Below are 144,179 nucleotides of genomic sequence, written 5' to 3' on the forward strand. Positions count from 1 at the left end.
TGGGCAGACACCACTAGTGGGCGGCATGAGATGGTACCCCGGACGCGGGAGGCCTGGACGCAGGCTAATGCTAATGTTATTGATTATCACACCGTACCTATATGGTCGGGCAGCTTATACATTTATGCATATATGATATGATGATGAGTATGAAAGTAAGCCAGCTTGTATTATTTCTTTTATGATACAGTCAGTTACAAATCGCTCCTCATTTGATACTCCCCTATTTCATTGATGTTTCATTATTGTTTATGCCTTACATACTCAGTACAACATTCGTACTGACGTCCGTTTTCTTTGGACGCTGTGTTCGTGCCCCACAGTAGACAGGAGACTGCGGATCCATAGGAGCTATCGAGCAGATTTACGGAGCCCTCCTTTATTCCGGAGGTGCTATTTTGAGGCGTATTTTGTGTATATATATATTTCGGGCACGACGGGGTCTGTCCGTCCATATGTCTAGTACTCTAGTAGAGGCTCGTAGATACGCAGTGTGGGTAGTATGGTCTCACAGTCTTCATGTATATATATATATATATATATATATATATATATAGCCTAAGGGCTTATGTTTATAAAAGTAAATATGTTCCAATGGTGATAGTTCCTATAATTATGAGCATAAGATATGAATGAGAGCAGATGAGTAGCAGAATGTGTGGTGTTTGGTGGTTAGCCCCGGATACCCGTCATGGCCCGTAGCCGGGTCGAGACAACGCCTCTCCGTATAAAATTTCATAGGGGGTTTTCCCATTCAAAATCGAAGATGATGCTTTATTGATCAAGTACCCCGCAGTCAAAACGCATTCTCTGCAGAATTAGATCGAAGATGACCTTGAAATCTCAATGCTTGGGGCACATTAAGAATGTGATGGTGTTTTCTTTGGACTCATCCATTATGAGGTGGTGTCCTTGTACAAGATGTTTGAAAAAGAATTCTATGTTCAAAGAAGTAAGTCTTCATACATGTGAACTCAGTTCCGTTATTACTTCTAACAATCTTCACCCTCTTACCAAACTGCCTATCCACCAAGGCGAAAAAATTCTTTAGGGTTTAAGACACTTCTTTCTTGTCGATTAACAGAAAAATCCATACGGCTTGCGAGTGATCATCCACAACACTAAAAAAATATGAAGCACCACATGAAAACGGGGTTCTATACGGTCCCCATAAACCACAATAAATCCTTTCAAAGATATCCGAAGCTATATTTTCACTTAAGGAAAAACACTTCTTGTTTGCTTTGTCCTTTGGCATATATCACATTATTTATATGATCAACACTACTCTCGTTTAGGCCCAATGCCATAATTGACTTCTTTACTTATGCTGAAGGATGACCTAACCGTTTGTGCCAAAGATCGAACTAATCAACTGCCTCCGCCTTCATAGCTCGTACTCGCGACACATTCTGAATATAGTAAAGTCCACCTCAATGCTCACCCATTCCAAGCAGCTTCCTCGTGGTGGGGTCCTGTATAGCATACATAATTTTGTTAAATTTTACATTACAATCTAAATGATCAACAAGTTGTGACACAGAAATTAAATTGCATGTTAAGTCTGGAATGTAAAGGACATCCTTCAACCATTTCCTATTATTTAGGCTAGTTGTTCCTTCTCTCGTGGCCACCGAGCTACTTCCATCCGGAAGCCTAGCTGGACACTTAGGAATGTCCCGTTGATCGCTCAGTTCCTCTGGATTACTTGTCACATAATTGATAGCTCCAGAGTTAATAATCCATGATGAGTTTTAGGTCTTACTATCAATCTTGCCATTCGAGTTTATTCCTTGGGAATTCAACACGTGAATCACAGTCTTCTGGATCTTATCGCTCAAATTGTGAGGTCTTGTCCCGCTTGTGTTCACCGATCCTGTCTCCGCCTGAGTTCCTTCTTTGACAACCACGGTGGTAGTTGCCTCTTCCACGGACGGATCCCGATCCACCCCTTTGTTGTTGTTGCTGTCCTCGTCTTCTTCCTTTGGTTTTCTCGTCTCCTTTTTGATTTCCTGGCCACCAATCCGGATACCCAATGAGTCAAAAACATCCGTCCAATACGTGTCTGGATCTCTTATAATGTGTGCAGAATGCACTATCATTTTTCCCTTTGCCTTGGTCATGGTAAGGGTTTCTTCCTTGTACGGCAAAAGCCATGGTTTCACTTCGATCTTTCATTTTTCGTGCGATTCCTCTCACGTGTTCTTCTTGCACCAGCTTCGAATATACCTTGTTCAATGATGGCAACAGTTCCCGGGCTAGTATATTCGACCTCACCGTAGCATATGTTGTCTCATCCAATCCCACGAGGAGAAGATGCACTTTTTTTTTTGCGCTTATAGGAGCGTTCCTAGATTGCACGTGCACTTTCAGCACGTACAAGTTGGAATCTGTTCGTAATTCACCAATTCCTCCCATAGCTTAGTGAGTTTTCCATAGTAATCCACTATTGTCCTTCCCTTCTGCTTGCACTACGCAAGTTCCGCCTTTAGTTGTTGCATCCGAGGGCCGTTAATAACTGCGAATCACTCTCGAATGCTCGTCCATAATTCTTTTGCTTCCTCTTTTTGTGAAATCGTTGAGCGAAATGTTGGTTCTATGGTGTCGCGAATCCACGACACCAATAGTGAGTTTATAGTCCACAATCTTCCAAGTCTGTCGACTCTTCATCCAGTTTCTTGATTGTACCGTCGATGAAGCCGAACTTCTTTCTTGCTCTTATGGCTCTCCTCATGGATCTAGCCCATTCTTCATAATTCTCACCCTTCAATTGGACTTGTGTCTCCACAATTCCAGGGTTATCATTCGATGTAATGTCGTAGGGAGAGATTGTTTTTCTTTGGGTTTTGTTTTCTTTACTGGCGATTCTTTTGCCGTCATCGCCGGTTTCTTTACCGTCACTTGCCATTGTTTTAGGGTTTTTGTGTTCTTTCCAATGTGGCTCTGATACCATGTTAAAATTGATACAGAGACAAGAATAATGGGAGAATTTCTTCTGCTTTGTATTCATCATAATGACCTCCTTATATAGAAGTAAAGTCTTCCTCTCTCCTAGTCTAATATGGTAACCCTATTCTAATAGGACTACGCATCCCATATTTATCAATACCACAATTCCACCATAAACAAAACTATTACAATTAGTGTAGACTAGTGTTCCATATAGTGTCTTGAACTTTTAAAACGACAAATAATTTGAGACAACTATTTAATTAATCATGACAAATAATTTGAGACGGAGGGAGGGGGTACTATGAAATATTTTGTCCTTCCAATTATAACTGACATGAAAGAAATGTTACAAAAATTGAGTATAGCAATATCTCAGAAGAAAGTCCGTAACACCATGAATGATAACCATCATAAAAACAGAAAGCTAAGCGCAGTAATTAATGTTCTGAATTGAAGTTATACTAAGTGGAAAGAAAATGGAAGCAATCTACATATCCTGTGGTTTCTAAACAGGAGGAATGGCAAGTATCACTTTCAGATCTCTCGAGAGTACACTGTGCAACAATGGGAAATAAAAGTGTCGCGATACCTGCCTAATATATACATTTTATTGACTATGACTATTATCCTGTACAATGTATTGGTAATTAAAACCATTGTCGGCAAAATTTTAATGAGCTTTTTGTTTCTTTCTTTCGTAACTTTCTCTTCTCTTACTATAATTAAATGGTAAAACTTACCCGTACTCGGTGTTTACACCAAATCAATAGAGGCATGACATGTGTTTGAATATATACAACTATCGCTTAATCATGATTAATTAATATATGTATTCAATTCATTAAATTACTTAACTACTGTAAGTTACATTGATTTAGTGTAAACACCCGGTGGGGTAAGTATTTACCGAAATTATACAACTAGTTTCGTATATGATGTTCTGCCTGTGCGAGGCTGAAGTTAATTGAACAATACTATAGCTTAATTTCTTTTATTTTATTGTGAGTTAAAAAGGAGGACTCTCATATTACTTGTCCACTTTCTTTTTTACACGCACTTAATTAAGAAATCATAAATAAAAATGTATTTTAATATATTACTTCTATCTCTCTCCAATAAATTGCACTCTAATCAATATTGGTTACTTTTAAAAAAAAATGTTATGGACAAAATAGGAAAAAATTAATTAATTCTATCTTGATTTTATAAATTAACAAGTATGTCGGGACGGATTTTTTTAGTAATATGGATAACTAATATGGGACTGAGAGAGTAGAATAATAGAAAGTAAAAAGCAAAATATTGAGGCGTGAAAATCACTATTCTTCAAAAATATTGATGTATACTACTTGAGAATATACAACAAAAGCCTATTTATACACTGCAAGACTTTTTAGCCACTTGTGGGGAAAGATCGGCATTCATATAGTAGCTGAACCAGATGTACTTTGAATACACATATTACTTAATGGACATACATATTCCTTTAGTTAAAATTTAGATGAAAATTAGATATTCTGTAACAGAACGGAGTCCAGAAATCAGAAATTAATACCATTACTTGCTGAAGAACTTCTACATATAATTAATTATTCAAATGGCTTTTGGGCTATACCGACGTGTAGTGGTACTTACTACTTACCCACCAACATTTGTACATTACAAACTACTCAACAATTGCACGTTGGAGTCAGAGGCGGGCGGCTGGAGCTCAAAAAGTCATAGGTTCGAGCTCAACTGAATTTAATATTCTCGTCGTCCCAATTTATGTGACATCAATTGACTAGACACGAAATTTAAGAAAGAAAATAAGATTTGAAATTTGTGGTCTAAAACATGCCTTAGATAGTTGTGTGGCTGTAAATTATCTCAATAAAGGTAGTAAAAGGGAATTTTAAAGTTAATTTGTTTCTGAATATAGAAAGATAATATTCATTTTTTGGACAAACTAAAAAGGAAAGTGTGCCACATAAATTGGAGCATAGGAAGTATTTCCGATGTGTCAAAGCTTACTAAAATTTCAAATGATTAATATATTTTGAAGTCATAATTTTTAAAATACAATAAATTCACCACAATAACTTTACAAAGAATTCATCAAATTTAAAATCTTAATATCGATTCAGAGGCTTAATACGCGCGTAGATGCATTCCCACCTCCACATGAGGCGATGAGGGTGGGCTGAGGCGGCATGAGGGTAGAAATAAGGCTCATTGATCACTTTTAGATCATATCTTCGAAAAATAGTCACTGTCATAAAATTTCGTGAAAATATCCTAAAATTCCATGACAACTGTTTTTAGAAACGTGAATATTTATGAGTTTTAACCAGCATGAGGTTGCGTGAAATTTTAGGTGAAATGTAGGGTGTAAAAAGAACTGATAAGTTACCTAAAAGTTAAAATCCAAATGAATAGCTATTGGGGTGGGGGGCGGCAAGCAAAAGAATAGTGCAACACTGCAACTACTATTGTACTTGACAAAATTTCTTATGGCATTGCATGCATGATCTTGAGGTTTTCACGGTATGAACCTTGAGTGCCAAAAAAAGATGTCCCAAAAAGGCCAAAACTATTAACGTGTCAAAAGAGTTGGTTTTCCATTTAAAATAGGAATTAAATGCAAGAACCATGCATTTAATACACTCTGAATAATTAGGCACCAAATTAGTTGGACCTTTCACCTATACATATGTCCCTTACTGCACCTTTCCAAATCAAAAAAGAGATAAAAAGAAAATAAGAGTTGATATAAAAGTGGCAATGGAGAAAATTAGAATTTTTGTTACTCTTTTGATAGTGTTGATTGTAGTAGAAAAACAAATGCAAATTGTTGATGCAGATAACCCTTATGCTTGTTGGGGTGGGTGTTACAATCAGTGTATACTATTGAATGTGCAAGGAAGTGTACCAGGGAGGAATCCTTGTTATTTGCAGTGCTTAAGCAAGTGCATTCCTCGTACTGCTTCTGACTACCAAAATTACTGCAAGATTGGCTGTTCCATGGAGATCTGTATTCCTACTCGCTCTGGTATACTTCATTTTCCTTTTTTATTTTCGTCTTGTGTGTTCTGCTACTCGTTTTAGGGCCCGACTAATTCTGATTTGCACCAAATTCTACTTTGGGGGTAAAGCGGTCCTTATCACGATTCCATTCCCACAGTTCCATTCCCAGGGCTCGAACCTAAGAGCTTTGTCTAAAGATGAAAGATTACTTACCGTACCATCGCCCACGACCTTTGGTGGTGCTCTAGTATAATTTACCTTTGCAAATATTTGGTCATGTTACAGTCTCACATTGGTTAGGGAGTACGAATTATGGCATCATTATATGATCTTGGAGTCTCACCTTATGATTCAACTTTTTTCGAGGTTGAATTAAGTCTAATTTCATTTACGGCCCCTGTCCTTGTTCGTTTTTTATCCAATGTTGAACCACTTGTTTAATGTCCACACCGGAACATGCGGGGTGTGTTAAGAGTCCCACATTGGTTTAAGATCAGATGAATTTTTTATTAAACGAAAGTTTTAAGCCGTTTCCAGTAAGGTTGATTCGAGTATAGTCTAAATGGAGTAACCGAAAAGGTACTAATGAATGTGAAGAATAATGTTTAATTAGTGAAAAGGAAATGAAACATGTGGGAAGTAACTTTGTTCGGGATCTGCAGAATTAATTGGTAATGATCCCAGGTGATCATTGTCTCTAAATCCATGCAATAAGGGTTGACTACTTTAATTTAACAATTCGATTGTGACAAATTTGATGGCAACATAATTTGAAATTAAATGAGGGCGAAGGAAACTCCCTCTTTTTCTTTTTCTTTTTTAATTTTATTTTATGAAAACGCTCTTTTAATTTCCCTGTCTTATTTTTTAGTACATTTTCTGTTCAAAAATCAAATATACAGTACTTTATTTTTCTTTAGTTTAATTTCCTTTTTGGTTTGTCAGGTAATGGTGCAGATCTGGATGCATGCTTTGGCAATTGCGGAAATGTTTGTGGGGCATAAAAATATTTATTACCACTATGTGTTATGTCATTAGAAAGAATTTCTTGTCTCACTTTTTTTCATTTAATCTTTTAATTATTAGAGCTTAATAAATAAATGGTTCTTTGTGATTTGCCGTTCGGTCTGAACTTGATAGCTGTATTTTGTTTTCTTCCCTCATGTCCTTTTCCTCTTTTTCAATGTTTCAATTCCCACATCAGTTACTAAATGGAAAAGAGTGTGAGGATTTTTGTTGGAAAAAAGAATAGTGTACTGATTTTTATATTAACATTGCGGTTTAATATGTGATGGCAGGATATTTATTATTTTTATCAAATTTATCAACTACAGTATTTGTAATAAAAATTTACTGAATATTTAATTACCACGATTGTGTAAACATTTTACACCCTTGATATGACTTAAATTATGGAACAGCTTATAATTAGGTCGCCGCCTGAGTGCTTACAAATGTTTCAGCTGTCTAGCTATAATAAAAAGCTTACTAAAAACAAACTTGGTTGATCCAATGGCATTTATGTTCATCTAATCCTCCTTGACTTGGAACCAAATGACAAATTTAAGATTTAATATGCGGTAGGTTTGATGTTGAGAGTTGTCTCTAAAATGTGTATCTAATTTTATGTAGGGTTAACTACGCTAAACGCCCTTATATTATGGCTCAATCACGGATAGATCCCTTGTCTTTCAAAATTAGACACGTACAATGTTTATATTGTAAAAATTCCTACACTTACACCCCTTATGATGTATATCCGTGACTAAATATATTAAAATATTATTATTAAAAGACAAACTAAAACAACAAATAAGACATTTTTTCAGAGTTATTTATATGAAATTTTAGAACCAAGATAAAAAATTACCAAAACAATGTATTCATGCCGTTGATTAACAAAATAATATAGTAATATTTTTTTGAAGCATTTATCATTCGAAACTCATAAATAGAAAAATGAACACAAATTATTTAATAAGATATAAAAACTATTAGTACTCCCTGTGTTTTAATTTGTTTGTTTTACTATCCTTTTTAGTCTATTTTAAAAAGAATGCCTCTTTCCTTTTTTACGTTTAAGACCACAAGATTAAAGGACATACATTTTACATATCTTTAATTTATGATCAAGATTCAATAAGGAATAATACTTATTTTCCTCATTCACGGTAACATTTGATCTTACGAATCTGCGAATCCGTGATTGGATCGGCTATAGTTTAAAACAACCTCTTATGATTGAAAACCAACTTTTACACATTGGAATGAATACGCGCAAAGATGCAAAAATTATGATAGAAATAAAGCTTAGAAATGGATGATGTGCTTACGGAAACAATGAGATTATTAATATAAATTATAGGATAGACTTGAATGCTTGCCTATCCATATTCTGTATTATGTATTTTCTTTTAGGTGTCATCGGCTAGTTAGAGAATTTGCAATGAATGGATCCTTCTTATGCCCTAACTACAAATCTTATTTGGTCAAATATCTAGTGACAAACTCCTATATTCCTTTCATTATGGTATTTATTTGAATAAATATCTCAATTAATTTGAAACAATACATTTGACTCGAGTTTTTTTTAGAATGAATGTGAATTCACAAGTTTCATTTCATTTAGTTTTTTACGTTTTTTCTTCTCAAAATTCTTAAACCTATTATAAATATTATTTAATGAAAAGTCTTAACTACAAGATTTTTTTAATCTTACAAGAATTTTTATTCTATAAATAGTGTTCTCTTTCTTTGAAAAGGCAAGCATTTCAAAAACACTTTCCCTTGACTTTCTTTATTATTATTGTTTTGATGTTTTTTATTTCAATTAATTTCTTACTACTTATTTCTTTCCTTTCAAACAATTTATCTTAATTTTCAAGTTTGTAGTAGTAGAACTTTGCCTGATATTTGAAAATTTGAACTAAACTACTCAAATATTTATATTTGTCAATAAAATTTGCGACAACAAGAACTAAGGTAGTCTGTTGAAATATATGACCACCATTTTGTTAACTTGAAACCATATAAATAAATGTTACTAATATGTGTGCGTTGCAAAGCAAATGCGTTATCACAAGTAAAAATACCATATCTATAAACTACCAAGTACAAAAAATAACAGTGGCAAACTTACCCGTTATGGTAAAACTGAAAAGAAAAATGATTATTGACAATGCATAAGTAAGGTTATCTTTCTTTAGGGAGAATAAAAATTCAAAATTTAGAGAAGTTTGTCACTTCAATCTTAGTATTTCCCCAACACATATGTAGAACTGAACTTCCCAAAAATTTCACCTTTTTATCCCTAACTCTAATTTACCACCTATAAGAGAAGCCCTTAACAAAAATGCCTAGACACCAAAACCCCAACCAACACACACCAGCCAAGCATATTGTCAGTCTGCCAACATATATAGCCGACACCCAAAATACTCCATTTAAATGCCAGTCCAAGCTAGACCATTACAAAGAGATGGAGAGGGAATGAAGAGCCAAGGAGGATAAACACGACCAAGAGATGAGCGTAATGAAGGACGCCTTAAGCTATGTTGTGAAAAATATTCAGTTTGTACTAGGTATTAGAATTGGAAATCCTCCCCAAGATCTTATCAAGGATATGCTTTTAGCTGCCCGTCGTTGGATGATATATAATTTTAAGATCACCCGTTGTCTAACGTACGCGTGCTTTAGCCGCTTATCATGTCCCTATTTGCACACCAACCATTTAACAAAGAGGAGGCATCCTGACGCATACCATTATTCTCCGGCTGCCTTATGTAAGTGCTTCACATGGGACTATTGTAGAGAAGGATTGAATTGCACGAGAGCGCACGAAAAGGATAGATCGATTAATAACCTGACGTTTTCAGAAAATCGTTTGGTGCGCTCAACCTAGGTATCACCAAAGTGGCAGTTCAAAGCTGGTCATGGCTATTGTCAAAGGCGAAGTCGACTTTTGCAATATTATGTCATAGAGGAAGGTATTACATATTGGGAATAATTGATGTAGTGCTGGTATGAAGTTTGAGGACTCTCTAAAATGGCTTGAAGTGAGTGTGATAGAGTGTTCGACCCTTAGAGAGGCTTAAGAACAAAAAGCCCGGTCACTTGCTATTGGCTAGATTATGGTGAGCCCAATTGCTATTGCTAATGACCATAATTATAATGGCCACAGTTTCTTACCGTTCATTGAGAGGTTGTCAAAACGTTCCATAAGAACCATATTTTGGCCATAAATTATCAAGTAGAAATACCTCTTTCAGAATCTTTCACAGAATGACCCAAAACACTTTGAAGCTTTACATCAATATAAGAGAGCGCTACGTTGGGATCATAACATATTTCCCCGTCTTCACGCTCATGTTCTTCCATCATCCGAGTCAGATTATTTTCCCAACTCGTTTTTGTTTCAAGAAAATTTGAAATGTATGTTTGTTGTTGGTTTTGTTTTGATCAAATATAATATATAGTTTCTTAAGAGAGCAATAATTGACTATTAGTTCGAAAAAATAATTTCACTCATGTGGTGATTAAAGACTGATTATGACAAAGATTTTTTTTTTTTTTTAGCTGAAAGTTCTATTTAAATTATTCAAACCCTATGTCTAAAAATCTGATACACGTAATGATTTTGGTAACTGAACGTAAACATTCGTCAAATTAAGAATATTTCTTCTTTTTATCTCTCTTTATCAATTTGTGCTTACACGATTATATGTATTATCTCTTTAGCTCTGAGTAATTTAACATGATACTGAATATAACATGAATTCTTATGAGTTTGTCATATTTTGCATGTTATTATTTTGAAATGGATTCTTTTTTCCTTTTATAGCTTTGATCATAAAAAGAGAGATATCACGAGCGAAATTGAATAGATAGAGAGGTATCGTGAGTAAAATGGAATAAATAAAGGGGATGCACATAAAATAGAATGAAACAAGTTTCAATGAGAGAAAACTTGAACTCAAATCAATTCAGTGTACGTACGTATTCAATGAGTTATTTATGATAGCTAGGTTGAATATAGCATGAAGTCCTACAGATTTGTCATGACTAGCTCCGGTCACCGTTCTAAAATGTATTCTTTTCCTTTTGTATATTTGAAATCATATAAGAGAGGCACCATGCGTGAAATTACTACTATATATAAAGGAGAATACCAATGTTTTGTAGTCCTCACATGAATTTTTTGTCTCTTTTTACCCCTAATTAAAGTTTTTACTACTTTGTGATGTGAATTCTTACACATTTTGATAAATTTTAAGAACCTTAAGGACATTTTTTTATGCCACAAAATATGATCATGTCATGGAAAAGATTAGTGGTCCCCACAAAGCATGCTTATACATATTTGAGTGTGTTATGAGAAAATATATTAAATTTGTTTAAAATTATATTTTTCCTCAAGAATTTATTGTAGACACTTAAAAAATATAATTATCATGCCATTCAAATTCTATCTTAATATAGGCTTAATTATTGAATTAAAATATTATTCTTATAATACTATTTATTATTTGTTGATGTTAATTACCAATTATCATTTGCTATTAATTACCAATTATCATTTTCTATTTTAATTTTTTATTTGTTCGATACATATAGTTTTTTATTTTCTCTTGTAATGTAATTTTGTGTCGTACATACCGGCAAAAATAAGTAATTAACGAAGATTTCACTTAAGGTAGGATTAAGCTTTAAGTTAAAAGAATAAATACAAATAGACTATCATTGTTAAATATACTTAAAAATGAATCAAAATTATAAATTATAGTCCGAAGTACGTTAGTTGATTAATCAAATTTTACGTGCGCACACTTTCAACATAAAAATTATCTAATAAATTACTATATTAAAAGAGGAACTATAAAATAATATATATATATATATATATATATATATATATATAGTTTGAAAACAAAACTGTAGTTAAAGAAACCAAACAATAATAATACCAAACAATTGCAAAAAGTGGAGTATATTTTTTACCTTTTTAATAGTAAAATATATTGTAAAATACCGTATAATCAAAGACAAAATAGTTAAATTCAACACGAAAAGGTTATCACAATGTAGATTTCATAAAATAGTTTATTAAATTAAGAACAAGAAAAAAATGTTATTTTTTAACATGCATCTTTTGGAAGTAAAATGAAAGCTTAAAGTAAGAAAGATTTAATTTTATTGATTTTTCAATTTTTTTCGTGCGTTTAATTTGAGAAGACATCTACAAAATATCTTGTAATATCAAGGTTTTTAATTATTTATATTTATTTATAAGTAACTTTATTGATTTCATCATACAACAATATTTTCATAGTATACATTTTTGACGTTAATTGAATAGTGTAATATTTTTTGGGAAAAAAATAAGTAAGTCCAATTCAGAAAAACAAATGAAATTAATTTAACATATGAAAATTTGGATCATCGGAGATTTTAATCTAAAAAATTTAAGTAAAATAGTAATTACAAAGCCAATATTTGATTTTTATTTTTAAATCTAATATATAAACTAAAAAAATATTTTCCCTTAACTTTCAGATACAATTTTATACTTTAATGTTTTAGAAGTCTTTTGAAAGTGTCAAATTGATGTTAGAAAAACAAAGAAGCAATAGGAGAGAAAATTTACAAAGTATCTACAAATTGAATTCTGTAAGATCGGTTTGGGCCCGGGCAAAATGACACTAGTAGAATAAATAAAGAAGAAGAGTATCATGAGTGAAATAGAAAATAAAAAAATGAAATAAGTTAAACGAGATGAGTGAAAACTTGAAAATATGACTATCCGGTATATAGTTTGTGACTTATCCAGCAAGGCAGCTAGGTTGAATATATCATGAAGTCTTACCGACTTGTCATAACTTGCATACCACCATTCAAAAATATATTTTTTCTTCTTTGTTTGCAGATTTAAAATCATTACGATATGTGTTATGGTTGATGAGTAATCCAACAGAACATTTACGTTGAATATAAGATTGAAGTTATATTAGTTATCATGACTTGCATGTCACGATCTTGAAATGTATTTTCTCCTTTTCTTTGTTTGTAGATTTAAAACCATTCCAGTCAGATATGGTTTGTGAGTAATTCAACAAAACAGTTAGATTGAAAACAACAAGTCATACTTGTTTATCATGACTTGCATGCATACTTTATTTGATTCCTCTTGCCTCCATCCCGGCTCAACCCAAGGGTATTTTAGTTGAACTTTTTTATTAAAATTTAAAAGGTTAGTTTTCACATAAATATCAAGACTGAGGATAATATTTCAATAACAGCATAAAAAAATATTCTTTTTGTGCAAATCACTCAATGTAAAGTTGTAAGGGTTATTCTATCAAATGCCCCTATTTCGGGTTTGTCTTTGATTTTTGTCCCTCAAATTAGTGGTCTTTAATTTTGTCCTTCAACACTTTTGGTGCGGCATAAACTAAATTTCGGCTGGGATAGTTAGTGTTTAGATTTGGCATATATAACATCCCACAAATTATGCCAGATAAGGCAAAACTTTCAACATCCAACATAATATGAAAAAAGGAATAAATTTAGATTTCGCTCGGCATAGTTAGCGTTTAGCTTCAGCATATGTATCATCACATCCACAAGTTCTGCCGGAAAAGGCAAAACTTTCAACATAATCTGAAAAATACTACACAACTTATGCCGTATAACTTAATTTCTGCCCAACTTGTACCGGGCGAGGCAAAAGTTCTCTGAAGATAAATATGTTATAGAACTTATGTCAAGCGAAACATATCTGGATAAAAATGTTTGTAGGGGTAGAAATGTTTATTACCACTATGTGTTTCTTGTCGTACTTTTTTTTATTATTAATCTTTTAATTAGTGCTTAATAAATAAACGGTTCTTTGTGGTTTGCCGTTCGGTGAGAAACTGATAGCTGTATTTTGTTTTCCACCCTCACGTCCTTTTCCTCTTTTTCAATGTTTCTTTCTAGTTAACAAAGATATAAAGTAATTGGCCGAAATTAAAATTAGTAATCTTGCATGAGTGCTGTATTTAAAGGAATCCCAAATTGTTTCAAATCTAGGACATATCAACCCAAAACCTACTTGATTATTATGGATTGGATGCCTATACTTGTGAAGATTTACATGAAAGACAAAACCCAAAACCTACTATGTCATTAATCATTATTGTAGATTGAATATGCCTATACTAGTAAAGATTTACATGAAAGACAAAGTACCTTATAGTATCATAATCGCGGATTCAAATACTTTTATGAGAATTAAGTTAAGTGATGTCTTCCTATTTTATGACCAACACTCTGGAAAATTACTTTCAAGTAAGTTTTTCCGTCCTCTAGATATATTGTTGTCGGTAGATAGCCTTAAAAAGGTCCACACAATATTTCGTGAATTGGCCGGATCATCTGATTCAGTAAGTAATTTTTATGTATGTTACGACCAAAGGAACAAAACTTAATATATGGCCAAACAAGCAAGTCTACGATACCTTAGAATTGATGTCATGACTTTGTTTCCTTCATTCAACACTGAAATTTCATGTACTGAATTTTTCTCAAGTTAAACTATATACTTTCAACACTTCTAATTTGATTCATTGGAAGAGAATTCTACCTTGATTATATTACCATATTAGCATGCGATTTTGGGACCTTTGACCGACCCGAGTTTATGTTCACTTTAGCGCATACTGATAAGAGAATTAATTTTTGAACAAGTTACTAATCGTATATTTGAATATTATTAAATATGATAGTGAATGTCTATAGGGTACAAATGTGCTTCAAATGTAGAATAATACTCATTGTTCCACACTTCCACTTGATGTTTCAACTTGGCCTTAGTAGCAGTCCAATTTGTTTGACTTCAATAGTTTTTAAATTAATTCTTCAAAATTTAAGTGATAAAAATACCGTTAAATTATTGAATTCTAGTCTGAAAAGAGTAATTTGACTGCGAATTTTCAAACAGTCAATTTGTTCTTTGGACCGATAGAGCTAGGAAGTACAAATTAAACTTGCGCTGTTATATGTTATATTTTGTTGCTTAAAAGGTGACAATCAATTATTTTGGCCCTCAAAGTTCAGTTTTGTTAGATTTTGTTGCCTAAAAGGTGAAGTTGATTATTTTGTCCCTCAAAGTTCAGTTTTGTTAGATTTTGTTGCTTAAAAGGTGAAATTAATTATTTTGTCCCTCAAAGTTTAGTTTTGTTAGATTTTGTTGCTTAAAGTGAAACTTTATTATTTTGTCCCTCAAAGTTCAATTTAGATGTCAAACTTCTTCCATAAAAATCGACAAAATAGACACATCCTACAGGCTATGAAAAAAACTACTACTCGTACTACAATAGATATTCCACCTGCCCTTTTCTGATACTACTATTAAATAGGTGACAATCTTATGAAGTCTATGTAGTTTCTACGAAAATAAAATAAAATAGCTAATAAAGTCATAAAAAGAATATGACTTCACGTTTTGGTGTATACAATAATTTAGCTTAATGTATGAACTAATTAAGATTACCATCAACTATTTCAACATTATCACTTCCTCTTTTCGATTGACGAACAAAGATCAAAATTACCCAAATACAATTTGCTCATAAGTTCTAACCGGGATGGGTTCAAGGTCTAGAATCACTAGTGTCTGTAGCCTGGCGTAATGGCAGACCACAAGAATGTAAAATATTGGCCTTACCAGTAAATTTATCAAAATTGTATGACATTACGATGAGACGACCATGATCAGTGTATGGATGACCAATATAAATCACTTCCTTATTTGAATTGTTAATCAAATTCTCACTTAATTGAAAATTGAAATGACAAAAAAGAGCATGAAAAAAAGGGAGATCAAAAAGTTAATATAATACTAGTAGCAGATTCACCTGAATTTGAATTTAATATCAATGTGACATATATTGACAAAGCTTCCCCACGAAAAGAAAAAAAATATAATGTTTTTTTTTTTTTTTTTTTTTTGTATAAAGGAGATAAGGAACAATCACTGAAGTAATTTAATGGACACGTTGATGTGCTTAGTATTCTTGGTCATATTTCAAGGTGAGTTAGAAATATAGTTGTTGCTAACTGGATGTGTAATATGTCTACAATTGTGTAATATGTCTACAGTTGGAATGATGATTTTGTCATTCGTTATTTGAATAAACATTACATACCATTGAAGAGCCAACAAGAGGCCTATCATTTCTCGGGCACCATTTTTTGTTGTTTACAGGAGATGAGAATAAGTCTTCATGGTATAATAACAATCAACCCAGTCAATTGGTCCATATTAATTCCTACGATGCACGGCAACTGTGGTATGTGCACAAGAAATTTCCTTGAGTGTCACAGCCCCGCAGCTACAATTCTGATTATTCAGATTCACGGTGTCTCTATATTTATCATCCCTGATTTTAGACCCAACATCTCTGTTTCAATCTATTTCATTGATCTCTCTATGTTACTATCCAATAGCTTCAATGCCCCTGGAGATATGTTTATTATCAAGGCATTTGTAAAATCTCTTAGTTGAAATATTGTAAGAGGTTTTTTTCCTACATTACTTCCAACTCTTCAAACTTGAATATCTTAATATATGGCTGTTCCGTGATTTTATCCTTAGAGTGCTTAATTGGCCAAGAAATTAGAATTGCATAGGTAGTTTCTGGTGAAATTAGAATTGTATAGGTAGTTTTTGGTGGTCTTGATACACTTGTGTCTTGGATTATATGTTCTTATAATAAAATCATTATTTGTGGGGTCTGAATTTTTACACTTATATAGATATTAGAAGTCATCAATGAATAGGTTCAAAAGTTAATCGACGGCTTAACTAGCTCTATATATGAATATATAGGTAGGAAGACGAACATACACTTAGTGGCAAAAGCCAAAAGACCTATAGTAGCAAAATTGTCGCCGTACGAGGTAGGATTTCATGGACGTTATGACAAACACTGCAAGTTGCACCACCATTGGGGATTTTTGTGAGATACACAATATTCTTTCTGAAGAGAATTATAAGGTATGGACCCACTTTTATTTTCACTTTCCATCAAAAAATCGTACTGCTATTGATAGGTCGTTATCTTCAATCACAATGAATGGATGAAGTCAAGTCGTCGACAAAGAAATGAGTTGATTTGTCATATGGTCACTCAACAACACAGAAAATTGGAATAAAGAAGAGAGATGATCATTAGTTGAATGACCATCTGAGAAATCTAACTCTAAAGAAATTGCTAGGATATTACCCTTATTTTTATTTGCATCTTCATCGGCTTGTACTTTTAGTTGTCCATTGTGTCCATATAACAGTGGAGCTTTGGTGCAAGGAGGGTTGGGTCTTTGAAGGAACTTTCATACTTGCTATATTACGGATCAAGAATCCCCAGTAATAATTCTGATCAGAATTAGAGTATAGCATTAACAATTTTGCTCATTATTATGTTCTTCACATTTAGTTGGTAAATCGTATTTCATTTAGAATGGCCTTATACTATGTTTTTTTAGCTTTTGGTCCGTCACTAGAACAGGTCCCTCCATGAAAAGGTGAGAAAAATAATTTTCATTGCCTTGACACCATAAGTTTTCGCTTGCACTACCTAGCTTCAAAAACTTTACAGGGGAATTGACGAAAGGTGACAATCAATGTTTTTTTTTTCTATGACAGTGGTGTACAAACTGGCTTGTGCACACAATGTGATGTTCCAACATGGACATTCACATTAGGACTAGAGGGAATAAAGCAACTTCTTAAAGGATACACAAGAGTAGCTGGAAAGAAAAACATGAAATATGTGTTCATTTCACTCCATATAGATTCTGAAAATTGCTTATTAAACTAACAAATATGCTTTGGAAAAGTAACATTCTTTTGTTTCCACTTTTCCATTTGCACAAAGAAAATAGGACAATGGTGCTTTTAGTTGGTTGTTATCTTCAATTACGATGAAGTCAAGTCGTCTTGCAGTTGTTGTCGGTGACAAAGAAATTGTATTACCTTACTTTTACCCATTAATATAGTATTTTAAAATATCAAATACAAGCTCACAAATTGTTGAGTAAAGTTTCATCTTTATCCGTTTTGTTTAGATTATTTTTATTAGAGAAATATTTTACTGGACGAAGACTTTTCAACTTTCTGGGAAAATTAAAAACAATTCAATCAATTGGTTAGTATGACAACAATTTTTGGCAGAGAAGAGGAAGGGGCTGCGCATTTGGACTTCTGGAGCAATAATTCTATCCAACTGGTGAAACTTCTCACAAATTTTCGTTTCTTCACATTTGGGATGTTCTTCCAAGTATATTCTTTTATTTGTAGCTTTATCGACTTGTACTTTGAGCTGTCCATTGTGTACATATAACAGTGAAGCTTTAGTGCAAGGAGGGTTGGGTCTTTGAAGGGACTTTCTTACTAGCTTATATTACGGATCAAAGAATACTCAATAATAATTCTGATCAGAAGTAGAGTAGAGCCTTAACAACTTTGTTCATTAGTATGTTCTTCACATTTAGTTGGTAAATCGTATTTCTCATTTAAAATAGTCTTATACTATGTTTTTTTAGCTTTTGGTCCTTCACTAGAACAGGTCCATCCATGAAAAAGTGAGCAAAATGATTTTCATTGTCTTGACACCATAGGTTTTCCCTCGCACTACCTAGCTTCAAAAACTTTACAGGGGAATTGACGAAAGGTGACAATCAATGTTTTTTTTTTCTACGATAGTGGTGTATAAACTGGCTTGCGCACACAATGTCATGTTCCAACATGGGCCTTCAATTTAGCACTAGAGGGAATGAAGCAACTTCTTATAGGATACACAACAGTAGCTGGAAAGAAAAAACATGAAATATGTGTTCATTTCACTCTATATAGATTCTGGAAATTGCTTATTAAACTAACAAATATGCTTTTGGAAAAGTAACATTCTTTTGTTTCCACTTTTCCATCTTCACAAAGAAAATAGGACCATCGTGCTTTTAATTGGTTGTTATCTTCAATCACAATGAAGTCCTACGTCTTGCAGCTCTTGTGGGTGACAAAGAAATTGCATTACCTTACTTTTACCCATTAATATAGTATTTTACAATTTCAAATACACGCTCACAAATTGTTGAGTAAAGTTTCATTTTTATCCGTTTGGTTTAGATTATTTTTATTAGAGAAATATTTTGTTGGACGAAGACTTTTCAACTTTCATGGAAAATTAAAAACAATTCAATCTATTGGTTAGTATGACAACAATTTTTGGCAGAGAAGAGAAAGGGGCGTTGGTGTTTGGACTTCTGGAGCAATAATTCTATCCAACTGGTGAAATTTCTCACAAATTTTCGTTTCTTCACATTTGGGATGTTCTTCCAAGTATATTCTTTTATTTGTAGCTTTATCGGCTTGTACATTGAGCTGTCCATTGTGTACTTATTACTGTGGAGTCTTACTGCAGGAGCCACAAGGGGTGGAGAGGTGGGTCTTTGAAAGGAAGTTCCCACTTCCTTCTATTACAGTTCAAAGAGTATTAAGAAGCTTCACAGAAATTTCCTACTTCTTACTATTGCTATAAATAATATTCAATGAAAATGTATCACATCTAATGCTACAGTATATACCAGTTGACTAGTTCAATAGCAATAATTCTGTGGAGTAGATTTGAAGTCCTATATATAACATTGTCCAAAATATCATCATCTAATCTCCTATCACAACCACAAATCTATCCACACAGTTTTTTTTTTCTTCTCAAATTTCAAAAAATTAACTAAATCAATGGCATCATCTTCTTCTGTGGGTAATTCACAAGGTCCTCGATGGAAGTACGATGTCTTTCTAAGTTTTAGAGGCAAAGATACTCGCAGAAATTTTACAAGTCACTTGTACGAAGGTTTGAGAAATAGAGGAATATTCACCTTTGAAGATGATAAAAGACTAAAGCATGGCACATCCATCACAGAAGAACTCTTGAAAGCTATCAAAGAGTCTCAAGTTGCCGTTATCATTTTCTCAAAGAATTATGCTACATCGAGGTGGTGCTTAGATGAACTAGTGAAGATCATCAAATGCAAGGACGATAATGGACAAATCGTCATACTGTTTTCTATGATGTGGATCCATCGAAGTTCGAAACCAGAGGGAGAGCTTTGCTGAAGCCTTTGTCAAACATGAATCAATGTGTAAGGATGATGTTGAAGGAATGCAGAAGGTGCAAGGATGGAGGACTGCCCTAACTGTTGCCGTAAATCTAAAAGGATATGACATCCGCCAAGGGTGAGTAAAAAAATATATGCAATTATTTAATTTTATGTGTACCTTAGACATTAGAAATATTTTATTTTATGATTTCTGGTAAAAAGCATTCACAGATGATTTATATGTTCTTATCTGCTAGAAGACATTATAGTTCCTATCACTTGAATTCCTCAATAACATTCTTACATATATAATATTCAGAATAGTTCTTCAAGAGTTTGATTTATGTGCAGTCTTTTTATTATATTTATGCACATCAACTATATGAAATACTTACTAATTCTTGACTTTCTTACATCCACAATTAATCTTCTTATTTATGTAGGATTGAGTCAAAGAATATTCAGCAGATTGTCGACCAAATTTCTTCCAAATCATGCAGGAGTGCTTCTTTATCTTCTTTGCGAGATGTTGTGGGAATGAATGCTCATTTAGAGAAATTAAAGTTCCTACTTGATATGGAAATCGATGATGTTCGGATTGTGGGGATATGGGGCATGGGAGGTGTTGGTAAGACACTAGAGTTATTTTTGATACTCTATATTATCAATTTGAAGCTACTTATTTTCTTGCGGATATTAAAGAAAATGAAAAAAAGAATCAACTACATTCTTTACAAAATACCCTCCTCTCTGAACTGTTAAGAAGAAAAGATGATTACGTCAATAATAAGTTTTAACAGGAAAGACATGATTCAGAGCAGACTTTGTTCTAAAAAGGTGCCAGTTGTGCTTGACGACATGGATCATACTGATCATTTGGAGTATTTAGCAGGTGATCTTTGTTGGTTTGGTAGTGGCAGTAGAGTTGTTGTAACAACTAGAAACAGACATCACATAGAGAAGGATGATGCAATATATGAAGTGACTACACTACCTGATCATGAAGCTATTCAATTGTTCAATCAGCATGCTTTCAAAAAAGAAGTTCCAAGTGATATTTGGCACAAATATCATGTTTTGTGTCATTTTACATTCTATTCTTATGACTTTTATCGCTTAATTCATGATGTAATCGTCGTATTTGAACTTATGTCGTTATATTTCATGTGTATAGGTACGATGATGACAAACAATGGAAAACTGTGTTTAAGTGATTGATTTTGGAGCATATGACGATTAGACGAGGTGACGAGTCGAAGACCACAAAGGACGAACTAAAAGGAAAATAATTCGACTGAAGGGTCCGCTTTTCATCCGCATCGCGTGAAGAAAGCGGACAAGACCAGCACCGGGCATTACCATCAGGCTTTCCTTCCGCATAATTAACCCGTCAACTAGTAACCCAGGAAATAAAATAGGTGGAATTGTCCGAAGATCAACTGAATTGTCGAAAGCCATGACCCTAGATCTTTCTCTCATCTGATAATTCTTACAATCTTTGTCAAGATATTCCTAGTCACAAAAACAACCATCACAAATTGTTTACTTTTCAGTTTTAGTTTAGTACAATAAACATCTTGATTTTCACTTTCTTGAATAGTTTCATCCGAATTTGAATTAGCTTAACGGAGAATCTAAGTCTCTCATGAGATCGATATCCGGACTTAACAGTCTATATTACTTGTACGACCACGTATACTTGCGTGTGTGTTTGGGAGCAACAAGTTTTTGGCGCCGTTGCCGGGGACTTAGCAATATTACTGTTTTTCTAATTTGGATTTTTGAATTTCTATTCAAGTTTTTATTTATTTATTATTATTTTATTTTATTTTTAATTTAATATTTTGGTTAGTTTACTTGACATGGCAGCTTGGAGTAAAAATTGGTCGAATATTGGTTGTTCCTATTTTGGTGATCCTTGTTTGGTTTGCGGAGGACCCCACTTGTGGCAACACTGTCAAAATATTTCCGGAAATGGGTTGTGTGCACCTTCCCAATCTTTTGAGTGGAATATTTGTAATATATGTGGTGGTCAAGACGGTCATTGGAATGGTTGTCCTAACTCTCACTCCCCATCCTCGAGCCCATATTATGATCCTCCTGTTATTTGTGATGTTTACAGTAGTAACGAAGTGGAGGATGCGGAAAGTCTTGCTCGGGTTAGCGATATGATGAAGCAAATAGGGGAGCAAATAATGGAGCATGATGCATTAATGAGAGAGCAAAACGCAGAAATGTGGAAAGCCATAGAGAGGATTCGTGCCAAACTCATAGAGATGCAGGCCGAGGCCGAAACTTGTAATGATCTACAAGTTACAGGCTTAGCCAATACTCAAGACGAACCTCAAACAAAAGAGAGAGCGACTTCCACAAGTAGATAGCTTTGAAGAAGCGAGAGATAGTGAGCCAATCTTGGCTAACGAACAAGCTCAACTAATGAAATTTCATGGGTTTCTCTGTGATAGTCTTTCAAACATGGCTACATAAGCTCGATAGAAGGTAGAACGAGCTCGGACAAGAGATAGACCAATTTGGCTCAGATATCCATGGCTTGCAGGCACAAATGAATAAAAATGTTGAGGCATCTGATGCCCAACTACATATTACCTTGGGTAGTGGCCCGCATGTGGAGCAGATAGAGGAATTTCAACCATTCGATCAGATCTTTGTTGATGATGTCATTGTTGAGGAGGTATACAAAAGTGAGGATATCAGAAATAATGTTGTTTTAGAGTTAGGGCATGTTGGGCCTCGTTCTAAACATTTTTCTACATTATGCGTGGTTGGAGACATGGAAATCGAGCCTTCCACGCTGATGAATAAGTGTATAGATGAGGAACAAGAGCCTTATATCCTGAAATTTGCCACACCGAAAAGACAAAGCGACATTCCTCACTTAAGGGCCAAGATGTTCAAGAAACGATATCTATTGCTTGGTTCCTTTATTTTTACACTACCGCCCCAAAAGCGTGACAGAAAATTGGATGCATAGTTAGGGGTGAAATTCATAAGTTCAAGGTGGAGGAAAAAGTTGATTCATGTTGTGCCACGAGGATTAGGGGAAGTCTGAGTACCCAAAGTTGAAAGCTGAGGAGCATGCCAGAGTTTTAAGTGTGGGGTCATTCGCCCCTTGATGATGAGAGCATGTTGCTAGCTAGGCCCTAGTGGGCCCCAGGGAGTATTTCTTACCTTGCTTGCGCTTTATTTTTTTTTCAAATATATATGCATTGAGGGCATTGCATAATTTTAAGTGTGGGGTGGAAAATAGGTCCCTGGTTTGTAACAACATGTTTTGAGGTTGCGGATGATGATTAGTATGCCTTAGGATTATTTTTTTAGTAGTTTTGCATCTTAGTGTCGAAAAAAAAAATAGAAAAAGTTGAAAAAAAAATTCAAAAAGATTTTATTTTCCTTATTTTTCTTTGATAACTTCTTAAGTCCCTCATTAGTAGGCATTCATCATCCACCCCTTTTGGTTTTCTTATGGCCTCGGTTCTTTCCCGAGGGGGGGCCTTTGACCCGGGCGTAGGTAGATTTTTTTTTCTTTAGTCATAGAAAGGGCTTTTCCTGATGACGGATGGATGACAACCTGCTTGAGGGAAAATTAGTCCTTAGGATAGGTGTATTCAAATGCTAGGTGCACGGGTTATGTGAAGTATTGACATATGAGTGATCTTGAAATTTTTTGCGAAAACATGCCTTGAAATTGTATCACTTTTCTTGAAAGCACTTGAAAATGGTTTTTGTTTGACTCGTATGACCCACTTGGCATTGTTGATTTTCATTGTTGTTTGATTCGAGGGACAACCGGATCCTCTTGCGTTGATTGTGTGCCATGTGTGAGTAAGGTTTTGCATTTGAATCCATGTTTAGTATTGACGTCTAGAACTTGCCCTGTGTGTTCACAAAGCGAAATGAAGTTCGGTTGAGCCTAGAAAATGATAGAGGCGTTTCTTTGATTAGTCACTAAAAAGCCTAAAAAGTTATCCCACCAACTTGCAAATAGCACCCTAGTTAACCCTTTTGAGCTTTTAGCCTTTTCTTTTATAGCAACTAATTAGCCTTTACCCCTTCGTTCTATAAAACTTGATTTTTGATCCAAATACTCTATGAGCACTTTAATCATTTACATGTATAATGGGAGTTGGGATGTGAAATAAAGAGGGGAAATGGTTGTTAATTGTAATCTAGGAAGACAATGGGAGCACCGAATGAAAAGAACTAATTCACTTGTTAGTTGGGAATTGAAAAAAAAAAAGAAAGAAATCTGAAAAAGACAGAAAAAATGTAGCGAAAAATTTTCCCGTCTAACTTGTGTGACTTTTAAAAAGAGTGGTGCTTAAACAAAGAAAATGGGTGACTTGGGAGAAATTTAAAGGTTGGTCGGTGTTGAATGAGGGCTAATGAAGAAATTGTGCAAGAATGATAGAAGTATATGTATTAAAGTGCTTAGGGAGGTTAGTCACTATTATCCAAATAATTCCTACTCGTCCCTTAGCCTACATTACAACCCTCGAAGTCCTACTTGATTCTAGGTTCGTCTTACTTGTATTAGTAGAGTGGTTACACTATGGGCAAGCCGATGGTATGTCGTATTTTACATGTGATATTCTTTGTGAGAGTGAGCGTACTTATTGATTTTAGGTCCATTGATTTAAACATGTGTGATTCTTGAGAGATATGGACTACTTTATTTTGGTGAGGGCACATAATTAGCAATAGAGTGGTGAAGTGTTGATTTCTTGATCATAAGGTTGCTTACATGCTGTAAAGTGGTGTCGTTGGGTCAATTGGTTTTAAAATTGAAGTGTTTTTTTTGGAAGGTGGTCCTTGGTGCTGAAAATGAGGTTTTAAATCTTTGGCATGGCATTCGCAACTTGGCTTATTGTTTTGGTTTTGAAAATTTTCTTTTGAGATAGTCATACTAGCTGAATCCCGTTGCAGACCTGTTTGAATGAGTTGAACTAGAAGTGTAGTTTGGTGTTGGTTTGTGTTTGCTCGAAGGCGAGCAAAGTCTAAGTGGGGGGTGGTGATATTTGACACAAATATCATGTTTTGTGTCATTTTACATCCTATTCTTATGACTTTTATCGCTTAATTCATGATGTAATCGTCGTATTTGAACTTATGTCATTATATTTCATGTTTATAGGTACGATGATGACAAACGATGGAAAACTGTGCTTAAAGTGATTGATTTTGGAGCATATGACGATTAGACGAGGTGACGAGACGAAGACCACAAAGGACGAACTAAAAGGAAAATAATTCGACTGAAGGGTCCGCTTTTCATCCGCATCGCGTGAAGAAAGCGGACAAGACCAGCACCGGGCATTACCATCAGGCTTTCCTTCCGCATAAGTGATGGTCAACAATACGGTTAGTAGGCTAAACAAAGCAATACTATTCAATTTCTATTCTTCATGTTCCAAAGACATATAGGGTCAATACCAAATGTTTGTTTCTGTGGCTTCACATTCTCGCACGTAAGTCATTTTACTTGTTTACTTTAGTAGGAGAAGCAAATGTAAAATTAATTGCCAAAGATTTTTCTGTCTTTTGTTATTAAGCCATGAATCAGACTTGTAGCCTTTTTAATTGTTCAATCAAACTTCATTCTTTGGATTAATTTGAAATTTGTATGATTTTTTATGCATAATAGCTCAATCATGAATTCTTTTTGCCGTGGCTATTTTTTTATTTTCGAAAATGACAATTTATTGGTACTATTTCATTTACATCTTTGTTTTATCACAACATTAAAAGCTTTTAGACTTGACTCTAAAGAACATCTCGGAAAATGTATTATTAGAAAAAATAATTGTAGAATTACTTGCACAAAGTATTTCCCTTAAGCAACACATTCTCAAAAGAGGCCAAAATAATGTTGTACATTAAAAGTTTTTAACAGTGCTGCTCTTCTAGAGCTTTAAGTGCAACAATAAATAGTACAAAACATGACGAGATTTGGCATCGCAAGGAGTGAGTAAGTAGTTATATTGACAAGCAGATTTTATACAACATTTAAAGTTATACTAATGATCTTTTTACCAGGGGACCAAAACAATTGAAGCAATCTGGTATCCTTATTTTAATAATATCTCTTTTAGCAAAGAGGCCATGAAAAATATGAAAAGGCTTAGGATATTATACATACGTGGGAACTTGAATCCACAGATCCATGATGGCTCCAATTTCCATGATGGTTCCATTGGGTACTTGCCCAACAACTTGCGTTGGTTTGTCTGGAATCACTATCCTTGGGTGTCATTGCCAGCCAGTTTTGAACCCAAAAGGCTTGTTCATCTTCAACTCGTGTCCAGTTCACTGCATTATTTATGGAAGGGAAGAAAGGTACATTAGCTGAATTGTGTTTTATTTTTATTTTTCTCCGTGACTATCGTTGTCCTGATATTGGCAAATATTATTGCTTTTGTCCTGTTGTATTTGAGATACTTTCTATGTTGGCTTGTCCTAGGATTGTGATGCATGTCCTTTCATTAATTCCAAAAACTAAAATATATGCATTATATATTATCTTGGTTTGTTCTCAGATTGAAGTAAAATCTTTATGTCTTTTTCCAAATTGTCCCATTATCATTTTAACTAAGAAGCTCAATTTTAAAACTCACTCAAACATTTTCCTAATAAGATGGTAACTCTTTTACCTTGCTGTTCATGTTTTTCTACCTCATTCCTTTTTTTATCTGAACAGCGTTTTCCCTCTCTACGGATGCTAAATCTTAGCTGCTCTAAGAGCCTGATGCGAACTCCGGATTCCTCGGGGATGCCAAATTTGGAGTATCTGAGTCTGTCATATTGTAGCAATCTTGAAGAGGTTCACCATTCCCTGGGATGCTCTAGAAAACTCGTTGAGTTAAATTTGCGTGATTGTAAAAGCCTTAAGAGGTTTCCATGTGTTAATGTGGATCTCTTGAATATCTGTATCTACAAGATTGCTCTAGTTTAGAGAAATTTCCGGAAATCCTAGGAAGAATGAAGCTAGAGTTAAAGATTCACATGGGAGGCTCTGGGATTAGGGAACTACCATCATCTATTCAGTACCAAACTCATATTGCCAAGCTAGATCTGAGCTGTTTAAAGGACCTTGTAGCTCTTCCAAGCAGCATCTGCCGGATGAAAAGTTTGGTTAGTCTAAATGTGTCGTATTGCTCAAAACTTGAAAGCTTGCCTGAAGAGATAGGGGATTTAGAAAACTTGGAGCAGCTTGATGCTAGAGATAATCTAATCTCACAACCTCCGCCTTCTGTTGTCCGGTTGAACAAGCTTAAATTCTTGAGTTTTGCGAAACAAATATCAGAAATAGGCCTCGAAGATGGAGTGTGCTTTGTGTTCCCCCCGGTGGCTAAAGGATTACGCTCATTGGAAATCTTGAATCTCAGTAGCTGCAATATAATAGACGGAGGGCTTCCGGAAGACATTGAATGTTTATCCTCTTTGAAAGAGTTGTATCTCACGGAAATAACTTTGATCATTTGCCTCGAAGCATAGTGCAGTTTGGTGGTCTTCGGTTATTAGACTTTTCAGATGGGAAGAGGCTTAAAGAGTTGCCAGACTTAATGGGGATGCCAAATTTGGAGACTTTATATCTGTCAAATTGCATGAATCTTGAAGAGGTTCATCAGTCCTTGGGGTTTTTAAAAAAGCTATGTACATTAGAATTGGCTAACTGTAAACGCCTTAAGAGGTTTCCAGCTTTGTGCATTGATTCCCTTGAATATCTGTGGCTACAGGGGTGTTCTAGTTTACAAGATTTTCCAGAAATCCTAGGAAGCATGAAACTGGAGTTAGAGAATCACATGCTATACAGTGTGATAAAGGATTTGGATTTGAGGGGTTTAGAAGTTGTAGCACTTCCGAGCAGCATTTGTAAGCTAAAAAGCTTAGTCAGTCTAAATGTATCGAATTGTTCAAAACTTGAAAGTTTTCCAGAAACTATAGGAGATTTGGAAAACTTGGAGTGGATTGATGCCAAAAATACTCTAATCTCACAACCTCCGCCTTCCATTGTCCGATTGAACAAGCTTAAATTCTTGAGTTTTGCAAAACAAAAATCAAAAGTAGGCCTCAAAGATGAAGTGTGTTATGTGTTCCCTCAGGTGAATGAAGGGTTACGCTCATTAGAAGTTCTGAATCTTAGTTACTGCAATCTACTAGATGGAGGACTTCCGGAAGACATAGGATCCTTATCCTCATTGAAAGAGTTGTATCTCACTGGAAATAATTTTGTGTATTTGCGTCGAAGCATAGCCCAACTTGGTGGTCTTCAATTCTTGAACTTATCAGATTGTAAGAGGCTTAAAGAGTTTCCAGGTTTCATGGGGATGCCAAATTTGGAGACTTTGGATCTGTCAAATTGTTTGAATCTTGAAGAGGTTCATCATTCCCTAGGATTTCTCAAGAAGCTCTTTAGATTAGAATTGACTAATTGTAAACGGCTTAAGAGGTTTCCATCTTTGTGTACCAATTCCCTGAAATATCTGTATCTACAGGGATGCTCTAGTTTAGAAAATTTTCCAGAAATCCTCGGAAGCATAAATTTGGAGTTAAAGAGTGAGATAAGGTACCTAGATTTGAGAGGTTCAGAAAACCCTGTAAATCTTTGGGAGCAACATTTGTCGGTTGAAAATTTTGGTTAGTCTAAATGTACCGGTTTGCTCTAAGCTTGAAAGCCTTCCAGAAGAGATAGCGGATTTGGAAACACTTGATGTCACACGCACTCTAATGTCACGACCTCCGTCTTCCATCGTCCGCTTGAACAAAGCTTAAGTTCTTGAGTTTTGCAAAACAAAAATCAGAAGTAAGCCTTGGAGATGAAGTGTACTTTGTGTTCCCTCCAGTGGCTGAAGGATTACGCTCATTGGAAACTTTGAATCCTAATAACTACAAACTTCTGGAAGACAATGGATCCTTATCCTCTTAAAAAGAGTTGTATCTTAGGGGAAATGATTTTTGAGCATTTTCTTCAAAGCATAGCCAACTTGGACTTAACAGAGTGCAAGAGTCTTGCACAGCTGCCAGGACTTCCACCAAAATTAGATGCATCGCATGCAGATTATCATATGGCTCTGAAAAGTATTCATAGTTTATCGACCAAGAAGAACTTACAGCTGGTGATCCTCACACCACAGTCAATTTGCCTGAGAATCGGTATGTATCTGATAACTTCTTGGTACTTGTTCTATGTTATTCTGGCAGCTTAATTGAAACCACAGCTCATTTGATTCCCTTATATGATGACAGGATGTCGTGGATATGTCCCAGATACTTGCCTTGTGCAACCATTCAAAATATTTTCGAGAATTTAATTTTCATTTTTTCTTGGTACCTCTTGCTGGCTTATGAGATACATCTAAAGCAAATGGAAAGCACCAATTGACTATGGGCTTGTTGAGTTACCTTTCTCTGGAGAAATGGAGGAGTTCAGATTTCATTTGTTGTATAAAAATGAACCTGAGCTTGAGGCCGTGCAAGAGATGCCGAAAAATAATGGTGGTTCGTTTTACTTAATTGGCTCTAAAATGGCTCTCTGAAATAAAATATTTGTTTCTTTGTTTAGTTTACTTACCCTTTGCAGCTTCTTTTTTTTTTTTTTTTTTTTTTTTTTTTTTTTTTATAAATACATCATGTTTTTTCAAAAGATGAATGTTTTCGCTGTTAATCCTTTGTTTAAATTGGTTAATTGGATTCTTCCATAAGGACATGTTTCTAAAGTTCTTTGGATTGTTGTGTGATATTTAAGCACTGATCCCCATATAGTTGGCAAAAAAATGGCATAGTATCAACTTATGCATTCCTTTATATCAAGATTCCTCAAGTAAGGGAAACATTCTCCTTTATCTGGTAATCTCCGTTGCCCCAAGTAGGGCTTCAATCCAAGACTGAGTTTTAGGGGTTTTTTTTTTTTTTGGTTGAGGGGAGGTGGGGGGGGGGGGGGGGGGGGTGAAGGGAAGGAGCTTTCTACATTTCCGTATCATCATTCCTTCAAATACTTGGCATTCTGCATGTTAAATATTACTATATGATAAATAAATAAGAGATCTAATTGTATGATTGTATCTTCAATAGATCCTCAAGTAAAGGAACTCTCCGGAAATGTATATTACTGTCTTACATCTCGAGTTAGAATTCTCTTACCTGATAGATATCTTGTTCAAGGTGATAATGCTCGATTGAGAAAGCAAAGGCAAATTTACTATATGTTGCATTAGTTACAGAACTAGTTTTCCCTTCATGAAGTAATATTTTGGTGGGGTTTTCAGGCCACTGCCAGTGCATCTGTTGAGGAGTTTATGGGCAGTTGCCACAGTTTGATCAACAATTGGTTAAGCAAAGGCAAGAGGCTAAAGTAGTTGAGGAATTGAGTCCTCCGAATTTAATTTATAGAACCAAACTTGAATGTCACATATATTTACTATTGCGATTGCCATCATATCCAAAAATAAACTACTCTCTTATACTCCGCATCTAAATATTTTCTTGTAGAAAGGTAATGATCGTGCTCTAAGTTTAGCATTACACTTTTGTCGGGGCAATTTCATATCTGCACCAAGTTAAATGTGGAGGTTCAATTTAGATTGGAGTAAACAGATTTTTTTTTTCTCCATAAAATAAACAACAGTAGGAAAGAGAAGCATTAAATATGTGCATTTGTTTCATTAAAAGTACCTGCTGATAGAAATTGTTGTTTCATTTGGAATTTTAATCATAAAAGTACCATATTAGTCACAGTATGGAGAGGTGCTCCTCATTATTGCCTACTGATTTGATTCAATCTTTGAGGCATAAAGTGAGGGTGAGAGAGGGAAAGAAGTCCGTCTGGAATAAGTGCAGATTTTTAACTTACTAATAGTTCATTTTTTATGCTCTCTGATTGTTACAGTTGGGCAAATCTCTGTTTTTAACTCTGAATGTCTTATTAGGATAATCTCCGGATTTAACTTTTGAATGCAAATATCTTTCTTGTTATGGTAGGTAGTTGGGTAAAAGATGAAACAATTGAAGACGCAGCTCAGTGTGAGAGTACGAGGTGAAGTTGATGTTCGCTCTCTCCTCGGAAGGTGACAGTGGAGGACGGAGGTGAAGTTGAAGTTCGTTCTCCCTCGTGTTGATAAGCAACAAAGTCTTTGTGTTAACTTGCCTATTCAATCAGATAATATAACAGAAAGCTAATTGTGGTAGAATTAAAGGCTCATGATCTTTCAAATGTCTTGCAAAATAGATACCAAATGTTACGTAGAAGCCCTTCCCTGCTTCTACCTTTTCAAGACTGTTTGCACTAATTCATGGTTAGAACTTAGACGTGATGTGATCATTTTAAATTAGGAATATGGAATCTTTTTTATCTTACCGTCTGCTGGTTCGTGTTGACGTTGATCTTGATAAAGTAATAACATCATTGAAAAACATTCAGCAAAAGAGAATTTGAAGCACGAATATGAATTATCTTCCTCTGTTGTATGGTTAAAATAGAGGTCTGATGTTCTCTTTTAGGATAAGAATTTGAAAGAAAACAACTACTATAATGGTAGAGAAAGGTACATATGTCAAAAAGCACCTTAACACATTACTAAGCACATATATTGCTTTCACAAAAGCAAAATTGCAGTGCCAACATCATAATGCTAAAAGCAAAATAGCTTTCTCACGCAACCATCAAAAGATTAAATATGTTAACAACAACCCACTGATATTAATTCATTTGCCTTGTCTGTTTTGCATGATAATGGAATCATATACATTAAGTAGGTAAAACAAATAAATTTAAATATTGGAAGTTACCAGCGAATTCCATTGGCCAATAATATACAAGCTGCAGAATTGGTTGCAGACTCCATCAATCATCAGGTGCCATTTTGAACCTTCCAAAGGCATCATTGTTGTCATTTTTATCCGAGATAAAGTGCCTTTCAATCTCCATATTCTTCATACACTGGCTATCAGCTGACTCCTCCGTCTTCCTCACTTAATTTTAGGATCATTTAAGTGTTCCATCGCAGAAGAAGCCTCCAGCTTGCATCCACATTTATCAGTTTCTGGGATTTCATTGACTGATGATTTTGCAACTTCTATTGAATCATCCACAAAATCAGAATCGGAAGACGGACAGTGGAACCAAATGTATGGGGCATGGTTTCCATGCTTCTTCAACTACCCATCTGCTCCCAGCATCTGTAGGCTGCCTTTTACAACTCGAAGCTTTAATAGTTCAAACTTTGAGCAGCTTGGCAAAGAGAATAGTTTTTCCAGGAAAGTAGGAAGCTTTCTGAACTATTGGTGGAAGGATCCGAGTGGCTAATCTCTGAATCAAATACGCTCAATGAACAAAGCATACTTAACTTAAGGATTAAAGAGCTATTTCCCATTATCTGAGCAATGACAAGAGCAGAATTCATCAGCTGATTATTGGTGTAAGGAACAACAATCAAAATTTACATAAGAGTTCTTGTAGCGCTGCCTCTGGCTCTGGAAGACTAAGTTTTCTAGAAGGATCTTCCCTTTCACCAGCAAAATCATCACGGGTTTGAGCCATGAAGCAGCCACTAATGCTTGCATTAGGGTAGGCTATCTACATCACACCCCTTGCGGCGCCGCCCTTCCCCAGACCCTGCTAATACGTGACGCTTTGTGCACCGGGCTGCCCTTTTTTAGGCTTTAATGTCTTCTGATTTGCAAACTATCTGTTCACGCATGTAAGATAACAATCCAGTCAGAAGAGATTCAGCCTGAGAATGATCCATAAAAGAAATGAGTCAAGGATGGGCAGCAAATTAAGCTAAAATCCATTCCACTAAATGAAGCAAACGAAAATCATAAAAATGAGAGAAACATCATAACGAATTGCACAGATGCACAGATGTCAATTGAAAACAATAAGATCAAAGACAAGTAGAAGAAAAATAGCAGATTTGAAAGAACAGTTTACACTGATGTAGACTGAGCAAGTCCTCTCAGAAAGTTAAAGCTGAAGAAAAAAATTCATGTTTTTGTGTCTTCCCTTGTTAGATGGACTCGACATACAAATACGGTATGATGACAATAATATTACTATTAGTCTAGTATACACAACTAATAACTTGCAAGGTGATTTTACATATGTTCCAAATTCGCTATTTGCCTATAATAACAAGAATAATCGTTATCTGCATGTTTCTAGCCTCGTATATTAATTAGTGAATCTTACAACAGAGGCATTCATGATACTCCAACAACACCAAGCACAAGAACTAAAGGAAGTGAAGGAAAGCTGTTGTTCATGTTGCAATCTTTTGCCAGGAGACATCACTTACCAAGTTAATGCTTTGTGGCTTTCATAGTCTCAATCTTGTCTAGAGCTGCCCTGAGAAGAATCAGAAGCAAATTCTGTTCTCTATATCACAATTTCTTCAGAAATTGTTTCGAGTAATCATATGCAGTACGCATGTCGATGATTTCATGGATTCTTAGAGCATTCTCCTAGTCCCTTCGCAAATTTGAGGAATCTATCATCTGAAGCATAAGTTTTAAACGATGAGGAACTAGCATGCTATGCTCTCAGTGCATAAATCTGACATTGTAATGATGCTTTAATAGTTGCAATGTTTTAACACTCAGTTTCCAGTAACACTCAGTTCCAGTAAATTGTTACAGGTTATAAAAGTACAATGAATCAACATATCAACCAACTCTTAGGGACAACGGTTAACAACCTATTGGAAGTAACCCTGGAAAACATCATATGCATAAAATCACAAAAGACTCACTCAACATTGTAACTGTTCTCCACACAACCACAAGATTTCTTTGAGAAAATGATCATAAAACAGACATAAGAAAAATCGTTTGCAAACAAATCAAAATAAGAAAGAACATGAATCAGCAACCTAATGGCTGAAAATCGAGGGTCACAATGTCATGTGTAGAAGCAGGTGCGAACCTTCAGGTCATCAAACGTTCCTGAGGCAGTAAAACGGACACAAACTGGGAAGAAGACATCATGATCTGCTGCCGGAACAACGAATTCCAGTTATCCTCTGCAAATTTTTCAGTTCCACGTTAGAATGACAAACAAGTACTTGAGATCGTGTGCTTCAAGACAAAACAAGTTTTGACTTAAGCTAACATGTTATTATAATTGTCAATGAGAACTATAACCAATCCAGATCAGAATTTCTCAAATCATACCTGCAAAATCAATGGGTGAAAATATTGAATCCTAATGGAACATCTGATAATAGGAACAAAACTTCCCATTCCCAATCACATTGCAATACTTGGAAACAGTTTTGGTCATATTCAACGGACTTGGTTTCGCCGCTACTAGGTACAAATCATGGATAGCAGTTACAGAGTCTGATTGCCAATGTTGACTATAAGTGTTTATACTGCACGTCTCACTCACATTTTTTTCTAAAAATAATCATGCTTCTCCAGTACAACTCAAGCTGCCTAACTTCATTAAAGGAAAAATACATCTACAACAGGTGCCCCAGTGACAACTACATCCATTGTTTCAGTTCTCTTTACATTTATGATATTCCTCATGATCTATTTTTAATGAAGTTTCGAAATTGTTTGTTAGATAATTATAACGGACCTTGTGGCTTGAGATCCAACCCTTATCACCTGAAATATATTTAGATAAATAGCATTGCAAGACTTGGAAGTTAGATGTTCAATTAATATAGTAGCTAAGAGTATGATGGTTCTTCAATTGGGATTAGAGGACTTATCATTACGCTTGAGCTTAGGTTCTTTTTTTTTCCTTAACTAATCTGCTAAGTACATAAATAAACTTGTGAATCAGATTCAGTCACTAATTTTCATATATTTTCACCAGATAAACAAATTTAAAAAGGAGAAACAAAAATTTGAAACTGGTAAAGTTAAGGAGGAGAAAAAAATAATGATAGATAATATAGTAATTTCATTAAATTCCTCCACCAAAATTGTACCTGATGTATCCAAACTCCAATATTTCACTATTCTCAACAAAAAGAACCTAACACTCAAAATTGGATCTTAAGAAAACTCTGCTTCTTATCCTTGAAAGATTGAAACTTTATACACCTCTTGTCCCAAACCGGTAAATCTTAAAGGTTGAGCATCATAATATATAAAAAAGTTGAATTCTCAAAATTTCAGGAAATAGCAATCGATCCTACTTTGTACACGTGTATACGAGGAATATAACACACTTACAGCATGCCTCTTCACCAAATTGCAATGCAGGTCCTCACTTCCTTCCCACATCCGAGGGCCTGGTTGAGCGGGAACTTGCAAACTTGCTTGCGGATAATGCCAGATTCTGCTTGAGACTGAAGCTTTACTTTGTACTTCTTTTTCTGGTGTTCTCTCTCTACGCTTCTATCTATACGAGGAGAATCCCTGATTCCTGGTACAATTCTAGTAACTGAACCTCTCGTTCTTGATTTCTCAACACCCTTGTATTGCACTCCTTTTTTTCAGTCTGATACACCTTCGATTTCTTCTGCTTTCTGAATCCACTCTCACTACTAACCTCCCTCTCAAAAGCATTACCATCATTGTCATCCAAGTGATCCCTCAATTTTCTTTTCTTTGTGTGGAGCATCCTTGTTTGGTCAGGTTTATGACTTGCAACTTTTGTAACATCTTTCTTTCTTAGAGAGACAGCCCCACCAAATTCCACTGAACTACTTCTTACTTCCTGGTGATCATATTTGTCAATCTTCGCGAAAACTTTCCTATTTCTTAACAAAGTTAACAACTTCTCATGGAGAGGTGAAAGCAGTATGTCTCCAACAACTGGGAAAGATGTCATAGTATGAAGGATACTTGTTGGAGATAAATCACCCGAAACTTCTCTAAATTTGGACGACACTTCACCTAAATCAGTAAGTGTTCTCTGATTAAGCGACCTAATCATAGAAACTTCATGTTTTACAATGAACTTACTTGATTCTTGAGCAGAAAAGCATGAATCTTGTGTGGGGCGCTTATAAGTTGGCAAAAACGAACCATAAACCCCAAATCTTGGACCCAAATTACCAGAAGAAATAACTCCATCAAAATCTTTACGAAGATGACCCAAAACAGTATCAAGCTTTTCATCAATGTAAACCTCGTACTCTTCCATAATGTGTTTCTTACTGTAATTAATCCTTAAACCCTAGTCCTAATTTAGAATCACAGAGTTGTTTTATCAAAATTTCCTTAAGGCCTCCTAATATACTACCGTAAACGACCGCATTTAGGAAACTGGAGAAATTTTGGGTGACACGCAAGTAAATAATGGGATTTTATCAAAAATATACACGTAGTATTTTAGTTTTCTTTAATTCTATTTTTCATATTTCTTTCATTTTATTTGAATTTATTGACTACGTTATTTTTCCTTTTTTTATCCTTATTAATTCAACGTATGCGCTTTGCGCGTGACCAAAGCGCGTACCTCATTTAACAACAAATATTATAGGAAAAAAAAGTTGGAGTTAGATATGAATTTCATCGCTAATCCGTCACTAAATTGCTTTCGAAAGGCTTAAATATTATTTTGATAATCCATCGCTTAATAGAATTTGCAACAAATTTTACTGTTTAATTTTTTGTGGATAATTCATGTTTATTTAGCAGTGAAATAACTTAATGTATAAGAATATTGATAATTTTCATTTGTTGAAATAAGTGTAACAAAAAAAAATGACACTTAATTGAGAATATATTTTTCTACTATCTCATACTTGTTATTTTGCATTTGCATTTTACCAATTTGACATTTAACATTATACTATAATTGATTTTGCTTTATTTCTAATTTCTTTCACCACAGATATTTTTCTTATTTAACAAATTTATATACTTAAATTTTTTGTCAATTTGAAAATAAATTTACTTAAGTGAGGAATTTGAAAAAGTATAAAATTAGATTCTTTTGCTAATTAGTTGACTCAATATTTTAAGTATTTGTTCGTAATACCAAAGGAAATAATTTATATTTATTAATTCAAACTCTTGGTATTAGTTCATTACAAATTTTAAATATTTAATTTTATTCTTTTTAAATTCGATTTACTCTTTTTTCCCTCATGCAAATGTGTTACTCTTTCTATAAGGAAGTTCTGTGTGTGAGGAACTTGTCATTGTGATATACCCGATGTTATCGTCAAAGTTAAATCCTTATTCAAGTACTGTTAAAAGGTGTATATGTGATAGACATCTTTCTTGAAATCCAACCAGAAATACATGTGCGATAACAAGACCAAATATCATTTTCTTTGAGATCTAATCATTTAAAATCCTGCAATTTTCCTAAAAACTCTAGGGCAATAAATATTGGAGTTTCATGTTGAAACCTTATATGGTGACAATAAATACATTAAAAAAAACATCAAATTCTGAACACATGATGTAGATGGTTTGTAGGTAATGATCCAAAAAACTTGTACAATATTTAAAAATACATCAATTTTAAAATCAATAATCGTATATGAGATATTGTAAACAAAAATAACGATGGACAACCTTTCGCCTGCAATTGTTTATCAAAAATGCACAAACATCTACTATTACATAATTTTACCTCGTATGTTACATCCCACATTTTCATACGTCAAGTACGTCGTAAGTCAATTAACATAAACGTAAGTTTGGAAATGAGATCATCCTTGAAATTATATAAAGCAAGTTAATCATGATACCTTGGAGGTTACAAGATTTAATATCACGATCAGCAAGTACCAAGAGGGTTGGAAGGTTTAGAAGTTAAACGAATCAAAGAAAATAAGTTTCGTCGAAAGTCAGCAAGATTGGGAATGTTATAACCCGTACTTTTGGGTAAGACTATGAGTTATTAACATTCTAAGAAGGTCATGTTATGAGCTATTTGAATCCTATAATAGTCGTATGTTAAATTTTGAAGTCAAGCGAGTTGTAAAACGGAAGTCGACAAAAGTAGTCACAAGTTACGTTCATAAGTTTGCTGAAATTTGGGTCAGATGTCACTGAGCTTTTCTCCAAATCTACTTGGAGTTATGGGGTGATCCACCGACCAAATTGAAGGTCTACGAGTGTAGTTTCCAACACATTAAATCGTTCGTCGATACTATCCTAGGGTTCAATCAAAATCCTATTATAATCCAGTCATGTTCTTATATTGCTAGGTATTTAGGTTTACTGTTCATCTTCCTTAGAGCTTAGTAACTTTATTCTCTAGTCTAGTAGCATCGTTAAACTCTCTCGAGTCTTAGTGTGAGGTCGCCGATTAATTTCCGGCTAAGACGTTGGCAAGCTTGTATAAACCGTTGTCGCTCAAGTGCCAGGAGTGTCGTTAGGAGCCAAGGTTGGGTGTTCCCGTCCCCAAGACCACATAGAAAGAAAGGGTAGACACATTAAGACACTAGAGAAACAAGTTAATAAGAACTAAGAAGGATAAACTGTAAGCTCTAACTAATTACAGTAGAAGAACAAGTAAGGATAAACGTAACAGAGATAGTAGATGTACCCACATAGGATAGTATCCCCAAACTACAACTCTTTTCTGAAAAAGAAAATCTTTTATGAAAACCCATCCTGCTTTTAAAAGAATAAGGTTTTATAATGAAAGTAAATGGGCATTCTACTTTGACAAAGAAGAGTTACTAGGACACCTAGAAGCTCTAGAATTCGAATTAAATTTTTGATACTCTTTGAAGAATCCTAGAGTTCTTCGTAATTATAATTTAGGAGAAGATAGAAATATTACTTTAGAAGAAGTATTAATTTCTATTGAAAGAATTAAGTGGTTATTAGAATACAACAGAAAACATCTGTCTGTTGTTGAACATAGTATTAAGTGGTGTCAAAACCAACTTGATAAAATATCTCCTCAGTATTAATCATGAGTCTTGATAATCAGAATATTTTAAACAGTGTTAACATGTCAACAGAAGCTACAAAGATAGCTAAAGTTGAAAATGATTTACAAAATTGGAATATTCCAAAAGAATCATTCCGACAAATCTGTAACACAGGAAAGTTTGATTTTGTAAAAAATTACAATATTAAAACTTGTGAATCCACAGTTGCTATCAATAGTTCAGCAGAAACTATTAAGTTATTGTCTATTCAAGATATAAATAGGTATAAGAAAAATTATAATTTTCTTCACATAGGACTCGTCCAAGTTGCGGTCAAACCTCTTTACAGATTAGGTTTAGACACACCTTTATGTCTCTTATTAAAAGATGATAGGTTATTAAACTTTGATGATTCTTTATTAGGAGTTTTACAAAGTAACCTAGCCCATGGCCCGGTTTACTTTAACTGTTATCCAAATTATTCGGTTGACATCAATGACCAGAATATATTGGATACGTTAACTCTTAATATTAAAACAAGAAACATGAATAGCAAAGTTAATACAAAAGAAATAGCTGTGATATATAGAGTATATTACAGACTAATGAAAACAACTTTAGCTCCAAAAGCTAAAATAATGAGTCCAAAAGGAGTCACTATGCTCATGGAATCAAACCAAGAACATAGTAGTACTTTTGTACCCAGAATGATAAAATGGAATGAAATTTTATCCAAAGATGAATGGCACTTTGATGCCATAACTCAACCAGAAGCTGAACCTGAAAGTTCTGCTATCGAACAGGTTATCCAATATCCAGATGGATCTATTGACTTAAAATTCCTTAGATCTACATCGGTTAATGAATCATCTTCTGGCAGTCGAATGTCGTATTCACGCCCTTCGTCGAGTCAAAGAAAGTCTTTTTGAAGACCTTCTTCTTTTAAACCCCAGAGGAAGTAGGTGAAAGCCATGATAATTTTGTGGATGAAATTAATAGAAAATTTAAGGAGTAGATTTTACAAAAACTATCCCTAAAGTTTATTATCATTCACAACAATCTGAAGTAAATTCAGGAAGTCCAACTGCTAGTGATATGAACCTAGAAAAAGAATGAGATTCACTAGGAATGCTTAGGACAAATGACTTTAAACCAGATTATTTAGCCTTAGAAAAAGAGCTAAAAAGTTCGAAAAATAAAAAGAAGTTAAATTGGTACACGGATACCTATAGCTTCGAAAAGAGAATAGATTTTAAAGCTAAATGGTTTAGCGATTTAAAAAGATTTAAAAGCAATATAATATTCTTCAGATGGTTTGAATTAACAGGACAAATTCCAAATCAAAAGGAGTCTTTGTCCATGTTAGTTAACAAATGGTACACCAAAACCAAGGGAATAGTAGAAACTACTACTCCTCCATTAGAAGAAATCCTAATTCCTGTAAACAAGGAAGTTATTACTGCTTGTCCTTTCAAAAGAGAAGGAACCAATCTTGATAGTGATCCTAAAACAAAGGACATTAACAAGATAATCCAACAAAATAATTATACTAATCAATTGTTGCATGTAGTATCAAACTAGCTATCAAAAGATACTGGCAAGCAAACAGTTTCTTCAAAAACCATAACAAGCTCTAAAATGGAGAAGCATCCAATATTTAAATTACCAGAATTTTCAAAAGAAAAGTTCCCAGAATTATCAGAGAAATTCAATCTCAAAGAAAGATTTAAAATTTAAAAATAGCTTAACCAAAACCTTCAAACAAAGCAACAACTAGTGTTATTAAGACATTAAGTTTTGAAGAAAGGATTGAATTAGAATTAGCTAAATTAAATAGCTTGAAAAAACTAAACAAGAAATCGTCTGGAGCGGTTAAAACTATATCAAAAGATTCCGAAAAGGAAATTCAGAAATTAACCATTAACCCAAGATATTCTACGAAAAAGAATTATTATAAAAGGCCTTCCTTCCCAGATGTCCAATTTGAGGAAGACCAATTTCGCACTAGCACATCACATAGTGGAAGAGATATAGCTGAATGGAATATAGATGGGTTAGCAGAAAGCCAAATCAATAAAATACTACATGAAATGGGTATTGCCATCACAGCGTACAAAATTAATGGTACTGGAGATAGATACGCAGCGACATTAATTATTTCTGGATTCATAGGAATGTTAAAAAATTGGTGGGACAATTATCTCTCTGAAGATAATAGAATCCAACTTTTAGGTGCCATATCAATAAATACTGCAGTAAGAATGGAAGGAAATAATCAGGTTGCAGAAGATCAAGCAGTAGAAGATGCTTCAGCAACATTAATATATAGTATTGCTAAACACTTCATTGGAGAACCAAAACTTTTCCAAGATAGAAGCTTAGAATTACTAAATAATCTTAGCTGCCCAAAATTAGATGATTTTAGGTGGTATAAAGATATGTTTTTAGAAAAAGTCATGATAAGAGAAGACTGTGGTAATGATTTTTGGAAAGAAAGATTTATTAGCGGTCTACCTTCATTATTTGCCGAAAAGGTTAGAACTAAAATCAAAGATAGGTACAATGGAAGAATTCCATATGAAAACTTTACCTATGGAGATTTGATTAGTTTTATTAATGTGACAGGACTAGATCTATGCACAGATTTAAAACTAAAACATTTCTTGAAAAAAGATCAAAATCAATCTCGAAAGAATTTGGAAAGTTTTTGTCAAGACTTTGGTTTTGAAAAAATATCTGCCCCATCCAAAAAATCGAGTAAAATGGCCAAAAAGGCCACCACATCAAAATCTCATTATAGGAAAAAGAAAAATCCAAATAAATCTTATAAAAAAAAAAGATTTAAAAGATCACCAAAAAAGAATTTTGGAGATACCTGCTGGACTTGTGACAAATCAGGCCACAGATCAAGTGAATGTAAAGTCACTAATAAAAAGAAAAAGAAGGTCAATCTTCTTGAAGTTGATGATAAGATAAAAAGTGAGCTTTACACAATCCTTGAAGAAAATGATAACACCTCATCCTCTTCTGGTGAAATTAGTGATATTGAAATTGACACAGATATAGTTCTAATAACAATTCTTCTGAATCTAAAGATTGTAATTGCACAGGAACTATATGTACTTGTGATCAAAATTCAATAAGAGTTATTACTACAAAATCAAAAAAAATTTCTTCTTGACTTAGTTGGTCATATTAATGATGAAGAAGTTAAGAAAAAATGCCTAGAGGAATTAAAAATTATCGTTATAAATCAATCCAAGGATAAACCACAGATTGAACCCTTTAACATGAAAAATGTTTATGAGTAGATTCTCTTCTAAAGAAAAGAAACCTACAATACAAGATTTACAATATGAATTAATCTCTGTCAAGAACGAGATAAAAGAAGTCAAAACACGGCTTAATAAGGTTGAAATGGATTATATCACAGACAAAATATTATCTCAAACAAGAAATGAAATTCTTGCAGAAGATAAAAATGAAGAAGATAATCATTCCAATAATGACGAATCATTACAAGATCCAGACAATGAAGAAGTCATTGAAACATCTACTAATAATAATAATGCAGCTGGAATAGTAGGACTTATTGAAGTCCAAAGTTGGCACGTTCCTATCACTTTGAGAGTAGGAAACGTTGTACTTAATAGGTTAGCCTTAATTGATTCAGGAGCAGATATAAACTGCTTAATGGAAGGATTAATACCTACTAAGTATTTTGAAAAAAAGTACTACTAAATTGTACTCCGCCACAGGATAAAAATTAAAAATAAACTATAAATTATCCGAAGCCCACATTTGCGATGATGGAGTTTGCTTTATAAATGATTTTGTAATAGCAAGAGATATAAATGAAGATATCATTCTAGGAACACCATTTATAACTCAGATAAAACCCCATTATGCTGGATTAGATGCAATCTATACCACCGTATTAGGAAAGGAAATAAAATTTCCTTATTTATCACCCATTTCCCAAGATACAAGTGATTTTGTTAAATCAAAAACCATTTTTCGTATAAATTTATTATCAAAAGTATTTCATACTTAAAAGATGAAATTAAAGTTAAAAAAATTGAACAAACTTTAAAAACCCTGGTGATAGAAGGGAAAATAGCAAGTTTTCAAGAAAAACTTGAACATGAAGTTTGTTCGGAATTACCAAATGCTTTTTGGGAAAGAAAGCGACACATTGTTGAGTTACCATATATTGATCGTTTTAATGAACATGCAATACCTACAAAGGCAAGACCTATTCAAATGAACCATGAATTAATGGAAACTTGTAAAAATGAAATCAATGATCTTTTACAAAAAAAAAAAAAAAAAAAGATAATCAGGCCATCTAGATTCCTTTGGAGTTGTTCGGCATTTTATGTAAATAAAAATGCAGAAAAAGAAAGAGGATCTCCTAGGTTAGTCATAAATTATAAACCTTTAAATAAAGTATTACAATGGATTAGGTATCCGATACCTAATAAAAGAGACTTAATAAAAAGAACCTACAAAGCAAATGTCTATAGCAAGTTTGATATGAAATCATGATTTTGGCAAATACAAGTTGCTGAAAAAGATAAGTATAAGACTGCATTCAATGTCCCTTTTGGGCAATATGAATGGAATGTTATGCCTTTCGGGTTAAAAAATGCCCCGTCTGAATTTCAGAATATTATGAATAATATTTTTAATCCTTATAGCAGTATGTCTATTGTCTTTATAGATGATGTATTAATATTTTCTGAAGACATAGATTCTCATTTTAAACATCTAAACACTTTCTTCAAGATTGTTAAACATAATGGTTTAGTCGTAAGTGCTAAAAAGATTAAATTGTTTCAAACAACAATTAGATTTTTAGGACATGACCTATACCAAGGTACTTATAAAGAATTATAGTACTGTTAAAAAAGAATTATCGATAGTACTATGTATTACAAAGTTACAAGATGATTTAATTAATAAGAATTTTTTCCTAAGAGTTGATTGCAAATCAGCTAAAGAGATTTTACAAAAGGATGTTAAGTATCTTGTTTCTAAACAAATTTTTGCCAAATGGCAAGCTTTACTATCAAGTTTTGATTTTGAAATTGAATTTATAAAAGGAGATTTAAACTCTTTACCAGATTTTCTTAAAAGGGAATTTTTACAAGGTAACTATGAGGCCAGGAGCCCCAACATCCCCTTTCCAGAAAAAACCCGACAAAAAACCCAATGATAACAGATATTTAGCCCTAGCTGAATTCCCAAAGTTAACCAGCCCCATGAGGCCTACATTCCCAGTTACAAATAAAAAATTAACCATTCTCGGTTCTATTCCACAAGCAGAGCCATCGTCACTATTTCAGAGGATGCATGGACCCCCTGCCAGCTCAGCAATAGGTAAGGGAAAAATCCAAACCAGTGTTTGTTATGAAATGAAGACCCCAGAGTCTTTTGCACAAGCAGTTAATCCCAGCACTCCCTCAAAGAAGGAAGATAAACAGTAGGCAACTCCTGAAGAATTCAAAGTTGTTAATAAGGCAATGCTTCCTGTTATGGCATTAGATAAACATTATTCAGACTGGAAGGTTGACGATCTACTCAAACCTTGCTACACTAATTTTGACTATATTGAAACCAACGACCCTATCAAAACTAGGAGATATTGTGAATTCATCCTGACAGATGCAGGATCAATAACAACTGAACACACTTTGAGTAATAAATATGGCCAAGACGGTATTTCATACTCAAAGTTCACCATAAATAAAATTATTAGCCCTTTTGATTGGAAAGTTGATCATCTACATACTCCAATCGTATTATCAAAGCAACATAGGCCCCAGACCTATAACTACTATGATTATGAATGGGCATGGTACAACTTTTTGTATGTACGACCCATCTCCCATACATGGTTCGTAAAGTATAGCGAACAGATGTCCAAGTCAGTAATCCCTAGATGGTTCTACAACTGGTGGGTAAGGTTTGGAGGCAATGAGCTGACAATGCCTAAAAGTTTCCAGATTCATTACGAGAAATTCCAGAAGGAACAGGAAGTTTTCACCTTACCAGGTCATATTAAATTATGTCAATATTACCTAAGAAAAAGAATTTCTTATATCATCAGCTGGTCTTTTGACATAGCAGAAATAACAAGGATTAAATATTTAGTCAAAACCATTAAAATCAAAGGATGGACACCGGAATCTAAGAATTTGAAAATTAAGAATCCAAAGCCATCCAGCAGCAGAACAGGATCAATAGGATCCAAGGCGGAATTTAAAAAAAAAAAAAAAGCTCCTAGAAGCTTTAAGCAACATTGATGATACCGACCCAGCAGACGTCCAAGAACTACTGGATACAGCATCTTCATCAGCAGATGATAATGGCAACATGGTGGACCCACAAGGAATGACCCAAGCATATCTCCATTATCAAGAAGATTAAAAGTTATTTTACCTCTTCGGAAAAGAAAGAGGTAAAAAGCAAATGGCCGACAGCTTTTCAAAAGCAGTCGTCCAACTTTACAAAAAGAGAAGTGGTCGATAACTTTTACAAAAAGCAGCCGTCCAACTTTTCAAAAAGCAAAAGCAAAAGGTATCTTTAAAGATAACCGTCCACTTGTAATCATCCTAGAGATGTTAATTATTTCCGAGGTCTCTAAAAGACTCTCAAGGTGTAACTAATAGGGGATTCGAAATTCAACCCCCACTTCAAAATAGCCTTCTCCCTTCCCTCTCTCTGTAAATTTTCCATGTATGCTTTCAATGTTTGAATAAAAAGTCTTCAAGTTTTGTAAATACTTTCCTTTAAATTTCGCAATTATTTTACTTACTATTTTAGCCGTTGATGTGCTTAGTATTCTTGGTCATATTTCAAGGTGAGTTAGAAATATTGTTGTTGCTAACTGGATGTGTAACATGTCTATAGTTGGAATGATGATTTTGTCATTCGTTATTTGACACGAATTATGTTCAGGTATTTTATTTTCATATTCTATGCAGCCCAAGTAAACGGTAACATTTAATTATTTTCATCTAATCGCCCTTTAGTTACCCCCTTCAAGAAACAATGATCTAATTTTCTTCACCATCTAAGAATGCCTCTTTCAAGGCATCAAAACATGTATATAAACTTTGAAACACATATCTAGGTATTCATCAGGGTCATCAACTTTCACCATACAAGTACTATCAGGTTAGATTTCAACAGTTTATTCCTATAATCAAGATCTTTCAAGGCATCAAAACATGTATATAAACTTTGAAACACATATCTAGGTATTCATCAGGGTCATCAACTTTCACCATACAAGTACTATCAGGTTAGATTTCAACAGTTTATTCCTATAATCAAGAATTCTTCCAAACTCCAAAACCTGATCATCCATGATTCATTTTAGTACATTACCCTTTGCTCTCCTAGCGGTTGTTTTCCCTACATTTACTTCCAACTCTTTTTTAATTAACTCTCCAAACTTGAATATCTTAATATTTGGCTGTTCAGTGATTTTATCTTTATAGTGCTTAATTGGCCAAGAAATTAGAATTGCATAGGCAGAATTTTTACACTTACACGGATATTAGAAGTCATCAATGAATAGGTTCAAGAGTTAATCTGACTGTTTAACCAGCTCTATATACAGTATGTAAGTTTATATAACGAAACAGGATTTCATAGAGACGTTATGACAAACACCGCAAGTTGCACCACCATTGGCTATTTTCGTACGTAGAAGATACACAATATATTCTTTCTGAAGAGAATTACAAGGTATGGACCCACTTTTGTTTTCACTTTCCATCAAAAAATAGTACTACTACTGATAGGTCGTGAAAGAAGTTATTTCCTTGCCCTTCACCACCAATTTCCCCAATGATATATACAAGCTAAGCTACATAAGGTAAGGCTCTAAACTAGGACCTACTTACTTGCCATTCAGGAGCTAAACAGAAGATATTGACATATATTCTAACACTCCCCCGCAGTCGAAGCGGGAGGTCGTCGAACGCTTAGACTGTCCCGAAAATCCTCAAATAATACCAAAGGGAGACCCTTGGTAAATATATCTGCAATCTGATAACGGGATGGGACATGGAGCACTCGAACCTGTCCACGAGCAACCTTTTCGCGAACAAAATGAATATCCATCTCAATGTGTTTAGTGCGTTGATGCTGAACAGGATTCCCGGCAAGATATATTGCACTAACATTATCACAATAAACCAAGGTAGCCGTTTGGATAGGACAGTGAAGTTCCAAAAGTAGATTCCGCAACCAACAAGATTCGGAAACCACATTGGCTACCCTCGGTACTCGGCTTCACGCTCGAACGGGATATGGTTGCTTTGTCGTTTAGGCGACCAAGAGATCAAGTTATCCCAAGAAAAACACAATAACCGAAGTAGACCGCACTTTGGTATCCGGACATCCACCCCAATCCGCATACGCAGATAAAAAACAAGAGTCGATGTAGAAGAAGGATAAAGATGGAGTCCATGGTCAAGAGTACCCTGAATATAGCGCAAAATGCGCTTGAGAGCGTGCATGTGTTCATCCTTCGGGTCGTGCATGAACAAGCACACACATTGCACAGCATATGTAATGTCAGGTCGCGTGAAAGTGAGATGCGAAGTGCCCGACAAGGCTCCTATAGAGGGATGGATCCTCGAACGGTGTGCTAGAAGTAGCACTGAGCTTCGGTTTAGTATCAACCGGAGTAGGTGAGGACTTACATGAAGACATGCCGGCACGATCAATAATTGCTATGGCATATTTCTTTTGTGACAAAAATAAACCACCTGCATGACGGGTCACAGCTATGCCCAAAAAATAGCTAAGCTCACCCAAGTCCTTCATAGCGAATTCGGAGCTAAGAAGAGTAATGATAGACTGACAAAGCTCATCAGATGAAGCGGTCAAGATAATGTCGTCACATATAACGAAGATAAGCCATAGATGTACCCTTCCGATAGACAAACGAGAGAATGATCGGATGTCTTTGTGAGAAAACCCCAAGTATGAACATAATCGGCAAATTTCTTGTACCAAGCCCGTGGAGCCTGTTTAAGCCCATAAAGAGACTTCTTCAATAAACACACATGATTGGGTTTTTCAGGATCCCGAAACCCCATAGGCTGATGCATGTAGACAGTCTCCTTAAGGTCACCATGTAAGAAAGCATTCTTGACATCAAGTTGATGAATTGGCCAAGCTTTAGATAAAGCCAGGCTGAGAACTGTGCAAATAGTAGCCGGTTTGACCACCGGCTAAAAGTGTCACCACAATCCACTCCAACTTTGTTGAGTTTTGCCATCACCTACAAGACGGGCTTTATGCCTCTCAAAAGAACCATCAGATTTTTCTTTATGAGCAAAAATCCACATAGACCGAATTACATTAACATCAGATGGACGGGGCACCAACTCCCACGTCTTGTTTTTAATAAGAGCATCATATTCGGCATCCATAGCTTTCCCAATTCGGGTCACGAAGGGACGACAACGGGTTACGGGGCAGTGGAGATTTAGAGACCGTGGAAAGAAGATTGAAGTTCTTTTTGGGCTTAAAGATCCCATTTTGGCTGCGGGTAATAGCAGGCCGAGGAGGTGAGGGAATTTGCGGAGTTGGTATGGGAAGAGTGGGAGGAGATGGGCTGCTAGGGAAATGGGTAGAGGCCTGGAACGGGGTTGGGGCAGACGGCCCAGCAGGTGAAACGGGAGGGGTGGAGGCTGGCAGCCCAGCTGGAGGAATATGGACGCTAGTAGAGGGTGGCGACACTTGGCTTGTCTTGACGGTGGGGAAGTGGGCTCAATGTGTGATTTGTGAGCGGTAGAAAGATAATGGATGACCGAGGGGGTAGTTCATCATCGAAGAAACTATATGTGTTATTTTGGGAGTATGCAACTTTGCAAACGGGAATTGTGTTTCATCAAAAATCACATGACGGCTTATGATGATTTTCCGAGAAGACAAGTCATAGCATTTATATCCCCGGTGATTAGACGGGTATCCCAAAAAAACACAAGGAGTTGAGCGGGCTTGGAGTTTGTTTATGGTAGTTGAAGGAAATAGAGGATAACATAAACACCCAAAAACCCGAAGATGTAAATAGGTCGGGTCCTTTTGATAAAGAATCCGAAGAGGGGATTGATAGTTCAACAGCTTATGAGGAAGAATATTGAGAAGGTAAGTTGCCATTTGCAAAGCATGATGCCAAAATGAGGGAGGTAACGAAGCATGTGCAAGTAAAGTGCGAACGACATTGTTAATCGTACGAATTTTTCTTTCGGCTTTTCCATTTTGAGGAGAAGTATGAGGGCAAGACAAACGGAAAGAAAGCCCATGCTTTTTACAAAAATCCCAGAAAGGCCTATTATCAAATTCCCTACCATTATCACATTGTATGTTCTTTATTTCCCGTTCAAATTGAGTTCGGATGAAAGTTCTAAAATTTAAGATGGTGGAATAAGCATCGGATTTATTAGATAACGGAAAAGTCCATAAAAAATTAGAAAAATCATCCAACAACAAGATATAATATCTATGACCAGAAGAACTCAAAACAGGCGATGTCCAAAGATAAGCATGAACGATATCAAATGGCATAAAAGTAGTAGAATTTGAAGATCGAAAAGGCAATTTAATATGTTTCCCAAGGGGACATGAATGACACATACTAGAATCTCCAGATTTATGACAGTCAATAATTTTATTCTTCCTAAGAAAACTCAAAATATTAGCGCCCGGGTGACCCAACCGTTCATGCCATAAGGAAGGAGCTAAAGCAGCAAAAGTAGAATGAGACAAGACATTCGGCGTGGTGATGGGATAGAGCGCGCCCCGACTGTCACATCTCATTAGACGCATTCCCGTCTGAAAATCCTTCACAGAAAACCCAAACGGATCAAATTCAATGGAAACATAGTTATCAGTTGTAAACTTTCTAACTGACACTAAATTTTTGATAAGGTGAGGGGCATGGAGAACATTTTTAAGGGCTAAGGGAGGATGCAGAGACTTTAATTGTGTATGACCATAACTACGAATTGGAATAGACTGACCATTACCAACAGTTATACCACGGTTATTGCTCAAATTAAAATAAGACGTGAGATTACCTTGCCCGGATGTCATATGAGAAGTGGCACCGGTGTCCATGTACCGGTTGGATCCCGGAGGAGTAATGCGAGAGTGTGCATCGCCGCCTCTATATCGGTTGGGGTGGGACCGATAGCCGAGTAGGCTTCTTGCGGTCGAGGTCCAAGAATCCCCGGAGTTCTTTGGTGTTGGCCTTGTCGGAAATGAGGCACCGGCCCATGGACCGGCGGGAAATGGGCACGGTGGGCTTGCCCAGCGCATCCATGGCCAAGGCCGGCTTTGCGAACGACCAGCGATTACAGGGCTTGCTGCCGGCCACCGTACCTGTTGGTGCCGCCGCCTTTGCCCCCACCACTGGAGCTACTACCAGAACTGCCTTTGCCGCCGCCACGACCACCGGACGAAGAACGCTGCTTCCCAGAATTGTTTCGGTGTTGGTGCCGTTTCCCACCATAATTATTACGGTGGTTAGAATGTTGATCAACATTCTCGTGGGAATCATCCAAGTCACGGGCCACCATGGCAGAATCGGTGGTCTGAGTCGCCTTCTTCAGTCCCGCTTCTTCAAGAACGAGCATTGAGCGGGCTTGATAAAATTGAGCGCAGGGTCACTTTGACGGGTAGTGTGGCCACCCCTTTGTATGACTCGGTAAGGCCCGAAACCGGTTGGAGAACCAACTTGTATTGTCCAACGGAGAGCCGACGCTCTTAAGTTGATCCGACAACGACTTGAGATGTTGACAGTAAGCAGAGACATTTGGGAAATTCTCCATTTGTGTGTGAGTGAAATCATACTCAAGTGTAACGGCACGGGAGTGTTTGTTATCTTGGAAGATATCACGCAACCTATTCCAAGCCTCCATTGCCGTGGTGTCGAGTTCAAGAATGGTGTGTAACAGATCATGTGAGATAGTGGCGTAGATCCACTGAAGAACTGTTGCATCGAGAGTGGACCACAGTTCCTTCTCCTCGTCGGTCTTAGGCATCTTCTCCTTGCCCGAAGCCGGAGGAATAATATGATCAAGGACCTTATGGGATCTTGCGTGAATTTTGAAGAGCTCCGCCCATGTCGCATATTGAACGTTCTCCATCTCAAGAGTGATAGGAACAAGATTCTTGATGTTTGAAACAGCAAGAGCAGGGTGGAAAGATGACTTTGAGTCACCCATGGAGGTGGAGAATGTGGAGAAGAAGTTGAAAGAATGGAGCAAGAAGATGGGCGGCTAGGGTGTGGAAGAGGTAGGATCTTTTGCTAGAAATCTGATACCATGAAAGAAGTTATTTCCTTGCCCTTCACCACCAATTTCCCCAATGATATATACAAGCTAAGCTACATAAGGTAAGGCTCTAAACTAGGACCTACTTACTTGCCATTCAGGAGCTAAATATACAATGTCCATAAATAGAAGATCTACACTAATCAGAAGATATTGACATATATTCTAACAGGTCGTTATCTTTAATCACAATAAATGGATGAAGTCAAATCGTCGACAAAGAAATGAGTTGATTTCTCATATGCTTACTCAACAACAGGAAATTGGAATAAAGAAGAGAGATAATCATTTATTGAATGACCATTTGAGAAATCAACTCTAAAGAAATTGCTAGGATATAACCCTTCTTTTTATTTGTGGATGCTAGGATATATAACAGTGGGGCTTTGGTGCAAGGAGGGTTGGGTCCTCGAAGGAACTTTATACTTGCTATATTACGGATCAAGAATCCCCAATAATAATTCTGATCAAAATTAGAGTAGAGCATTAACAATTCTGCTCATTATTATGTTCTTCACATTAGTTGGTAAATCGTATTTCATTTAAAATGGCCTTATACTATGTTTTTTCAGCTTTTGGTCCTTCACTAGAACAGGTCCCTCGATGAAAAAGTGAGCAAAATAATTTCCATTGTCTTGACACCATAAGTTTTCGCTTGCACTACCTAGCTTCAAAAACTTTACAAGGGAATTAACGAAAGGTGACGATCAATGTTTTTTTTTTTCTATGACAAAGGGTGTACAAACTGGCTTGTGCACACAATGTCATGTTCCAACATGGTCATTCAATTTAGGACTAGAGGGAATAAAGCAACTTCTTAAAGGATACACAAGAGTAGCTGGAAAGAAAAACATGAAATATGTGTTCATTTCACTCTATATAGATTCTGAAAATTGCTTATTAAACTAACAAATATGCTTTGGAAAAGTAACATTCTTTTGTTTCTACTTTTCCATTTGCACAAAGAAAATAGGACCATGGTGCTTTTAATTGGTTGTTATCTTCAATCACAATGAAGTCTAGTCGTCTTGCAGTTGCTGTCGATGACAAAGAAATTGTATTACCTTACTTTTACCCATTAATATAGTATTTTAAAATATCAAATGCAAGATCACAAATTGTTGAGTAAAGGTGTTCTTTGGACCGATAGAGCTAGGAAGTACAAATTAAACTTGTGCTTTTATATGTTATACTTTGTTGCTTAAAAGGTGACAATCAATTATTTTGACCCTCAAAGTTCAGTTTTGTTAGATTTTGTTGCCTAAAAGGTGAAGTTGATTATTTTGTCCCTCAAAGTTCAGTTTTGTTAGATTTTGCTGTTTAAAAGGTGAAATTAATTATTTTGTCCCTCAAAGTTTAGTTTTGTTAGATTTTGTTGCTTAAAGTGAAACTTAATTATTTTGTCCCTCAAAGTTCAATTTAGATGTCAAACTTCTTCCATAAAAATCGACAAAATAGACACATCCTACAGGCTATGAAAAAAACTACTACTCGTACTACAATAGATATTCCACCTGCCCTTTTCTGAATACTACTATTAAATAGGTGACAATCTTATGAAGTCTATGTAGTTTCTAGGAAAATAAAATAAAATAAAATAGCTAATAAAGTCATAAAAAGAATATGACTTCACGTTTTAGTGTATACAATAATTTAGCTTAATGTATGAACTAATTAAGATTACCATCAACTATTTCAACATTATCACTTCCTCTTTTCGATTGACGAACAAAGATCAAAATTACCCAAATACAATTTGCTCATAAGTTCTAACCGGGATGGGTTCAAGGTCTAGAATCACAAGTGTCTGTGTAGCCTGGCCTAATGGCAGACCACAACAACAAAAAATATTGGCCATACCAGTAAATTTATCAAAATTGTATGACATTACGATGAGACGACCATGATCAGTGTATGGATGACCAATATAAATCACTTCCTTATTTGAATTGTTAATCAAATTCTCACTTAATTGAAAATTGAAATGACAAAAAAGAGCATGAAAAAAAAGGGAGATAAAAAAGTTAATGTAGTACTAGTAGCAGATTCACCTGAATTTGAATTTAATATCAATGTGACATAGCTTGCCCACGAAAAGAAAAAAATATAACGGGTTTTTTTTTTTTTTTTTGTATAAAGGAGATAAGGAACAATCACTGAAGTAATTTGTTAAGAATTCATCACCAACTTAATTAATATCTAAGATATTTCATGAAGAATCTAGAATAATTAAGGAGTTGTAGAGTATAGGGAGGAGCACTCTAGAATGAGAATTCTAGAGTGATTCTAGAAAAAGATATTTAGGAATATTCTAGAGAAAGTTATAAATATCTCTCTCACTAGATCATTCTATCTCCATCTATAAATAGAGGTGGTCATTTGAGTTGTAAGAAAGCAAGAGAGTTAGAGGAGCTCAAGAAGTGAGGGCAAGTAAGGAGTGTGTGCTCAAGTAAGGAGTGTGTGCTCAAGATAAGAGTGTTGCTGAAGCAAGCAACAAGTGAGTGATCAAGTGACCAATAGTAAAGAGCAACAAAGAGAGTTGCTAAAGTGTGAGTGCAAAAGAAAAAAAATTAGTGTAAGACCGAAGTTGGTCTTTACTTTGCAATGATAAAATTCAAGTTGTGCCCGACGATTCTCAACATAATTTAATGGACACGTTGATGTGCTAAGTATTCTTGGTCATATTTCAAGGTGAGTTAGAAATATAGTTGGCTAACTGGATGTGTAATATGTCTACAGTTGGAATGATGATTTTGTCATTCGTTATTTGAATGAACATTACATACCATTGAAGAGCCAACAAGAGGCCTATCATTTCTTGGGCACCATCTTTTGTTGTTTACAGGAGATGAGAATAAGTCTCCAAGTTACATAAGTCTTCATGGTATAATAACAATCAACCCAGTCAATTGGTTCATATTAATTCCTACGATGCACGGCAACTGTGGCATGTGCACAAGAAATTTCCTTGAGTATCACAGCCCTGGAGCTACAATTCTGATTATTCAGATTCACGGTGTGTCTATATCTATCATCCTTGATTTTAAACCAAACATCTCTGTTTCAATCTATTTCATTGATCTCTCCATGTTACTATCCAATAGCTTCAATGCCATTGGAGATATGTTTATTATCAAGGTATTTGTAAAATCTCTTAGTTGAAATATTCTAAGCAGTTGTTTTCCTACATTACTTCCAACTCCTTGTTAATTAACTCTTCAAACTTGAATATCTTAATATTTGGCTGTTCCGTGATTTTATCCTTATAGTGCTTAATTGGCCAAGAAACTAGAATTGCATAGGTAGTTTCTGGTGAAATTACAATTGCATAGGTAGTTTTTCGTGGTCTTGATACACTTGTGTCTTGGATTATGTGTTCTTATAATAAAATCATTATTTGTGGGGTCTGAATTTTTACACTTATATGGATATTAGAAGTCATCAATGAATAGGTTCAAAAGTTAATTGACGGCTTAACTAGCTCTATATATGTATATATAGGTAGGAAGACGAACAGACACTTAGTGGCAAAGGCCAAAAGACCTATAGTAGCAAAATTGTCGCCGTGCGAGGTAGGATTTCATGGACATTATGACAAACATTGCAAGTTGCACCACCATTGGGGATTTTCGTGAGATACACAATATTCTTTTTGAAGAGAATTATAAGGTATGGACCCACTTTTGTTTTCACTTTCCATTAAAAAATAGTACGCTATTGATAGGTCGTTATCTTCAATCACAATGAATGGATGAAGTCAAGTCATCGACAAAGAAATGAGTTGATTTCTCATATGGTCACTCAACAACAGAGAAAATTGGAATAAAGAAGAGAGATGATCATTAGTTGAATGACCATGTGAGAAATCTAACTCTAAAGAAATTGCTAGGATATTACCCTTCTTTTTATTTGCAGCTTCATCGGCTAGTACTTTTAGTTGCCCATTGTGTACATATAACAGTGGAGCTTTGGTGCAAGGAGGGTTGGGTCTTTGAAGGAACTTTCATACTTGCTATATTACGGATCAAGGAATCCCCAATAATAATTCTGATCAGAATTAGAGTAGAGCATTAACAATTCTGCTCATTATTATGTTCTTCACATTTAGTTGGTAAATCGTATTTCTCATTTAAAATGGCCTTATACTACGTTTTTTTAAAGCTTTTGGTCCTTCACTAGAACAGGTCCCTCCATGAAAAAGTGAGCAAAATAATTTCCATTGTCTTGACACCATAAGTTTTCGCTTGCACTACCTAGCTTCAAAAACTTTACAGGGGAATTGACGAAAGGTGACAATCAATGTATTTTTTCTATGACAATAGTGTACAAACTGGCTTGTGCACACAATGTGATGTTCCAACATGGACATTCAATTTAGGAATAGAGGGAATAAAGCAACTTCTTAAAGGATACACAAGAGTAGCCGGAAAGAAAAACATGAAATATGTGTTCATTTCACTCTATATAGATTCTGAAAATTGCTTATTAAACTAACAAATATGCTTTGGAAAAGTAACATTCTTTTGTTTCCACTTTTCCATTTGCACAAAGAAAATAGGACCATGGTGCTTTTAATTGGTTGTTATCTTCAATCACAATGAAGTCTAGTCGTCTTGCAGTTGCTGTCGGTGACAAAGAAATTGTATTACCTTACTTTTACCCATTAATATAGTATTTTAAAATATCAAATACAAGCTCACAAATTGTTGAGTAAAGTTTCATCTTTATCCATTTTGTTTAGATTATTTTTATTAGAGAAATATTTTGCTGGACGAAGACTTTTCGACTTTCTTGGAAAATTAAAAACAATTCAATCAATTGGTTAGTATGACAACAATTTTTGGCAAAAAGAGAGAGGGGCTCTGGCGTTTGGACTTCTAGAGCAATAATTCTATCCAACTGGTGAAACTTCTCACAAATTTTCGTTTCTTCACATTTGGGATGTTCTTCCACGTATAGTCTTTTATTTGTAGCTTTATCGGCTTGTACTTTGAGCTGTCCATTGTGTACATATAACAGTGGAGCTTTAGTGCAAGGAGGGTTGGGTCTTTGAAGGAACTTTCATACTAGCTTATATTGCAGATCAAAGAATACTCAATAATAATTCTGATCAGAAGTAGAGTAGAGCATTAACAACTCTGTTCATTATTATGTTCTTGACATTTAGTTGGTAAATCGTATTTCTCATTTAAAATAGCCTTATACTATGTTTTTTTAGCTTTTGGTCCTTCACTAGAACAGGTCCCTCCATGAAAAAATGAGCAAAATAATTTCCATTGTCTTGACATCATAAGTTTTCGCTTGCAATACCTAGCTTCAAAAACTTTACAAGGGAATCGACGAAAGGTGACAATCAATGTTTTTTTTTTACGACAATGGTGTACAAATTAAATGGCTTGCGCACACAATGTCGTTTTCCAACATGGACATTCAATTTGACTAGAGGGAATAAAGCAACTTCTTATAGGATACACAACAGTAGCTGGAAAGTAAAACATGAAATATGTGTTCATTTCACTCTATATAGATTCTGGAAATTGCTTATTAAACTAACAAATATGCTTTTGGAAAAAGTAACATTCTTTTGTTTCTACTTTTCCATCTGCACAAAGAAAATAGGACCATGGTGCTTTTAATTGGTTGTTATCTTCAATCACAATGAAGTCAAGTCGTCTTACAGCTGTTGTTCTTTGTGAATTGTATTACCTTACTTTTACCCATTAATATAGTATTTTACAATTTCAAATACAAGCTCATAAATTGTTGAGTAAAGTTTCATTTTTCTCCGTTTTTGTTTAGATTATTTTTATTAGAGAAATATTTTGCTGGACAAAGACTTTTTCAACTTCGTGAAAAATTAAAAACAATTCAATCAATTGATTAATATGACAACAATTTTCGGCAGAGAAGAGAAAGGGACGTTGGTGTTTGGACTTCTGGAGCAATAATTCTATCCAACTGGTGAAACTTCACACAAATTTTCGTTTCTTCACATTTGGGATGTTCTTCCAAGTATATTCTTTTAATTGTAGCTTTATCGGCTTGTACTTTGAGCTGTCCATTGTATACATATTATTGTGGAGTCTTAGTGCAGGAGCCACAAAGGGTGGAGAGGTGGGTCTTTGAAAGGAAGTTCCCACTTCCTTTAGTTACAGTTCAAAGAGTATTAAGAAGCTTCACAGAAATTTCCTACTTCTTACTATTGTTATAAATAATATTCAATGATAATGTATCACATCTAATGCTACAGTATATACCAGTTGACTAGACCAATAGCAATAATTCTGTGGAGTAGATTTGAAGTCCTATATATAACTTCGTCCAAAATATCATCAATTTATCTCCTATCACAACCACAAATCTATCCACACAGTTTATTTTTCTTCTCAATTTTCAACAAATTAACTAAATCAATGGCATCATGTTCTTCTGCGGGTAATTCACAGTGTCCTCGATGGAAGTATGATGTCTTTCTAAGTTTTAGAGGCAAAGATACTAGCAGAAATTTTACAAGTCACTTGTATGAAGGTTTGAGAAATAGAGGAATATTCAGCTTTGAAGATGATGAAAGGCTAAAGCATGGCACATCCATCACAGAAGAACTCTTGAAAGCTATCCAAGAGTCTCAAGTTGCCGTTATCATTTTCTCAAAGAATTATGCTACATCGAGGTGGTGCTTAGATGAACTAGTGAAGATCATGAAATGCAAGGACGATAATGGACAAACTGTCATACCTGTCTTCTATGATGTGGATCCATCAGAAGTTCGAAACCAGAGGGAGAGCTTTGCTGAAGCCTTTGTCAAACATGAATCAATGTGTAAGGATGATGTTGAAGGAATGCAGAAGGTGCAAGGATGGAGGACTGCCCTAACTGCTGCCGCAAATCTAAAAGGATATGACATCCGCCAAGGGTGAGTAAAAAAATATATGCAATTATTTAATTTTATATGTACATTAGACATTAGAAATATTTTATTTCATGATTTCTGGTAACAAGGATTGACAGATGATTTATATGTTTTTATCTGCTAGAAGACATTATAGTTCCTATCACTTGAATTTCTCATTAACATTCTTACATGTATAATATTCGGATTAGTTCTTCAAGAGTTTGATTTATGTGCAGTCTTTTTATATATTTATGCATCAACAGTATGAAATACTTACTAATTCTTGACTTTCTTACATCCACAATTAATCTTCTTATTTATGTAGGGTTGAGTCAAAGAATATTCAGCAGATTGTCGAGCAAATTTCTTCCAAATTATGCAAGAGTGCTTCTTTATCTTCTTTGCGAGATGTTGTGGGAATGAATGTTCATTTAGAGAAATTAAAGTCCCTATTTGATATGGAAACTGATGATGTTCGGATTGTGGGGATATGGGGCATGGGAGGTGTTGGTAAGACGACAATAGCAAGAGTTATTTTTGATACTCTATATTATCAATTTGAAGCTGCTTGTTTTCTTGCGGATGTAAAAGAAAATGAAAAAAAGAATCAATTGCATTCTTTACAAAATACCCTCCTCTCTGAACTGTTAAGAAGAAAAGATGATTATGTCAATAATAAGTTTAACGGTAAAGACATGATTCGGAGCAGACTTTGTTCTAAAAAGGTGCTAGTTGTGCTTGACGACATAGATCATACTGATCATTTGGAGTATTTAGCAGGTGATCTTGATTGGTTTGGTAATGGCAGTAGAGTTGTTGTAACAACTAGAAACAGACATCTCATAGAGAAGGATGATGCAATCTATGAAGTGACTACACTACCTGATCATGAAGCTACTCAATTGTTCAATCAACATGCTTTCAAAAAAGAAGTTCCAAGTAAGTGTTTTATGAAGCTTTCCTTCGAGGTAGTAAATCATGCTAAAGGCCTTCCTTTAGCCCTCAAAGTGTGGGGTTCTTTCTTACATAAAAGGAATATAAATGTGTGGAGAAGTGCTATAGAGCAGATGAAAAATAACTCTAGTTTAGAAATTATTGACAAGCTCAAAATTAGTTATGATGGACTGGAGCCCATACAACAAGACATATTTCTAGACATAGCATGCTTCTTACGAGGGAGGAAAAAAGATGAGATCATGCAAATTCTTGAGAGCTGTCATATTGGAGCTGAATATGGATTGGATAGCCTAATTGAAAAATCCCTTGTGTTTCTATCTGAAAAAGATACAATTGAAATGCATGATTTAATACAAGATATGGGTAAATATGTGGTGAACATGCAAAAGGAACCGGGAGAACGTAGTAGACTGTGGCTCGCAGAAGATTTCGAAGAAGTGGTGGTCAACAATATGGTTAGTAGGCTAAACAATGCAATATTTTTCAATTTCTATTCTTCATGTTCCAAAGACATATAGGGTCAATTCCAAATGTTTGTTTCTCTTGCTTCAAATTCTCGCACGTAAGTCATTTTACTTGTTTACTTTAGTAGGAGAAGCAAATGAAAAATTAATTGCCTAAGGCGGCCTAATTTTTCTGTCTTATGTTATTAAGCCATGAATTAGACTTGTAGCTTCTTAAGTTTTCAATCCAACTTCATTCTTTGGATTAATTTGAAATTTGCATGATATTTTATACATAACAACTCAATCATGAATTCTTTTTGCCGTGGTTATTTTTTATTTTCGAAAATGACAATTTGTTGGTACTATTTCAATTACATCTTTGTTTTATCACAACATAAAAAGCTTTTAGACTTGACTCTAAAGAACATCTCGGAAAATGTATTATTAGAAAAAATAATTATAGAATTAATTGCACAAAGTATTTCCCTTAAGCAACATATTCTGAAAAGAGACCTAAATAATATAATACCTTAAAAGTTTTTAACAGTGCTCTTCTAGAACTTCAAGTGCAACAATAAATAGTACAAAACATGACGAGATTTGTCATCGCAAGGAGTGAGTAAGTAGTTATATTGACAAGCAGATTTATACAACATTTAAAGTTTTAGACTAATGATCTTTTTACCAGAGGACCAAAATAATTGAAGCAATCTGGTATCCTTATTTTAATAATACTAGTATACGTACCCGCGCGATGCGCAGATCATTTCAAAGAAAAAGAAAAAAAGGGGGAAGAGACATGATAGAAACAGATGTATATTGCAGATTTTATATTCTCATTTTTCTTGGATCAATCTTGTTACAGATAACATTTTCCTTTGGTATATGTAACAACTACTATTTCATTACTGACCATTTCTTCCAACAATATACAGTCTTTTGCACTCTAGAGCCAACATTACATTTACAACAAAATCATTTTCTTTTCGTGGCTTTGCTTTGTTATTTTCCTTTCTTAAACTACTCTTGAGGATCTTTTAAAATACCGGAAGGAAACATAAGGAAAGAACAATTAAAAACAACAAATAATGAAGTTCTAGAAAGAAAATGTGCTATGTGAAGCGAAAAGATTGGTCAAAACCCAAAGAGATCATTTGTTTTAAGTAGGCTATTTTGCAGCAAAGCATTTGTGAAGTGTTTCATCAGCAGAAATAAGCAAGCTGCAACTTTGCACCTAAATTTTGAAAGTCAAGAAGAACAGTGCAAAGTTATAGCATCAGACAAAAGTACCTAAAAAAGGAAAATAACCTCCGAAAAGCAGTAGTGTAATCAAAAGAACTTATAGTAAAAGTGCGCAAAAACTGAGGTGTTCCACTCTGTGTATGTTTCCTACTATTTAGATAGGTGGCTAGGGTGATATAAATTAGGTTGTAAAAGAGAATGAGGAGCAAGATACCGGAGTTGTGATACATAATGAGGAGCAAGATATCGAGTTGTGATACATACTTCTGCAACTTGTATACAAACATAGAGAAGATATTTTCATTTAAGGAATATAAATGTATCAATGCCCCTTATTACCTCAAGTCTACATATTTGTAGAACCGAAAATATAGGAACAATCTCAGTAGAAAATCCAACACTCGTAACCATCAACTTTCATTTATTTTTTTTGAAATGGAAATTGTCTTATAAACGAAATAAACGAGAAAGATTATGCATCCAAATTATCTCCCAAAAAAAAAAAGAAACCAAAATAAGGGATCCGTATCTACCTACCTAGTGGTTCTATAACCCGCAATAGGAATTTCTCTTCATTTACAAAATCTAATTCAATTTGCACCAAAGGTAAGTGAATAGTTGCTATCGATTAAATCTTCGGTGTTCTTTGGGTTTTCCTTCAAAAACTCTTTTTTACCTTTATCTCTCATAGACACCATCATAGATGAGATAAAATTCGTAGCTTTACGTGAGTAGACATATGTTTTAGTTGCATATGTTTGAGCAAGTACTTTCAGTAATGGTGCATTTATTGGAGCAACAACTTCACATAGCAAATGCTTGCACGTGTTCCTTGTTGAGGTTTTAGAGTAAGCATTTAATTGTCCTCAGACTTTGTAATTGTTGCGTAATTTAGATATTTTGTTCCAAGGAGCTTACATTGCAAGGTTTCGCTTGCGAATTTGATTTCTTATTTGATTTCTTCTTTATGGAAAGAGGAGATACATAAGTTGTTAGAATGACACAACGTTTCTTTGAACGACATCCTTTCTTAAAACATATGTAGTTGAAATTAACAAACACTCAGTACAAAGCAATTAATGACCTTGCAAATTTTTTGTCCTGCCATCTGTTATGTAAAAAGAACAGATCACAACTTAGACACAGAAAAAGTAGCAGAGTGCACCAACTAAGAGAAATAAAATAAAAAAGACATGTAGCATTCAAAATTTTCCCATGTATGAGTGTTAAAACCAAACTTTTGACCAAGAACCTGAAGTAGAATTAAGCAAACCTTAGTTGTTGACAATCCGAACCTATCATCTTCATTAATATTGTGGTCACATTACACAAATCAAATACTACTATGAAGAAAACTCAGGAAAATGTCTCATTAAAATATATAGTACTTCAAATGCATTCACATAATCACAAAAGTTGATCTATGTTTCGGGAATACACTATTTACAATGAATTTCACTGTCGATTCTTTTCATTTATCATAAGACCAAATATATTCACTTGTCTTACCTTGTTCTCTCTTTTAATAGTAAGACTTGAAATGTCAGAATTGAAAAAAGAAACCCTTTTGATGAATAAAATGCATTAAAATCTCTATTCTCCTCTTCTAAATTATTAGATCAAATATTTACTGCTATTTGAACTTAGAAAACATTATAAAGACAAATGAAATAGTAAAAGTAAAAATAAGAAGTAGAACAACATATTTGCAGTCCATATAAGTGTCGCAACCCAGGCATGAAGAATGATAGTGCTGCAATATTTGGCAACAAATGACAACAACTCACTCAATTCCTGCTTGCCGGAGATATATTAATTTGTTTCATATCTGTTCTCTACCTAGAAGACATGAACATGACACCATTTTAGGAGTTATTATTCACACATTCTAATAGATACTGCTACATCTGATGACTTTTTATTATAATAAAGGTGGTGTTTTGATTGAGACTGATTATCTCCAAATGATAAATAAATATAGAGGCAACTGATATAAAGAGATGTGGCAGAAAATTAAAACTAAATCATTCTTTATCAGTCTACAGAGCATTGCAAAGACAAATCAACAGTACCAGACTTCATTCAATTCTTTTTAAGACTTAAAAATAAGAATCTAGCAATATGCACTTCTTTCTGTGAGAGCTTACCTCCTTTGTAAGCTAGGTGATCTAGCCCCAAATCTTAAGATTAAGAAAATCAAAAAGCTCAGGGGCCAATGGGAAAATATAAAATCAAAATTCCCCATGGTTCTAAACTAACCACGACACATGACCAACATAACATAATAGTAAAAAAAAATACTTTATCCCCAAGAAAGATATACATCCCAAACTAACTCAAGCTGCCAGCTTAAAAGTAACAATGATTCTTTTATCCAGTATGTTTTATTTTCAAAATTTTCTTATTTTCACGACCCTTTTCGGTGTTTACTTCATGCTTTGTCCATCAGAGTCGGTAACGACCAAACTTGTGATTTCCATAATAAAGCACAATAAGAGCAGAAGTCTGTTAAAACCATCTGACTATAAAAAAAATCATCATTTACCACAGAAGAAGGGAGGGCAAAGACTGCGTTAGTTCATCTGTAAAGCAATCATAGCACTGATAAATGCAGACGTTGGGAAACCGAATCTTCTAAATACATAAACAAAGAGCACAGTTTGATCTCTAACCACAGAAGAAAGGAGATTTTCAAGATTAGTAAGGAAAAGAGAAATTTAAAAAAAAAAAAAAAAAAAAAACTTACGGGAAAATAAATAAATCTTCAGGGCATAAATAAAAATGGTGTTGAATTTAAAAAATACCTCCGTATAGCTTAGTGCAGTGTAAAGAGGGATAAAGAGAAACATTAGCACATCGAGTCAGCAAGTAGAGAATCTATATTGTAGAGCAACTGTCAGAAGAGAAGAGTAAAAACACATTATCCAAATCTTCTAGGCATATAATCAAATATCTTGTGTACATCAGAGGAATATATTTGGTTACCCAATTCACCTAATACCAAAATGATATACCCATGAATGTAGAAAAAACAGTAAACTATGAAAAGAAAATTGTACAGATGCCATAATTTACTTGCTATCTTCTTTGCAAAGGCTTCAAAATCAATAACATTAGCTAGAAAACAATAATCAATTGCAGATCCTTTCATGTACGAACCACTACACCAACTTGTCAAGCCACATAAAAAAAGATAGCAAGAAAGAATTAAAAACCGACAATGAGAAGAAAATGAAACGTGAGAGAAGAGAAAGAGAAAAGGAATTAATACATACAAAGTAGGCCAAAGATTTGTTTCCGCTAATGAAAATAAAATGAACGGAGGGAATAACTTCTACTTGGTACATATTTGCTTCCACTACTTTGTGTTGCGCTTTAAACTGGCACTCACCTTTTGGTGGAGAATGTGAAAAGTGGGAAGTAACTTCCCAATTTAAATTTAAAATAAGTTTAAAATAAAATAGGTTTCAGAATAAGTAATTTCCATTATACACTTCCAATATACAAATGCACTGTATTTGCTCTTTGTCCAAAAATCTGATAACCTTAAAAAAGGTAAAGAGTCCTAACCGTTTGGAAGTTCCGGACCGTTATACTGATTTGGTGGAACCAAATTGTACCTGCTTTTGTTATTTTTTTATTTTAGATATTAACTTTATCACTTGATAACTTCCCAATTATTTTTAATTCAAATTCAAAACAGTAACTAAAATAACTAATTAACTAACTTTTGTCCTAAAACTATCCTCTTTTTAATAATATATAGATTTCTTTTAGCAAAGAGGCCATGAAAAATATGAAAAGGCTTAGGATATTATACATACGTGGGAACGTGAATCCACATATCGATGATGGCTCCAATTGCCATGATGGTTCCATTGAGTACCTCCCCAACGTTGGTTTGTCTGGAATCACTATCCTTGGGAATCACTGCTAGCTAGTTTTGAACCCAAAAGGCTTGTTCATCTTCAACCCGTGTCCAGTTCACTGCATTATTTATGGACGGGAAGAAAGGTACAGTAGCTGAATTATGTTTATTTTTATTTTTAGTTTTCTCTGCGACCATCGTCGTCCTGATATTGGCAAATATTATTATTGCTTTTGTCCTGTTGTATTCGAGATACTTCCTATGTTGGCTTTTCCTAGGATTGTGATGCATGTCCTTAGATGAAAAATGTTACATTAATTCCTAAACTAAAATATATGCATTATGCATTATTTTGGTCTGTTCTCAGATTTGATGACCATATCAGACATGGTTTTATTGTCAAATATGATTTTATATATTCTTTAAATATGCAGAATCACACCCTTAATACTGTGGAAGATATGGCTTGATATTGTGCAAGATATACGCCTAGAATCATGCTTGTAATTATGTAGGTATTTGTGTATAAATAGTCTCTAGTTCATGAATTGTAAATCACAAAATATATAGAACCCTTTCAATCTCATATGATTCTTGATTTATCAGTAGTTTTCAAGATTGATATAAGATCTTTATGTCTTTTTCCAAATCGTCCCATCATCATTTTAAGTAAGAAGCTCAATTTTAAAACTCACTCAAGTATTTTCCATTTTACCTTGTTGTTCATTTTTTTCTATCTCATTCCTTTTTTTATTTGAACAACATTTTCCATATATACGGACGCTAAATCTCAGTGGCTCTAAGCACCTGATGCAAATACCGGATTGCTCGGGGATGCCAAATTTGGAGTATTTGAGTCTGTCAGATTGTAGTAATCTCGAAGAGGTTCACCATTCCCTGGGATGTTCCAAAAAACTCGTTGAGTTAAATTTGCGTGATTGTAAAAGCCTTAAGAGGTTTCCATGTGTTAACATGGAATCTCTTGAATATATGTATCTACAAGATTGCTCTGGTTTAGAGAAATTTCCAGAAATCCTAGGAAGAATGAAGCTAGAGTTAAAGATTCACATGGGAGGCTCTGGGATAAGGGAACTACCATCATCTATCCAGTACCAAACTCATATTGCCAAGCTAGATTTGAGCTGTTTAAAGGACCTTGTAGCTCTTCCAAGCAGCATCTGTCGGTTGAAAAGTTTGGTTAGTCTAAATGTGTCGTATTGCTCAAAACTTGAAAGCTTGCCAGAAGAGATAGGGGACTTAGAAAACTTGGAGCAGCTTGATGCTAGAGATACTCTAATCTCACAACCTCCGCCTTCTGTTGTCCGGTTGAACAAGCTTAAATTCTTGAGTTTTGCGAAACAAATATCAGAAGTTGGCCTCGAAGATGGAGTGCGCTTTGTGTTCCCCCCAGTGGCTAAAGGACTACGCTCATTGGAAATCTTGAATCTCAGTAACTGCAATCTAATAGACGGAGGGCTTCCGGAAGACATTGAATGTTTATCCTCTTTGAAAGAGTTGTATCACGCTGGAAATAACTTTGATCATTTGCCTCGAAGCATAGTGCAGTTTGGTGGTCTTCGATTATTAGACTTTTCAGATGGGAAGAGGCTTAAAGAGTTGCCAGACATAATGGGGATGCCAAATTTGGAGACTTTATATCTGTCAAATTGCATGAATCTTGAAGAGGTTCATCATTCCCTGGGATTTTTAAAAAAGCTCTGTACATTAGAATTGACTAACTGTAAACGCCTTAAGTGGTTTCCAGCTTTGTGCATTGATTCCCTTGAATATCTGTGGCTACAGGGGTGTTCTAGTTTACAAAATTTTCCAGAAATCCTTGGAAGCATGAAACTGGAGTTAGAGAATCACATGCTAGACAGTGTGATAAAGGATTTAGATTTGAGGGGTTTAGAAATTCTAGCACTCCCGATCAGCATTTGTAAGTTGAAAAGTTTGGTCAGTCTAAATGTATCGAGTTGCTCAAAACTTGGAAGTTTTCCAGAAACAATAGGGGATTTAGAAAACTTGGAGTGGATTGATGCCAAAAATACTCGAATCTCACAGCCTCCGCCCTCCATTGTCCGGTTAAACAAGCTTAAATTCTTGAGTTTTGCAAAACAAAAACCAGAAGTAGGCCTCAAATATGAAGTGTATTTTGTGTTCCCTCAGGTGAATGAAGGGTTACGCTCATTGGAAATTCTGAATCTTAGTTACTGCAATCTAATATATGGAGGACTTCCAAAAGACATAGGATCTGTATCCTCATTAAAAGAGTTGTATCTCACCGGAAACAATTTTGAGTATTTGCCTCGAAGCATAAACCAACTTGGTGTTCTTCAATTCTTGAACTTATCAGATTGTAGGAGGCTTAAAGAGTTGCCAGGTTTCATGGGGATGCCAAATTTGGAGACTTTGGATCTGTCAAATTGTATGAATCTTGAAGAGGTTCATCATTCCCTGGGATTTCTCAAAAAGCTCTTTAGATTAGAATTGACTAATTGTAAACGGCTTAAGAGGTTTCCAGCTTTGTGCATCAATTCCCTTGAATATCTGTATCTACAGGGATGCTCTAATTTAGAAAATTTTCCAGAACCTCGGAAGCATAAATTTGGAGTTGAAGAGTGAGATAAGGTACCTAGATTTGAGAGATTCAGAAAATCTTGTAACTCTTCGGAGCAGCATTTGTAGGTTGAAAAGTTTGGTTAGTCTAAATGTACCGGTTTGCTCTAAGCTTGAAAGTTTTCCAGCAGAGATAGGGGATCTGGAAACGCTTAATGGCACATGCACTATAATGTCACGACCTCCGTCTTCCATTGCCCGCTTGAACAAAGCTTAAATTCTTGAGTTTTGCAAAACAAAAATCAGAAGTAAGCCTTGGCTGAAGGATTATGCTCATTGGAAACTTTGAATCTTAATAACTACAAACTTCCGGAAGGCATTGGATCCTTATCCTCTTTGAAAGAGTTTATCGTAGGGGAAATGATTTTGAGCATTTGCTTCAAAGCATAGCCAACTTAGTGCTCTTCGATCCTTTGACTTAACAGAGTGCAAGAGTCTTGCACAGCTGCCAGGACTTCCACCAAAATTAGATGCATCGCATGCAGATTATCATCTAGCTCTGAAAAGTTTTCATAGTTTAGCGACCAACAAGAACTTACAGCTGGTGATCCTCACACCACAGTCAATTTGCCTGAGAATCGGTATGTATCTGATAACTTCTTGGTACTTGTTCTATGTCACTCTGGCAGCTTAATTGAAACCACAGCTCATTTGATTCCCTTATATGATGACAGGATGTCATGGATATGTCCCAGATTCTTGCCTTGTGCAACTATTCAAAATATTTTCCAGAATTTAATTTTCATTTTTTCTTGGTACCTCTTGCTGGCTGATGAGTAACGAGATACATCTAAAGCAAATGGAAAGCACCGAATGACTGTGGGCTTATTAGGTTACCTTTTTCTGGAGAAATGGAGTTGGGATTTCGTTTGTTGTATAAAAATGAACCTGAGCTTGAGGCCATGCTAAAAATGAGGAAAAATAATGGCGGTTCTTTTTGCTTAATTGGCTCTAAAACGGTTCTCTGAGATAAAATATTTTGTCTCTTTAATTAGTTTACTTACCCTTTTCAATGTGAATGAAGAACTAGGCTTTCTCCTAGATAATTAATTATCATACTTATTTTGATACATCTTGCTTTCAAATGATGAATGCTTTCGCTGTTTTTCCTTTGTTAAATTGGTTAATCGGAGTCTTCTATAAGGATATGTTTCTAAAATTCTTTGGTATTGTTGTGTGATATTTAAGCACTGATCCCCATATAGTTGGCAAAAAATGGCACAGTATCAACTTATGCATTCCTTTATATCAAGCTTCCCCAAGAGAAACATTCTCCTCTATCTGGTAATCTCCATTGCCCCAAGTAGAGCTTCAATCCAATGGAGGTGGGAGGGGTGCTTTCCGTATCATCATTCCTTCAAATACTTGGCCTTCTGCATGGTTAAATATTACCCATATGATATATAAATAGGAGATCTAATTGTATGATTCTTTCTTCAATAGATTCTCAAGTAAAGCTACCCTCTGCAAATGTGTGTTACTGTCTTACATCTCGAGTTAGAATTCTCTTACCTGATAGAGATCTTGTTCAAGGTGATAATGCTCGATTGAGAAAGCAGATTACAGCTAGAACTTTCAGATATCCCTGTTCAGACCCTTGTGTCTGAACCATTAAGGGTGAGTGCTTAGCTTAACTATATGTTGCATTAGTTACAGAATTAGTTTTCCCTTCATGAGGTAACATTTTGGTGTAGTTTTCAGTCCAGTGCATCTGTTGAGGAGTTTATGAGGCAATTGCCACAGTTTGATCAACAATTGGTTACGCAAAGGCAAGAAACTGAAGACGTTGAGGAAGTAAGCACTCCGGATTTAATTTATAGAACCAAACTTGAATGTCACCGGATACTTACTATTGTGATTGTCATCATATTGAGACAAAAAAAAAAAAAAAAAAAACTACTCTCATAATCTGCATTTAAATATTTCTTGTTGAAAGGTAATGATCGTCTATTAACTTTAGCAATACATTTTTGTCGGGGCCATTTTCATATCTATACCAAGTTAAATGTTGAGGTTCATTTCAGGATTGGAGCAAACAGCATTTTTTTTTCCAGAAAATAAACAACAGTAGGAAAGAGAAACATTAAATATGTGCATTTGTTTCATTAAAAGTTCCTGCTGATTGTTGTTTCATTTGGAATCCTAATCATATAAGTACCAGATTAGTCACAGTATGTAGAGGTGTTCCTCATTATTGACTACCGATTTGATTCAATCTTTTGAGGCATAAAGTGAGAGTGAGAGAGGGGAAGAAGTCCGTCTGGAATATTGGCAGATTTTAAGCAAAACTTACTAATACTCCTGATGATTGTTACATTTGGGCAAATCTCTGTTTTAACTCTGGATGTCTTAATAGGATAAATTTCCGGATTTAACTTTTAAATACAAATGTCTTTCTTGTTATGGTAGGGAGTTGGGAAAACGATGAAACAATTCAAGATGCAGTTCAGCGTGAGACAGTGGAGGAAGCTGGAGTACGAGGTGAAGTTGATGTTCGCTCTCCCTCGTGAAGGTGACAGTGGAGGAACCTGGAGTATGAGGTGAAGTTGAAGTTCGTTCTCCCTTGTGAAGGTGAAAATAAGCAACAAAGTCTTTATGTTGACTTGCCTATTACATCAGATAATATAACAGAACACTAATTGTGGTAGAGTTAAAGGCTTATGATCTTTCAAATGTCTTGCAAAATAGATACAAAATGTTACGTAGAAGCACTTCCCTTTCAAGACTGTTTGCACTAATTCATAGTTAGGCGTGATGTGATCAATTTTAATTAGGAATATGCAATCTTTTTTATCTTACCGTCTGTTGTTTCTTGTTGACGTTGATCTTGAAAAAGTAATAACATGTAATAACATCATTGAAAAACATTCAGCAAAAGAGAATTTGAAGCATGAATATGAGTTATCTTCCTCTGTTGTATGGTTAGCATAGAGGTCTGATGTTCTCTTTTAGGATAAGAATTTGAAAGAAAACAACTGGTAGAGAAAGGTACATATGTCAAAAAGTACCTTAACACAACAGCAAGCACATATATTGCTTTCACAAAAGGAAAATTGCAGTGCCAACATCATAATGCTAAAAGGAAAATAACTTTCTCACGTAACCATCAAAAGATTAAATATGCTAACGACAACCCAGTGATATTAATTCATTTTCCTTGTCTGTTTTGCGTGATAATGGAATCATATACATTAAGCAGGTAAAACAAATAACTTTAAATATTGGAAGTTAGCAGCGAATTCCATTGGCCAATAATATACAAGCTACAAAATTGGTTGCAGACTCCATCAATCATCAGGTGCCATTTTGAACCTTCCAAAGGCATCATTATTGTCATTTTTATCCGAGATAAAATGCCTTTCAACCTCCATATTCTTCATACACTGGCTATCAGCTGCCTTCTCCGTCTTCCTCACTTAATTTTAGGATCATTTAAGTGTTCCATCGCGGAAGAAGCCTCCAGCTTGCATCCACATTTATCAGTTTCTGGGATTTCATTGACTGATGATTTTGCAACTTCTATTGAATCATCCACAAAATCAGAATCGGAAGACGGACAGTGGAACCAAATGTATGGGGCATGGTTTCCATGCTTCTTCAACTACCCATCTGGTCCCAGCATCTGTAGGCTGCCTTTTACAACTCGAAGCTTTAATAGTTCAAACTTTGAGCAGCTTGGCAAAGAGAATAGTTTTCCCTGGAAAGTAGGAAGCTTTCTGAACTATTGGTGGAAGGATCCGAGTGGCTAATCTCTGAATCAAATACGCTCAATGAACAAAGCATACTTCACTTATGGATTAAAGAGTTATTTCCCATTATCTGAGCAATGATGAACAGAATTCATCAGCTGATTATTGTTGTAAGGAACAACAATCAAAATTTACGTAATAGCTCTTGTAGCGCTGCCTCTGGCTCTGGAAGACTAAATTTTCTAGAAGGATCTTCCCTTTCACCAGCAAAATCATCACGGGTTTGAGCCAAGAAGCAGCCACTAATGCTTGCATTAGGGTAGGTTGTCTACATCACATCCCTTGCAGTGCCGCCCTTCCCCAGACCCTGCTAATACGGGATGCTTTGTGCACCAGACTGCCCTTTTTTAGGCTTTAATGTCTTCCGATTTGCAAACTATCTGTTCACACATGTAAGATAATAATCCAATCAGAAGAGATTCAGCCTGAGAATGATCCATAAAAGAAATGAGTCAAGGATGGGCAGCAAATTAAGCTAAAATCCATTCCACTACATGAAGCAAATGAAAATCATAAAAATGAGAGAAACGTCATAACGAATTGCACAGATGCACAGATGTCGATTGAAAACAATAAGATCAAAGAAAGTACAAGAAAAATGCAGATTTGAAAGAACAGTTTACACTGATGTAGACTGAGCAAGTCCCCTCAGAAAGTTAAAGCTGAAGAAAAAAAAATCATGTTTTTGTGTCTTCCCTTGTTAGATGGACTCGACATACAAATACGGTATGATGACAATAATATTACTAGTAGTCTAGTATAAACAACTAATAACTTGCAAGGTGATTTTACATATGTCCCAAATTCGCTATTTGCCTATAATAACAAGAATAATCGTTATCTGCATGATTCTAGCCTCATATATTAATTAGTGAATCTTAAAACAGAGGCATTCATGATACTCCAACAACAGCAAGCACAAGAACTAAAGGAAGTAAAGGAAAGCTGTTGTTCATGTTTCAATCTTTTGCCAGAAGACATCACTTACCAAGTTAATGCTTTGTGGCTTTCATAGTCTCAATCTTGTCTAGAGCTGCCCTGAGAAGAATCAGAAGCAAATTCCGTTCTCTATTTCACAATTTCTTCAGAATTTGTTTCGAGTTATCATATGCAGTACGCATGTCGATGATTTCATGGATTGTTAGAGCATTCTCCTAGTCCCTTGGCAAATTTGAGGAATCTATCATCTGAAGCATAAGTTTTAAACGACGAGGAACTAACATGCTATGCTATCAGTGCATAAATCTGACATTGTAATGATGCTTTAATAGTTGCAATGTTTTAACACTCAGTTTCCAGTAAATTGTTACAGGTTATAAAAGTACAATGAATCAACATATCAACCAACTCTTAGGGACAACGGTTAACAACCTATTGGAAGTAACCCTGGAAAACATCATATGCATAAATCACAAAACACTCACTCAACATTGTAACTATTCTCCACACAACCTCAAGATTTCTTTGACAAAATGTACCAAAATGATCATAAAACAGACATAAGAAAAATCGTATGCAAACAAATCAAAATAAGAAAGAACATGAATCAGCAACCTAATGGCTGAAAATCGAGGGTCACAATGTTATGTGCAGAAGCAGGTGCCAACCTTCAGGTCATCAAACGTTCTTGAGCCATTAAAATGGACACAAACTGGGAAGAAGACATCATGATCTGCTGCCAGAACAACGAATTCCAGTTATCCTCTACAAATTTTTCAGTTCCACGTTAGAATGACAAACAAGTACTTGAGATCGTGTGCTTCAAGACAAAACTAGTTTCGACTTAGGGTGTGTTCGGTATGAAGGAAAATGTTTTCCAAGGAAAATGCTTTCCTGAAAAATGTGTTCTTGGAAAATAAGTGAATTTCTACTTACTTTCTCATGTTCGTTTGGGTAGCGGAAAATAAGTGAATTTTTTACTTAGTTTCTCATGTTAGTTTGGTTGGTAGAAAACATTTTCAAGAAAATACCCACCCAAGCCCCATAACTCCACCCAAGCCCTACAACTCCACCCCAAATCCCACCACCCATACCACCCAAACCCACCGACCCCCAACCCCCACCCCCAATTTTTTATTTTTTGAAGTTTTTAATTTTTTTTTTCTGGATTTTCTAAACCACCACATCCCCCCTCCCCCCGCGTGGACCCATACCACACCAACCCCCCACCCCCAAATTTTTTTTTGTTTTTATTTTTTGAAGTCTTAAATTTTTTTCTGGATTTTCTAAATCACCACATCCCTCCCCCCCGGCGTGGACCCATACCACATTAACCCCCACACCCATCCACCCAACCCTCAATTTTTTTTTTTTTAAGTTTTAAATTTTCTTTTCTTGGTTTTCTACACCACCACAACCACCCCCCCCCCCCCCACCAAAAAAAATCTAAAAAAAGGTTTTAAAAGTTACTTTTTTCGGATTTTTACCCGACCCCACCACCCCCTCCAATAACCACGCAAACTTTCAATTTTTATAATTTTTTAATAAAGGTAAAATTAAATAGGAAGTAGAAAATTCGGGAGGGGGTAGGGGGTGCGTGCGGGGGATGGGTGTAGAGAATCAAAAAAGAAAACTTTTCAAAACTTAAAAAAAAATATATATATATTGGAGGGGGTGGTGGGGGTGTCGGGAGGGGGGTTGGGTGGTTTGAAAAAAATAAAAAAAAGAAACTTCTAAAACTATTTTTAAGAAAAAAGAAAAAACAATTTGGGGGTTGGGGGGGGGAGGGACGTGGTGGTGTAGAAACCCAAAAGAAAAATTTATAAAAAAAATTAATTGACGGGTGGGGGTGTGGGGGTGCGGCGTGGGGGGAGTGGTGCATGGGTTGCGAGAGTGGGTGGGGGGTGGGGTGGTGCATGGTTGCAGAAGTGGTTGAGATTTGTTTTTCCATTTTTTATCCTTATTAATTCAACGTATGCGCTTTGCGCGTGACTGTGCCGTACCTCATTTAACAACAAATATTATAGGAAAAAAAAGTTGGAGTTAGATATGAATTTCATCGCTAATCCGTCACTAAATTGCTCGTAGCTAAATATTATTTTTATAATCCATCGCTAAATAGAATTTGCAACAAATTTTACTATTTAATTTTTCGTGGATAATTCATGTTTATTTAGCAGTGAAATAACTTAATGTATAAGAATATTGGTAATTTTCATTTGTTGAAATAAGTGTAACAAAAAAAAATGACACTTAATTGAGAATATATTTTTCTACTATCTCATACTTGTTATTTTGCATTTGCATTTTACCAATTTGACATTTAACATTATACTATAATTGATTTTGCTTTTTTCTAATTTCTTTCACCACTGATATTTTTCTTATTTAACAAATTTATATACTTAAATTTTTTGTCAATTTGAAAATAAATTTACTTAAGTGAGGAATTTGAAAAAGTATAAAATTAGATTCTTTTGCTAATTAGTTAACTCAATATTTTAAGTATTTTTTCGTAATACCAAAGGAAATAATTTATATTTATTAATTCAAACTCTTGATATTAGTTCATTACAAATTTTAAATATTTAATTTTATTCTTTTTAAATTCGGTTTACTCTTTTTTCCCTCATGCAAATGTGTTATTCTATTTATAAGGAAGTTATGTGTGTGAGGAACTTGTCATTGTGATATACCCGATGTTATCGTCAAAGTTAAATCCTTATTCAAGTACTGTTAAAAGGTGTAGGCATCTTTCTTGAAATCCAACCAGAAATACATGTGCCATAACAAGACCAAATATCTTCTTCTTTTTTTAGATCTGATCATTTAAAATCCTGCAATTTTTGGAAAAAACTCTAGGGCAATAAATATTGGAGTTTCATGTTGAAACCTTATATGGCGACAATAAATACATTAAAAAAAACATCAACTTCTGAACACATGATGTAGATGGTTTGTAGGTAATGATCCAAACAACTTGTACAATATTTAAAAATACATCAATTTTAAAATCAATAATCGTATATGAGATATTGTAAACAAAAATAACGACGGACAACCTTTCAGTTTACAATTGTTTATCAAAAATGCACAAACGTCTACTATTACATAATTTTACCTCAGATGTTACATCCCACATTTTCATACGTCAAGTACGTCATAAGTCAATTGACGTAAACGTAAGTTTGGAAATGAGATCATCCTTGAAATTATATAAAGCAAGTTAATCATGATACCTTGGAGGTTACAAGATTTAATATCACGATCAGCGAGTACCAAGAGGGTTGGAAGGTTTAGAAGTTAAACGAATCAAAGAAAATAAGTTTTGTCGAAAGTCGGCAAGATTGGGAATGTTATAACCCGTACTTTTGGGGTAAGACTAGGAGTTATTAACATTCTAAGAAGGTCATGTTATGAGCTATTTGAATCGTATAATAGTCGTATGTTAAATTTTGAAGTCAAGCGAGTTGTAAAACGGAAGTCGACAAAGGTAGTCACAAGTTAGTTCATAAGTTTGCTGAAATTTGGGTCAGATGTCACTGAGCTTTTCTCCCAATCTACTTGGAGTTATGGGGTGATCCACCCACCAAATTGAAGGTCTACAAGTCTAGTTTCCAACACATTAAACCGTTCATTGATACGACGTCGGAGTAGAGAAATATTCGCTTTTTTGCGAGATTGCGCAAGCAGCTCCATTTGGGACCCACATAGGCGGTGGCCGACTTAACTTTTTATAAAATGAATTGAGGCCTCATTTCTCATCATTTTCTGCCCAAACATTGTCCCCACACCCCTCAGAAACCCTTTTAGCAGTTCTTGAAGATCTAAAGGTGAAACCAACATACCCAAGTTTAATACCAAAAGTTAGCAGAAGGTAAAGGGTGACTCAGTTGTTGTGGTGTTGAGGGTGATTCCAGGTGAAAGAAGACTTGGATATCAAGTTGTTCTTGCTATATAAGGTAAGTAAATCGTGTTCTTGCTTGTGTAAGGTTATTTTGGTGTTGGTTGATGTAGATGGTTGAAGAAAGCATAAACTAGCACCTAGAAATGCTAGTTGAGGTTACTGAATTGTATAGACTGTTTTCTTGTTATTTTTGTGAGATATAAGGCTGGAAAATTAGATGAATATACTCTCTATCTTGTTATAAATATTGTTGAGTTAAAGTAATAAATTCATAAGGGGTGACAAAGGTCATATGGGTTCTAATTCGAGCTTGCCGGTCGTCGTGATGCGTCGATGACTTATCATTGATATATTGTACCTTGTTGTTGATGTTGTTCTTATTGTGTTGCTCTGGTCGTTGTTGTTAATGTATGGAGTTGGAGGAAGTCAAGGTTATAGGGGAGATGCTGCTCAAATTTATATAGACAAGTTACTAACTTAGAAATTCGGCTAAGTCCCTTCATGGCATTAACCATAGACCTTATTGTATTAATGTAGATTGAGTTGTATTGTGGGCTGCGTTGGACGTATTGTGGAGACAAGGAGATAGAGTTATGTTAAGGCTAATCCTTCTTTCTTTTGGCATGATCCAAGTAAACGAAACGTAAACGAAGTATTATTAATATGACTCCATTCATGTTAAGTTGAAGATGTTCTTAACTCTTGTTTGTCCCGGGTTGGGATTACTTTCATGTCATAAAGATTTATCCTCCATGTCTATTGTGATCCTTCTTGGGCTAATAATGTAACACATGATGGCTTGATAGTACATAACGATAATCGGAGGTGTAACGACATTACGTCAGTCCGACAGGTTCAGAAATGTTTTCTTATGAATCTCATGCATTATATATGTATCAATAGGTGATTAAATGACATTGTATACGCATATACAGTATCTATAGAGACATGGTTATGGTACTCTTATCTTACCACCGAGCTACGGCCGATCGGGCAGTTATGTATTTACCACCGAGCTACGGCCGGTCGGGCAGTTACGCATTTACCACCGAGCTACGGCCAGTCAGGTGATAACGTCCAAATTCACTCCTTAAAAAGAAAGTATACACGGTCGTCGCAATATAATTTACCCAACTATGAGTTGGATCGAATCCACAGGGAATAATATAAAGGCGATTGTGAAAGTAAAGGATTTATCACTAACTACGCTAAGCCAAACACTTTTTCAATATTTGATTTTTTTGATTTAAAAACTAACAAAGATAAAACTAACTGGAAAGCGGGTAAAGTGATCAATGGCCTCACAAGCAAAGGAAAATAAGAGAAATTACGCTCAAGTAACGATCCAATGTATTTTACAATTTTACAACTAAGAGCGAGTTTATGTTAATAGAAAATGATTTCTAAAATCTCATTGAAAGTCTTCCAACCAAATCAATGAATTTCACTCTAAGCTTTTCCAAGCATTAGAGTGTGATATGAAGCACAATCAATTTAACCTCAAGTTAACTATCCTATTCCGAGCTCAAGTTATTAGATGAGGTTTAAAGCTCCAAATCCTTGCTATTTACTCTTTTCTTAACCCTTACTTTGTTTTCCAAGCAAAGCCAAGGTAAAATGGCACACTTAATGCTTGCAACCACTAAATGACATTAAAGCTTGAAGAGTAAATAGAGAAACATTAACACACTTCATTAGAAATAAAAATTGTTTAATACATAAGCAAAACAAGAGATTCGTTCCAAACTTTAACATATGAATGTTTGCATAACAAGATTAAAGTGATGGAATAAAATGCGACACACTTAGATATACAATAAAAACAAGAGTTGAAGAAATGGGTAAAGAAATTCTCATTGAGTGCTCCAAATCTTCAAACCCTATGTGTAGTTTCTTGTTCCTCCACTTGAAAGAATGGCCAAAGATGAAAGATTTTTTTCCCAATCTTTCCTTTTATAGTTCCCCTACTTTTCCAATCAAAATTAGACCAAAATAGCCCCTGATTTTCAGAATTACAAATCTGGCCGTCTTTGCAATTATAGCAATTTTTCTCATTTTCTTCAATTTGGCCTCTTTTGACTTGTTTTTCACTTAGTTTCTTCCTGATCACTTCTCAATCATATAATGTCACGCCCCAAAATGTGTTGCAACGTGACCGGCACCCAGTGCCTACGAACTTGCACCGAGCGAACCATTATGACATGATAAGTAACCCCAACTCATATTCACCTAACTCGCTTAATTAACTTAATAAAAATATGAGACAAAATAAAATAACTCCCTTCACGATCAAAGCACATCAAAACGTAAAGTAAACATAAGTAGAAATGTCATTCGCTATGCCATATGAGTACCTACTGAGCAAAATGATACAAAGTCTCTATGGAGCCTCTATGACGCTACGAATGAAATAATAAAGTTACGGGGTCATCCCGCACTATACAAAAGTATACAACTGAAATAGAGTGATCCACGAGTGCAAAAGTGGGCCCATTAAAAGTAGAAAGCTGCAGGAACTCTAACCTGCACGTTCACCATCCTGCACGTCGCCACTCCTGGTAGGGTAAGAGTTATACAATATAAATGAAGGAAATAACAAGTGCATGAAAGACAAATCAAATAAACAATATAATTCACTAGAGTATGTAATGAAACACCAGTTACTTTATAACATATTTAGGATTTTAAACATCTCAAGTGACATAGTTCTGATCCATATTTCGAGTCTCAAAATCATACGTGATACATACACTCGGGATGCCATCCGCGAGGCCTGAAATACTCTCCCTGCCAGATAGGCTATGATACATCGGGGTACAAAATCCACCGGCCCGATCATCCCCTCGACCGGGTGAGTAATGGTACACCGGAGTGTAGAACCCACGGGTCCGGTCATCCTCTCGACCGGATGAGCAAATAAATATCAAAGTCGTTAACGTTTGGTCATATCTATTTCATTAATCAAACTAGAGTAAATCAAATCGATTCAAGTATTGGAGTAGCTTTTAAAACATAATAGTAGCTAGAAGCTCGACATACCTTGAAGTCTCCTTAATTAAGCTAAGAGTCGTTCCAAGCGTTTCAAATGATTCTAACAACTTCAATCTACATAAACGAACTCGTATTCATCAACAACGTATCACAACTATGCTAATTTAACCAACTAAGTGTCCAACAATTAGGCAAAATTTTCAAAATTCAATATTCATGTGATGTCTTGGTTAATCACCCTAATTAATTCCATCAATCGCGTTGATACATTCATTTGAGCCCGTATAAGTCTACCATTTAAACCCATAGACACTATTCATCATCTCTTTCTCCAATTTCATACCCTTTATTACTATCAAGCTAGGGTTTTGTATTTAAGGTCAGTCCAACCACCACCAACTCAAATAATACCTTTCACCACCATAGATACTCATAAAGAACTCATATTTATAATTTATAAGTGTAGAAATTACCCTCTTGAAGAAAATCCCAAAAATCAACTTTAGAGATCTTGAGGATACTTGATGTTCTTGTAGAAATCTACCCAATCCAAGAATATAATGGTGTTAATATGAGTATTAAACTAACTCCAACTAGTACAAAGTCTTGAACCAAACTTACCTTGAGGAGCTGCTACGGCTGAGAGCTTCCAACCGCTACGTATTTGCTTAGCTTTGAAAGTTAGGAGTAATGGTTGCAGGGGATTTTTATCAATTCATTTGCCTTTGGACCCCACTCATTATAATATCATAAGTAATCAATATTTGATCCAATTGATATGGAAAGTCATGTAATTCCCTGAACATTTTGGTCCTTGTCTTTTGTCTGCCCACTGGTCATGCTCCTCTTTCTGCCTTCTTTTAAATTCTTATTTTTTTTATAAATCAATCTTCCACTCTAAACATAACTTGATATACATAATCAGTTCATGTACCTCCAAACCATATTACAGAAGTATTACATGCCTGAAAATAATTTTCTAAACTTGTTGTCGTTGTTGGTACAAAAACAAATATTTCCTATATTCGTTAATGCGCTTAAAGTGTTAAACTTAAATCGAAATTTTCAGGAACACTACATATAAAACCTGTAAGATGGAAGTAAACAACATTAGATGCACTATTTTCTCAATCAAACGTAGCAAAAATCTAAGATTAAAGAAGAGATAAGTTGGTAAAATACCAACTTATCATCGGGCAATTACCATTGATCAGTTGGGCAGTCGAGTAGTTACAGTTACGACGTGGACAGTCTCATAGAGTGACATTATAGATAAGTATGATCATTGTGTATATCATGGCCCTCAGTGGCACTTCAGAGGTTCAGGTTTACTCGTATCTTTCTCTTTTATGATGTCTTACTATTATGTTTCATTTCCGCTTTACATACTCGGTACATTATCCGTACTGACATCCCTTTGCCTGGGGACATTGTGTTTCATGCCACGCAGGTTCAGACAGATTGGTAGAGGACCCTCCACGGTAGGCTGCCTCCAAATATCAGCTTTTGTTGGTAAGCTTCATTTCCTCCCGGAGCATTACCGAGTCAGGGTTATGTATATATTATTTTGTCTTATGGGCATGTCGGGGGCACTGCCCGACTTATGTATGACGACCATGTTTCCTTAGAGGCTTTGCAAACTGTGTCCTGTGTGTAGTTATGGTTATGTCGGCCTTGTGGGACCTATTAAGTAGTTGGTCTATCACGTCGGCCTCATCGGCCCGAATATACACATATATATCCTTTTGGATTGTCTTTCATGAGTTAAGCTTTTTTATTCCCTTTATGGATGTTTATTAATGTGGTCTTATCGGCTTATGACAAGTCTAACGATAATGGATAGTAAAGTATGTTGGCGCTCGATTGAGTAAGGCACCGGGTGCAGGTCGTGACCCTCCGGTTTGGGTCGTGACATCAGATCACAAGCAAATTTACCTCCGTCAAATGTTCTACTCCTTTTGAGTTAATTAAATTACTTTGGCTCGGATGTCCTTGATCAAACGGAAGAATGGATGCCCCACTTTACTGACTTCGTTCGGTCATTCCTTCTTTACTTGTTTGCTATGGCTTGAGAGTTAATCGTTGATATTTATGATAAGCAATGAAGAATAGTGGCTTAGTTTATAGAACTGGTCAGCTCCTCAACTTTCTTAATTTTAAATTCTAGACACCTTAAGAGAATCCCAAAACTAAACAAAAAGAAGACACAAGTATAAATTGATAATAAAAGAATACTAAACATACGGTAGTTTAGATAACCTAATCAATTTACAATTATTTATCAAAAGCACACAAACATTTACTATTATATAATTTCACCTCAGAACACAAGTAAATTTACCTCCGCCAAACTTCTTTCGAGTTAATTGAATTACTTCGACTTGGATGTCTTAGATCAAATGGAAGAATGGATCATCTCAAAGAAAATAGATATGAAACATTATCTCAATCTTAGAAATAGATAACTGCTTAGATAAACTCCTAAGCAGAATTAATATCACTACGTGGACGCGTGCTGGATTACCCATATGTTTTACAATGGAGAAAAGGAGAAGAAAATTAGGGAGACAACCCTATTATTGCTGCAGAAAGATGTGAGAAATTAAACTCGCAAAACAAAAATATCAATTTTAAATTAATAATCGCATATGACATACTGTAAACAAAAATCACGACTGACAACCTTTCAATTTACAATTGCTTCTCAAAAATGCACAAATCTCTACTGTTACATAACCTTACCTCATATCACAAGCGTATTTACATCCACCAAATGCTTTTCTCCTTTAGAGTTAATTGAATTACTTTGGTTCGGATGCCTTTGATCAAATGGAAGGATGAATGAATACACGCTTTTAATGACTTCGTTCGGTTATTCCTTCTTTACTTGTTCGCCATGACACAAAACAAAAAAAAGACACAAGTGTTAATTTGATATTAAAAGAATCCTCAACCTAGGTTAATTAGATAACCAAAACCTAACTTGAATCCAATACCTAACTATAGAAAAGCAAAACGACAGTAACATTCTAAGAATCCTAAACCTAATCAAAGAAAAACCTAAAGAGTCCTAAACCTAATAAAGAAAATCCATGTGTATAGACGGCAGCTTTTGTTTATGTATTATGTGTGTTATTTATAAATATAATTAAACAATAATTCAGAAAATAGTAAATGACAATTTTGTCTATTGTAGAGTTTTTTAACGAAGGGCAAAAGGTTTAATCAACATTTCTAAGGCCCTTCGTGCTTTTAATATAGTATAGATAAATTAGAGAAGTTTATTTTTCTTTATTTTCTTATTTCTATATTTCCTTACTTCTTCAGATTTCTTACTATATTTGCCTTTTATTTATTATTACAAAATTTGTTCTTCCTTTTTTTCCATATCTCTTACAAAATTTTATTATTACAAAAATTTGCACCATTTTGTAACGGCAAGGATATATATACATTACTTTTTTAACGGGGGGTATATCTGTTCTAAATCGCAAAGTTGAGGGGTATATTTGCACCTTTTCCCTTTCTTTAATATGTTTTCTTTTTCGTTTTTTCTTTTGTTTTATTTTTCTTCATTATTAAAGAATTCTTTTTCAATATTTATTTACATCTTTTTATTTCTTGCTTGGGGTGTTTATCAGTCGGTTCAGTTCAATTTTGTTTATTACGGATTCGGTTTATCGGTTATGGTTTATAAATAAGTTAAATTGACAGCCAAACCAATAAGATATTAATTATCCATTTTCTTTATTGGTTAGCGGTCTTTAACTATTCGATTTCGATTTAACTGATAAGAAAATGCTCCTCTAAATTATGTGGGGTCAAATTAGTTCGATGGTCTTGTTTATTTCTACTTATTTTATTTTCTTCAAAGATCTGTTGCCAGCTTTATTGTCTTTTTATGTGCTCATAGCTGGAAGTAGATGAAAACAAATATTTTTTGTGGGATTCGTGATTCTTTCTGGTTTGGAACAATTTGACTTAATTTAGCTATACTTAGTTGGATCAGCTGGTTGAATTAAGGGAATAGTTTTCTAACAAAGAGTCCTTGCATTTTAGCAGTCATTCATCACGGGTATACGCTTCTGATTTTGTTGCATTATTAGTATTGGAACGAAACTGCCCCAAATGGAACAGAATGGATATTGAAGAATTTAGGAATTATGATTTGTAAAGTCACTATTATATAACTAGGATAAAAGGTAATTTTTTTATGATCTTATTTGGCTATCGGTATAACCATTAACTAAAACCTACAAATCGAAAATCTAACTAACAGCTCAATAAAAATTTACAAAACCGTTTAAAAACCGTTAACCCAATAACCTGATACGAATAGATTAATAACATTTTTTTGTTCGGTTTATCGGTTAAACCGGTTTGCACACCCCTAATTCTCACCAATGGATACCTTTTTTTCTTTTTCTTTATTTCTACTTTCCATTATTACTGGCAAATTTGTTTTCCCCTATATTATCTTCATATTTCTTAATTCTTTTGAATTCTTATACGTTTCCTGTATGTCTTTTTTCCTTATTGTTGCAAATTTTGTTTTTCATGTTTTTTAATAATGGTGGTGTATGTGTCAGCTTGCAAGACACTTCGATTAATTCCACGAGATACACGCCATCTCCTACCAGCAACATGTACCAGGTAACTCTGTCTACCAAGGCTAGGACAGATGGGAAAGCAGCGCCTAGTGTTTTATCTCCGTTGGATTTGAATCTGAGATCTCATGATGCTTAAACTCACTGCATTGACCACTAGGCCGCACCCTTAGTTTTTTTTTTTTTTTTTTTTTTTTTTTTTTTGATTTCTTACTCTAGATTTCCTTCTTTTCCAAGTTTTTATTTAGGATAAGACACTATTACCCCCTTGAACTATACCCGAAGTTGCTACAACACACATTACCTTTGCGGGGGTCGTATTACCCCCCTAAACTATATTTTTTCGTAATTCTTTGCACCTTTATTGCTTACGTGAAGGCTGTGTGTACACACGCTGTGGGGCCCCCAAGTCATCTCCCATTTCCCTTTTAATTTAATTACCTTGGTCAAATCAGATCAAAATCTTTCCAAAATATTAAAACTGAATTTTGTTTTACAAAAAAGGTAAAATGGATTTTTTTAAAATTAACTGAAAATTTGATTATTTTTTTAAAAAAAAAAAAGAAAAAATCTGAAAAACTGGATTTTTTAATTAAGATATATAGAAAAATAGATTTTTTTTTAATATGGAAAATTGGATTTATTTTTAAAATGTCCTAAAAAACCAGATTTTCATGATATCAAATTTTTAGGACAATTTTTTTTTCCAAAAAAAATCTGGTAAAAGTGTTTTTTTTTAATGTGAAAAAACTGGATTTTTATGAAAAAAAAAAAGGAAAAAATAATTTTTTTTTAAAATGTGAAAAATCCTTTTCTTTTAACTGAATCTGGAAAACTTGAAAAAAAAATCATATATAAAAAAAAAATCAGTCTTCCACATTTTGCTTAAGAAAAATCAGATTTTAAAAAGTCCACATTTTTTAATAAGAAAACTCAGTTTTCCAGATTTATTTTCTTAAAAAAAGGGATTTTCCTCATTTTTTTAAAAAAAAGTTCAGTTTTCCATATTTTAAAAATACGATCTTTGAATAAAAAAATTAAGTTTTCCACCTTTAAAAAAAACAGTTTAGAAAAAACCTTTAAGCTTTAATGATAATTAATTAAGTGTAATTAAATGTGAAGTACCCAATTAAAAAATGACACGTGTATAAGTTAATCAGATTTTATGCTTCTCACTCTCCCAAAGAGAGTGAAATACACTCTCCTTGTCATGTCAGCGCTTAGGGTGATATTTATTATGTTTTAAAAAAGTTTAAGGGGGTAACTTTGGATATAGTTCAGGGGAGTATTGATGCCTTATCTCTTTTTATTTTAATTTTTAAGTTTTTGATTAAAGAACATTGGGGGATGTTTTAAAATTTTAAATTAAACCACTCAAATCACCAGATTTGTCAGTAAGAGTTTTGATAACAACAACTAAGGTAGTTTATTGAAATATATGGCCAACATTTTGTTAGCCTAAAATAATATAAATAAATATTTTGATTATATATATGTTATGAAACAATTGCTTTATCACTTACAAACAAGTTACATTTATAAACTAAAAGTGCAGAAATAAGAAAAGTGATGCTAAGTTCCTGCATACTTGAATATCTAATTTACATACAGAGCAATTAAAAAGTTCCTCCTATACTGACCATTTCAACATTTAGTACTTTAAAATTAATTTTAAATACAAAAGATGAGCGGTGAAGAATCAATGTGTTACGAACCAAGCAATCGAATTGACTCCAAATGTGATTATCCGTTATTCTGTTGTTGATTTCTTGAGTTTAGGTTTAGTTGTTAATTCCTTAGATTAGCATCCTAAGATATCAAATCCATGGGCCAAGAGTTAGAGCGAATGTGGCCTAACCAAGGTTACCATATACAACTTTATGTCCAGCTAGTTGCATCCAAGACGAGTTCAATCTTGTAGTAACATATTTCCCCTTCTTCGAGCTCGTATTCTTCCATCATCTGAGTCATAGTATTTACTGAACTTGTAAATAAAACCTACCGTTTAATCTTTTAACTGAAATAAATTGCACAGAAACCTTTCTAATCTTAAAAATAAAAAAAACTATGATTGAACTTTCTTGACCATCACATCACATACTAGTTGTTTTAACCAGAAGGACCACGTAACACGTATTTTAGAAACTAAGCCCTCCCTTTTTCTCTATTTTCTAAATATTGTTTGGAGCACATTAAAATTACAAGAAAAGTTGGACTATTTTTTGAACTCTAAAAAGTAAAAGAAAAAAATAATCCTGCCCTACGTAGGGATGGCAATGGGGATGGCCGGGGCGGGTTGAAACATTTTTTTTGCTTTTCACTAAGGAGGAAAAGATCTTGTTAAACAAGCGGTTTCCTGATTTGGTGCCTGCTACCTCTATAAGTTTCTGCCTTCTGTGTCAACTTATATATTGGTTTTAGTGAAATGCTAGAGATGGCAGTGGGGCGAGACGGATTGGGACGGTTCCAATATGGGTTCAGCTTTAATCCGCGAAGATTTCAACTCGTTCCGCCTCACCCCGCATATCAAAAGTTTATGATTTCAAGCTGCCCTACATATATGAAGATTTAGTGCGGGGCGGGGTGGGTTGCGGGTTCATGTAATTATAAATGTTCCTTTTTTTAGTGGAAGAAACACCACTGCAGCTTCCATCTTCAACGGGATTCCATTATTACCATATTAAATTTATTAAAATTTAAAGCGTGCAAGAAGTTTTCAAAATAAAATATAGAGCTCACATAATAAGATCTAATGAGAAAAGAATCTCTGTTGACCAATATCCAAAAAAGAAATTACACAAGGTATCAACTGCTACAAAGAGTGAAACAGACAGTAGTAAGACTTCACAAAACTATGAATAATTTGTTTAGCATTTTCGATTTTCACCAACTTAATTATAGGAACTCATATATTATTTTCTCTGGATTAGTATGTGAAATACAATTATGTACATATAATACTAACTGAAATAAATAAATAAAATATAAGCCTTAATTACACAAACCATCCATTTAGTTCTTATCAAAAAAAAAAAAAAAAAACGAAGAATCTCTCTGTTTGGCTCTGTATGACATGGGGGAAGAGAAAATGGAAGATGGATTTATTAAGCTACGTTCTTAGTTTACTTTTAATGCAAACATAATTTAGTATTGAATTTTGATTTAGCTTTTCTTGGGTGGGGCGGAGCGGGGCGGGTTGAATTTTTGCGGGTTACGGCTAATCCCGCCCCGCCCCATTGCCATCCATCTGATAAATGTACATATACAATTTTCTTATTGCTAGAAGTATATGGTAATGCTTTACCAAAAGAAAATTATGAATTTGATTAATTTTTTCTAAATATAGAATCAAAACAAACATCATCAATTAAAAAAAAATATATTGCTAAGCCATGACTTATTGCTACCAATTCTATATTTAGTAAGTTTCTAATTCAAGCTTTCTCATTTTACCAGTAATGACATATTCTCTTATTGGAATGTCATATCATGTTTAAGAAATACAAGAGTTAAAGGGTATATTTGACATGTTATACTCATTTTAGTTTAGTAATAATGTTCAATTTTTTTACATTCTTAAACTTCACGTTGAATCAAACAATGACATATATAATGAAACAAATAAAGTATATTTAAAGCCTCTATTAGGGTTTGGGTTTATGCCAGCAATTCCATTGAGATGGCCATTGGCATGAAGCGGCCTGTCACGACTTACATGTCATAATTTTCAAATGTATTTTTTCCATATTCTTTATTTTTAAGTCATTACGATCCGGTATGATTTATGAGTAATTCAACATAATAACTAGATAAATATACTTCCTCCATTCCCTTTTATTTGTCCACTATTGACTTAACACTCCCTTAAGAAATTATTTATTAAGGTTTGTGATACTAAATAACCTATATTAAATATGATTTGTAAATGTATGCTTGACTATTCGTGCTTTATGTAGTTATTTAATGAAAAGGGTAGTATTGGAAGGATACAATATATCTATCTTGATTCACTAATTTGGGCAAGTAAAAAACATCTGTTTTTAGTATAAGAAACTAGTAAGGAGAATGGAGGGAGTATTGACTTGTAGTGGCTGAGTCATAGTGCTAGCTACGGGTTCGGCATAACCCATTAATTTTGACTCACTCTATATTTATGTTTAAAAAAAATCATTTAATATGTAATCTATTCAGAACCCAATAGGTAAAAATAATTATGGTTCAGAATCCATAAACAAAACTTGCATGCCACAATTTACTAAATTTAGATCCTCTTACCGTCATCTCTACTGCTCAACTTAAGGGTATTTTAATTTTTAAAAAAATCATTAAAATTTTAAAAATATTTTGCATAAATATCAAAATTGAGGACAATATTAAATAACAACGTAAAAGTATCATTTTTGTGCAAATCGCCCAAAACTAAGGGGATGTAAAGTTGTTGGGGAAAAGAACACCAATGCCCACTGCAAACAAAATAATTATCCCGCCCTGACTCCTTACTTTCATACCCCCAAAATTATTTACCCGGATGCGCACAAAACTATGATACCAACACGTTATCTCCTATATACCATGATGGTATCACAAATGACTTATTTCATTTCTTCAAAAACACTCATCAGCCTTCTATGATACACATATGGTATCTATAATATACTGCAGGGTATCATAGAGGGCCATGTTCATTCATTCAAAAATCACACTTCCTGAAAAAGAAAAAAAAACTCTATGATATCATCATGTTATATTCATATACGAGATATTCCTCGGTCCTCCATGATACCATCATGGTATATATCATATAATGTGATGGTATCATGGAGGACTACTTCAGTCGGAGTCCTCCATGATATCATCCTGATATATAAATATACTAAGATGGCATCATGGAGGAATGATTGAATAAATTGCACGGTTTGACCTTCAAATTGGTTGGTCTTTGATTTTGCCCTTTAAAATTAAACTTATTGTTATAGCCCGTATCTGGTACGTTTGGAAATTCTACAGTCGCCGCGGAAAGTTAAGGGCGAGACGACTTCCAAAAAAAAAAAAAAAAAAAAAAAAAAAAAAAATTATTTGCATGTGAAGGTCGTTATAAAATTATTTATGACTATTATTAGTATGGGAATATTGTGAGAGGTTGAGGGCGAAAGAGGAAGATTCGTAAAATGGCTCATGGAAATATTTGAAAAGGCTAGGGGCAAAATGGTCATTTCACAAGAATTCAAGAAAATTCCAAAAAGGGGCCATATTGGCTATGTGAGGGAAAAGGTATGGAAAAAAGATGACAAAAAAATAATAATATATATAAGTCATCTTTTAAAGAAAAACAAAAGAAAGAAAATTCTAGAAATTAAAAGGAAAAAGGAAGAGAAATCTAGAGAGAGGGGCATGTGCCCCTCACATGCATGCAAATGAATATATATATATATAAGGGAGAGGAGTATTCATCTTTGGAGAAAAAAAGAAAGAAAGCAAGAAAGAAGAAGAAAAACAAAGGGCCAATTCGGCCAAGAAAAGAGAAAAAAGAGGAGATCAAAATCTTGTTCCAAAAATTTGGCTCTTCATGTATTTCCGCTAATTTGAACGTCCTCTTCGACATGGTATAGTTTTTGAAGCAAGAGAATCACCCTTTCTTACAAAATCATAATTCTAGCCAAGAAGGAAGTGAAGGAAAGAGGTAAGAATTCAACCTTCTCTTATGTATTATGGATGGTTGTGCATGTTGTAGTATGTAGAAGTGAATGAAATTTATGAAATATGGATGTGTGTGTGTGGCCGAATGGGTTGGTGAAGTGTTGGAGTGATGAGTTCATTTTATTTAGTCGATTGATTGTTGTAGTGTGAATTCTATAATGTGAAATGAGGATTTAATGATTCGAAACAAAGTTGCAATTGCTATGGAATTATTTTGAGGATGTGGCCGTGTGCTTGTGTAGTTGGCCGTGTATGTGTGTTGCATGTTTAGAGTAAGGAATCAATTCTAATTGGTATATTGATTGTTATAGTGTGTTGGAATGAATGGAAATCATGAAACCTTGAATGTTGGTGCTTGGCCGTGGTGTTGTGTGTGCAGTTTTGGAGAATTAATGTGATGTTAATATAGTTTCTTGAATTGTGAAAATATTGTTGAAGACGTATGGAATTGTCGACATAGTTTATGAATTTGAAAGTAGAAAATGTGTTATGAATGTTTCTAGTTAAGTTGGAAGGTTTCGGGTAAGATTGGATGTTGGTTTGGACATCTTGAAATTATCTATCGATATTGTTATTATGATTGTTAGTATTGTTGTTGGATTGGCCGGGTTGAATTCCCGAATTTCTGTATGTCGATTTGGGCCGAGCCATATTCTCGGGACGGTGCATTTACAGGGGAGGTGCTGCCGAAATTTCGGTAGCTTATAAGTGAACTTGTATGAAAAAAATTAAGGCAAACACAAGTCGACGAATCTAATGATCATATGGATCCTTTTTAAATGTAGATAAGCAAGTTGGGATGAACAAGTGTAGCTAGCAAGACGGTGCAGGTATGTAAGGCTTACCTTTTCTTTTATGGCATGTCCTAGAGCTAATAAGTTGTGATATAATGTGTACTTGGGGTAATTCCGCTCCTGATTTCTGAGTCTGTTTATGATTCTGATTCATGTCATATATAAGCATGTTAGTATCACTAAGCTGTGTATGTTTGATAAGTGGGTAAGTACAAGGAGGTTCTGTAACTAAAAGAGTTCCGTAAGTACGAATACTCCTAACTTCGGTATGTTATCTCGATTTTGGTTCGAAGTGGGCCCACGATTTCCGACCCCTCCCTTATGTGCGTCTGTATGGCATCTGGTGTGTTTGTCGCTTCTGATCCCCCGAAAGTTCTGTATGATTAAACGTTCCTTACTTCTGTAAATGATCTCGGATTTTTGCGTTGGAAAGTCTGTTTGATCTGATATGCTTTGACCACTTGATCTGATACGTCCTGGCGTTCTGACACGATAATTGCAACGTCCGGTAAGGAATGATGCAAATTTGCTTCTGAGCCTCAGATATCGGTAAGAATATTCGTTTGTCGAGTCTTGATTTATATGCATATGTTTCTGCACTACTTTGCTCGTGCAAGGCTCAATATATCTTTCACTCGCGTCCGGGCCGTGGTTCGATATGTTATCGTGCGCATTACGCTGCACCGTCTGTTATGTCTGCTCACTGCGTCCCGGGCCAGGTTCTGTTATCGTGCACCTCTCTGCATTGTTCACCGCGTCCCTCATAGGCGGGCCGGGCTCTGTTTTATGATATTATATTATGATGTGATGTTATGGGGTGGTGGCCGGGATGGCATTTGATTCGTACGTTCACCGCGTCCCGTACTAGAGGGCGGGTTCGTTACCGCGCCCCTCGCGCCCTGGTTGCTTCGCGCCTGGAGGGCCGGGTTCTGATATATGTACGCTACGGCGTTCTGATTACATGCATATATGATATACGACTTTGGCTCTGTTACCGCGTCCCTCACAAAGGGCCGGGACCTGTTATCTGCATTTGTATATGGTCTGATTCAGTACTCTGTACGCTTTGTACTCTGCATATGGATAAGATCTGTAACAGTATTCGGTACGTTTTGTATGATCTGTCTCAGTACGTACGATCTGTCTCTGACGATCCGCGCGATCCGTGATCGTATCGGTACATATGATCCGTCTCGGCATTCGTCGTATGTTCGTACGATCCGTAACAAGATACGTACGATTTGCCTCCCGGCATTCTGTACGTTCTGTGTGGTCTCCACCGGTATATATGATCTGCGTCTGACATTATGCTCGTTCTGCATCCCCGACTCTGATTTTGGTTTTGTCGGTATATTTCTGTACGTCTGCTCGGTTTACGAATCTGTCCGATATACGTCGGTACGTCCGACTCTGACTATGGATGATACACACCTCCGTACGTACGGGGTCTATTTGATGTGTCTCTGTACTTCCGATCCTAATCCGTCCGCAGGGTCTTCTCCGTACCCGGTTCCGTTACGACTACGTACGTTATATTTCGTATTTACGATTACGACTAAGGTTACATCTCATTGCAATTTGTATTTACGAGTCACGGTTATGGTTGCATCGGTCATACTTACCTCGTACTTTAGGTTTGACTATGATTTTGTTTACAGTTTTTCTGGCTTTGCATACTCAGTACATTTTCCGTACTGACCCCGCATTCTTCGGGGTCGCGTTTCATGCCGCGCGGTACCCACGGCATGAGTTGAAGATGTCCCGAAAGCATGATTGGTGAGCTCGATTCCTTACGGAGCATTCTTTGAGTCGAGTATGTACGTTATGTCTTCGGATGGTATTAGAGACTTTGCGAACGGTGTGGGTATAGATGTCGGTTGTGTGGGCGGCTTCGTCGGTACCGACGTCTTGTATAGTGTTATGTATAAATTTTTGTCGGATTACGATTTTATTTGATTTGGTATGTATTATGTTTCGGTATAATTAGAAAAAAAAAAAAAAAAATTGTGCAATAAATGAAGGTAACGGGTTCGCTCGGCCTTAAACCGAGGTCGAGTGCCCATCACGTCCCTCGGAAATCGGGGGCGTGACGAGTGGTATCGAGAGCGAGGTCGGTCTAAGGGGCATGCACGCAGTCGTGTCCCCGTAGGGTCCGTTTATAGTGTGAAGCCGGCCACATTTATAAACAAGAGACTACGGGGCATCTAGGGGATTGTTGACCTTCTTTTAAATACGCAAAATCGTGCGATAGAGCCCAATCATGGGAAAGCAAGACCCCCCCCCCCCCACGTATAAGCCTTACATACGGTGGAAAGAGATGCATGAGGGGGAAATGGAAGGACACGGAGGTAAGTTACGGGAAATATTCGTTCGCTACGGAAAACCGAAAGCGTACGGGCCGTGATTTGGTATGATCAGACACGGTATGATGTGGTATATATATAAAAGACCCCGGGTTGGCTAAAGTATGTCACGCATACGTATGATCTGTGAGGTATTGTTAGTATTTGTTGTGGGCGGATTCGGGACAATAAGGATGGAAAAGGGTAAAATGGTAATTTTGCAGAAAAGGACGTGTTGCGAACGCGTTCCGGAGTATGTAAGACTTTCACCTGCCCCGAATCATGCAATAAAGGTCGTACGAGAAAATTGACGTGATTTCATCGGCCCTAAGGCACCAGAATTTACTAAAGTTTCAAAGTTAAGCGTGCTCAAGCGAGAGCAATTTCATGATGGGTGACCCCCTGGGAAGGTTACTGAAAATTTTCACAAATATAGATCCAAGAGGCAAATGAGAAGTTAGAGTGTACAAGATGGTTGGAGACCATAAAAAGGCCACGTAGCACACGACAGGCCAGATTAGAGAAGAGACAGAAAGTACGCTACGGCCTTGGAATTAGTATAGGCTTGAACGACGTTTGGGAAGTATTTTGTGGATTAGCTGATAATAAATTATGTATATGAATGCTTATGATGCCTCCATTATGGTTGGGCTAGTGGACCCGAGTACCCCAACGTGAAAGCTGATGGCGTATAAGGAGCCCCTTAAAAAGGGGGGGAGAACATCATGTCGGACTTGACAAGAATAAGTATAAAGAGAGAGGACAACTACAGGAAGGGGCCCTCCCCCGGAGTATTATAAGATTTCATGAGGCCAGTTGAACATTCGAGGACGAATGTTCTAAAGGGGGGGAGGATGTTATAGCCCGTATCTGGTACGTTTGGAAATTCTACAGTCGTCGCGGAAAGTTAAGGGCGGGACGACTTCCAAAAAAAAAAAAAAAAAAAAAAATTATTTGCATGTGAAGGTCGCTATAAAAATTATTTATGACTATTATTAGTATGGGAATATTGTGAGAGGTTGAGGGCGAAAGAGGAAGATTCGTAAAATGGCTCATGGAAATATTTGAAAAGGCTAGGGGCAAAATGGTCATTTCACAAGAATTCAAGAAAATTCCAAAAAGGGGCCATATTGGCCATGTGAGGGAAAAGGTATGGAAAAAAGATGACAAAAAAAATAATAATATATATAAGTCATCTTTTAAAGAAAAACAAAAGAAAGAAAATTCTAGAAATTAAAAGGAAAAAGAAAGAGAAATCTAGAGAGAGGGGCATGTGCCCCTCACATGCATGCAAATGAATATATATATATATATATATAAGGGAGAGGAGTATTCATCTTTGGAGAGAAAAGAAAGAAAGCAAGAAAGAAGAAGAAAAACAAAGGGCCAATTCGGCCAAGAAAAGAGAAAAAGAGGAGATCAAAATCTTGTTCCAAAAATTTGGCTCTTCATGTATTTCCGCTAATTTGGACGTCCTCTTCGACATGGTATAGTTTTTGAAGCAAGAGAATCACCCTTTCTTACAAAATCATAATTCTAGCCAAGAAGGAAGTGAAGGAAAGAGGTAAGAATTCAACCTTCTCTTATGTATTATGGATGGTTGTGCATGTTGTAGTATGTAGAAGTGAATGAAATTTATGAAATATGGATGTGTGTGTGTGTGGCGAATGGGTTGGTGAAGTGTTGGAGTGATGAGTTCATTTTATTTAGTCGATTGATTGTTGTAGTGTGAATTCTATAATGTGAAATGAGGATTTAATGATTAGAAACAAAGTTGTAATTGCTATGGAATTATTTTGAGATGTGTTGCTTGTGTAGTTGGCATGTGTGTATGTTTAGAGTAAGGAATCAATTCTAATTGGTATATTGATTGTTATAGTGTGTTGGAATGAATGGAAATCATGAAACCTTGAATGTTGGTGCTTGGCCGTGGTGTTGTGTGTGCAGTTTTGGAGAATTAATGTGATGTTAATATAGTTTCTTGAATTGTGAAAATATTGTTGAAGACGTATGGAATTGTCGACATAGTTTATGAATTTGAAAGTAGAAAATGTGTTATGAATGTTTCTAGTTAAGTTGGAAGGTTTCGGGTAAGATTGGATGTTGGTTTGGACATCTTGAAATTATCTATCGATATTGTTATTATGATTGTTAGTATTGTTGTTGGATTGGCGGGTTGAATTCCGGATTTACGTATGTCGATTTGGGCGAGCCATATTCTCGGGACGGTGCATTTACAGGGGAGGTGCTGCCGAAATTTCGGTAGCTTATAAGTGAACTTGTATGAAAAAAATTAAGGCAAACACAAGTCGACGAATCTAATGATCATATGGATCCTTTTTAAATGTAGATAAGCAAGTTGGGATGAACAAGTGTAGCTAGCAAGACGGTGCGAGTATGTAAGGCTTACCTTTTCTTTTATGGCATGTCCTAGAGCTAATAAGTTGTGATATAATGTGTACTTGGGTAATTCCGCTCTTGATTTTAAGTGCATTTATGATTCGATTCATGTCATATATAAGCATGTTAGTATCACTAAAATTGTGTATGTTTGATAAGTGGGTAAGTACAAGGAGGTTACGTAACTAAAAGAGTTACGTAAGTACGAATACTCCTAACTCCGGTATGTTATCTCGATTTTGGTTCGAAGTGGGCCCACGATTTCCGACCCCTCCTTATGTGCGTACGTATGGTATACGGTGTGTTTGTCGCTCCGATCCCCCGAAAGTTCCCGTATGATTAAACGTTCCTTACTTCTGTAAATGATCTCGGATTTTTGCGTTGGAAAGTCTGTTTGATCTGATATGCTTTGACCACTTGATCTGATACGTCCTGGCGTTCTGACACGATAATTGCAACGTCCGGTAAGGAATAATCTGAAATTTGCTTCTGAGCCTCAGATATCGGTAAGAATATTCGTTTGTCGAGTCTTGATTTATATGCATATGTTTCTGCACTACTCTGCTCGTACGCAAGAGCTCGAATATATCTTTCAATCTTGCGTCCGGGCCGGGGACCGATATGTTATCGTGCGCATTATCTTTTGCACGTCATTATGTACACTCCCTGCGTCCGGGCCGGGTTCCGTTATCGTGCGCCTCTCTGCATTGTTCACCGCGTCCCTCGCGTAGGCGGGCGGGCTCGTTTTATGATATTATATTATGATGTGATGTTATGGGGTGGTGGCCGGGATGGCATTTGATACGTCGTTCACCGCGTCCCTTGTACTAGAGGGGTTTGGAGGGTCGGGTTACGTTCCGCGCCACTCGTTGGAGGGCGGGTTACGATATATGTACGCTACGGCGTTCGATTATATGCGTATATGATATATGACTTTGGCTCTCATGTACGCGTCCCTCAAAGGGCGGGACTACGTATTTGTATATGGTGCGATTCGATACATTTCGCTTTGTACTCTGTATATGGATAAGATCATCAGATGTTCGATCGTTTGTATGATGCGTGATTCTCGATGCGTATGATCTTGTCTCACGATTCAGATGCGCGCTTAGATTTTACGTATGATGCGCTATCGGTACGTATGATGCGTCACGGCATTCGTATGTTACGATGCGTGCAATAACGATTACGATTTGCCTCACGGCATTGCGTACGTTCGTGTGTGGTCTCCGCCGTATATATGATCTGTGTCGACATTATGCTCGTTACATCCCCGACTATGATTTTGGTTTTGTCGGTATGTTCGTACATTATGCTCGGTTTACGAATCATCCGATATACGTCGGTACGTCCGACTCGACTATGGATCTGTCGACACCTCTGCATGTACGTACGGGTCTATTTGATGTGTCTCTGTACTTAGATCCTAATCCGTCCGTGTAGGTCTTACCTTGCTACGATTCGACTCGCTTACATTATATTTTATATTCTGATTACGACTAAGATTACATAACGTTAAATTTGTATTTAAAAGTCTGGTTATGGTTACGTCGGTCGTTACTTAAACTTTAGGTTTGACTATGATTTTGTTTACTTTTTTACGCTTTGCATACTCGATACATTTTCGTCGACCCACATTCTTCGGGGTCATGCGTTTAAACGCGCAGGTACCCACAGATGAGTTGAAGATGTCCCAGCATGATTGGTGAGCTCCAATTCCTTCTGGAGCATTGCTGAGTCAGAGTATGTACGTTATGTCTTCTGGATGGTATTAGAGACTTTGCAGACAGCGGTGTGGGTATAGGATGTCAGTTGTGTGGGCGGCTTCATCAGCCGACGTCTTGTATAGTGTTATGTATAAATTTTTGTCAGATTACAGATTTTATTTGATTTGGTATGTATTATATTTCGGTATAATTTAGACCAAAAAAAAATTTTTACGTGTGCAATGAAGGTCTGCGGGTTCGCTCGGCCTTAAACCAAGGTCGAGTGCCCATCACGTCCCTCGGAAACTGGGGCGTGACACTTATGCCTAGCGGGGCATAAGTTCTTTAAAGGCGTGGGACATAACTTGCGGAATATTATGATATAAAAATATAAACTTATGCCCAGCAGAATAGTTATTTGCCTTGAGGGGCAAAGATTAAAGACCACCACAAAATAGGGATAAAGGCGCAAATGACTCGAAAGGGTTTGGAGGAGGGGGTACTTGGGTAAATAGTTTCGGCAGATTAGGTAGTCCAGAAATTAGTTTATGAAGGGACATTTTCGTGTAACAGGTTTGCCTATAGTGGGCATTTTTGTTGTTTTCCCAAATTATAAACCATCTGATAATGGACCAAAACGTAAATTTTGCACTGATTGTCCCTGTTTCGTGGTGGTCTTTAACTCAAATATGATGCTCTTTAATTTTTTGCCCTACTTCTCATTTAATGAAAATTTGTGGGTCAAAGTACCCTTATCTATGACTGAATTTCGCAAGGCATAAGTTTAGAGAACTTTTGCCTTGTCCAGCATAAGTTCTGCAGGAATTAAGTTATCCGGCATAAGCTGTGTAGTATCTAATTCGCTCGGCATGAGTTTAGAGAACTTTTACCTTGTATGGCATAAATTCTGTAGGAACTAAGTTATGCCTCGTAAGGTATACCTTGTGAGTTCCGAACTGAACTTATGTCTTTAGCGGCATAAGTTTTGTAGGAATTAAGCAGCATAACTCTTTATGCCTTGTAAGACATAACTTGTATTATATTATGATATGAAAATATAAACGTATGGTGACCGGATTTTATTTTGTTTTTGCGATGTCACGGATATTTTCGACCACTTTTTTTATTACTTAAAGTGTCAAATGACAAAAATTAAAGACCACAAATTTGAGTGGAAAAATTCATTTTTTTTTTGTGCGGAATATCCTTCAAAGGCACTGATCTTTAATTTGTCCTTCACCTAAAAATTCATTTTTTTGCGCCGAATGGCCACTCAATCAATTTTTTTTTTAAAAAATTCGCAAGGCATAGTTTTGGATTCAAACTCTACCTTAAGGTACAGTTTGAACCTTATAAGATAGAGTTTGGCAAAAGTCTGCCTTAAGGCCTAATTTTGCTACAAATCTCTGCCTTGTAATTTTATGTTTTATTTTTATTGAGCCGGGGTTCGAACCCAGAACCTCGAGGTATTAGGTGAATGACAAAAATCAAAGACCAAGAATTTGAGGGGAAAGCATTAAAGACCGGTGCTTTTGAAGGACAATCGTGCAAATGACCCGCAAAAATTAAACACCACCCCAAGATAGGGCATTCATGCAAATGACCCGACCAAAACATGTCCAAATCTAAATGGGCAATTTGCACGATTGCTAATTTTTGTCCCTCAAATTGGTGGTCTTTAATTTTTGTCCTTCGCTAGAACCCCTTGGTTTAGGATTCGAACCCCCGTTAAGTCAAAAAATTTAAAAAAAATTGCAAGGTAGAGTTTGAATTTGCAAGGCAGAGATTTTCCTGCGAAAATGCCTGAAGGCAAGGTTTGCATTAAGGCAAAAAGTTTTTTTTTATTTTTACTCAGTTGGAACTTTGCAAAACTCTGTCTTAAGGCCTAACTTCATTTTTTTGCGCGGAGTGCCCTTCGTTTGGGGTGGTCTTTAAATTTTGCCTAGCTATGTTGGAAATATTTCGTGCCCTTAAATTTAACACCCATAGGATTCTTGGTTAGATCCATATGATCAAAAACAAAAAAAAATTCGCTGAGCAAGTTTAAATTTCGCTATCTTAGGACAGCGTCTTTTGTTAAGGAATTACCAAAGTTATGCGGACTGACATACTTATGTCTCTTCTTATAATGGAACTTAGCATAAGTATCTGGTCGGCGTATCTTTGATAATTCCTTCACAAGTCATGCAAGGTGCGGCATAAAAGTTGCCCGTTAAAAGTATGCCCACGAGCGTAACTTTGTGAAGGAATTATCAAAATTGTACGGACCCGGCATGCTGTCGCATGGGCGGACTTGGCATAAATGTGCGGGTCGGCATAAGCTTTGATAATTCCTTCGCAGGGGCCAATGGGGTCGGCATAAAGTTTGCCCGTTAAAAGTACCATCACTCCGGCATTAACTTTGTGAAGGAATTATCAAAGTTATGCGGACCGTATGTCTGTAAATACGCCCATAAGGCATAGGTATGCGTTAGGCATAAAATGTGTAATTCCTTAACAAGTGTATCTTTGTTGGCGGCATATGAAATTTAAAGCACTTGCGAATTTTTTTAAAAATTTTGTTGCGCGTGAGTTCGAACTTTGGAACCTATGGGTGTTAAACGAAAGAACATTTCAAATATGAAGGCAAAATTTAAAGACCACCCAAAAGGGTGATTAACGAATTGCCTTTCTTCTTCTATGTTTCACAATTTTTTTTATCACAGGCAGAAGTTCAACCCCCGAACTAATGGTATTAGCGAAAAGGACAAAATTAAAGTCCACTTTGATTGGAGGTTAAAAATTAAGCAGGTGCATTTGAAGGGATAAATCCACACAAAAAGAATGAATCTAAATGGGCAATTCGACAGTGTGACACCTTTTTGAGTGGTCTTTATTTTACCCTCGTATTTGAAATCTTTAAAATTGCCACTTAATTAACGCGTAGGTTCGGAGTTAGAACCACGCGCGATCAAAATTTTAAAAAATTCGCAAGGCAAGTTTAAATTTCGTATACGGGACCGCGTACTAAAGTACGAGGGTTATCTTGGGACCAAGCATCATATGCCTTGTGGGCGGAACTTAGCGTAAGTATCTTAGGGTCACATGTTAACAACTGATAATTCCTTCACAAAGTTATGCGAGGTCCGGCATAAAAGTTTGCCCGTTAAAAGTATGCCGCAGTGCTGACTTTGTGAAGGAATTATCGAAGTTATCTGGGACCGGCATACTTTATATATATGAGAACTTGGCACGTATCTTAGGGTTCGGCGCTAACGATAATTCTTCGCAAAAAGTTATCTTGAATCACGGCGTAAAAGTTTGCCCATTAACTTATGCCGATGGGGCATACTTATGCCTTGTGAGCAAACTTTGTCTTGAAGCATATATATGTATTTTTTTTTTTAACCACTTCATTTGTGTTAGAACGAGTTACAAACATCCGGACAAACCTATGTAAATATTGAATCGATGATGTCTTAATTTCTTTTTCAATTCCCACGTAATATCTTCTGATGCCTTCAAATATGTACACTCTTTAGAATCTAAACAAAGCGGATCAACTTCAAGTCCGTCCCCGAGCCAATTAATCCTTAAGCCATCTTTATAAACCACCATGACTTTTTTTGGTCCAAAACCACGGTTATACAAATGTTCTGGTTTGCCTTATAAGGCAAAGTTTTAAATTTTGTATACATATTCGGCCGGGACTTTTTAGTTATGTTTAACTAAAGTGTCTGTTTTGTTTTAACGAGGGCGGGAACATTTGAATTATCACGGATCAACCTAACTTTAACACTCTCAAAGATTGTATGATGGATGCGGCATACCTCCCCGATCTGCCTTGCGAAATTATTTTTATTTTATGCACGAGCGGGGGTTCGAACCCGAAGCTTCATGTGATTCGCTCGTCTTTAGAAAAAGGGCAAAATTTAAAGGCACAGCAAATGAAGGGCAAAATTTAAAGATCGCAGAATTTGAGGGCAAAATTGCAAAGGCAACGACAGAAAGGCAATCCGTTAAAAAATGAATCTAAATTGGGCTTTCAGTAACGGATCCGGGTTTTGGATCCTCAGGTAAAATAAAACCTCTAAAATCAGGGTTTTACACACTCTCTCTCTCACTATTCTTGTCCATTTTCCTCTTGAGCCAAAATGACAAAATTTAGGAAATTGAATCGTCCAACTGGACATCGTATGTCCATGCTCAGGTTCCTCCATTACTTTCCTCTATCTACTCTTTGTTGTGTTTCTTGAACTAGTTTATATAAATGGGTTTCTTTGTAGGACTATGGTGTCCCAATTAGTGAAGCACGAGAGAATTGAAACCACCGTTGCTAAGGTAATGCCAGCTTTCTGTTTTTACTTTATGACTTTGTTATTTCTGCAAAGATTGGGTTTGCTATTCTTTGATTAATTGCTTAAATTAAAAGGAATGTCTGATATGCATATCAAAAGGAATTTATAAAGATCTTGTTTTTTGAGGTAAAGCAGTAGATTTCATTGATAATACACCATGCTAGTATGAAAGAACTTAATGGTAATACCATGTACATTCAGCCACCTAAAATTCTAATCGTTTATCTACATAAGTGGGGTTTCCGTAACTCTTCCTTCCTGTCTCCATCTTTCTCGGCCGCCCACTTTGTACGAGGGCGTTAGTTAGTACGAGTTGGATTTTGAAAATTCCATATATCCACAACCACATTTGTGAGGGATAATGTCGGTTGTTAGAAGGGGAAGAGTATTATTTGATTACTAGCTATGGACTGGGTAGTCATGATCTTAGTGTTTTATCATTTGAAGTAGCGTAGTCCTATCTTCTGTTTGAAAAATGACACTTTGTTAATCTTTTAAACCTTCTTAGTGTGTTAGCCATTGGCTCTCTGTTTAAATAAATGTGGATGGGAATTTTTGCTGATGGATCATAGTATCAGAACATTGACTTCTGTGTCTGGGTTCTCGTTCTCTTTTTTCTATGACTGAGAAATCTGTTTTGGGCCAACCATTATGACCAGCCGTAGTCTTCGGAACTTGGGGATGATTGGCCCGCCATATACTCTTCAACACGTTAAACCAGGCTTAGTTCACATGGCGCAGTGCTTGAACCTGTGGCCTAAGTCACACAAGTCTCTTAACCTTTGCCACTTGAACTAAGCCCAGGGGGCATGGGTTGGGTTCTCTATCTTGTGTTCCCCTTTCCGTATATTGGAATGCCTTTGTGGGGGTATCGCACTAGCCCTTGCTGTATCACCTTTTGGTATCTCGTTGTGAACATTTTTAGTGTTTTGTTTACTTAATGTATTTGCTTCAGTTTCCCTAAATGGATGGTTGAGAAAATTGAGTGTCTGATGCATTCTTTTCTTTGTAAAGGGATTCATAACATATGGAGAGACCATTTGTAAGTTGGGATTCGGTTCTGCAGTTAGGGATCTTGGTGTCTATTAGTGTTTTTGTTATTAGCAAAAAACAACTGTTCTGTTGTGATCAAAATCGAGGATGTCCTCTCTTCACTAGAGCATTTGGCATGCAAGATATGGGAATAGATTACTTCACTTCCATCCTTTGAATTGGTGATTATGAACGTGTTTGGTTTAGGGAGGGTCTCATAGGTGATATTCCTTTGTCTGATATTTGCCGATGTTATATGACCTTATGACAGCATCGCAGGCTCTTATCATTTTTCTAACTCAAATAGGAGCTAGTTTCATGGAAATTCAATAATATGATGATAAATCTTAAGTTGTTGTTCTCGTCCTGGTATAGTTTTGTCATTATGATTCAAGTCTTTGTTCGCTATTTAAAGTTTACGATTCTAACGAGTATATTTGTTACTCCTATCTTTTTTTGGGGAAGTGAAAGTTGCTAAAATGAAAGATTATGATTGTTGTTCATGGTAGACGTCATGCTTGTCAGTTGCTGCAATATAGACATCGAATGAGGATTTTATGCTTAACTGGTCTATATGTGCATACATAGCAGGAGTCCCATCCATATTTGTCGTGGATTTCCCTTTTGTTAGGGATTATAGCTATTCATAATGATGAGAGAAGTTTGTGTCATAGTTTGAGTGAGTTCCTTCTACTTTGGTGGTCTTATAAAACTATAGAAGGTAATGTTTGTGGAATGTTCTATGCTTGAAACTCTGGTGTATTTGGCTTGATTGGATTGATAGAGTGTTCTAGGACAAAAATATGGTCTCAACTAGCAGGTTTAGGAGATACTGGAATCAACTATGGGAAAAGGAAGTCACTGACTACTTAGGGCTTTATGTTTTTCGTCTACATTTTGGGATTGTATATCCACTTCTGATAAAAAAATTGTCTTCCTTTTAAAAAAATAAAATTAATTCTCTTATCTGTGTTTCTCTGACATCTTCAGCATGACAATTTGATTGCTTTTTAGAACAACATTAAATGATCTCGAGAGGAATGATGTGACTCCTTGTTTTAGTTTTCTTTTGTTCTTTGTGTTCTTATGAACATCTTATCCCAGTGTTATCAAAACTGAAAAGCGAAAAGAAAAATGTCTCGTGGGGCTTAAAGCTCAAAGCATAAATAGCATGCGAGCTTTACTGAAGAAAGGTACAAACAATAACTATGGACACAAATCATAGTTATACATTCAAAAGAATTAAAAAGAATCTATAGTTGAAGTGAATATTTATCGTTTATGCTACCATCTTTAAAAAGGAGCCCGTAGGCCATGAGACTCACGTATTACCTATAATAAGCAAACTGAGGGAATAAGATAGATCCTTCTGAAGTATAATGTTTCCTTGATATCTGAAGTATTTTTTGGTTTATTTATAACATTTAGACATTAGATTTTCTCTCAAAAATAACAAAAAAACATTTTTAAAGCATTTGGAATTTCCATTTGGCAAGCTGGTAGTTTCACTGTTTATTTGGGATGATTAATCCATCTGTTTTTCTTATATGAATGCAGGCAAAGGAAGTCAGAAGGTTGGCGGACAATATGGTTCAGCTTGGAAAGGAGGTACAAATATGGATGGAAGATTGAAATTTCTAAGTATTTTTTCTTATAAATTAAGTTTCTAAAGTTTTTTGGGGTGTAAAGGATATTAATATGTCGTTCTAGTCTCAAGAAGGTTGATATCGTCTTACTCTCATTCATCCTTGAAATGCATACCATGAGAAATATACTGCTAAAAAAATGTCAATTAATCAGTAATCTCTGTGTACATAGTTTTTTATTTGATAAATTCCTAATCTAAAATTGCATCACAACTATCCACTTTATATAAGCGGCATAACGATGTCATTTGTTCTATGAAATTATTAGCCAAGCTTCAAGGCTAGTTTTAGAGAGAACATTTGCCTTCTCTATATGATTTGAGTCTGCAGTATCTTCTGTACAGAAGTCGATGACTGTTCTTTTCCATCAGAAACCGTGTAGTCTGAGGAAGCTAGAATAGAGCTGATTTACTGAGTAATTTAAGCATACTTATGGCAAAATGAAAGGTAAATTGGTTTGATTTATTTTTGTTGATGATGAGGTAGCAAGGTAGCCATCTCTATCCCTCACTGGCAGGTGCCATGATTTGGTTTTGATTTTAGAGAGAGTCATCACAAGGCTGAAATTTAAAGAAATGGGTGAAACATTGTAGCCTCTTAGGTTTGTCTCGACTGATGAATTACTTTTACTTTAGTGAGGATTGTCTTAACATGGAAAAACTATATATCACTGAAAGGATCATCATTTAGACCACTTTCTTGATTGTAGTAGTGGTGTTGGCTGGTTTTGGTTGGAGCTTAAGCTGGTTAACCTTTTCCTTGTTGGTTTCTTTTGCGACCCGAGTTAAAAAGTACTCCTGCCAATCTAACTTTTTCTCGTATTTCTTGTTTCAAATCTCGCATCAATGACAACCAAAAACAGAATAACTTTTTGTGCATTTCTTATCTGGAAAACCAAAAAATGAGATTTGAGATGGAATCTAAAGTGCACGTCACGGGTTCGAATACTGCCACAAAAAGAATCTTAGTATTTAAGTGGAGAAGGGTAGAGGGACGAGCTCATTGTCCACTAAATTTCGAACCGTGCACCACTGGCTTTGGATTTTTCGGTTTTCAAAACATAATAATAAAGAAGTAATAAATACATACATAATAAATAAATAAATAAATAAATTCTCTGATATATATCAGTAGTTATTTGCTCTGTTTTCTCTCCTTTGTTCTCTGAGTAATTGTCTTCTTTGAGGAGTTATGTTTTTTGACTCGTTTATATTTTGGCACCTTTTTGAACTATTGCAGGGAACTCTATCTGCTGCAAGACAGGCAGCTGCCTTTGTGCGCGGGGATGCTGTCATTCATAAACTCTTTACTGAATTGGCTTACAGATACAAGTGAACCTCAGACCATTTTACTTTCTACTCTATTTTGTTATATAGATCCATGGTTGTAAATATCTTAAAATCCATTTGTTACAGAGATAGAGCTGGTGGATACACGAGAATGCTCCGAACTAGGATTCGAGTAGGTGATGCTGCAGAAATGGCCTATATAGAGTAAGATTTTCCCTTAAATAGACACATAACTTTTGCTAGTAGATACTGAGAAATTGCCTTCAGATGTGCGGGAGTTATTTGGCGCGAGTGATTTGGTTTTCTATCCCCCCAAAATAAGTTTTCAAGAGATTGTGAAGGCACGACTATAGTAAGCCAGTGTCTGACCAGTTGGGTTATTTTGGCAGGTTTATTGATAGAGAAAATGAACTTAGACAGTCCAAACCACCAAATCCTCAACCTCCACAGAGACCAGCCATGGATCCCTGGACAAGATCTCGGCTCAGCAGGCAGTTTGCACCACCTAAGGAGGAGAAAATCTCTGACTCTGATAGTTAATACGAGTTTTTCTAGGAAGTGCATTCAAAATGATTGTTTTGTCTTTTCAATTCATAATGATATATCGGGTTTTACATGTTTGGAGCCTACATGTAGTAGTGTAATGATAATAATGTTTCATTCCACATCACTAGGCATGGTGGGTGGTAAATTCAACTGGTTTTAATCTTCTGTATTTTCCAGCCTGCCCTGTACTCTAGTTGTAACCCCCCACCACACACACACAGAGGAGGTTAACAAAACATGTCTCAAATCTAAACTTGTGTACTAGCTCAGTTGTGATACAGACCAGTGGCATATTCTCTCTTTGAGGAAGAGAGCAATTTTTGTGTGGGAAATGTGTGTATGAAGTTCTCGTGTGATGATTGCTTTTTATTTTTATGAATGCAACTCTTTTCTGGTTTTATTGTTATACGAGTGTTTGCTATCTTTTTGAGTGATAAAACAAGAATAGGCTGTACTATTTAGTTTGTTTTCCAACTATTTCCTAACATCTGGACGTTATTATTAATCTGTAATACTCAAAAAAAAATATTAGAAGGCTCTCCGATTTACTAATAATTTTACTATTTTTAATATATATTTTCTCGAGATTCAGAAGAACATTTTCTAGTAAAATACTTTCCAACGAAAATTGCCGATACCATTTGCACTCTAAGATTTTACTACTTTTTAGCTGAACTTCTGTGTAGCAATAGCAGGTTTTCTCCTTCAGTAGTTTCATTAGATTGTCTATGCAAGGCAGATGAATTCTTAAAATTGATATTAATTTCCTTACATTAGAGTTAGGGAAGTATAAACTCTTGCTCTTATTCATGTTTCCTTTATTATTTTGTTTCCTGAGTAAGGATTATCAAGATCTACTAATTTACTTTATCCTCCTTGTAATGCTAAATTAGGATGGTTAATAAATCCTAATTTAGATCTAGGTAGTACAAACGGGGTTATTTTCCTGTTAAATCATGCTCTCTAATGTTAATTTGTTACTAATTGTTAAAAGTTTTTTGCTGCATACAAACAAATAAAATGATTGGTAAGCGCCCTTCTTTAATAAGATGTAATATAAAGTTCTACCAATGTATAACCATGCAATTCTCAATCTAAAATCCGTTCTTTTTTTCTAACTGAAATGCTTTCTAGACTAGTATCAAGGTCCAACCGAGATCTCGTGAAGGATAACATCTAGTTGGATCTAGAAGACTAGGACAGGCACAAGAAAATAAAATAGTACATTTTCGTATATTATCCGAACTTTTTTCCCCCCAAATATTTATCCGAACTTTACCTAGGACTTGAGTGGTTTCTTCAAGACGATAATACATTCCATTCAATCCGAAGATGCAACATATTCTTAAGAAGTCACGTGGTGAGATAATAATTTATGAAAGGTACTTGGCAAATTTGAATTAAGTTCATGCACAAGTACTATTAAACTTATTACTTCTCAACCATCTAAATTAAAATATTCCAGCCCAATAATTGAAGATTAAGATAAATCAATCTCTAGGGATGAGTTTCTTGAGCGATCACTAACTAGTTTATTTTTTCGACTTTAATAAATTAAAGTGTTTAGGACTAGGAACATCACAGTGAAAGAAAAAAATTCTTCGACTCTACGATTTCATAAAACAATAAGTTCAAGTACCAATTAATGTTCTTAAAATGTAATTTAGTACATCTGTTCCAAATTAAATGACTTTGTGAATGAAAGTTGTAAAACTTGATTGTTTAATTGTTCATTTGTTCTTACTGTAATTAAAATTCTTAAATTTTGATTAATTGAGCTTTACTCCATTCAAATAAACAACAAACGCATCAATAATTCACATCAAGACAAAGTACAAAGAGATGTATGAGCTAATCCTAGGCTTATGATTGTGCATCCTGCAATTTTTTAGACGCATCATAACTCCTAATCTTCTTTCCCCAATCAACGGTGCATCCTACAAATTTTCAGACGCATCATAACCCCTAATCTTCCAGTCACCGGGTGCATCTAGATTGAACAAAGATGGGGCCTCTAAAGGTAAGTGCCAATTATCTGTCCACCGAGATCTTCTGCCCTTTCCCTTTCCGATTGGTGAATCTTTTAAGCTTCATTGCATGGAAAACAACGTTATATGAGACTTCTAATAAATATGGAGATAATTGAGAGCCTCGTGCAAAGATCTGATACAACTCTTTGTTTCCTCGTGATGGTACTTGAAGTTTTTTACAAATCTTCACACCAAATGATCTTTTATACATATAAATATAAAAGTTCTTACAAAACTCTAAACAATTTATCATATCCTGATTTTCATATCTTCAAACTATGTGTTATGATCCAATTATAATTGAGCTTGTAATCATTATATTTTATATTAGCGCATTTATTTCTCGATTTTCCAGCTAGCATAGTTTGTTAGAGTCACAATCAGGTCGTCAAGAAAAAAAAAATGGATTTTCCAGCTAGCTTAGTTTGTTAGAGTCACAATCAGGTCGTCAAGAAAAAAAAAAATGGTCCCAAATTATTAGCAGAAATACACGGGAGAAACAAGCCAAAATTCAGAATTAGCGAGTCTTACGCCGCCCGCCGGCGGACTGTTAGCATGGCGGCACAAATTCAGAACGACCAATTTGTAATTCAAATGCAGCCAAATGAGGGCGATGAAAGCGACCCGGAAATGCCTCCACTTGAAGACATTCCACAAGAACGTGAAGACATTCAACCAGAACCTGAAGACATTCAAAGAGAAATTAACGAAATCCAACTGCACGATGTTAACATTGCATATAATCTTGAGCCTTTCTTTAAACTAGTTCCAGAAAGAAAATGGAATGTGGAACCTCTGGGATCTCTTATCACGTTGATGCTATTCACTGCTGGAGCAGCTTACGTTGCTCCAATGAACTTCTACAATATATTTCTAGCGAAATCCATGAAGCCGCCGACATATGTTAATATTACCTTACATGATTTTTTTACCTTTCCAGGAGCCGTAGGAGACGGCTTCCTGTTCTTCTCCTTGGTCACTGCTGTTCTTTTAGCTAGCCTGATGGTTGCATTCATCTCATCAGTAGTCATGCTTAGGAAATGGACATGGGGAATTGCCATGTCCATTATTTCCTTTGTTCTTACTATGTCACTGCTTGCAAGCTATGATACAGAGGATTATCCCCCATGCAGTCACTATTCGCGGAGGGTCTGCAAAAGTCCAGGGAGTGTATGTTGTTTTGCTTTATAGCATGTACCTTATTCTACTAGTTGGTTCAGTCTCGGTTCTTGGTCAAAAGCTACTGGCCTACAGTTTTTGTTGGTCAAATGCTACTGTCTAAAGTTTTTGGCAAATAGTCTAAATTTCAAAGTAGCATATTAGACTGAAAATTTGTAAACTTTAGTACGTTGATGGGTGTATGGCATAGAACTGGTTGGCAAATACTCGTACTTCTGGTAAATCTGATTAAACCTGTTAACTCGTTAGTTTGTTAGCGTCAAGTTGGTTAAGGTAGTTAAGCACGTAAGAAGCACATGACTTCTGAAAGTGAGTAGTAACTAAGTTTCTCTTCGGATTTCCTTAGCCTTTATTAGCTGGATTAATTCTCAGTTGTACGCATTGAATTGGTGATTTTCAGTCAATAATATCTTCTTCCTTTCTGTCTAAACTCATATCTCTACGTACTGCTCTATTAAATGTTCAAGAACAATTCTTTTAATTTTGTTCTTTAGATCTCTCGGTTCTTTCTTTAATTCTGAAGATCGTATCATTATGTTTTTCCATTTTTTAACTCCATCAAAATGATCATTTTCGACAAACATTCACATATCATAAAGAAAATCATTCAACACCTCAAAGTATGGTACCACCTTCAAAGGGTTCCACGGGATGTATGCACGGCATATTTACCGTGCAACATATCATTGAACTCCCCACAATTTGAATTTTATCGCTAAACTGAAATGATTAGTGGAAGAGCTGGATATCATTTTTTATCCCATGAAGAATATGATACTTTTTTTATGATAAATGATGCCCTAACTATATTTACAGACAAAAAAATTATTGTTTTTTTCTTCTTCATATTGTTGTTTTAATGTAGTATTCTTAAAAGACATAAAGATAATATTATTATTTGTAATACTAAGGATTAGTCAAGTTAATAAAATACTAGCCATGTGTTTTCAATAAATTACCTTAGATGTTGTTGTAAATTTTTTATTTATTAGTATAATGATTTTGGTAGTTTAGTTTAAAGTTCTAAAATATCTTTGTGAAAAAGTAAATAGGTTTTTTTTTTATATATATAAATTTTATACTTTTTTTCAATTTTTAATATTATCTAAGAGAAAATAAATTTATAAAATTCACCATTAGAATTTTGGGACCTCAAATTATGGGACCTAATGAAAAGACTTTACTAGCCTCCTTCTTAAGCCACCACCCTGCATAAATTTTTATCCATATTTTATATTGGGCATTCTTGGATGATCATTTTTAACTTTGAATATTCTTGGCACTTCACCCAAAAGAAAAACACATGGAAAATTCACCGCAAAAAGTCAAATAGCTTAAGTTCGATGAACTAATGATATAAACGTATTTAGACAATTAGTTCTTTATATAGTGATTAAGAAAATCACTATGATATTACTGTATTTTATAGCTTAGTATATTTGTTTTTTTCTATTAGCAATCAGGGGCGGAGCCACATACGGCTAAGGGGTTCAACCCCTTTCGGCAGAAAATTATACTGTTTATATATAGTTAAAATTATTTTTTATGTATAAATAGTAGATATTGAACCCCCTTGAACATCTTCATGCGTTTACTTCTTCATATTTTGAACCCCCTTATTGTTAAATCCTGACTCCGCCACTGTTAACAATGTATACAAAATATATCCAAATAAATCATGACACTTGGACATAAATTTTACAAGTTACAGGTAATGAGATTAAAATTATCTATATGCAAATATCTGTGAGAATCATACTTTGAGGGAATTGAATCAAAATATTTGGTGTCCAATAATTGAGATCAATCTTAATCATTCTCAAAAGATAAGTCTAAATTAAACTTACGTTGATGATTAGTACATCCTCTTTTTTTAAAAAAAATAATTTTTTCAAAAAAAAAAAAAAAAAATGAATGTTAATACTTAGACCTCATGCACCCATGGCTATCATTTCTGATTATGTTGATGTGAATATTTAAAGGGATTGATGGAGACAAATTTGATACGTTTGTCTTTGATACGTTTCTGCTACATATTTTCTAGATGAGTTGCCTCCCAAATAATGGATGATGCAGGGACAGAGCTCATCCTCAACCTAAGCTGTACATCCACTTCATCTCCTCCACCGTCCATCTCCATATTTAGAAAGTTTTAGTAATGAACAGAAGGACTGCATACGTTGACCAAAATAAGTGAATAATGATCCAATCGTATATGATTAAATGAAAATAAAAATAATCACATCTGTTAGAAGTGAGAGAATGTCTTGAGATAGCTTGATTATGTCTTAATCGATTTTCAAATATTGATTGGGGAGTTTGAAACTAATAGTGATGAATATGATAAAAATAAATTTATTATCAAGCGAAAGAAATTATCTTAAAAGATCTACATAAATATTTGAAAGCTATACAAATTTGTGTAAACAATCGCACATTGGAAGAAAAGTGTATAATGAGTGATCTCAATGAGTTGGGATTAAATCTGAGCCATGCCAGTACCTTTTTTGTTTTTTGGAGATAATGTTCGTACCAGAAAATTATAGGTCGTTAGAAATTGTTAAATTTTATACTTATGCCCTGAGATGGGCTCAAATAAAACGTTATTGCTAGTGTGGAAATAGTTAACTCCAATTTGCTTGAGAGAAGTCATACTTGTTTGTGTTATATATATATTGAAATAATTTGAGCAAGCAACTCAAACCATTAAGGCAGCGAGGATAGTATTTCGAAATTATTATAAACTCTCTTTTAGAAATTCTTACATACTAATTGTTTAGTGCAAATAGAATTCTACACGCCTAAGTTTTTACTTTGAAGGGTCACAAAACGTGAAAGAAATTGTAGGTTGACCTGTTCGGACCCTCAACTTGATCAAACTGATATGCTCCGTCTGAGCAATATGGATTCAAGGAGAAAATAAGTCAAAGATTAAATTAAATTATTGCATAATTATTCTTCCTTAATCACTAGTATGAAAGAGGTGACCAACCTTACTTTTCACTTACGCGTAAGCAACTTATGTGTCATGCTATAAGTCACCTCACCATTTGTTTTACGTGAAACATTTTAACGTATCACCAATTGTCATTAGAAAAAATAAAGAGCACAAGACTACTTGCTCACTTATTTTTCAAAAAGTTGACCTTTTCGGAAGAGGTACAACTTTTGGAGAATAGAAGGTATCAAGTCTTAACCTTTTCTTTATTTTCATATTTTTATGTGGGAGGAAAACTCTTAAATATATAGCAATTGAAATCGTGACATGATATATTCTTTCCAGTCACCAAAGGGAAAAATATTGTTCCCTTTTTACAAGAAAGAGAAAAGTAAAATAAGTATTTATGTAATCAACGTTTTGTTTATCGATATACGTTTCTTTTAGTTTGTTCTAAAAAAATTATACTTTTTAATTTAAAAATAATTCGATTTTTAATACTTAAAAATTACTACTTTATTTTAGTGGGTAATTTACATTCACATGATTATCTAATTATATTAGAATATTAATTTCAAAAATTCATGTTTAAAATTTTATATTCAATGAATTACCGTTACATAAATTGAAACAAGCAGTAATATGTAACCCTTCAATCTAGTTTGGTCGACGTGGACACTTTTGAATAGGCGAACAGATAATGTAAATATGTAATCTTAGCACCGGCCCAGCACAGCAGACAAGATATTTCAATTTTTCACACTTGTTAAGGGCCAACGAGTTGAATTTTATAAACTTGTCAACATGGACGGTTTCAACTTCCAACGGGTTGCGTGGATGTTTTCTCATGCCTTAATTAAGATAATTTTTGCACGACTCATTGGTTATTTGTAAATGGAGTTTAATCTTTTAAAAAAACTTTTTTATTTATCACTCGTGGAGGTATATTTATTTTAAAAATTTAATTAATTTAAATTTGCATCGCATAAGTTCCGTTTCCCTAAAGGAAAAAACGCCTTTTCCAAAATTTGTTGTAAGATCTGATGTTAAACGAGCTTTACCTTAATCTTAATCTACCAAAGCTTTTTGGAATAAGTGATGCAGTCATGAATTTAAATTGCAAAAAAGATATCACACTTCGATAATTCTTATTTGTCTTGTTAAGGGATTCAAAATATTATGTATGCGAAAAAATTATTTTTACCTTAATTTTTAATATAACTTTCTGATGTAGAAATTTGACTGAATCCCCTTCTTTGTATATTTAACTTTAAAATTTTTATTCTTTACCTTAATGAGATAATTTATAATTGCAGAAATTGTAAAATATGTTTCAAACCATAAATTTCAATTGTTTTTCTTTCTTCTTTAAGCTTTGTAACCAATTGATCAATGTCACTTAAATGAGGAGGGAAAGAGTTATATTTTTTTCAGGGTGTTTCCTTTTTTAGGATAAAAAAATCATTCAACTATCACTATTTTCCTCTCAAACGTTACTAAACACCTGAAAAACATGTTTTTCTCTTAAAAATGATTGGATATAAATATGATTTGATTAAATGAGTTTGATGAGTTAAATAGGTATATTATTAAAAAAAAAAAATAGTGTGGCATGGAGGGAAGGGAGTTAATGATATGGCATATCAATTAGGAAAGAAAAGGTTTTATGAGGTGCTTAGTATTTTTTGAAAAAAATAATACTACTAGATGAATGATTTTATTATTTCAAAAAAATAAAAATAATTTTTGTTAGCAGATTTTTATTGTATGCCAACATGGCCTCGATTAAGTATATTTGGAGAGAGACAAATTAATATTTCGATTTCCTGACAAACTACAGACACACAAACACGATAAAGATCTAATAATCTAGGAAGTGTCTTAACGATATAGAGTTTCTTCTCCTGACAAATTTAAAAAAATGTCGCTTTTGAAATACTATAATCTTTTTTTCAGTCTACCAAAAAAAAAAATAATAATAATAATAATATCCTCCACAAAAAGAGAGAGAGATAAGGAAACAAGGGTGTGTATGAGTGGAGAGATATTTTGAGATAATGTCAATCAACACGTCATTCCGCCCACAGCTTGCAATAGTTGTCGAAGTCTCTGGATACAACAAACCCCCCCCCTCCCCGCCCCCCGGTGTCCATCCACCTATAAAAACAGCTCACATTCAAACCCCTTCGCTGAATATTCCAAGAAAACAAAATTACTCCAACTCTATCTGTGTGTGTGTTTATATATATTTGGCATTTTCAGGTGGGAGCGCGTTGTGATCGACGATCGGAGTTGAAAGTTCGTTATTCCAAGAGTCCCTCCGTTAGCTTTCTTTTATAATTCATAATATTCACTTTTGTTTTTTGCTCCATAATTCCGTCGTTGGTTCTTGTTTATTGAATTTCCTTATAATAGGTATGTACATCATATGAATTTTGCGCCTATTATATAGTAGTATATTGCTTACAAGTATTATTAATAATAGTCGCGCATCCGTGGACAGACCTATTATGGCGCCTTTCTGTTTGTTTTTCTTTTAGAATTGTTGCATTAGATGTTGTTTTGCCTAGCTAAATAGGAAAATCCGTTGCTAATCCTATTTAGCAACGTATTAGCCATAGATTATCGGAAAATTTTGTTAGCTACGAGCAATATAGCAACAAATTAGCGACGAACCTCGTAGCTAATTCTAGTTTTTTTTTTTCTTTTTTTTTTTTTTTCTGTGTGTGTAGTGTCCTCTATTGTGGAATCTCTCAAATGTTTGTGTGTATGCATTTCTAGGTTTTGTTTGCTGTGGATATGCCTTTATTTGTATGAAGAGAGATACTTTTGGTGCGTTGTATAGTAATTGTGGTGTTGTGCTCTTGATCTAGGTTTCATTTTTTGGTGGAATTTATAAGAATTGTGATTGTTGTGCTACGAAGAAAAAGGGATTGTGTTTCTGTGCTCTGAGATCATGGATGATTGATCTGCGTGTTGTTGGGTTACGAATAGTTGCCTTGCAAATGTCTTATGTTTGAATTAGATGTTTATGTAGTGTTGGTGGAATTGTGTTTTATATAGGTGAGCTTTCCAGCTTTGTGGTTATATTTTCTTTATACGCGATTTTTGATTCATCGAGTATAAATAATCGTCGATTTCGTGCATTTGCCTTGGTTGACGGATTGCGTGAGTCGTTTGCTTTTGAGTGGCAGCAAAATATCTGCGTAGGAACGAAGAACGATTGATAAATAATTTTGGCTTTCTTTGGACTTAGGATGATTGATGAAATTGTCTAATTTTACTCTTGGAAAAATTATAGTTAGATATATAGGTGCTCACAGGTTTAAGATATGGGGTACCTTGAACTTTAGGGTTGGCTTTGTTATCTTGATTAGCTAAGAAATGGAGGGCAAGGTTGGAAAGCTTTTCAACTGTAATCGATGGTTAGGTCAGTGAAAATCTGCCTAGATGGGAAAAAGTTGGGCATATAGTGAATGTGATCAGAACAGCTGGTGGCTGTTTTAGCACAACTTTAGCAGACTTGTGGTCTTTCAAATCTACACTGCTTCTTATGTGCGATTTCAGTACATACGATCATTGATGTTTTGTGACAGTATGTGAATTGCATTTGTCAATAGAAGTTCTAGTGAGAAATTGAGTGTTTGGAATTGTATGAATAAACTGGGAATTTCAACATCCAATACTCATATAAATGAAGAATATGTGGAAAAATCTAGATTAGACTTTAGAAAGAAAAAAAAAAACACAAATAACAAAAATCTTGAATAAACTGAGAATTTCAACATCCAATACTCTCATAAATGATGAAATAATTAGAAGAAACTTTACTTAGATTAATTTGATGCAGAAGATCATTACTTTTTTTTTTTTCCTGCCCTGTTCCTTTTCTGTTATGGAGACTGGGACTATAAACACAAGCATTTTCTAAGTATGTATTTGGTCAATCTGAAGTTGCAAAGCTGGTGTTTTAATCAAATGGAAGTTGTATTCGTGATAGCGCCCTTTTCTTTGGACATCTATGTCAAATCTTCTGTTCAGTTTGTTCATCACACGGTTTCCATTTTCTATTTTGTGTTCAACTTCTGATGCTGGTATCCGCTGAGGCTATTGGTATTTGCAGTTTTCACTTTTCCTTTAATAGGCTGATTTAGGATTAGGAGTTTCGAGTGCTTTCCAAGCCTTTTGGTGTGTTTTATCTTCTAACCTACCTAATCTTGAGCTCCTGAAGGAGATCATCTGGTATATGTGGTTGTAGCTGTTCTTGACTGATGGTAATGAGATTTCCACATGAGAGGTAGATGGTGAAAAATAAGATATCGTGGCGTGATGCTTTTTGTTTTCTGCTTCAGTTAACAAAGATATGCCTCAGGGTGAAAAGGTAAACAAAAAAGAAAGGAAAAAAGGAAGAATAAGAAGAAAAAACAAAAAGATGACCACCGAAGATTATGGACCTGTTGGATGTTGTGACCCAACAGATAACATTTACCTTTCTGACAATGAAAGATTCCAACTAACACACTCTTAGGAATTTATATCTTCTTCAGGGTAAGATTCCCTTGTTGAAGTGACATGGTGCAGAATCTCAGACAGAGGTAGGGTTGTCTGTGATGGACAACAAATAATTCATCTCTGCAGTCTCGCCCTTTTGCCAATATTTTTCTGTCAGGACGGGTTTGATATTGTTATCCATTGCTTTTACCTTAGGTTGGACTACCGTTCGTCAGTATCTCTTTATATGGAGTTCTCCAAGAATGAAGTCATCATGCAGTCATTATTATCTACTGCTGGACGCTTTGGAGCTCCGCAATGCTTCACGATAGTTCTAGTTTGGGTTCCTTTTGAACCTACTTGTGGATTCTTGTAGATCAACTTGTTTTGATGAATTCCAATGGTGGAGTTTGCTGATTGGAGCTGTCAACCTTTGTTGGAATTTGTTGTTGCTGGTTTCAATTGCTGTTGATGTGCGACAAGCAACATTGTCTGAGGTGTTTTGCCCATTTGGAGGGGCAAGTAGACATGCCTTTGTAGGTTTAGGATTTTTCCCTTAACTGTTTCCTGAATGCAGGGCTTGTAGTTTTTAATTCATTCATAAGGCTCAATGGGAGACGTAGCGATTGAACATTCAGGGACGCCACGTTGTGAGGCCATGAGCTTACAAAATTTTACAACATCTGAGAATAATGCTGATCTGGTTCAGAGTTTCCATGGAGGCTGCTTCCCTGAGGATGGTACACGTGAAGAAAAATCCACTTGTACTGAAGCCCTTGATAGAGGTTACTTGGAATATGGGTATGTTCTCTGTCTCATTCTTGATGGTAAACTTATGTATATTTTGTACAATTATTCTTGTTAGATCTTTGATCACCAATTCTGTCATAATAATACTATTGAAGGTGTAGATACATATCATGATATATATTTGCCTACACCTCATACATAGTGGATGTTATAATGTATCGATTATTCTCTGATGTGTGTTCTTTTTCAGCTGTTCCCATTATCGGCGTAGATGTCGCATTAGAGCCCCATGCTGCAATGAGATATTTGACTGCAGGCATTGTCATAATGAAGCTAAGGTAAGTCCTGATGAATGATGGAGTAATAATTTGGACAATATGACATGCTAGTAGATGATGGAACTTAGCATACACTTATGAATAAGTTTAATATGTCTGCGGCTAAAGAGGTGCAGAATATGCTACCTCAGTAAGATTCTAGATATTCCAGGGACGTGCGCATAATTGTTTGAAGGCACGCAATGTTTTCTTGTACCTTTTGATTTCAAGGCACCTTGGTTTACACCTCATAGAATTCATTGCGGCTACTTGTCATTTAGCCTTTACCTTATCAGACAAAGATTCTTATTTTATTCCCCAAGATTTCGCATCTTCCGTCTTTGGTCGGTAAAGACTTGACTGACATATTTGCTTGTCTACAGAACAATATCGATGTTGACCAGAAACTAAGACATGAGATTCCTCGTCACAAGGTGGAAAGGGTAATGCTTCTGACTGGTGGTCATACTTCTCTTCATTTAATTTAGTATGGAATCTGAACAGGCTTAAGAAAATACATACTCATTCGTACGGGTTCTTTGCAGGTTATATGCACGCTTTGTGGTACTGAGCAAGAGGTGAGTGGTGTTTATGCTATCCCCGCCCTCGCACTCTTTTACATGGTCACGGTTTAAAGGATGTTTGCGATTGAGCAACACACGTCACTCTTGCTAAAGCACATTTGACACTTCATTGATCAAGAACCTTAAGAGAAGAGAACCGAGTTCTCTTGGTTTGATGTTTGCTATTCTAGCTAAGCAGCTGGCATTCTGACCAGTTATCACTTATGTCCTCTACCAGGTTCGGCAAGTTTGCATCAATTGTGGTGTGTGCATGGGCAGATATTTCTGTGAGACCTGTAAGCTATTTGATGATGATGTAAGTTGAAACTCTCCTAACTTTAGTTTTTCACGCGAGAATGCTTAATACATACATTGAGTTCAAGGAGTGGATAGTAAGTTAGTAACAGGAAATGCAGCTGTAAGTGAAATATTTAATGTGCTGACAATCTCTGCCCATTTTTCGTGTTGCAGATATCCAAGAGACAGTATCACTGCAATGGTTGTGGCATTTGCAGGTATTGTTACTTAGCTTAAATTCCACTACCTTCCACATTCTCCATATCCCTTTTGCGAAACACCAGCCCCCCCCTCCCCCAACCACCCAAAAAAACCAAAAAAAAAAAAAACTAAACAACCCTACCCCCCCCCCCCCCTCCCCCAACCCAATCATTTTTGTTGAGCTTCTGGTAGAGTGCAAAAAGCAACTAAAGAAAAGGAGATAACACCTTTGCTAATGTCATCCACGTGTAATAATGAAAAGACCTATTCAATTCAGTACCAATTCATCTGAAATGTTCCGTTTCATACTTGCCTGTACATTTGATGTCTAAGCTCTGTATCGATTTGATGTTGGTGTTTTAATGTTTTCGTGTTTCTAGGATTGGTGGGATGGAGAACTTCTTCCACTGTCCCAAATGCAGTAAGTCTCAGTCATCCCTTTGTTTATCATATGGTCATGTACATGCACTACACTTTATTCTCTTTTGGAATTTCATTTTTCTTACTATCTGGTGGTTGCGTGGGACAGGATGTTGTTATTCAGTTCTGTTAAAGAATAGCCACCCCTGTGTAGAGGGGGCAATGCATCATGACTGTCCTGTTTGTTTTGAGGTATGGCTTGCAATAAAAATTCTCTTCATTTGCCTTTACCCTCGTTTAAACCTTTTCTGTGATGTTGCAACCGAATGAATGGAGAATGGTCATATGCAGTATCTCTTTGAGTCGGTAAATGACGTGACAGTCATGCCCTGTGGACACACTATTCACAAGAACTGCTTGAAGGAGATGCAGGAACACTACCAGTAAGTTATTGTTATTTTTTATTGTTCCCTATTTTCAACATGTGCACACTGTCTATACGACTGATCTGACTTTAACTTTGCAACAGATATGCTTGTCCTCTCTGCTCTAAGTCGGTATGTGATATGTCAAAAGTGTGGGAGAAATTTGACATGGAGATTGCCGCAACACCGATGCCCGAATCTTATCAAGACAAGAAGGTAAGTGTATTTTTTCAACTGTTCTTATGACTGCGTCAATGTGCCATACGAGCTTCAGAAAGTAACTGAAATTGGTGATATTGCAGGTTTGGATCCTTTGTAATGATTGTGGAATCACCTCAGAAGTGCAATTTCACTTTGTGGCCCAGAAATGTCCATGTTGCAAATCTTACAACACCCGCCAAACTAGAGGCAGATAGAGGGACCAAATATCAATCATCAGTCTGGCATTTATGTGAAACTGATCCCACACCCTATGTGGCTAGAGTGGTAATTCTGAGTGGGAACTGATTGGGCTTTTCAAAGCTATAAGCTTGGAGGAAAAACGATGGGAGGATGGGTGGTTCTAATATGATCCTGCTTGTAGCACTTCTGGGGTTCTCGTATTTTCGCATTTCTTCATTTCATTTTCAATATTCCTTGTAGTATGTGGCATATAAAGAAGCCAGTGTAATTCTGAAGACGCTGACAATACTTGTTCAGTGCAAGCAGTATTATTGTTGGCATGTTAGCATGTAAGTGTGTGTGGCTTTCTTCAATCCTTTCTAGCAGAGAGACTTGATGCGTTGTGTGATATTGTAAATTACAGATGAAGATAAGGCATTAGTTCAAAGTGTCATAGTACCCAAGGCATAAACAGGACTGGCCTTCATATCTCGATTTGTTTTGTCTTACTCCAGTTGCTTGGTAGGTCTGCAAAGTAATTGCAAGCGTACTTCTTCACTTAATATTACTCTAGTCGTTTTTACTCCAATTGTGACATCCCTTCTCTCACTTCACACCTCGGAACGCACCATTCTTATGGCTTACCCGAGGGAAAGTACTGTCATGCCTATAAAGCACATTGACTCTTCGTTTTTTTGGATTTTGGCTCATCCGTTTTAAAAAGAAGTTTGTGCTTTCGTCCTTGATATATCAGCAGATATTGCTTATATTTAATGAATAGTAACCGTTAAACTATATAAATTTAACTACTTATGTGTCGTATCAAATTTTTATTATTGCTTCATATTTGAAGAGTACTGTAGTTCTAAAAATAATTATGAAGGGTACCTGACCTAAATTACCGTGACTGCAATCTTAGAGTGCAAGGTACATATCGAAAAAAAAGGGGCAAAAAGCTAGTCCCTTTTAATTTTCTAACGTGCAGTATATACTTCTTCTTTTTTTTTTTTTTCCTGGGCTAATGTGACAGATGAAAAGAACACTTACCTGACGAGAGGAGTGACCCTTCTCTACATTTACTTTCACCCAGCCCAAGTTACTTAAATTGGTAACATCACAAAAAGGTAAAAAAAGAAAAAGAAAAAGAAAACTTAGACAAGATACAGCAGAAGCCAGGTATAAAGATACTGCATAGGCAATGAAAACAGAGGAAAAGAAAAGGTCCGTAGCCCATTAGTGCCTTCAGACATCACATACAGTATACCACATGGCCCAACATTTTCTGAGTCTCCCATCAGTGTTCTCATGGAAATCAATCAATCCGTTTAATCCATTATAAAAGTGGACAAACTTCCTTTCCAATTGCAGGGAAGGACAAAATTAAACCCCAAGTGAGGATGTTTCAAGTAGTTAAATAATCAAACACACGCGTGTGTGGGCGCTAATCTAAAAGTTGGAAGGAACAAGACATCTGATCATGTAACACAACAGAACGTACCATGTCCTAAACAGAAACAGAACTGGTGTAGTTCAATCTGCAGAAATGGAATGGATCTACAAAGTAATACAACAACAATAACGATGTCACAATCCCAAACATGTTGGATTCAGCAACATAAATCCTCACAACGATGTCGCTCAATTTAAGCTCATCTCAAATACAAAACAAAACTAAGGCTCAGAAGTTCTGGTTTTTCTACTGGCATATTAATCTTTACAGAACTACAAGATTCCTAGAAAACATAAGGCCTAAATGTACATGACTAAAACATATTCCCAACATGTCTACCAAGTACATTCAAGAATAGAGATAATAAGTTGAGGATCAAAGAGAAGAGCTACCATTCTGGAAGCAATTAGTTTTGAGGGTATTTGAAGAACAATAAAAACAGGAACCTCAAGAGGCTTCTGTCTGAATCACAATCAAGAAAGCATGTCAATAACACAGTTACATATGCAGACAGTCAGATTCTGTTAGCACATATGTTATCGTTGTGTTATAATGGCATGAGTTACTGGTGATATACAATTCTAAGAGTAATGTAGTTACAAAATATTTTTATTCATCCACACCTGTAGAAGTAATGTATATGTCATGAAACATTTATATTCATCAAATTTTGCCAGGTAATATTAGCATGTGAGAACCCAAAATTTGGGGAGCCACAAGGATGGGCTACAACCCTTCTAATTAAGTTTCTTTTCATAGAGATTATACTCCACTATTACATTTCAAATTCAGAACTATGTAAAGCAAAATTTGCTGTTTGTGACCATTAACCACTAAGGCCATGAGAAAGGAAAGACAGTTCACACATGCTCTGATCATCCATGGCTGCACAAAGATGCACAAAAAAACAGCTCTTAGGATACAGATGATCTAGTTGTTAACCAGTGTTTCATCAATCATGGGCTTAGTAGCTACAGCTTGCAATTTCCGGCATCCTATGTAGCAATGAACAGGGCGGTGTCAAAAACTTCATCACGGCTGTCTGGCTTGATAGCGTTTTCAGAATCATTATTGACTTTCTCCATCTCCTCATCAATTAAAATCTCCTCGGAACGACAATCCAAGCTGCAAAAAGCTTTCTCACCTCTGCAAAACATAATACAAGTTTTTCACTATCGAAGTCATCCAAAACTAGTTAGAAATCCAGTGAATATAAACGTACCTGTACATATAAATATCTTCTCCATCAAGCTTCTTCTTGCAAGAGTAGCAAAAGCTCAAAAAATCGCTTGGAGGAAATGAAGGGAGGACCTCTGAGCTGTCCTCCACCACCTCAAGCATCGCGGTTTTCTCATTAGCGTTCTTACAAAAATTGGGCAACTCATTGTTGTGACATTCTAAAATGCAGTCACAGAATATATGAGTTACTTTGGCATTGGGTCCACGGGTTCTCACACAAGTATAGTCCTCAGAAAGTTCAATGTCACTAGCCGAAATAGAACCATCTAAGCTGGTGGTAGAGCCAACTTTGGCACCTGCTGGATTGCCCAACTTTGAGCAACCTCTAACACATTTAGCATGTGAAACCACTGGATTTATTCCATTTTCAGAACCAAAAGTCGCGGCACGATTCGCCAAGCTTGCTGAGTCTAGAGAACAAGAACGAAAATTTCTCGATAACTCATGCTCCGACGGGGCATCTCCAATTCCAAACAAAACATCAGAATTGCCCTTTTCAAGATTGGAGCTTTTCGACAGGGTATGAGGAAAAATCGCGATATTCTTAGGAAGCGACTTAGGTTCCTCAAGAGAATCAACACAGCTCTTAAAATTATGTGTTTTGATCCTCATTTGTGTGCCAAAAAGAATATTTTTACTATCAGATGATCGGAGAACTTTCCCCGATTGCCTCATTTCATCATCATTAAGAGAATCTACAATGCCAAGGCCAACTTTAGTGCAACCCCTAAAGGTCTTATGAGTCCCCTCATTGGTTGATGACCTAAAGGGGTTGCCTAAATTTGAAAAGACTCTAAAATCCAGTGTAGAAGTAGGACTTCTCACTGAATCAGATTCTGAACCCTTAGGATTATTATTAAGACCAACAAACACATGAGCAGGAACATTAAAAATGGAGTTATTTTTATGTTTCCTAACCAAAACATCAGAGGAATCTGAGATAGAATCAAACATCAAATGACCCATAGGCTGAACTTTCTGGTGTGATCTGCTCCTCTTCCTCAGCATTATCCCTAAATGTCCACCAACACCTGCATCAAGATCAACAACTTTTTTCTTAATAAAAAAAATTAAAAAAAAAAATAATCAAGTATATATTACAAAAGGAAAAGAGACAACTCAAATGGATAAATCCATCATAAATCTAAAGAATAGCTACATTGAAGCTTGCATTATCTAAAGTTAAAGTTAACACATTTGAAAAGATTATTCAAGAATCCATAAAACAACAGATAAATTATTAAAAGCAGGGGGAAAAAAATTCAAGAAAAATAAATAGTCAGAAATAAAAATAAAAATGAGTCAAATCAAAGAACACCATGAGTCAACAAGAGAAAAACCTGAAAATGTAGATTGGGACCAGAATAAAAAAATTTAAAAAAAAAAAAAAAAAAAGAAAAAATCATCTGACCATTATATAAACATTTGAACAGTGATAAATACCCAACTAGAAATAAAATCACCATTGAATCCCCAATCAACAACAGAACAAGAAAATGAAAACCCATACCAAGAAAAATGATTGAACACACATAAACCCCATTTTCAAGAAACCTTCAAAAAAAAAAAATGATAAGGTAAATAAACCTCCAAGAATCAAAGCTGGGGTTTTTATTTTCTTGATGGGTTTTCAAAATTTTTAATTTTTTTGTCCCTTTTCTTTCAAAGGGAGTATAAGAGGGAAAACCACCTGGTAGATTAGTTTCCAGAAGCTTCAAAAATGGAGTAATTAGTTTTTTCTTTTTTTTTTTTCAGAGAGAAGAAAGAAAAAAGAAGTGAATGCAAAGAGAAATTACAAGCTCTTTATTTTGAGTATGTTGTGTGTGTGTGGCTTCTTCAGTACATCTTTTTTCTCTCTCTCTCTCTCTCTTTCTTTCTCTCACAATGCATCAAAATCAGTAACAGTGTGAGCTTCTCATATACTCTTTAGTTTTTTCTGTGTGTAGTAAATGTTGTGGAAATACGGGGTAGACTACAAAATACCTGTATAAATACACTGGATAAATGATATAATGTACATATCTAGGCTCTTTCTTGTTTTTGGTTTAACTTCTATACGTAAACAAATAAAAAATTACAGCTATTAAGATAGTCCATAAAAAAAGTGAAAAAAGTTACCTGGAAGATAAGCAATTACTAATTGATAAAAAATTACTCTGTTTACATCAAACTAATTGATGCATCATATGTGTTTATATAAAGAGTTTTTGAATTAACTATGGTTAATTAATTCATGCTATCACCTCATTAAATCACTTAATTATAATAAATTAGTATAATTTGGTGCAAATACCGTTCAAACGCCATGTTTGAATAGATTTACTCCATTACATTAGATTAAAATATATTAAAAATGTAAAAGATTTTTACACTGTCAGAAAAAGTATATTACTTAAACTTCTTATTTTTTGGCAAAAATATAGCTCTGTGTAACAAGTGTTGAATCTATCCACCACAGTTTCTACAGCAAATTCACTTCTCGTTATTAAGATACATTGGAATAACATGTCAAATTGATTGTAGTTTTTGGTCAATGTCAAGACATTTATGGTTGCGGAAAAAGAAAAGACAATTAATGGTTTGTTTGGTTAGGAACTAGTGATTCAAAGTTTTTTTTTTTTTTTGGTTTTCCACCCGATATTTTGTACCTGCATTAGAGTCCGACTATATTTAAATCTGCGTTGTGTATGGCCAATATTGGGAAAGCGCTCCCTATCAAGAATTTTTGCATATCAAAGGCTTGAACCCGAGACCTCTGGTTAAAGGAGGAGCAACATTCATCCGCTGCACCACATCCTTTGGTGGTAGTTATTCAAATATTACGTGACTGGATTATGATAACGACTAATTAATGATAAAACTATCTAGCGAAAATAGTAACCTGAAAGATAAGCAATTACTAACCGGTAAATTTTTTTACTCATATACGATGTTTACATCAATCTAATAGATGTACTTTACATAAAAGGTCCTTTACTTAATTGTGATTAATTAATTTAAATTATTACCTCATTAAATCACTTAATTATAAGAAATTAGTATAGTTTTGTGCAAATACCGTGCAAACACTGTATGTGAATAAATTTTTACCCAATTATATCAGATGAAAGCATATTAATGACGTAAAAGATTTTTACACCGTCAGAAAGTATATAACTTAAACTTCTTATTTTTTTCGCAGAAATATAGCTTTATGCACAAGAAGTATTGAATGTGTTCACCACAGTTTCTTCACCAAATTTACTTCTCATTATTTTGAGTGATAAAAAGATATTTTAAAAGATCATGTCAAATTAATTGTAGTCTTCTGTTAATATTAACACATTTATGGTCCGTTTGGTTGACAACAAGTCCCGAAGATTAGAGTGATCGGATCATAATACATACTTAAATAATAATAAAATTATTTAGTGAAAATGATATGATGTACATATGTAGGATATTTTTGTTTGACACCTATAAGTAAGAAAAAATTACACTTTCGACAATTGTGCGTAAAAAAAAGTAAAATTAGCATCCGTCGCAGTTTCTCTACCAAATTCACTTCTCGTTACTTTGAGCGACAAATATATTTTTTGAAAGAACATGTCAAATTAATTGTAGTCTTCCGTTAATATCAAGACACTTATGGTTCGTTTGGTTGGAACAAGTTATCTGAAGATTATAGTGATCGGATTATAATACATAATCATATAAAGATGAAACTATTTAGTGAAAATGATAAAATGTACATATGTAAGATTGTTTTGTTTGACGTCTATAAGTAAAATCAGATCACACTATCGATAATTGTGCATAAAAAAGGTACATGTGCAGGATTGTTTTTATGTCGTCTGCAGGTAAAATTTACTCATGTTCGATGTTTACATCAAACTAATAAATGTTCAGTATGTGTTTACATAAAAAGTCTTTTACTTAATTGTGATTAATTAATTTATATTATTACCTCATTAAAACACTTAATTATAGTAAATTAGTATAGTTTAGTGCAAATACCGTGCAAACACCGTATGTGAATAAATTTTTACTCAATTATATCATATCTGAATGTTTGTGCAAATACAAGTGTTGAATGTATCCACCACAGTTTCTCCACCAAAATGTGCTTCTCATTAATTTGAGGGATAAAAAGATATTTTAAAAGAACGTGTCAAATTAATTTTAGCCTTCTGTTAATATCAAGACATTTATGGTCCATTTGGTTCGCAACAAGTTATCCGAAGATTGTAATGGTCATATTATAATGTATAATTAAATAATTATGAAATTATTTAGTGAAAATGATACAACGTACAGGATTTTTTTGCTTGGCGTCCATAAGTAAGAAAAAAAGATTACGCTATCAATAATTGTGCATTAAAAAAAAAAAAAAAAGTAAAATTAGCATCCGCCACAATTTTCTGCCAGATTCATTTCTCATTATTTTAATCGATAAAAAGATATTTTGAAAGAACATGTCAAATTAATTGTAGTTTCCGTTAATATCTAGACATTTATGGTTCGTTTGGTTGGAAACAAGTAATCCGAAAATTATAGTAATCGGATTATAATATATAATTAAATAGAGATAAAACTATTTACTGAAAATGATAAAATGTACATATGTAAGATTGTTTTGTTTGACGTTTATAAGTAAAATCATATCACACTATCGATAATTGTGCATAAAAAAGGTAAAATTAGTGTCCACCACAATTTCTCTGCCGAATTCACTTCACATTATTTTGAGCAATAAAATAATATTTAAAAAAAACATGTCAAATTAATTATAATCTTCAGTTAATATAAGGACATTTATGGTTTGCTTGGTTGGGAACAAGTTTCGTAAGATTATAGTGATCGAATTATAATACATAAGTAAAGAATAATATCTAATGTACATATGTAGTTTTTTTTTTTACGTGTATAAGGAAAAAAACACTATGGATAATTGTGCATAAAAAGTAAGATTAGTATCCACCACAGTTTCTCTACCAAATTCACTTTTTATTATTTTAAGTGATATTCAAAATTGTAACTAGACGAGCATCAAACTGTTGAACCACACTATGAAAGTTTGGGAGAGGGTAGTGGATTTGAGAGTTAGGAAGAGGGTGTTTATTTCGGAGAACCAATTCAAATTCATGTAGGGGCAATCAACTACGGAAGCCATTCATCTAGTGAGAAAATTGGTGAAGCAAAGATAGAGAGAGGAAGAGAGACTTCGAAGAATTAACTGAAGGTGTCGTTTAAGTTTGGAAATTACTAGAGGTGACTTGTAGGGACCACATTAAGTCAAAACCCAATTAAATTTGGGATTAAGAAAATTGGGGTTGAAAATGTATTTTGTCAAACTTGTTAATCTTTTATAAAATACAAAAAAGACCCCAAACCATTTAATCCAACCCCCATTTATTTCAAACTCAACATCGGTCCATATCAAAATACACGAACTTCATTCAAAATACACGATCATCTCAACTGCTCCTTCAAACTTTCAAGTTCAAACCCACGAACTGATCTCAACCGCTAAATGTGCTTCTTCAAACCGTCATCAACCTCTTCAAAAGCCGACTCAACAACGAATCGTCGCTCTCCATTTCTCTCAGGTAAAATCGCTCAATATTTTCTTCTTTTAAAGTTAGGGTTTTGAAAGCAAAATGAGAAAATGATGATTTTGGTCAGAGAAGAAGAAGAATAACATGGGTTTGTCTGCAATGTTGTTTATTTTGTTGTTCAGTCCTTGAGAAACCCTTATTTGCTGTATTTGTTCGAGTTGTTGGGGTTTGTGTGTTTGTAAATAGTGTATGTGGTTGTGAAATTCGGTTTTTGGTGTTGTTTGTGTTCTCTCTCCCAGAGTTCGAAAAAGGGCTTGTTGGGCTTACAAAACCCGTATTTGCTCTATTTGTTCCACTTGTTGGTGTTTCTGTGTTGTTAAATAGTGTATGTGGTTGTGAAATTATGGTTTTTGGTACTGTTTGTGTTCTTGTTCTCCTTGGGGTTTCGAAAAGGATTGAATTTTTTTTGGATTTTGTCCAATGTACCGAAAAGTTGTTGCGAATCAGCAAGACTTGTTTGACGATTGAGGTTGGTTTATTTTGTTTAACTTGTAATGGTTGTGTGTTTGTATTGAAACAAATATTTTTTCGGTTCAAAAGTTAGGGTTTTGAAATAAAAGTACGAAAATGATTAATTTTGGTTAAAGAAGAAGAGGAAAGAACATGGGCGGGGGTGTGTCTATGCACCGCTGTGTATTTTGTTCAATTTTTTTACCGTTGTGTGTTTGTAATGCACCGATATTGCACTGACGGGAAATAGATGTCGTTGTCCTCGTTGTTGTCCTTGTAAGGCTTAGGAAAAAGGGCCTTGCCTTTTTTTTTTTTTTTTTTTTTTTGCTTTTACCCAACAGCTAAGTAATCTGTTGCAACAAATTTCTAATCTATTGGTAAAAACCCAAACAGTTGCTGAGGTTGTTGCAGCAAGTGAATATGTTATTACATACATTTAAAATCGCTGAAAATTGTTAAAACGATTCTTGCCGAGGAAGTCGCAAAGAATCGTTCGATGGTTTCAATGATTAGTTCGATTGAACAACTCAATCATATGTTCCAACAACTTTTTTGTCGATTCTTTTACAGATATCCGTCTGTTGGAAATAATCAATACAGTTGCTGTGGAAGCTGCAACAACTGTATTGATATTTTCCAACAGATGTATAACTCTGTTGCAACAACTTATTAAGTTGTTGAACGTGTGATGGAGTTGTTCCAATATATTACACACTTGTTGCAACATATGCTTCACCGTTGTAAAAATTCATTATTTGTTTACTTTAAATGGTGCACAAATCAATTGAAAGTGTTTTTGCTTATATCTCGTGTGCGTATAAAATGTCTTCACGAAAAGAAAAGGAGAAATCATCTACAGCTAGTAAAAGATATAAGGGGCATCATTAGATGATCTTATCTGAATAAAACAAATATTCTTTCAACAAACCGCCGAACAGAAACCTCTCAAGTAGGAGTTTCACGGCCAAGAAAGAAGATCAAGTAGAAGAACAAGAAGAAGAAGAAGAAGAAGAAGAAGAAGAAGAAAGAAAAAGAAAAAGAATAGAAGAAGAAGAAGAAGAAGAAGCCGAAAAAAGAAGAAGAAAAAGAGAAGAAGAAGAGAAGAAGAAGAGAGAAGAAGATAAAGAAGAAGAAGAAAACAATGAAGAAGAAGAAGAAGAACATGATGTAAATAATGATGACAATGAAGAGGATAAACCGCATCTTTGAAAGGTGGTGACGGGGTGTTGATTCTTCTATTGGATCGATATTGACGGCATCTTCCATCGATGAAGTTGTCAAAACTTTCAGTATTGAGAAGTTCCGTGTGCAGATGCCAATGGATAAACTAGGTGATTTGAATGGTGATCTTGTTGTAAAATCAGTCATGGGCAAACCCTTTGATTACTTTAGGAAGATACTTCAGGAGGAGGACTTGGAGGATTTCTTCAGGGCCACATGTTTTGGCATCTATCTAGATTTGCTCGAGGATAAACAATGCAAGGTTTCAAATGACCATCAGTGTATGGTCTTCAAACGAAGAATTATTTGCAAGAACCGATGAGATATGGATAAACTATTGCGGCATGCCGCTTGTTTTGGCATCAAGGAGTTTGCCATAATCACCGGACTGAGGTGTCATGCTCCTTCTCAACCTCTTCCTACAGCTACATTAAAGAAGGAGCCAAGACACCCAAGTCATCCAAGGGAGCCAAGACACCCAAGTCATCCAAGGCGACAAGAAAGGCAAGAAAGGCAAAGCCAAGGTTGATGATGATTTGGATTTAGTGGATGTTTGTGGAAAGAGCTACAGCAATGATTTGCTGCGTACTTGAAGTCGAAACTATCCTCAAGAAAGCACAAGGAGTCATTGTGCTTAGTTTGGTTTGTAGAATTCTATTCTTTCGGGGCGGATGTAAAGAATAATATAGAACTTGGTTTGATTAAACTCTCGGAGGATCATGAGGCATTCAATAACTATCCACGGGGTCATAAAAGTTTTAAGTTGACTGTTGAATATTTGTGCAAAGCTTTGAACCCTAATGTGAAGACTTCCAACATCTATGGCTTCCTTGGGCCTTCATGGTAAACTTTCTTTCTTCATGTTTTATCTTTTAATTATTTTCCTTCATTGATTATTCGATTTTTGTGTGGCATAATTTTTTCTAGGCTTGGGCATTTGAAGTCATTCCTCACCTACGAAGTCAAGTCGTGACTATTCGGAAGAAGTTTGTTTTCCAAGGATCCTCGATGGTTGACTACCAAAAACAAGAACAAAAAAATGAATCTTGATCCTTTTAACCCCCCGTGGTGCCAGCGTAAGTCGAATCGTTGGAAAATATCCCCGAATAGTTTTATAACAAGTAACTACTTGTTGCAACAAATATATTTATCTCGTCGCAACAACCTTAAAATATGTTGGAAAATCAAAACGATTCTTGGAAGTTGCAAAGAATCGTTTCGATATTTTCCAACAGAGCAGCGAATATGTTGCAACAACTCCTAAGATGTTGGAACAACTTACTCGCTGTTGCAACAGGTTCACAACTGTTGGAAAATATCACAATAGTTGCGGAGAAGGAAAATGCCGTTTCAGCATTTTTGGTTTTTCCAATACTAAAGAATCTTTGCAACAACCTAGGAGGTTGTTGAAACATATGTTGGGGTTGTTCAACAGTTACACATATTGGTTGAATATATCCGTTTGTTTGTTGTAGGTTGTGCACCCAAGGCTTATCCCGACAAACGAGAGGTGCGGATGCCATGTCTTGTTAGTTTAGGGCATAGGGGAATCGTGCATGATGAATTGATTGATCAGATAAAAGAATTGGCTGGAGCCACAACCATCAAGGGGTGTTGTTGTGATGGTGGTGGTGGTGGTGATGGTGATGCTAATCTTGTTGGTGATGGTCTTAGTCTTAGTCTTTGATGCATTGATATGAATATTGTTGTTGATGTTGCAAGACAAGCAGTGGAAGGTCTTGTTGATAAAAGAAGAGATGATGATGGTGGTGGTGGTGGTGATGGAGTTGGTGGTGGAGTTGGTGGATATACCCCCAGTGGGCAAACCACGGATATCCCTTATAGGTTGGGTAGATATTCTTCGGTTGGTGCTTGTTCCTCAAGATGTATTCTTGTGCTTGTGAATGCGAAGATTGCAGTCGAAAATGGAGGGTTTGATAAATAAGGTTGAAGAGTTGCTTCACAAAAGAAACGGAATTCGGCTATAAAGAGTTTGATGTCCAAGAGGGGTGTCCGGCCATCCAGTTAAGCTCACCCTACACTCTATTGGGATTCGCGAGGGCAAAAACAATTTCCAAGGCATTTGCCGATTGTAGAGCAAGGAAAACAAGTACTCCACGTGTCTATTGGTTACTCCTCCCGCCGGTTGTGCCACAAGTCTTTGAAAAAGTTGATATTTTCAAGCGTGTAAACCCCCAAAAGAAAGAAGGTTGAAACCTTGATCAAATCCAAAAAGGGTGGGAGAGCACTATACTCAATGCATGAATTTGGGGGTGTAGACTTCAAGGTTATGACAAACATGCACGAATGGTGAGAGGATTGGGTAAGTTTCAACACTTATATATATGTATATGATTCAAAAGATCTTACATTTGAACAAGTCATGTAATTCGATGAACTTGTTGCAACAAGTTAACTAGTTGTTACAACAAGATACTAACTTGTTGCAACTTGTTAAGTAGTTGTTCCAACAAGTGAATAATAACTGTTAGAAGAAGCTCACTAGTTGTTCCAACAACTCTAACTACTGTATCAAAGAATTGGTCGTTTTGATATTTCTTTTCAAGTATGTAGATGAAATCTTATTCTGGATGCGTATGAGAATGACTTAATTTCCCACGAGCACTATGATTCCTCTCGATAGAATCATGGACCTCCAACTTACCATCGTCGCAACAAAGTGCACTTAAGGTTGTCCAACGAGTCTACAAATGTGGGTGCAGTGCCCTATGATCAAAGACTTGCTCTCTTTAGGTGGGACGATGATGGTCTCTCCCGGAAGGTGTTGTACCTACCTGTGGTAGGCTAGTGGATTGGTGCCAAAGGATCATAGCTGTCATGAATATTAATGACAACCATTTTGTCACTATTAAGATCATCATTGAGGAGAGGTATCATAAATGTTTATGATTGCAACATCCCGCATGTAATGCGTAGACGATGATTTCTTCACCACGTACGGCCGTATTGGATCTTTTCCCCAAGTTGCTAAAGCAGAGTGGCATGTTCTCACACTTACGAAAAGTTGCCGAATGAACCATGGAAGTATGATCGGAAGAAGGATATCCCCGAAATGAGACCAATAAGGCACGTGCTTCCCGGTCACTTGCTTTTGTTGAAGCTTTGCTTACCAAGCACGAATATGACCAAACCGATACCTTATTGAGTGACAATCTTTGTGGAGAGGATGCAATGGAGTGGGCTTGTGGAATTATTGATAAGGTGTTGGAGCCCTAATGTGGGGACAAACAATTTCTCTTAAACTATGTTTGCATTAAACAATTTCTCTCATATTTTGATTGCATTTGAATTATGGTGGATGAACACATTATGTAAATTTGTTAAATATATATTCTATGCTCGCATCTATATATTGTTTAAGTTGTTTCAAGAGTTTTTACGCAAGTGACAGTATATGTTGGAACAAATACCTAAATTGTTGGTAAAAATAAAACAACTAGTGCAAATATTAAATGAGATGTGAAGATTTTGCAACAAGTAAGAATCCGTTGGAGCATATGGATCTTTCTCCGCAACAACTTACTTAGTCACGCAACAATTAAGGAATCATTAAACATATGGATCTTCATTTGTAAATAATCCAAGAATCGTGAAGATGTTGCAACAAGTAAGGAATAATTTACTTAGTTGAACATATGGATCTTACATTTAATAATTTACTTAGTTATTTAACAAGTAGGAATCTGGTTGAGCATATGGATCTTCTTGCAACAACTTACTTTGTTGCCGCAACAATTAAGGAATCTGTTGGAACATATGGATCTTGTTGCAAATAATCCAAGAATCGGCCAAGATGTTGCAACAAGTAAGGAATCTGTTGGAACATATGGATGTTCTTTGCAACAATTTACTTAGTTGTTGCAACAATGTACTTGCGTTCATTGAATCGAGTAGTTGACATCAATTCACTCTAATGATCACTCGATTTAGTTCACTTAGAGATCCTCTTTGCTGACTCAAAACACATCAAATTGATTAAGTATTCCATTATTTATCACTAAATATGGTTGATTTCCTTTGTTTATCACTAAATATGGGTGAATCGAGTAGTTGACATCAATTCACTCTAATGATCACTCGATTTAGTTCATACTGACTTAGGAGATCCTCTTTCTTTACGCTCAAAACACATCAAATTGATTAAGTATTCCATTGTTTATCACTAAATATGGGTAATCGAGTAGTTGACATCAATTCACTCTAATGATCACTCGATTTAGTCGCATCGACTTAGAGATCCTTTCTTGACTCAAAACACATCAAATTGATTAAGTATTCCATTGTTTATCACTAAATATGGTTGATTTCCTTTGTTTATCACTAAATATGGGTAATCATGACATCAATTCACTCTAATGATCACTCGATTTAGTTCATACTGACTTAGGAGATCCTCTTTGCTGACTCAAAACACATCAAATTGATTAAGTATTCCATTGTTTATCACTAAATATGGTTGATTTCCTTTGTTTATCACTAAATATGGGTGAATCGAGTAGTTGACATCAATTGTCACTCTAAATGATCACTCGATTTAGTTCATACCGACTTTAGGAGATCCTCTTTCTTGACTCAAAACACATCAAATTGATTAAGTATTCCATTGTTTATCACTAAATATGGTTGATTTCCTTTGTTTATCACTAAATATGGGTGAATCGAGTAGTTGACATCAATTCACTCTAATGATCACTCGATTTAGTGCATACTGACTTAGGAGATCCTCTTTTGCCGACTCAAAATACATCAAATTGATTAAGATTCCATTATTTATCACTAAATATGGTTGATTTCCTTTATTTATCACTAAATATGGGTGAATCGAGTAGTTGATCATTAAATATGGATGAACCAAGTAGTATCTGTTGCAACAAGCAGATTCGAAGTTGCAAATGGGCTATAGTATCTGCGACAAGTGTAATATTTGTCGTTAAGACATAAAGGTTAATCTGTTGCAACAATAGTATCTCAATTAATGTTTGTAGTATCCGTTCCGCAGAAGTACAAGATTCGTTGCGACATGTAGAATCCGTTGCAACAATTGTAGTATCTCGTGCGCGGCAGTGATTAAGTTGTTGAACAAATCCTTACTCATTGATAAAACACAAGTCAGAACATAACTTAGTTGAAAAAACCCCAACATGTAACTTAGTTGTTGCAACAGTTTATTACTTGCCGGAAACTATTCAATAATTTATTAACAAATACACACATTTGTGATTTGAACAAGTTAAACATAAATTACCATGCTAAGAAACAATAACATTAAAATGTCATAAAGTTCCAACAGATAACTATTATTAAAGCATAATGCTATTTACAACTATGGAGCATTTAGGCTTGGACATGTTGTTTTTTGTGGCAGGCCACTGCTTTTGCATATGAGCATTTGTTTTTCCTCGTTGGAAATGATTCCCCGATTCCACACCTCCTCTTTGTTCGCCTTCTTCCGGCTTGCTTGGATCAACATATGGAGGAGGTATTTCTCTCTCTAAAATCTTCAAAGGAACTTCCCAAGATTCTTCGAAGGCACAGACAAATTTCCTCACAATATGCAATTATGTAATTCTCCACCTTATAATATGGAGACGAGTAGTCATAAATTCGCCTTCCAAAGTCGTCACCATATTTGACACGAAGCATCGCTATCGTATGTGGACAAGGTATTTTGTCCGTGTCAAAACTCTACAAGTACAAGATCTACTTTGCAGATCGATTGTCAGAATCGCACCGTGACCGATGACGTCGAACTTGTAGTTGGCAATTTGATGGGCTAATAACTTGTTCCCAAGTTGACAAATTTTGAAAAAAAATTTCAACCAAGGAACAAAGATGTTTATGAGTCGATGAACTCCATACGCCTCTCATGAAATTTTTCTCGCAAATCTCCCGTTTATGGCATCAAATAAAGCAAAGAATGGAAATTCCCTTTCAACATTGAACATTGAGTTCACCGACTCAGCAATGTTTGACGTCATAAGATTATACCTGTGAAAATAAACAATAACGTAATCCTTAACGTACAAACGATTATAGCTATTGGAAATATCAAACAGCTACTTAAATATCAAACAGATGTGTTACTTGTTGGAGAGAGCTTCAGTTATTGTCTCTGTGTCACACCAAAATGCAACAACTAAGTGAGTTGTTGGAACAACTAACTTACCTGTTGCAACAAGTGCGTTAGTTGTTCCAAGATGTGTTACTTCTGGAGAGAGCTTCGCTTATTGTCTCGTGTCACACCAAAATGCAACAACTATGTGAGTTGTTGGAACAACTAACTTCTTACCCGTTGCAACAAGGAGTTAGTTGTTCCAACGATGTGTTACTTGTTGGAGAGAGCTTGGCTTATTGTCTCTGTGTCACACCAAAATGCAACAACTAAGTGAGTTGTTGAACAACTAACTTACCGTCGAACAAGTGAGTTAGTTGTTCCAACGAACGTGTTACTTGAGAGAGCTTCAATTATTGTCTCGTTGTCACACCAAAATGCAACAACTAAGTGAGTTGTTGGAACAACTAACTTACCCGTTGAACAAGCGAGTTAGTTATTCCAACATAGATGTGTTACTTGCCGGAGAGAGCTTCGCTATTGTCTCTTGTCACACCAAAAAATGCAACAACTACGAGTTGTTGGAACAACTAACTTACATTGCAACAAGTGAGTTAGTTGTTCCAACATGTGTTACTTGGTCGGAGAGAGTTCAGCTATTATCTCGTGTCACACCAAAATGCAATAACTAAGTGAGTTGTCGGAACAACTAAATTACCCGTCGCAACAAGTGAGGTAGTTGTTCCAACATACGTGTTACTTGTTGGAAAAAGTAATGTATGAATACCTATTTCCTCGAAAGCACCCCGCCCATCCGTGGAATCCAACACGTTCAAGATGTTCGGCCCCGTGCACAGATCTCTTATTTGATTGAAATGGTCATTGAACTCATCTATATTGTACGATTTTGTCGCTTTATAAAGGCGAGATACGACGCCGTATTGTGAAAGGCGGTTCGAGATTTTCCCCAAGGTGCTTCATGCAACAACCATAAATGAGATAAAGGGAAGACAATTGAAACCGCTTTTTTGATACTTGGATGCCTATCGAAATTATGCACAACTCTTTTGTATCATCTACAAAGCTTCTCATTTGTTCAAAAAAAATATTTGTACGAGGCATCACACTCCTTGTCCACTACACAAAATGCCACAGGAAAAACATGATTCTCCGCATCTTGCGCCACGGCAGACAACAACACTCCTTCGTACTTGCTCTTCAAGAATGTCCCATCGACAGCTATGACTTTTCTCATTTGCGCAAAACACCAAGCATCCAAGCCTTGTAGCTACAAAAAAGTACTTGAACTTCCCATTAGCATCAACCTTCAATGCCGTCTTACTTCACATTTGCGAACGAAGCATAACGGAAAGACGCATCAAGCCTTTTCGCATACCCGTGCTCATGTGTCCCCCTTGTCAAAGATTTTGCAATCTCCATGCCCTTCCGCATCTTCCAATAACTTACCTTACAACCCACCGTGCGGAATGATTGGCTCATATCTTTTGTAGATGGGCCTTTACCATCCGGAACCTATCTTTGAAGTATTCACCAATGACGTTCGCTCGTGGCGTGTGGATTATGGCTAGTAATATGCTCGTGAATCATACGTGCGATACTTTACGTAGGTTGTAATACAAAAATCATTTTAACTTAAAAGCTTCATAGCCTCACCCACCACTTGCTCCGGATGTACACATCTAAAGCAATACACATTAATGTGCGAATTAATCACCTTCTTGAGTGTGAAATCTTTCTTCACGCAAGCAAAGTTTCAACATAGTTGCTAGTTGTTCCTTGTTCTTGAATGACATTCCTTTATAAAAGCTCGTTTCATCATCTTGAACATGGCTGCACCGTGAAGATCGTGTAGAACACGGTGTATTGCTCTCGTAACTTCGGTGTAGGAATCCCGCTCACCCCACTTCCATTATCCGGAATATCCATATCCATATCCATATCCACCCCATCCAATTTATTATTTAACACATCTTGTTGGTCTCGACCTAAATTATGGTTTCCTTACCCAAGCCCAACCACGTATACCCTTAAAATGGGCCTAGCTACATCATTCAAATAAGTACGCAAACGATCCGATCGGTTATCTTAAAAGGCAAGACCCTCTCGGTTTTCAAAAGAGTTATGCATGTAAGTGATTGCAAGATCTTTGGCTGTCACAAGTTAATTCACAATAGGTGATGATTAAGTTCACAAAATCATCAAACACAACATCTCTTTGGACACTCATCGCTATCATCTCTAACATGTGACTACCCTTCCATCGCCAAATATATCGATTGTTCTTCTCGATCCATTCACTATGGCAATCAACACCTATTGTTATTGAGTCCCACATTAATGCTACCTGAATATATTTTGTTTTTTAAAAAAAAGGTCATGACAGTATAGTAACAAAATACAATAACGTAATGACTTGTTGGAACAAATGAATCGTGTGTTGCAACAAGTGGATTACCTCGTTGCAACAACTACTATCCTTGTTACCGCACCAACTTAATCATTGAGTCACTTGAGCTTTTGAGTTCGTTTAATCCAAAGATTGAAGATGTCAACAGATACGAGTTGTTACAACAATTATATTACTTGTTGCAACAAGTAATACACTTGTTCAACAAAGAATACATAATGCCCGGAGTCAACTACTGATTTTTTAGGTCCAGCTTTTGGGTTCGTCATTGACCGAAGTCAATCCAACGGATCAGTGAGTTGTTGCAACAAGTAAGATACTTGTTGCAGAATTAGTACACTACTTGCAACAACTCACAAATCTGGCAACTTATTCATACTACGTATTTAACAACAATTAGTCTAGAAGTTGCAATAACTACTTAATGTCGTTGTAATTATGGCGAACTACAATAGTCGTTGCATAAACTACAAATGCCTTCTCGCAAAACTACAACTGAAGATTGTTGGAAAAATTTAGAAGCTCTTATACGGAAATTTTAGCACTTGTTGCAACAAGTACAATTACTCTTTGAATTGTTGGAAAATCTAAAGAAAACCGGATAAATAATTGAAACAAAACCAAAAGAATATTTTACTTACCAAATGAGCGGAAATTACTTCTGAAGTAATGCCCAGCCAAAAAATTGCAAAATCTGCTGGTTTCGTTTTTTTCTTTGTTGACAAATTCTTCAAAATGCCGCACCAATGGAAGAAGAAGAAGCAGGGGAAGCAGCAATACTTATGAAGTAATGCCCATGTAGACACTAACGAAATCCAGCCAAAAAAATTGCAAATGTGGTTTAGTTTTTTCTTTGTTGAGCAAATTCTTCAAAATGGCACAAAGGATGAAGAAGAAGCGGGAAGCGACAATGGAAGATGAGGAAGAAGAATGGAGAGAGAAAAAGAATGAGAACAAAGGATTGAAAAGAAGAAGAAGAAGAAGGAGGAAGAACGAACCGAGGAAGAAGAAGAACCGGAGGAAAAGAAAGCAAAAACAAACAGGTGGCTATTGCGCCTTTTTTTTTTTTGGACCCATTTTGGTATTTTAGGGCTTATATTGACTGGGTCAAAGTGTTAAAAAATAAAACTTGAGGGTAAAGTATTAAAAATAAAGTTGAGGGTCAAAGTATCAAAATAAAAACTTTTGGGCAAGGTCAAAACCTCTTAATCACTAATCAAAAAACATCACCTCCACTCAATAATTAAAACTTGAGTTACCTCCACTCAATAAAAAGACTTAAGGGTCACCTATAGTTAAATGGCCCGAGAGACTTGCATATGGTATTCATTGACCTGGAACAAGCATACGAAAAGGTCCTAAGAGATGTACTATGGAGATGTTTAGAGGCTAGATGTGTTCCGGTGGTATATATTAGGGAAATTAAGGACATGTATGATGGTGCTAAGAGTCGGGTAAGGATAGTGGGAGGAGACTCAAGACACTTTCTATAGTACATCTTTATTTTGTGTGTGTTGTGTGTGTGTGTGTGTGGCTTCTTCAATACGTCTTTTTTTTTCTCTCTCTCTTTCTTTCTCGTTCTCTCACATTGCATCAAAATCAGTAACAGTGTGAGCTTCTCATATACTCTTTCGTTTTTTCTGTGTGTAGTAAATGTTCTGGAAATATGGGATAGATTACAAAATACCTGTATAAATACAGTAGATAAATGATATAATGGATATGTAGGCTCTTTTTTTTTCTTTCTTTATTGGTTTAACTTCTATAGATAAAAATAATCCGACCTGCTTTGGCATGCTTTCACTTGAGCAGAGAGTCTATCAGAAACAACCTAGCTCTTAAGATAAAAATAAGGTTTGTGCATACTCAATTTTTTCCAAACTTTGTGGGATTACACTGAGTATGTTATTGTTGTTATGGATAAAAATACAATAGAAAATACAGCTAGTAAGACAATCCATAAAAAGGCAAAATAGTTGTCTGAAAGATAAGCAATTATTAATGGGTAAAAAGCTTATTTATATTCTGTAATCAAACTAATAAATGCACAATACATGTTTACATAAAAAAAAAAATCTCTTAATTGTGATTAATTAATTTATATTATTGACTCATTAAATCACGTAATTATTATAAATTAATATAGTTTGTGCAAATACCGTGCAAGCACCGTTTGTGAATAGATTTTTACCCAATTATATCAGATGAAAGTATATTAATAACGTAAAAGATTTTTACACCATCAGAAAGTATATAACTTAAACTTCTTCTTCTTTGACGGAAATATAACTCTATGTACGACGAGTTTTGAATGTGAAGCAAGAAGAGGTGCACAAAGCATGTCACATCTAGTGTCTGGAGAGTGTGAAGCGACATAAAGCAACAAGTCCATGCTTCACTTAAAGCATGAAGAGCAATTCTTTCTTTTTTTTTTTTTTTAGAAAAACAAAATAGATAGAGACGATAAAATACATAATTAAATAAAGATAAAATTATTTAATGAAAATGATAAAATGTAGAATCTTTTTGTTGGACATCTATAAGTTAAAAAGAAATTACACTATCGGTAGTTGTACATAAAAAAGTAAGTATCCCCCACAGTTTGTCTACCAATTTTTTTTTTCACTTCTCATAATTTTGATCAACAAAAATATACTTTGAAAGAATATGTCAAATTAATTGTAGACTTCGCTTAATATCAAGAAATTTATGGTTCGTTTGGTTGGGAAAAAGTTCTCCGAGATTATACCGATCGGATTATAATACATAATTAAAGAATATGAAATTATTTAGTGAAAATAATATAATTATCACGATCCAAAAATTTAATAGTCGTGATGATACCTACACCCAACATGATAGGCGAATCATAAGCCTTCTTTTAAAGTCATTATTTAACTGCTAAGCGGAAAAGAAAAGTGAGAACGAGAGATTATTCATAAACATACTCTTACACTCCTAAGCTACGCAAAGTAACAAAATATCACCCCCAAAATCTGATGTTATAAGTGCAAGATCTTCTAAATATACTGATACAAGTTTGAAATGACCAAGTGCAACTGTTTAGGAATAGAAAAGACGAAATAACGTATAGATAGAAGGAGTTTGGTCTTTGAAATGACCAAGTGCAACTGTTTAGGAATAGAGAAGACGGAATTAAGTAAATATAGAAGGAGTCTAGTGTTTGAATGATCAAGGGCAACTGTATAGGAATAGAGAAGACAGAATAAAGTACAAATAGTTACATGAAAGATAAGCAGTCACTAATTGGTAAAAACTTACTCATATTAGTGTTTAGATCAAACTAATAGATGCATTATATGTGTTTACATAAAAAGTTTTTTACTTTATTGTGATTAATTAATTTATAATATTACCTCATTAAATCACTTAATTATAATACGTTAGCATAGTTTGTGCAAATACCGTGCAACCACCACAAGTGAATGATTTTTTTATCAAATTATATCATATTAAAGTATATTAATAATGTAAAAGATTATTACACCGTCAAAAAATATATAACATAAACTTTCTTATTCTTTGGCAGAAACATGGCTCTATGTACAATATGTATTGAATGTATCCACGACAGTTTCTCCAGCAAACACTTCTCGTTATTTTGAGGAATAAAAAGATATTTTAAAAGGGCATGTCAAATTAAATGTAGTTTTTATTAATATCAAGACAATTATGATTCGTTTGATTAGGAATAAGTTATTCAAAGATTGCGTGACCGGATTATGATAACGAATAAATAACGATGAAATAATCTAGTGAAAATGATAATGTATATATGTAGGATTCTTTTTTGTGTTTAACTTATATATGTAACAAAATGAAAAAAGATAGTTATTAAGATAGTCCATAAAAAAGTAAAAATAGTAACCTGAAATAAGCAATCACTAACAAATAAAAAATTACTCATATTTGATGCTTACATCAAAATAATAGATGTGCAATAGCTGTTTACATAAAAAGTATTTTACTTAATTGTGATTACTTAATCTATATTATTACCTTATTAAATCACTTAGCTATAATAAATTAGTATAGTTGCGTGCAAATGCCGTGAAAACACCGCATGTGAATAAGTTTTCACCCAATTATATCAAATGAAAGTATGTTAATAACGCAAAAAAGTTTTACACTATCAGAAATTAAAGTATATAACTTAAACTTCTGCCTTTTTGGCAGAAATATAGCTTTATTACAACTGTTGAATGTATCCATAACAGTTTCTCCATTAAATATATTTCTCACTATTTTGAGGGATCAAAATATATTTTAAGAGAACATTTCAAATTAATTCTGTTTGGTTGGCCACAAGTTACTCGAAGATTATAGTGATTGTTTTATAACACATAATTAAATAATAATGGAATATTTAGTGAAAAGGATATAATATACATATGTAGTATTTTTTTTGTTTGACATCTGTAAGAAAAAAACTACGCTATCGATAATTGTGCATAAAAGGTAAAATTAGCATCTTCCATAGTTTCTCTACCAAATTCACTTTTCATTGTTTTGAGCAATAAAAAGATATTTCGAAATAACATGTCAAATTAATTGTAATCTTCCGTTAATATTAAGACATTATGATTCGTTTGGTTGGGAACAAGTTATCCGAATATTATAGTGATCAGATTATAATTCATAGTTAAATAAAGATGAAACTATTTCGTGAAAATGATAAAATATACATATGTAGGATTGTTTTGTTTGACGTCTATAAGTAAAATGAAATCACACAATCAATAATTGTGCATAGTCTCCACCACAGTTTCTCTATCAAATTCAGTTCTCATTATTTCGAGCAATAAAACGATATTTAAAAAAAAAACATGTCAAATTAATTATAGTCTTCAGTTAAGATCAAGACATTTATGGTTCGTTTGGTTGAGAACAAGTTATCGGAAGATTATAGTGATCGAATTATAATGCATAATTAAAAAATAATGAAATTATTTAGTGAAAATAATATAATGTACATGTGTAGGTTTTTTTTTTTTTTTTTTTTTGACGTATCTAATAAAATCTATCGTTTCTACCAAAAAAACACTATTGGTAATTGTGCATAAAAAAGTGAGATTAGTATCCACCGTAGTTTCCGAATTAAATTCACTTTCTATTATTTTTAGGATATTCAAAATTGTAAAAACTATAAGGGTATCAAGTAGTTGAGCTGCACTAAAGTTTGGGAGAGGCTGGTGGAGTTGAGGACGAAGAAGAGTGTGTTTATTTGCGAGAACCAGTTCGGATTCATGTCGGGACGATCGACTACGGAGAGGAAGAGAGACTTGCATGTGGTGTTCATTGAATTGGGAAAATCATACGACAAAGTCCCAAGAGAGGTTCTATGAAGATGTTTGGAGGCTAGAGGTGTTCCAATCGTATACATTAGGGAAATTAAGGACATGTATGATGGTGCTAAGAGTCGGGAAACGACAACGGAAAGAGACCCGGTACACTTTTCAGTATTGATGGGGTTGCATCAGGGATCAGCTCTTAGCTCGTTTTTATTTGTCTTAGCAATGGATGTGTTGATTTGTCACATTCAAGGAGAGGTATTATGGTGCACGTTAAGGTATTATGGTGCATGTTATTTGCAGATGACACTGTACTGATCGACAAGATGCAGAACACAGGTAACGCTAGGATGGAGGTTTAGAAGCAGATCTTGGAGTCTAAAGGCTTCACATTGCATAGAACTAAGACGGAGTACATGGAGTGTGAATTCAGTGTTGTGACTAGTGAAGCTAACGTAGAAGTAAGGCTGGATTCTCAAGTCATCTCCAGGAGAGGAAGTTTTAAGTACCTTGGGATTATAATCCAAAGTAATGGAGAAATTGATGAGGATGCCACATATCGCATTAGAGCAGTGTGGTTGAAATGGAGGCTCGCTTCTGGTGTATTGTGTGATAAGAAGGTTCCACAAATACCTAAAGTTAAGTACTTTTATAGAGTAGTGGTTAGACCTATTTTGTTATATGGGGCAGCGTGTTGACTAGTCAAGAACCCGTATGTCCAAAAGATGAGAATTGCAAAAAGGAGGTTGCTGAGATGGATGTGTAAGCTTACTAGGAAAGATATGATAAAAAAGTAAAGTTATTTGGGACAAGGCGGGAGTGGCCTCCGTGGCAAACAAAATGCGGAAGGCGAGACTGAGATGGTTGGGACATGTCAAGAGGAGATGCACAAACGCTCTGTTGAGAAGAAGTGAGAGGATTGAGATAGAGAGCCTCAGCCCTCAGAAGAGGTAGAGGTGGGCCTAAAAAGTATTGGAAAAAAGGTGATTAGGCAGGATATGACAAGTCTTCAGCTTACAGAAGACATGAACCTAGATAAAAGGGTTTGGAGAGTGAAGATTAGGGTAGAAGGCTAGTAGTAAGCTGATACGCGTCTTGTTTTTCCTTACCATAAGTATTAGTATCATTTGCATCTTTTTATTATTTTCGTATTTCTAATTCTTAATTTTCTATTACTACTTGTTGTCTCTTCTG

At 35.2% G+C, this 144,179-nt stretch overlaps 7 protein-coding genes, 1 long non-coding RNA gene and 2 pseudogenes across 17 annotated transcripts; 6 read left to right on the top strand and 4 right to left on the bottom strand.

Annotated features, from left to right (window-relative positions):
- The first annotated feature begins 5,657 nt into the window (after window positions 1-5,657).
- On the top strand, window positions 5,658-7,081 carry LOC132029814 (uncharacterized). Its single transcript, XM_059419185.1, has 2 exons — window positions 5,658-5,983; window positions 6,904-7,081. Exons 1-2 carry the CDS (start codon window positions 5,716-5,718, stop codon window positions 6,960-6,962), a joined length of 327 nt encoding a protein of 108 aa, XP_059275168.1. The 5' UTR covers window positions 5,658-5,715; the 3' UTR covers window positions 6,963-7,081.
- A 12,526-nt stretch (window positions 7,082-19,607) lies between these two features.
- Window positions 19,608-27,739, top strand: LOC132031644 (TMV resistance protein N-like; annotated as a pseudogene).
- A 1,040-nt stretch (window positions 27,740-28,779) lies between these two features.
- On the top strand, window positions 28,780-29,704 carry LOC132029816 (uncharacterized). The gene is made up of 2 exons (XM_059419192.1): window positions 28,780-29,271; window positions 29,365-29,704. The coding sequence occupies exons 1-2, from the start codon at window positions 29,025-29,027 to the stop codon at window positions 29,427-29,429; spliced, it is 312 nt and encodes a 103-aa protein (XP_059275175.1). The 5' UTR covers window positions 28,780-29,024; the 3' UTR covers window positions 29,430-29,704.
- Window positions 29,705-31,789: 2,085 nt separating this feature from the next.
- On the bottom strand, window positions 31,790-36,450 carry LOC132029815 (uncharacterized). Of its 8 annotated transcripts, none has more exons than XR_009407939.1 (4): window positions 35,302-36,450; window positions 34,037-34,133; window positions 33,411-33,609; window positions 31,790-32,846 (listed from the first exon to the last, which is right to left on the bottom strand). XR_009407939.1 is itself a non-coding variant. In XM_059419190.1 (3 exons), the coding sequence occupies exon 1, from the start codon at window positions 36,215-36,217 to the stop codon at window positions 35,471-35,473; it is 747 nt and encodes a 248-aa protein (XP_059275173.1). In that variant the 5' UTR covers window positions 36,218-36,416; the 3' UTR covers window positions 31,790-32,846; window positions 33,411-33,609; window positions 35,302-35,470. The 8 variants fall into 8 exon arrangements, 6 of the variants coding, with proteins under 6 accessions (XP_059275173.1, XP_059275172.1, XP_059275170.1 ...); XR_009407938.1 differs by having other exon boundaries at window positions 31,790-32,801; window positions 33,984-34,133; XM_059419190.1 differs by lacking the exon at window positions 34,037-34,133 and having other exon boundaries at window positions 35,302-36,416.
- Window positions 36,451-50,296: 13,846 nt separating this feature from the next.
- LOC132031645 (uncharacterized) lies at window positions 50,297-51,442 on the bottom strand. The gene is made up of 2 exons (XM_059421599.1): window positions 50,680-51,442; window positions 50,297-50,562 (listed from the first exon to the last, which is right to left on the bottom strand). The coding sequence occupies exons 1-2, from the start codon at window positions 51,167-51,169 to the stop codon at window positions 50,297-50,299; spliced, it is 756 nt and encodes a 251-aa protein (XP_059277582.1). The 5' UTR covers window positions 51,170-51,442.
- Window positions 51,443-57,486: 6,044 nt separating this feature from the next.
- On the top strand, window positions 57,487-70,104 carry LOC132029817 (TMV resistance protein N-like; annotated as a pseudogene).
- A 313-nt stretch (window positions 70,105-70,417) lies between these two features.
- On the bottom strand, window positions 70,418-73,039 carry LOC132029818 (uncharacterized). Its single transcript, XR_009407940.1, has 2 exons — window positions 72,039-73,039; window positions 70,418-71,475 (listed from the first exon to the last, which is right to left on the bottom strand). It is a non-coding gene; the product is annotated as an uncharacterized LOC132029818 (long non-coding RNA).
- A 27,447-nt stretch (window positions 73,040-100,486) lies between these two features.
- Window positions 100,487-105,452, top strand: LOC132029819 (uncharacterized). Its single transcript, XM_059419193.1, has 6 exons — window positions 100,487-100,622; window positions 100,699-100,753; window positions 103,360-103,410; window positions 104,688-104,779; window positions 104,864-104,941; window positions 105,127-105,452. The coding sequence occupies exons 1-6, from the start codon at window positions 100,567-100,569 to the stop codon at window positions 105,275-105,277; spliced, it is 483 nt and encodes a 160-aa protein (XP_059275176.1). The 5' UTR covers window positions 100,487-100,566; the 3' UTR covers window positions 105,278-105,452.
- An 8,199-nt stretch (window positions 105,453-113,651) lies between these two features.
- On the top strand, window positions 113,652-119,707 carry LOC132029820 (probable E3 ubiquitin-protein ligase RZFP34). Of its 2 annotated transcripts, none has more exons than XM_059419196.1 (12): window positions 113,652-116,025; window positions 116,138-116,722; window positions 116,922-117,009; window positions 117,372-117,431; window positions 117,534-117,566; window positions 117,790-117,867; window positions 118,023-118,066; window positions 118,430-118,470; window positions 118,579-118,661; window positions 118,761-118,852; window positions 118,939-119,050; window positions 119,137-119,707. In XM_059419196.1, the coding sequence occupies exons 2-12, from the start codon at window positions 116,532-116,534 to the stop codon at window positions 119,248-119,250; spliced, it is 936 nt and encodes a 311-aa protein (XP_059275179.1). In that variant the 5' UTR covers window positions 113,652-116,025; window positions 116,138-116,531; the 3' UTR covers window positions 119,251-119,707. The 2 variants fall into 2 exon arrangements, with proteins under 2 accessions (XP_059275179.1, XP_059275178.1); XM_059419195.1 differs by having other exon boundaries at window positions 113,652-114,211; window positions 114,252-116,722.
- Window positions 119,708-121,297: 1,590 nt separating this feature from the next.
- On the bottom strand, window positions 121,298-123,788 carry LOC132029822 (FCS-Like Zinc finger 10-like). Of its 2 annotated transcripts, none has more exons than XM_059419197.1 (3): window positions 123,595-123,788; window positions 121,888-122,935; window positions 121,298-121,811 (listed from the first exon to the last, which is right to left on the bottom strand). In XM_059419197.1, the coding sequence occupies exons 2-3, from the start codon at window positions 122,910-122,912 to the stop codon at window positions 121,661-121,663; spliced, it is 1,176 nt and encodes a 391-aa protein (XP_059275180.1). In that variant the 5' UTR covers window positions 122,913-122,935; window positions 123,595-123,788; the 3' UTR covers window positions 121,298-121,660. The 2 variants fall into 2 exon arrangements, with proteins under 2 accessions (XP_059275180.1, XP_059275181.1); XM_059419198.1 differs by lacking the exon at window positions 123,595-123,788 and adding an exon at window positions 123,415-123,568.
- Between the last annotated feature and the right edge of the window lie 20,391 nt (window positions 123,789-144,179).

The sequence above is a fragment of the Lycium ferocissimum genome, chromosome 9 (assembly GCF_029784015.1).
Source record: "Lycium ferocissimum isolate CSIRO_LF1 chromosome 9, AGI_CSIRO_Lferr_CH_V1, whole genome shotgun sequence".
In the NCBI taxonomy this organism is placed as follows: Eukaryota; Viridiplantae; Streptophyta; class Magnoliopsida; order Solanales; family Solanaceae; genus Lycium; species Lycium ferocissimum.

Coding starts and splice junctions, on each gene's coding strand:
- LOC132029816 (XM_059419192.1), top strand. CDS start 29,025: ATGGATCCTTATCCTCTTAAAAAGAGTTGTATCTTAGGGGAAATGATT. Junction 29,272..29,364: donor GTCAATTTGCCTGAGAATCG/GTATGTATCTGA, acceptor ATATGATGACAG/GATGTCGTGGATATGTCCCA.
- LOC132029820 (XM_059419196.1), top strand. CDS start 116,532: ATGGGAGACGTAGCGATTGAACATTCAGGGACGCCACGTTGTGAGGCC. Junction 117,567..117,789: donor TTTGTGGTACTGAGCAAGAG/GTGAGTGGTGTT, acceptor GTCCTCTACCAG/GTTCGGCAAGTTTGCATCAA. Junction 119,051..119,136: donor AATCTTATCAAGACAAGAAG/GTAAGTGTATTT, acceptor GTGATATTGCAG/GTTTGGATCCTTTGTAATGA.
- LOC132031645 (XM_059421599.1), bottom strand. CDS start 51,169: ATGGGTGACTCAAAGTCATCTTTCCACCCTGCTCTTGCTGTTTCAAAC. Junction 50,563..50,679: donor CTCTCCGTTGGACAATACAA/GTTGGTTCTCCA, acceptor TCGTTCTTGAAG/AAGCGGGACTGAAGAAGGCG.
- LOC132029822 (XM_059419197.1), bottom strand. CDS start 122,912: ATGCTGAGGAAGAGGAGCAGATCACACCAGAAAGTTCAGCCTATGGGT. Junction 121,812..121,887: donor GAAGATATTTATATGTACAG/GTACGTTTATAT, acceptor TATGTTTTGCAG/AGGTGAGAAAGCTTTTTGCA.
- LOC132029819 (XM_059419193.1), top strand. CDS start 100,567: ATGACAAAATTTAGGAAATTGAATCGTCCAACTGGACATCGTATGTCC. Junction 100,754..103,359: donor TTGAAACCACCGTTGCTAAG/GTAATGCCAGCT, acceptor ATATGAATGCAG/GCAAAGGAAGTCAGAAGGTT. Junction 104,780..104,863: donor GAATTGGCTTACAGATACAA/GTGAACCTCAGA, acceptor CATTTGTTACAG/AGATAGAGCTGGTGGATACA.
- LOC132029814 (XM_059419185.1), top strand. CDS start 5,716: ATGGAGAAAATTAGAATTTTTGTTACTCTTTTGATAGTGTTGATTGTA. Junction 5,984..6,903: donor CTGTATTCCTACTCGCTCTG/GTATACTTCATT, acceptor TTGGTTTGTCAG/GTAATGGTGCAGATCTGGAT.
- LOC132029815 (XM_059419191.1), bottom strand. CDS start 36,217: ATGGAAGAGTACGAGGTTTACATTGATGAAAAGCTTGATACTGTTTTG.